Source organism: Heterodontus francisci, unplaced genomic scaffold (assembly GCF_036365525.1).
Source record: "Heterodontus francisci isolate sHetFra1 unplaced genomic scaffold, sHetFra1.hap1 HAP1_SCAFFOLD_53, whole genome shotgun sequence".
NCBI lineage: Eukaryota > Metazoa > Chordata > Chondrichthyes > Heterodontiformes > Heterodontidae > Heterodontus > Heterodontus francisci.
Genome location: NW_027141851.1, coordinates 12946264 through 13090442, shown reverse-complemented (window position 1 = coordinate 13090442; position 144179 = coordinate 12946264). Strand labels below are relative to the sequence as shown.

The 144179-nt window shown below is 44.8% G+C and overlaps 1 protein-coding gene across 1 annotated transcript; it reads right to left on the bottom strand.

Annotated features, from left to right (window-relative positions):
• Window positions 1-89709: 89709 nt before the first annotated feature.
• LOC137364944 (probable G-protein coupled receptor 139) lies at window positions 89710-125364 on the bottom strand. The gene is made up of 2 exons (XM_068027822.1): window positions 125223-125364; window positions 89710-90608 (listed from the first exon to the last, which is right to left on the bottom strand). Exons 1-2 carry the CDS (start codon window positions 125362-125364, stop codon window positions 89710-89712), a joined length of 1041 nt encoding a protein of 346 aa, XP_067883923.1.
• Between the last annotated feature and the right edge of the window lie 18815 nt (window positions 125365-144179).

Sequence of the window (144179 nt, the reverse complement as noted above, 5' to 3'; positions counted from 1 at the left end):
AATATACTCCACAGGGCTCGATGTGCCTCCAATTGCTGTCCCGTCCACATCTGCAGGTACTTACCATTATTAGTATCCTCGCCAGCGTTAGGGTTTGAATTAGTTGAATTGGTATTGTAGTCATTTTCTCAAGATGCTATGAGCACTTTCCCACTGACTGGAATATCTTTTCCTCACCGCATATTTCAAATGGTCTGGTTGAAATTCAGCTAATTCCAGATTCTGGCTGTACCTGAACTGTCGTGTTCTCATCAGAAACATGGGGGCACTGTCTCTGTAATTTAGACTGGTTCACACCTCCCTCTGGTGCAATGTGCACCACACATATTGCGGAATGTTCAGCCTGACTCATTGCCCGGAAGCAGTGGATATAATTATTAACTCCCTTTTGTAAGTATGTTATCGTGCAAGACGGACTGTGTATGTGTTAAACCTTTCTGTATTGTTGTCATTAAGAACAGGGATATAAAACGACTTCCATCCTAGTTGCAGTCTGCTTCGGAGTCTTGCTATTCTGTGTGTTGATCTCACTGATGGTGGTTATACAGAAAAAGTCAATCAGAAGAGGTGAGTTTCATATCTTACCGTGGATCCAACGAAAGATCCCAGATATTGTGTCATATGCATGCAAAACTCTCGTTCCTTGCAGATTTCTATGGACTGTCAAGTGGCCTTGTTAGAAGCACATTATTTTTTTTTTGCTGATTTTCTCCATTCAATGTGCTCTGGATTTAGTAAAATGTGACACTTAAAATGGAGAGTGATTTGAAGTGTCCACATACACTGTGAGAGTTCAGCACATCATACATCAAACTCTGGAAGAATTTACTTATTGTAACAAAGGATCCGGAAGTTTAATTCAACTTTTTAAGATGTGCATTCAACTATTTATTTGTCTGTTAATCTTCCTTCATCCATTGGTTATCAGTTCCAGCCTTTCAGATTCCGGCTCTGGGCATCCAATATCGAGCTGTCTAACCGTGTCCGACTGTTATTTTGACAGGTGATACTTGCATAGGACCTTCTGTATTCACCAGGGGTGATTCAACATTCCAAAACGACGCTTCCACTCATATTTCACCTATCCAAATCACTCCTGATTTATTATAAGAAATGGGACGCTTAATAAATGACGCTTTTCATAATAATATAAAGTTCCTATAGAAATAGACCTCTCTCTCTAAAGAAAGATTCTATAGCTGGGACAGCATAGGCGCCTAGCACTGCCAAGGACCCGACCAGAACAGGCTCTGTCACAAGACATTCCTAAAGCTGATAAGATCGAGCCTTGCAACCTCACTGGACAGGCAGTCGTTTACAAACGATCGCAAGCAGGAGATCAGGTCATAGAGTCTTAGATTAATAGAGTTATTCAGCACTGAAACAGTCCCTTCGGCTCAGTGTATCTCTGCCGGCCATCAGGCACCTATCTATTCTAGTCCTATTTTCCAGCACTTGGCCCATGGTGTTGTATGCGATGCCATTTCAATTGTTCATCTAAATACTTCTGAAATGTTGTGAGGGTTCCTGCCTCTACCACCTCTTCAGGCAATGTGTTCTCGACTCCAACCATCCTCTGGGTGATACTTTTCCCCTCAAATCACCTCGAAATATCCTTCCCCTTACCTTAAAATGATGCCCCCTGGTTGCTGACCCCTGCACTAAGGGAAAAGGTTTCTTCCTATCTATCCTATCAATACCCTTCATAAGTTTGTATACCTCAATCATATTCCCTCCTCAGCCTTCTCTGTTCTAAAGAAAGCAACCCTAGCCTTTCCAGTCTCGCTTCATAACTGAAATACTCCTACCCAGGCAACATCCTGGTGAATCTCCTCTGCACCCTCTCCAGTGCAATCACATCCTTCCTACAGTGCTGTTCCCAGAACTGTGCACAGTACTCCAGCTGTGGCCTAACTAGCGTTTTATGCTGCTCCATCATAACCTTTCTGCTCTTAAATTATTTGCCTTGGCTAATAAAAGCAAGAATCCCATATTCTTTCCGAACCACCTTATCTTTCTATGCTGCTGCCTTCAGTGATCTATGAACAAGTACACCAAGGTCCCTCTGACTCTCTGTACTTCCTATGGTACTACCATCCATTGTATATTCCCTTGCCTTGTTACTCCACCTAAAATGCATCACCTCACCCTTCACAGGGTTAAATTCAATTTGCTGCTCCCTTGCCCATCTTACCAGCCCATCTATGTCGTCCTGTAATTTAAGGCATTCTTCCTCACTATTTACGACACCACAAGTTTTTGCATCATCTGCAAACTTACTCCTCATACCTCCTATATTCAGGTTTAGATGATTAATGTTCACTACAAACAGCAAGGGTCCCAGCACCGATCCCCGTGGTACATCACTGGTAACAGGCTTGCACTCAATAAAACAACCCTCGACCATTACTCTTTGCTTCCTACCACTCAGCCAATTTTGGATCCAATTTGTCAAATTGCCCTGGATCCCATGGGCTCTTACCTTCAAAAGGGAAATATTGAGAGTTCAGGGCTAACATGTTCCCATAGAGTTGAAGGGTTGGGCGAACAATTCCAGGAATATTGTGGGTGTCAAGGGATATGGAGGATTGGATAAGGAGAAAAAAGGAGGCTACTGGCAGATTCAGAGCGCTGAAAAACAGCGGACTCCCGCGAGGAGTACAGAAAGTATCGGGGGTACTTAAAAATTGAATTCGGAGAGCGAAGAGGGGGCATGCAATAACACTGGTGAGGAACGCCCAATGCATTTTTTAAAAGTATATCAAGGGCAAGAGGATAACCAGGGAAAGAGTGGGACTGATTAGGGATCAAAATGGCCGTCTGCAATGTGCAGGCAGAGGACGTAAATGCGGCTTTAATGGATTACTTTTCATCTGTGTTCACCATGGAGACGGACGATGTCGGTGCAGAGATCAGAGAGCGGGGTTGTGAAGTACTTAAACAAATTAGCATTGAAAGGCAGGAAGTGTTTGTTGTTTTAGCGGGCTTAAAATGGAAAAATCCCCAGGCCCAGATGAGATGTGACCTAGGCTGTTAAGTGAGGTAAGGGAAGATTCAGCAGGGGCTTTGACACACATTTTCAAATCCTCGCTGGCCACAGGAGATGTACCAGAGGATTGAAGGACAGTGAATGTGGTATCATTATTCAAGAAGGGTAGCAGGGGTAAACCAGGTAATTACAGGCAGGTGAATCTAACGTCAGTGGAAGGGAAAATATTGGAACAATTTTGAGGAACACGATTAATCTCCACTTAGAGAGGCAGGCATTAATCAGGGACAGTCATCATGGCTTTGTTATTGAGAGATCGTTTCGAACAAACTTGATTGAATTTTTTCCTCAGTCAACACATTTGTCTTCAGTCTGCTGCAGGTGAACATATGGATATGCAGTAAAATTGACACATAGACATGTACGAAAATACACACAACAAAACTACTCCGCATTTGTACCCGACTTTGTCCCTTTACTTTCTCCGTCTCTGTGATTTGGATGTGTTCGCAGATAATTTACTGTTCAACGCTCGTGGGTTGCAACTAAACTTTAATCTTCCCACCCTCCATCTGACAGGTTCTGTCACTAGTGGCAAGGGTTCACCGGCTGGTTTATACCAAGCAATTTATGAAGAGATTGAGAATATTCCACCTGGCAAGGATTCCTATCAGATCCAGCGTTCAGGTCTGTGTTTTATATTTCATGCCGAATGTTCACAAGACAAATGTCACTTCCACTTAACTATCCCATGTTAATGGTCAGTTTACTGACTGAACACTGTCAGAAATCCGCTCGCTATCCCCATGTGAATGAGTCATATCACAGTGCGAGTGTCTCTATATCTGTGCGTATAGCAAGATTAGCAATGGGGTTGGGAAGATTTCCACCCGTTGCTACTGCTGAAAGAACGTGATTTCTGTTTGTTTGTAACTATCATGTCATTTTACTCCATTTAAGCTAGACCACAAATAGTCACTGCTCTCAGGAGGAGACAGTCACATTGACTCAGAGTTTATTTCTCTAAGTGACTGGATTTCTGGATCAGAAACACGTCTCCATCAGGAACTCCTCAACTGAAGTCGGTGGTTTCTACAAAAAACATATCCTAACACTTTGTATTCTGAATTTTAACATTAATCTACAAATTCTGTTTCACAATACTGGGTCAACAACACTAGCAAATCGATAAAAGTTTTGTCTTGCGATATATTTGGAGGGCAATTTAACCATTGAGATTAATTTCTCAGGTTGCAAAAAAAAAATAAAGAACAAATCCGTTATTCGTCTCCTTGCACTCTTTACACTTTTCTGCCCCATTATCCGGGGTGGGGTTCGATTTTAAAGCCACCACCATCCGTTTGAGACACTGAAATGGAAAGAAACACGGACAGTATGGAGGGATTCTGGATTAAGAAACTGTGCTAACTGATTATGTTTTGCACTATTGTCTCTGCTCTGATGTCTTAAATCTGACCCACCAGCTGTACTGTGTATTGTTTTAACTGCTCGCTGGATGAGCCAACATTCATGGTCCATTCCTAGTTGCTCTTGAACTACTGCAGTCCCTGTGATAAATGTTTCACAACCGTGTCAGATACAAAGTCCCAGGACATTGTCACCAGATGATGACGATATTATGTTATTTGCTGGAACGTCCCAAACGATCTCTCCAATAACCATCCATGTTTGTGTTTAACAGTTACTGATTCCATTGAGTCCCTCAATCAGATTGAATATTACACCAGTCACAGTTTGGGTGATACAGATCCTGGATCAGAAAATCCTGAAGGGAACTCCTCCAGTATTCAGGGTCGGTACATTTTTATTTGTTACCATCACGTTTTTTTAATCCATCACGCAGTCTGTTATCTAAAATCAACAACTAAATATATCAGAACTTAATCGCTGTAAAATGATGCTGCTGAATGCATGGGGATTTGCTGAGGGATTTTAGTTTTTAAAAATGGAGAAATAATTTGGATGTCTGCAAAATAATACCGATTGCAACCAATACTTTAATGGAATGAAACATTCAATTATTGTGATTTCTGACACTGTTGTGTGGGCGGTGAAATGTGACATTTGTGTGTATGTTGAATGGGTGATTCAATGGGACAGATGTGACTTTAAAACGGAGGGCAGAATTTTGTCACACAGTGGCGACAGACTGGGAGGGAAATTGCCGCTGGATAGCAGTGCAAAGGAAGCCCGACGTATTTACTCTGTTAATTGTTATTCCTGGAATCGGCCGAGCTGGTGGGTGGAGGCTGCACTTTAAGGCACTGGGCAGGCAATTGAGTCAATAAACAGGAAATTCATGGCAATTTTCCAAACCATTCACAATTTAATGAAAGGTGACAACAGTTTTCAGAGACTCGCCATCTATAAGGAGGGGGAAGGTCAGAGGAAGGTCAGTTTTGGCTGTGAAAAGCATTGTGGCACTGGAGGGAGGGGAGAGATACTGCATCGCGGTATTGGCAATCTGGAGGCTGACCAATCTTGGCGATCATAACAGAGGTATTTAGGATGAACATCCTCTCCGACTTGAAACTTACCTACACCAAGTAAAAAGAATGGAGACCTTGAGAAGTGAGTGCAGCAATTTACAATAGGTCTAAGCCACTCCGGTTTTGAGGCCTCCCATTGTGGAGGAGAATGAGAGATGGAAGCAGCTGCAGTCCCCAGGAGTTGGGCTGCAGCACCCAGACAGGGACAATAATCATGAGGCTGGAAAAGAGTGTGGATGAGCAGGGCACACAGTCGCACGCAACCAGCTTATTGAGTGCAGAAGATGCTACCCACCAGAGAGGGCTTACCATCAGAGGCTCTGCTTCCTGCAAATGTCGGAACAGCAGTGTCACTGAAGATTGTGCTTCTCCAAGAAGGTGGGCACTGAGCTGTGCTCCATGGTGTAGGAACATCTGAACCAATGAGTGGGGCACCCCTTCTCTAATTTAATTTTTATCATTTGTGCCATTTAAGGCTGTCAAATTAATGTTAGGCACTGCACTCACCTTGTCATACTACATCAGGGCATTGATCCCGTTCCTGCACTGAAACCTCTTACATGGGACTACCTCACGGCTGCTCTCTCCCTGCTCAACCTCCTGCCATGCCCTCCCCACCTGCCTCGCTGGCCTCCTCCTCCGGTCCCGATGGAAAAGCGCTTCCCTCCTTGCCCTTGCTGCCTGGAGGAGCACTTCCATGGAGGCATGCGAAACCCTGGGCGCCAACCTTGCTCTGGCTGCTGCCATCTGCCAAACATGCAGGTTGTCAGTCTCCCAACAAATATCCTAAACTGGCCCTGCCTTTCAATCGATTACAGGCTGCATTTTAAACATAGCATGAGCTATGACTCGCCTATCGTGACACGACACGGTCGAATCATTCGCCAGCCTCTAATCTCACTACGGCTGAAGATCACAGTTTACCCTGGCTGGCCCGTGTCGACTGACGTCTAATAATATAATTCTAAGTATTCAGTGATACCATTTAATTTCAGTGTAAATCATTATTTCCTCTCAGGTCTGGTTCTGGGTCATTATGATGATGTTGAGACTGGAGCCATTGACACTCAGGATGGTCACTTGTTGCTGGACAGGAGTCCTGATGATCTCTTCACAAGTGCCGGCGGTGATCTCTCCACTCTCGGTGAGTTAAACTCCCAGAGTCACCAGCTCTCTGTCACTACTTTGAATTTCGTTCCACTCGGCGATGTCACAGACTGCTGGTTGATTTAAATTCATGTTGTGATTAAAGCAAATTAGACAAAACAGTGCTTGAAATATTTTAGAAAAGGCACCCTTATGTTATTCGGTGTGTGATATCTCTCTTGCTGACACTTTGACTGGAAATCTTCCAGGTGCTCAATCTGAACACCCTGATTCAGTCTTAGCTAATCCATTTCATCTGCTATCACCCAGCGGTAAAAAAAAACAACACGGTGAATGGAGATGGAAAACATTCCGAGCCCAACAAATTCCAGTCCCCTTTACGTTATACGTATATAGATGACCCGCATTGGACCAGCTTTCAGTCCAATCATTAATTCATAATCTTTCTCTCCACAGTATACAGCTCTCAGACCCGCACTGATCCCGCTTTCAGTCCAATCGTTAATCCATAATCTTTCTCTCCACAGTATACAGCTCTCAGACCCGCACTGAACCCACTTTCAGTCCAATCATTAATCCATGATCTTTCCCTCCGCAGTATACAGCTCTCAGACCCGCACTGATCCCGCTTTCAGTCCAATCGTTAATCCATAATCTTTCTCTCCACAGTATACAGCTCTCAGACCCGCACTGAACCCACTTTCAGTCCAATCATTAATCCATGATCTTTCTCTCCACAGTTTCCAGCTCTCAGACCCGCACTGATCCCGCTTTCACTCCAATCATTAATCCATAATCTTTCTCTCCACAGTATACAGCTCTCAGACACGCACTGATCCCGCTTTCAGTCCAATCATTCATCCATGATCTTTCCCTCGCAGTATACAGCTCTCAGACCCGCACTAATCCCGCTTTGATGCCTCCCTCCATTCCTGAAAACAATGAGGATGTTCACTGTGACACGTTCACAATAGCAGACATTGCACCAAAGATGGGCAGTGACTGAGTGGTTCAACAGCTTACATCTCCATCAGTCTGGTAAGACCAATGTTTTATAATTTGTTCCGTGTATTGTGCTGACAGTGTGCAGTCCCAGCTGTTTCCGATATTAAGAATATCGATATTGATCCCAAAGTATCAGAAAGATGATGGGCGGCACAGTGGTGAGCACCGCAGCCTCACAGCTCTAGCGATCCGGGTTCAATTCTGGGTACTGCCTGTGTGGAGTTTGCAAGTTCTCCATGTGTCTGGGTTTTCGCTGGGTTTCCTCCCACCAACAAAAGATTTGCAGTGGATTGGTAAATTGGTCATTATAAAGTGCCCCCAGTAGACGTAGGTGGTAGGAAAATGTTGGAACAGGTGGAGATCTTGTACGAATATGGGATTAGTGCAGGACGAGTATAAATGGGTGGTTGATGGTTGGCAGAGACTCGGTGGGCAGAAGGGCCTGTTTCAGTGCTGTATCTCTAAAAAAGAGAGAACATTTTCTGTACTTACTAAAGAAATAAGAGGCTTATTGAAGCAGAAATATTCTGAGGAGATCATATACTGTATTTGATGTATTTGTTTGGTGGTTAACATTGCTGTAAACCTCTCAAGTCGTTTTTGTTGTCCTTTCAGGTAAAAGTCAGCCTCAAATCCAGTGTATGATGTCTGGAGTTGTATCACAGACTGAACGTGTTATTCTGTGTTAAATCTGAAGGAACGGCATGAACTTTCCCAACAGTGTGAACATGATAATTGTACTTTGTTTTCCGATACAAACATCACTTTATTTTTATCAACCATCATTTTACATTGTTTTGAAATAACTAGATTTGGCTTTTCTCTACATTTTGTCTGAAGGTGCGTGTTTTCTGCTTAATTAAAATACCAAACAGAATTGATTTCGGATCATTTCTCTGTCTGCACCAATACTGAGATATATTACTCCGCATGTAATTACCAACACTGTTACAGAGATTAAAACCGGTGCTTATTAATGAAGAGTTTAAGCAAAGTTCGTTTTGTAACCGATTCACTTTTCCATATCCTGTTAAAAAAGGTTTAGAACACGTCAGGTGACAAATAAATGGTCTGTCTCTTTAATCTGCATTTATTGTAACTTCTTCCTCCACCACCACAAACTCGATATGGACAAATTACCGCAGTTTATAATGTAAGTGTTGATGCACAATGGGAATAACCTTCAAATATAATTAAAATGATTTATTCAATGTTGCAGTTGGAATTCGTGCCTTTGTCAATATTAACGACTGTATTGTGGTTCAAGGACTAAATATACACCAATTTCGAGATACAATATAATGTTTTCCTGCGCTACACTATCCCGGAGTATGGTGGGAGAGCAGGAGAAACTGGTCAGAAATTCATGCGTTTTTGCCGTCAATTTTAAACATTTCTGTTAGTCATTAGCAGAGCGCAATTGTTACTCTGTCGGGAGAGCAGCTACACCATGCATGAAACTCCAGAAAATTGTGATTTTTGTGATTCGTCGGCTTACTGAAATACCCGTATCCACCAGCAGATGGCGAACATCATTTGAATTGAAAACGAATTGTGCTGGAAACACTTAACAGCTGAGGTATCATCTGTGGCGAGAGACACAGGACTGGCTTTGAACGTTATTGCGATTTCTTCAGAAATGTACATTAGTCGAGATTAATTACTTTTAGCAAATACAGAACCAGGGAAAAAGGGGGACTGGAGAGAGTAAAAGAGTGAAGGTTTGTGTTAAGATGGAGGCAAGTGTTATGAAATGAATTCCGCCCCCTTTACTCTCTCTTATCTATCTCCCTGTGATGGGCAGCACTTTATTCTCTCAACCCTGACATTGTCATTAAACCTGCTGACAATGGAATCGCTGTTATTGTTTGTTGTAAAGACCTCTACCTTGGGGAGCCTAAACACGAACTCTCTGACATATCGTTCCACTTCCCCCAGACCATGAGTCCATCACTGAACATCATGTCATCCTTTCCCATATTATCTTTGAACTCATTTCCTCTTGAGATCTTCACCCCGTGCCTGTGACCGCGCACAGCCCCTTCTAAATCCTCCAAACATCCACAAACAAGGCTACATCGTTAGACACAACATTTCAGTCTGTTCCTTTCCGATGGATCTTAACTCTTTCTATTGCACTCTCTCCCCTTGCCTTCTTCTGTCGCCATCCACGATTTTAGCTACTCTGGTTTCCTGGCCATAAATGTTTCCTTTTCACCATGGACATCCAGTCCAACACTGTAAACAGGACATGTAGATTCCTTCAACTACATCCCTCCCCAGGCCGTCCAACCACTCTACATTTACATCTCTCACCAAGATGTTCATTCCCTTTAAACTTCTCTTTCTCTCTCTAGAGCATGTAATTCTCTTAAAACTCTATCTGTCACCAGGACGAACAATCCCTTTGAAGCTCAATCCATTCAGGACATTCGGATCCCTACAAGTCCATCCCTCATCAGGACGGCCATACCCTCAACACTTCCATCTCTGACCAGGATGTTCAAACCATCTGCAACTTAGCCCATTCAAAATATTCAGGTCTGTACTTTTCCATCCCACACCGGGATGTCCAGTCGCTTTACAGTCCATCTTTCACCAGGATGTATCTTCCACCTACACCTGTATCTCTGAATAGGACGTGCAGCCTTTCTGCATCGCTATCCCTCGCCTCGCCATCCAGTTGTTTGACACCTTTACGTCCCACCAGCACACGACATCTTGTTTGGTAACATTGATGACTATTTCATTGTAGTTTCCTGAGCTCATTCTCAGCTGAAAGGAATTAACTTTGCTTCTAGCTGCCAGCCCTACTTTACCATTACACGACCCATCCCCAATTCGATTCCTCGAAATCCTATTTCTAAAACTGAGGATCGGCAGGTAGCTGACAATGTCTATCTGTAGCCACCAACCCAGAGACCTAGCTCGATCATGCACCCCTACCTCCCCCATCCTGCTTCGTGTCAGGTCTCCATTGCCTTCTCCAGGTATCAACATCTCTGTTACAGCAGTTCCAATGATGCCACCTTCCACATCATCATTTCCGAATTGGCTTCTGTCTTTGATCGGCTGAAGAGTTCCCTTCTTCAGGCACGTAACCTGCAATTCCGCCCTCATCCCTTCTCGTCACCACCAGAGCCATGATCCAGTTAGCCTTGTCCTCACTTGCCACAGCAACACCTACATATTCAACATTTTTCTGCAATTTCAGCCGCCAGCGCCATGTGACGACTAAAGGCATAATTCCCTCCCTTCCCCATTCAACAATCCAAAGGCACTATTCCCTCTGTAAAGCTCTTGGTTAGTCCTCTGTCAATCCCAGAATCACTCCTCTTGCAACAAAAAACATCTCATGCAATGGTTGAATGATGCAACACCTGTTCTTTCCCCTCTTCCCTTTTCACAGAGAGGTCCCAAACATTCTTTCTGGATGAAACAAGCATCTAATTGTACCTACTTCGAACTGAATACATGGCATTTGTTACTCACAATGTAGTCTATTCTGTTGAGAACAAACGGCGTTTCGATGAGGCTTCAATGAACACGTCAACTTTATATTAGCACTTTTCAGCCCTAAAAGTGCTCCTGCATTTTTGAATAGCGGGTATTTGTAATGGACGAGCAAGTTGAATTGGAGCAAGTATGGGTTCGTGCTCGGTGTCCGTATCCCCTATTGACTCACGACAGTAGCAGTTACCCTGGACTCAACCTTCCTCTTTCCTATCATATTGGCAGATATGTGGTCCTCTTTGACAATTATTTCATATTTCCCTCCCACTGCCATGTATCAGCAGCCAGACCTGGAGCCCACACTGAGAGATGGCTCTGTCGTGCCAGTCACTGCACTGTCATTGTGCAGCAGAATTGGAGACCACATCGAAAGCTGACCACGTGGTGCCTGGCATTGCACGGTGAAGCAGCGAGTAACATGTGAAGTCTGAGAACAAGTGATTAACTATTGGTTGCATTGAAATGCTACTCAAACCCCTTCCTCCCATCCCTGCACCAATTGACCCACGAAGATGATTCTTCCCCTACATTTAGGTCAAATCTCCACTGCACCAGGACAGAGAAAATCCCTGCATGAGGCATTCCCACGCCCACACACTGTGAGGGCCCTTAGTTATTACTAAAACATTTTGCACAAATTGACATGGATAAATGTTTGACTAATATTACGTTAATAAATTGCACTCAAATTAATATTCATTCATGTGCCACCTAATAGTGTTCCCTTGAAGGCTGGTATTTTCTAATTACAGAGCTGCCCCTTTTAATTCAGCGTGGTGGACGCTTGCAGCTGTCGTAAAAATGGTACTGCAGATATTTACAACCAGCATTTTCGGCGGTGCGACCGAGAATGGGACTGGCTTCAGGTTGGTGCATCTGGACTACATTGCTGGTGCCTGCATGGACATGGGACGAGGGTATGTCAAGGGCACAGATGTACTTCCCTCTTGAAAGAGGACACTACCTGCAGCTGCCGTAGCGCCAGTCTGATCCCATGGCGCTGTGCATTATCTCACACTGATCTGCATGAGAGAAAACTAAAGGACACCACTGATCCGACCAAAGCTCCTCTCCATTCGAACCACTAAATCTGTCAACGTTGCTTCACTACTTTTCGAGGCTGGAAGTCACTGTAGAAACCAAAGCCCCAATAGCAGCAGGTTGGGATACAATCAAAGCTGGCCTTGGTGGTTAACAGGGCTCTTGCATAGTAAGCTTCCGGAGAGGACAATACATTCTTCATAAGAGAACACAGGCAACTCGTTCCATGAACAGGAACGTCCGGGTGCAATTCATAGACTATTGGCTCCTCCATAGTCTCATCCATGATGTTGAAAGTCTCTGACAGGTTACCCACGCAACCGTTCTCTGCTGGTACTATTCCAATTTCGTTTGCGTGAACACCCAGGCATTGAATTGGTATTCCCCACACTCTTCAGCAATGTTTGGGTCAGGGCGCACTCGCCTGCCTCCTCTGTCCTCTACTGTGCCTTTCACCACAACCTGTGCTACTCACTTCCAATGTTAACTTCACCCTGCACAGACTGTGCTATCTCACCATCATTCCCATGCATTGTGCTAAATGCTGAACTGCTGCGTGTTGAAGTCAGAGGGGTGACTGTTCAGATTGGTATTGCTGGCTTGGTTCTCCTGCTTCTGAAGGGCCTAGTCGTGCAGAAGAATCTGTCAGCAGAGACAGTAAAAGCGAAATATGAGTACTGGGCAGGCTAAGCAACCTCATATCTGTGAGAGTGGAGAGGCTCCTACAATTTGCCACAGCTCCCTTAAAGAGATGTACATCTAGGACAAGAAGAAAAGAAGAAAACCTTTCGCAAAACAAATCAATGTCGATGGTTATGTATTTTGCTGCGATGTGTCCGCTTTCGAGACCTGTTAAGTTAGTGAGTCACGCAGCATTTTCTTAATAGTTTCGATGTGTGGTCGGGGTCAGTTTATTTGAACTTGTTCAGTTTGTCCGTGGGAGGTCAGTTTATGAAAATACTGTCCGTTTATGGTTAGTGGCCAGTTGATGTTCAATGTGCCATTCTATAGATGCCGTGCACATTTATTTTCTTGACCATGAAACAGTTATGAAATGCTGGATAAACACATATTGCATCAGTTGGAGCCATTGGTGCTTTTTATGGAAGTGGATCTACCAGTGGCGGTAAGCATTATGATATTAAACATAATGTCAAGAAAACCTGCTATAAAAAGGGGATTTTTTTAAATTCATGGATTGGCAACCGACTTTAAACGTTTAATTATTAAGTATAATAAACTCACCTCTTCCATGTTTAAACTCAAGAAAACTTGTCCAATTGGTTCTTTTACGATCACAACAAAGGATAAAGGTAAAACACTCACTGGAGTGTTAAGTACATCCAGTGTTGAGAAAGGAGTAAACCCTCCTGCGGTCAAATGAGAAGAAGGACAATTGGGGTGTAGTGTGACCCCTCGTCACCTGATCGTAACAAAAAGCAATGCACTTTTCTGTATTCCAAAGAGACGAGGATATCACTGTGAAAATGTAGCCAGTGCACTGTTTAGTCTTCCCCACCAGAGGTGCAAGCTGGTATTCACCAAATGAGGTAGACTTTACTATATCATTTTAGTCTTTGCACTCATCATTGCTATATCAATATAGTACTGCACTGTCATACCGACAAAAGAATGGAGGTATGACTGTATCAATGCAACAATTGTACTGTACAGTATTCACCAGCAGAGGGAGGCAGTACTGTTTAAATGCAAGCATGACACCGTTCAGAATCCACAGGCAGATATTGACAATATTATACCAATGTAACTATTGCGCTGTGCAGTTTTCACCAGTGGAACAGTCAATCAAATTATATTCTGGGCTTTGGCAAGTTTCAATTCATGTCTGTGCAATATCTGGGCAAGTACACTGTTTGACATATAACGTGTTCAGAAGAAAGCATGTTACTGGCCTTGTTTGTTTAGTGACTGTGATTCATGGCACTTTCCAAGGGACCTATTTGTGCCACTGCGAGGTTTCTCTTTGATGTCAATAAGATTCTCCTTGCAATGTTACTCTACTGTTGCGTCAATGACTGACAGGCACCTGCAGCTTTACAAAGAGGGAGACAATGGATCAACATCTCAGAACAATAGCCTGGAAGCGTATGATCTGGGAGTTTCAAAGTGTATTTTCAAATTGCCATATAGTATATATAGAAACTATGATACATATGGCAGTTCAGAGTGTCCACAGGTTGTGCTATCTCTGCTCGTTAGTTCCCGGTGAGCCTCCATCTCCAACTATTAATTCAGTAAACTGCTGTTTTTTTGTTTCATTAACCACCTCATTACTGCTGTCTGTTCCTTGTAAGGATCAATGACTCTGATGGTCTCTGGACTGGCCTGTGGTTAAGCAGAGTTTAGTAAGACATATGAGGAAAAGGCTGAGTATCGAGTCAGCAAACTCTTGACCATAATGGATTCTTCTTTACTCTGTTTTCTTTCACTTTCTCTTTCAGTGCCATCTTCAGGCTCGTGTGTGCATGGTAGCCTCAAATGAACAATATGTACAATACAATTGTCAAAACACTCTGATATCTAGTTACTAACTGTATGAAGCATGCTTTACTGTATTTTTTTATCATTTAATAACTTATATTCGCGGCTCTTGGCGGTAAGTGCATCTCGCCATTTGAACAATTACATGACATCCCTGGATTGGGAGTTGTGTGTCCAGGGGATCCCTCGGGTGCGAGACTTTATTTGCAAGGGGATACTGGGACTGAGACTATGTTCCAGTTTTCACAGAATCGTAGGGCATTCTCATCATTTGCAAATGGACCTCTGGATTTATGTCATCGACAGACGGTTCTGGGATTGCTTATCAATGAATACAATTTGTCCATTGAAGTGGCAACATTTGAAAAGAATCTCTGGGAGTTTGGTAATATCTTCTGGGGCCATAAGATTTTCGTTACAGGAGACCTTGCAACTGTCAGTATTTCTTGCGTCCCGTTAATGTTATCTATTGACAGAGATACTCTTAAATTACCGTGTTGACAAGCAGATCCTCGAATTTCAAAGTTTATATAAGATCCTGCATGTGTGGCATAAATTAAATCCGAATATAAGTGCTTACTGGATGTTCCTTCGTTACTTGCACCATTTTCAGAATGTTAATGGCTAATCAGGGTGGCACAGTGGTGCAGTGATTTGCACCGCAGCCTCACAGCTCCAGTGACCCGGGTTTAGGTCTGGGTACTGCCGGTGCGGAGTTTGTAATTTCTCCCTGTGACCGTGTGGGTTTCTGCCGGATGTTCCTGTTTCCTCCCACAGCGAAAGACCTGCAGGTTGATAGGTAAATTGACCATTATAAATTGCCCCGAGTTGAGGTAGGGAATATGGGATTAATTTAGGATTAGCATAAATGGTTGGTTGTTGATCGGCACAGAGTGGGTGGGCCGAAGGGCCTGTTTCAGTGCTGTATCTCTAAATGAATAAAGTGCCAGTATTTATGATTTACAGGATTGGCCGGCTTCTCACAGATACAAGAGACCCACACTAAACATCTTAAACCTTAATCATTATGTCCGAGTAATTCAAGTTGCTGTGGCAACCAGTTGCTGTTAACACCCATATCTCATACTTACTGTATTTTAAGTTTGTTTGATACCTGCAAAACATAACTCAGGGGGACAAACCTATCAGGTTATGACAGCACCCGATATCCCTGCAGAAACCAGTGAGTGGATGGCAAACTTATCAGTGTTATTAGCCTGGTTCCAATACAGTTTGTGAATTCTTTGGTTAAATGTCCATTTCAGGAGAGTTGCTGTTTTATATCCGGGGAATGAATTCAGTTCAAGGTTTTCTACTTGTGGTAACTTTGTAGCGAAACCTCAGCTGTGCTAATTCATTCATCAGCATTAGCCCTTCAGGCTATTTTCATTCTCCAGATCTACTTTCACTCCCGGATATATCAGGCTGAGATTCTTTTTTATTTCTTGAGTTACAGTGGGCAGTTTATTGAAACAACCATCTACCTTCAGCTCCCATCTTTGCATTGAATCATAGTGAGTTAACAAATGACATTATTAGAGGCTACATTCCTGGTGATTGGATCACAACGAGTTAACAGCTTGCAGTAACACAGCCTCACTCGCCTGACCAGATTATTAACAGTGTTACTGTTTCATTAACCTTATATGCAGGTGGAGAAAACAGTCTGAACATTTCACAAGTTCATCTATTTTACTTTAAAACCACAGGGAGAATTGATGCTCCTGCTGTACCTAACTTTGCTGATTGATTTGAACTTAGTCATTTATCGTGAACTGTTGATATTTTGGGTTTTACATGTTGGAAAGTGTACACAGATTGCTGTATCTTTGTACGGTGAGTCAGTCTTTGTAATAAGGGATCAGTTTATTTACAGTAACTAAGCTCTTACATTTTTCCAATGATCAATGATATTGCACAAACATTCTTCCCCCGATACTTTGTCCTCATGGACTTTGTGCAGCTAAGTTCAAAGTCCGAGGTAAAATGTCCTGCAGCAATATGTTGATATCACAGAAATCATCACAACGTCAGGCGCTTCCTCTCAGTTCAACAGAACAGCAAAACACACAGTGACTATTCTGAGGTCCTGCAGACTGTGAGCTGCTTTTGATATATTTAGGTAATGGAAATTCTTTGTTGATTCCAAGTGATCACCTTTTATAAAACACATTCCGTAACGCTTACAAGGAACACATCACATCCCTCCCTGCACAGTTCAACGATGGTGAATGTTTGTAACTTCTGATCACCAGTCAGTGTGTCTTTGTGTTCTGATTCTCTAGACAGTCTCACTGAGTGATCCCATTTCCTCAAAGATTTGGCAAGTTACCCTCTAAAGCTACACAGTCCTTATATGGAGTATAATTGTGCGGCATTTCTGAGAGGAACGATTCAGAAACACATTGCCGCTCCACAGTGGGCTTATACAGCAAAATTGGGCAAGAAAAACAGTGATGGCTCGATTGCAGGTAATGGCGGTAAAGGTAAATTAGGTGGCTGCCCTCGACATCAAGGCAGCAAGTTACAAAATGCATTTCTAAAGAGATCACTTTCCTCATCCCCCATAGCCCCTTTTTTGCCAGCCTCTCCAAAGTCATGTTTCTATTGCATGTATTTCTTTCTCTTTACATTCAATTGCAACCTCACTTCTTCATTTATCCATGACATTTTCTTCCGTAAAAAGGCAAAATCCTGCGGAGGCTGGGAAGCTGAGAAATTAACAGCAAGTGCTGGAACTACCTTGTAGGGAAGGTAGCATTTTTAGAAAGAGGAACAGCGTTAAATGTCTCGGCTGGCGAATGTTCTTCAGTACTATAAAGTGTTATGTTGCAGCACTATTTAAGTAAGAACAGAGGCTGGGAAAAGGGGAACAGAGGAAAGGAATGAAAGAACTAAAGAGAATAACTGTGAGAGGGTGGAAGGCAGTAATGATTAAATGGAGAGCAGAATCATTCCCAACGCCCGCTGTCAAAAACAAATGGAGGAGGAGTTATCACGTTTTTGAAGTTGACACTTATTCCGGAAGATTCAAACAGTGTAGCAGGCCGTGGACAGAGAGGTCAGCATGGGAATGGGGCAGGGAATTCTAGTGGCAAGTGACCGGAAGCTAAGCATCACGTTTGCAGACTTATTGGAAGTGCTCAACAAAACAGGAACAGAACATGTGTTTGGTTTCCTCAGTGCAAAGGACAATGATTGTTCATACAATTGTTATTTATTTAGAGATACAGCACTGAAAGAAGCCCTTCGGCTCACCGAGTCTGTGCCGACCAACAACCACACATTTATACTAATCCTACATTAACCCCATATTCCGAACATTCTCCTACCACCTACCTGCACTAGGGGACATTTACAATGGCCAATTTACCTATCAACCTGCAAGTCTTTGGCTGTGGGAGGAAAGTGGAGCATCCGGAGGAAACCCACGTGGTCACAGGGAGAACTTGCAAACTCCACACAGGCAGTACCCAGAACTAACCTCCGGTCGCTGGAGCTGTGAGGCTGCAGTGATAACCACTGCACCACTGTACAAGTACAAGTAAATCAGTGTTTCAGCTGGAAAGAGTGCTTGCACCCCTGACTGTTGAAAGAGTGGACGTGAAAGGGCAGGTAATGCATCTCCAGTATTTGCGTGGGAAGGTGCCATTAGAAGGGGAGTGAGTGTTTTTACTGATGGAAGAGTGAGTCAATTCCGCCCAGCAAATTATTCCCCCGTCACAATTTTCCCCTTGCAAATTTATTCCACCAACCGCAAATTTATTCCATCCCCCCCCCCAAATTATTTCTCCCCCCGAAAATTTCCTCCTCGACCTGCTTAAAGTTTAACCACGGCAACATTTCCCCCCTGGAAAATTCCCGCACTGCAGATCCCCCCCCTCACCCCGTGAATAGACACCTCCATCTAGTTGCCCTCGTCTACAGACCCCGATCTGATATCTCTCCTGTGAACAGACTCCTATCTAAATACCCCCAGAAACAGACTCACATCTAAATACCCGTCCTGTGAACAGATCCTCCATCTACGTACCCTCAGGAACAGACTTCTATTTAAATACCCCCAGGAACAGACTCACATCTAAATACCCCTCCTGTTAACAGACTCCCATCTAAATACCCCTCCTGTGAACAGACTCCCATTTAAACACTACCAGGAACAGTCTCCCATTTAAATACCCCCAGGAGCAAACTCCCAACTAAAACCCCCTGTGAACAGACCCCCATCTAATGCCCCTCCTGTGAACAGCTCCCCCCCCCCATGTAATTAATCCCATCTAAATCCCCATCCAAATTCCCACATCTAAACACCCCAAAAGCAGACTGGAGAATCTGCACTCCCCCTCCCATTTGAAACCAGAAGAATCCTCACCCTCGAATTTTAAACTTGGGAAATCCTGCCCTCCAATTTTAAGCATAACTAATTCCCTGTGTGAATATTGCCTTCTATTTCTCCCCTCTGCCCCCACTGTAAACACCCCCTCTTTCTAAATACCCTCCCTGTCCTGTAAAAACAACATTCGACTAATTCCCATCCTGTACCATCTCCCACCCCCCGTGTAACTTCCATCCCAGTCAACAGTCCGCTCCCCCCCCCCCCCCCACCCCGTGAAATTCCAACCTCCATCACTTTCCTGGGTGTGGCTCTGTCTCCCGAAAATCTTTAATTCACTTTAATTCCACGTCTGGTTAACCACTGGAATTCCATCAACTGGCTCCAAGAGCCCCGGCACCTTTAACTCATGTACGGCCAACAGCAGGGCAGGGCACAGAGCACTGACCAACGCCCCAGAGGCTAACGGAATTCTGAGCGTTTAACGCACAGGAAGATCCCAGCCCAGACACATCCCTCTCTGCAGTCAGGCGTTTCACCTGTTGTCCCCATCAGCTTCAGGGATGAAACAGGGGAAGACACACAGAGACACACACACTGACTGACACAAAGACAGGAGGAGGCCATTCTGCCCTTTGAGCCTGTCCCACCCATGTTAGATCATGCCTGATCTGTCCCTTCCTTCATTGAGCCACAAGAAGACAGGCAATGACAGTCGGGGAGCAGGTACACAGAGAGACAAAGAAATTCTGGGCTGGACTCGGACTTGGTGAGAATGTTGCAAACCAGGGTGGAGGGGAGGAGGGTAGTTGTGAAACGACTGCCCGTTCAGCATCTCTCCCCTGTTTTTACATCAATGGGAGCAAAACTGGGGAGAGAGGAAAAGCAGGATCCCTGTTCACAAACACCCTGGACAGCACCAAGGCACAGAGTTCAAATCCACCCCCAGACAGAGAGTTGGAGACAAAGAAAACAGAATCCAGAGTTCGGACAGAACAAAGAGAGAGAAAAATAAATGGAAAGGGAGATGGAGAATGAAATGCAGGGATTCAGAAACCAGTGAGACAGAAACTGAGAGCAGAGGGTCAGAATGACTGAGAAGGGCAGAGAGGGAGAGAGAGAGAAAGAGAAAAATGGAGACATACAGAGAGAGAGAGACAAAGAGAAAGCTGGAGGTGTTGAGAGCGAATACAGCAGCAATGTAGATATTGAGCGACTCAGAGATGGAAAGTTGATGGAGGGGCAGAAATACAAAGTAAGATGTGTTTACAGAATAGCGAGGCATGTCCCGGGGCAGCGGGGGGAAATATAGAGATAACCTTGCAGGAAAGGAGGAGCAGAGATGGAAAGATTCAGGTATTTGGAAGTGATTGAGTGAAGCAATGGACTGAGAGAGAGACAGATAAAGATGCAGGGAGTCGCAGAAAGAGAATGAAAATGAAAACTTAGAGACTCTAGAGAGGGGCAGAGATAGAAAGGATGTTGAGAGATACAGAGATAGGGATTTAAAGATGTGAAGGAACAGAGCTAGGAACAAGGAGGAAGGTGCTGGGAACAAGTTGCAGCAAAGATGAAGAGAGGGAAATCTACGGGATTACATTGACTGTTCTGGAGCAGCACTTCCCAAACTATTTCTTTTGGGAGCACCCTCCCGCCCCCTCCCTTGTGGTAAAAAAATCCACAGATCCCCGGAAACACAAGATCAAAATACTGCGATCTAGAAATGGATTTGACAATGCCAGATATATATTTATTATTACTTACATTTCTGGCTAAAGCTCTTGTCTGCCGATTCCACGTGGCCAGAACATTTCCCCTCCGCCTCATCAAAACTGCAGCTTCCAAAAAGATTCTCCATGGGAATAAGAGAAATAAAATTGACTCAAACAAAGCAAAGCATTTTTGAACAAAAATAAAACACAACAAGAGCACAGGACTCTTTCTCTCACTCACCAACACAAAACAATCTCTCAGTGCCTCGCCATCTTACAAACACATCCCCCGACACAGAGCCAGAGACTGGGAAGTGTGGATGTGTTTACCCTGTCATTTCCTGTTGTCTCGCTCTCTCGCTCTCCCTCTATTTCGCTGTATGTCTCTCCAAATCTGTTTCTGCCTCTCCACTACCGCTCCTCTGCCCCTTTGATTTTCTCCATTGTTCCCTCACTCCCCTGTATCTCGCTCCCTCTTGTTACTCTTATTCAGAGAGATAGATGGAGAGACAGAGAAAGAGACAGAGAAATCCACTCTCAGAACCTCACTCTCAATTCAAATAACTACTGCACATTTCATTGAGCACTCAAATTCATGACACTGCCCAAAGCACCAGCATTACTTGGGAATTATACCGGCTTCACGCTCAGGACTTTACTTCCAGGCCTTCTGGAGAACTTTACACACAATGAATTTACTTCTAAAATTCAGTCACTGTTAAAATGCAGGGATTTCTGCAGGCAAGCTGTGCACAGCAAGATCCCAGCAATGGTGACGCAGCAGTATTCAGTTTTGCAAGTTCTTGACAGTGGATTCCTTTATCTCTCCCTCTCTCTCTCTCTCCATCTTTCTCTGTCTTCCCACCCTCACCCACACCCCAGATGCCTCTCTCTCTCTGTCTCTCCATATTTCTCTGCCTTCCCTCCCTCAGTCACACTTCCCCTGTCTCTCTGCATTTAACCTGTCACCTATAGCTGTTTCTCACTCGCCCTCTTTTCTCTCCATCTGTTGTATTGCAGGAATTGATGAAGGGAATGTATGCACAGCAGGACACCACAATGTGATTGTAGCAAGATATTCCATCACAGTCTTCAGAGAATGCTGAATTCCATCTTAAAAATTAGAACAAGCCTTTCTACGCTTCAAAACCAGATCTTGTAATTATTGGTCCTCAGGAGCAGTTGACACTCAATGAATTAATTTTTTAAAGTGGCCGTCACTGTTGCAATTCAGGAAACCTGCAGACAATCTGTGCACAGCAAGATCCCATGGGCAGCAATATGATAAGATGCAGATAATCTGTTTTTAGTGATGTAAATTTATAGATCCCAGAGGGAGGAACATTCCTGCAGTTTGAAAATCTCAAACGCCCCTCGCCCTGTCTTTCTCCTGCACCACCCCCCCCCTCCCTCCACCTCTGCACTCCATCGACATCTGTTTCTTCTTCGCTCGATCTGGCATTTAATCTGGATTGAAACGTCCTCTGAAGTATTTCTTTCGCTGTTTAATCTAACCACACCTCACATTGTGGCACCGACTGATTAATGGTTAAAATAGAGAAAGTGCGGGCAGAGAAAAGCAGAGGAAGATGAAGAGAAAACACAGAGAAATGCACACTCAGGCCTGCAGGAACCTGAATTTTAAAGTGTCCTCTTTGATGTCATGCATGTAATGCTGCAGGCCACCTGCAGCACAGCAAGATCCCACAAGCAGTAATGTGATAATGGCCAGATTTCAGTCCCCATAAAGGGCAAAACTCCCTCTTTAAACTGGGAACAAACCGCTAATTCTATCTCACCATTTCAAATAACGACATTGCTGTGTGTGTTTTTTTAATTAATTTATTAAAGGTTTAAATGCAGAAGGGGAGTGTGAAACCGAGACAGAGAAGAGAAAGCATGGGGGAAGATAGAGACACAGGGAATTAATGTGGAGATGGAGGGAAAGCGAACCTCAGAACTAATGTAAAATGAATTAAAATGGGCACCAACAAACCTCACAGACATGGCCGGAAGGAGCAAGTGGCAAATGGGACTCCCTCCTGGGGCTGCTCCTTCAACACCAGGCTTTCAACCTATCGACAACTCCAGGGCCCCAATTCAGCAGCAAGTATTTAACCCAGGGCCCCAGAGAGGAAATTAAACATCGGCGAATAAACAGACACAACTCACATGGACCCTTTGAGTGCAGCCTGTGGACAATGCCTCAGTCCCTTCCCTCTCGAGGAAGATCCTGTCCAAGGATTTCTGGTCCCAAACTTACCCTCTTTTCATGTTCACGATGCAATTTTCAGAAAAAAAATTCCTTAAAGCAAGCGGGACAGACAACAAATTGATTAAAAGGCAGCGTAAAACAACATAGCACAGCAAGAGCCCATGAATTGCCCTCGGTGACACAGAGACTCTCTCAGCAACGCCCAAACACTGAATGGCGGGATGAGACTGGATAGATCCAGCACAAGGATGATGAGTCGAATGGCCTCCCTCTATTCTGTAAATATTTTCACTTTCCTTTGTTTCTAAACCATTTTCTTGAAGCCGGATAGTACCCTGTGAAAATTGCGGAGAGAAGACAGTTCTCTAAACCACGGGAATGAGTGGGAGTTTATGTTGGTCAGCGTGAGCAGCAATCGAGCTAGCTCTGCGTTCATTTTTTTTCTCTGATTGTTCCCCTATGCAATACTATACCATGTGATAAATGCTATCATTGGGCTGGACATGAAATGTATTAATACAACATAAAACACAATTACGCCTACTGTGATGAACATATTCCGGCTGTTCACCGGTACTGTGGACAGGAACGTTATCGAACGTACAATGTAACATTCAAACTGCCCCGAATCCTAACTCGCACCACGTCCTGTTCACCTGTCACTTCTTGTGCTTGATGATTTACATTAGCTGCTAGTTCAGCAACTCTGGTATTTAAAAAATCCTCTTTCTTCAAATCCCTCCCTGACCCTCACCCCTTTCCTTATCTCTGTGACCTGCTTCAGCACCTACGACCCTCCCTATTTCTGCAACAGCCTCCAGTCCCACACTGCTCACTATCTCTGTAACCTCCTGCAGAATCTACAGCCATCCTTATCTCTGTAACCTCACCTAGTCCTACAAGCAACCCTATCTCTGAAACCTCGGCCAGAAGTAAACTCACCCTATCTCTGCAATCCAATCCATCCCTGTCTCTGTCAACTTTCCTGCAGCCCTACAATTCCTTCAAGATCTCTGTGACCATCCAGTTCTGACCATTTTCGTCCCTGATTTACGTCGCTCCACAATTGGCGGCCGTATCTTCAGTTGCTGACGTCATGAGCTCTGGAATTCCTTTCTTAAGCTACCCCACCAACATACCCTGTAATACTTTTCAAATGTCTGCATCGTGTATTTATTTATTTATTTATTTGTTTTGCCCTGCTGCGGCCATTAAAACTGTTGACTCCTTTTGAAGGCTGGAGGATGCAGCAGAGATAGGGAAGTTTTTAGTGGCTGGACATGTTACAGAGACAGGGAAGGGTGAGTAGCTGCAGGAGGTTACAGAGATAGGGGGGTTTTCTGGGGCTGGAGGATTTTGCAGAATTGGGAAGGTGTCGGAAGAGGTTACAGAGATTCAGAGAGCTGCAGGTTCTAGTGGAAATTACAGAGTTATGATGATTATTGGGCTTGGAGTAGGTAGAGATTCATGAGGGTTTAGGGGCTGGTGGACCCTCCAGAGATAGGGAGGGTTGTAGAGGCTGGAGGAGTTTCCAGAAGTAGTGAGGGTTGTCGGGGCTACTGGTGATTACATGGATACTAAGGTTTGTGGAATCTTGAGGAGGTTGCAGAGACGGAGAAGTCTTGTGGGGATTAGAGGATGTTCCAGCAATGAGGAGGGTTGTAGTAACTAGAGGATGTTACCAAGATAGGGATCAGCTGTAGGAACTGGAGGAGGTCAGAGACATTGGTAGGGTTAGCTGTTTCTGACGTTATTGAAGCGATAGGGAGGCTTGTCGAGACTGGCGCAGATGACAGACGTAGGATATTTTTTCAGGGCTGATGAGATTACAGAAATCGAGATGGATGTAGTGTCTGGAGGAGGTTACAGAGATAGGGAGGGCTTTAGGGGGCTGGGGGATCTTACAGAAATTGGTAGGATTGTAGCGGCTTCAGGAAGTTGCAGAGATATGGAGAGTGTAGGGGCTGGAGGAGTTTTCAGAGATATGGAGTGTTGTAGGATCTGGACGGAATTCCAGAGCCCAGGGCCTCAGAAACTTATAGGGAGCGTTTCAGGGTTGGAGGAGATTACAGACATAGGGAGCGCTGTGGAAGTGGAAGAGATTACAGACATAGGGAGGGTTATAGGAGTGAGGGAGTTTACAGAAACAGGAAGGGTTGTAGCGTAGGATTTGATTAAAGATTTCTCAGATATGAAAGGAATTAATATGAATTGTGTGAACATTAGCCTTTTCCTGCTGGTGTTAGATTCAAGGGCAGACCTTTGCAGTCTAAAGCAGGCCATTGATGATGGAAGATAGGGAACAGTGCATCGCATTGAGAATATTGCTTGTGTGGAACTCTCTCCCATGAAAAAAATCAGGAAATGCTTAACCTTAATGAATAATTTAAAACCTGCGGTGGATAGATTTTTTTTTGTCGCCAAGTGGATTGAGGAATATGAACTCTGAGGTGGATTATGGAGTTCAGATTCAGATCTGCTATGACAGCACTGAATGGCAGTTCAAACTTGAGGGTTGAATGGCCTCCAGCTATTTCTATGTATACCAGCAGTAAGAACACTAAGCTGAGCAGATTAGATCCCATTATTATGTGCAAGGAAAGATGAACAATCATTTCTTTGGATGTATTTGCAGCATCACAGCAGATTTTTCTGCTACCTACAATTATAACACTAAATCCAACATCCTCTCCTCCTCATTTCCCCTCATTCTCTTCTCAGAAACATTTGTTTCAAGGAGAAGTCAGTTCCTACTGCCACAAGACTCTCATTGGATTGTGTTTGTGTGTGTGTGTCTGGGGTGGGGCGGGGGGGAGGGGTCGGGGGGGTGGGGGGGGGGCGGTGGTGTGCCTGCATGTGTATTTGTGTGTGTGTGCGTGTGTGTATATGTGAGTATTTGTGTGTGTGAATGTGAGCATGCTTTGATTTTGTTCTTTAATGGGCTGTGGGAGTGGCTCGTTAGGCCAGAGTTTATTGACCATGTCTAATTGCTCGTGAGAATGACTTGGTGAGTTTTAATTCGGATGTGGGTGTGTGTGTGTGTTTATGTTTGAGATGGTTTTATGAATGTGACTGCGCGTTTGGACTTGTGTGTTTGTGACATTGAGCGAGGTTGGGGTAAATGTGTTAACCCATGTGGCTCCTAAAAATATTATTAGTTTAAAAACTTTCAGTTTTCTTTCATTCATTGGGAATGGTCAGTATTTTAATCTGGCCCATTTGAAGTCCATTTGTTGCTTTTCTTTTGTCTTTGCCTCTCACAAAGATGGCGGCCGCTGACGGACAACAAGACAGGCCACGGCCGTTATTGTTGGCAAAGCGAATCCGGGAAGAGACAGGGATGAGCCAAAATTATCCGTCTTCTCCAACAGCTCCAGGAGGAATTTGTGGCTTTCTAGCTGCAGCAAGCAGATTGTTTTATTTGCTTAAAATAGTTATGAAAGAAAATATGTAACATTTCATTCTGGCAATTCCTTTGATTCCCTTATGCAAGTCACCGAGTCTTCACCTGAGAAAAAAGAGACAGAGTTTGTTGGCAGGCTATTCTCCCATGGAAGGCTGTACAACTGAGCCAGATCCTGGAACTCACTCAATAGTAGCAACTGTGGGAGCTCCATTGCCGGGGGAAGAGCAGCCAGTTCAAGACAGAAGTTTGGGCGTCATCTTCTCAAGGGGAAATTAAGGATCGGCAATTAATGCTGGTGTTGCTAATGGGAAGCACATGCTGTGAATCAATCTACACAGAAAATATTTTGGAAACAAATTTATTATTTCACAGAGTGGCAAATGACACTGCAGTTTGTACTTATGATCTGTGAGTAAGTAAGTGCGGTTTATGAATGGGTTAATGTGCGATCTCAATCTAATAGTGCCACTGAATGTGAGCGGGAGGGCGAATAATGTCCATATTCTCCATTGTCTCAGCTCATCTACAGTGGAAACCATCAGCCATGCCTTTGATATCCAAAACTTGATAAATCAAATACTCTCCATACTGGACTCCCTATTTCCACTCTCCATACATTTCAGTACATCCAACTCCCTGCTGTACCATCTCAGAACTCGGATTAGCTCCCGGTCACCCACCTCCCTCGTGTTTGCCGACCGACATTCGACCCTGGTCCAACATGAATTTTTTTAAAAGAAATACTCATCCTTGTGTTCAAATTGTTCCATGACATCATCCCCATCTCTGTAAACTCCTCAGTCTCTACACCCCTCCCTCTGTCTGTATCCTGCACGAGCACCAGCAATACTCCACAACTGTATGACCTCCTGCAACCCCTATTACAGTCGCTATTGTTGAAACCTACTTCAGCCCTACAACCCGCTCTCTCCCTGTATCCCCCTCCAGCCCTGCAACTCACCCTATCTCCGCAACCACCTCAAGCGAGTACAACCCCCTTTACCTCGGTCAAATCCTCCAACACTCCACAGCACACTGTTCTTTGCGATGTGCAACCATCCACCTTGCCAAACCCGGTCAGTGTATTTCCGGTATCCAACTGTTCACTTCTGGCACGCTGCCCAGCTGCCCTTTGGTGTGTGTGACAACCCCAACACCAGTGATCTTTCAGTCATCGAGCTGTCTGTCATCTCTTCTCTCCTGCTGCACTGCTTTTTGGCCTACGTCTCTTCATGACCCTAACCCACCAATGTATTGTGGGTCAACCCATTGTCAGTTATCTCTTGCCCATTGTGGATAAATATGACATTCATGCACTGGAAATACTCGGACCCACCTCTGGGTTAGTTGAATAATTGATGTAACTGGATATTTCACCGCGCTCTTGAACTGCTCTCTGAAATTGGACTGAGTCACCCCATAAATAAATGTGTTTGTGCAGCAACTTAAAATCCGCAACATCCATCCGTCTTGTTGAAATATAGATTCAGAACTGTTGTAATCCCTGGGATCGGATACTGTGATGCTATAATATAAGAAATGTACAACATGCGCCAACCATAGAAGTATGAAGCTGCCTGATATGGTGAAGAGTAAAATCACAGACTTCCTTCTGCTTTCCATCTCTGGGTCACTGCGAATCTCTTTCTTATTTTGACCCCTCAGTCCCTTATGGACTCGACTGTCCATTAAAATTTGTCTGACTGCCAGAGCGTTGAGCAACAGAATTAAAGCGAATGGGAGCAATGGGGTTAAAAGCTTATTAAACCAGTCAAATCCCACCCATCCATTATCAGTATAATAGCTTGCTTTTATAACGCAAAACACGGTACGTTGTCCATTCTCCATATAGGTTCAAGGATAAAGTAGTAGGGGATGTTTTTTAAACAGAGCAAAATGCATGTTGTTGCCAGAACCACAGCCGCAGTTTTCTTGGTGTAATATTTTGTTTTCAGCTTCTGGCAACAAATGGCCACAAATCGATCAAAGGTGAAAGTGACGGTGAACCAGACAGAACAGTCTGTGGCTGCACAGACCAGGACAATGTTAACACTACACACAGGGGTGATTTTCAGGAAGGAAATTGGGAAATAAAAAGTACTGATCCAAAACAGTATGACATTAGTGATAATGGCCAGTCGATCTGTCGTTGCCATAGCCAACAGGTAACGAGTGGTGCAGGTGGAGAGGCCGCATTTTCCCCGAGCCAGGATCACAATCGCCACTAAATTAACTGGAAGAGAGGAAAGGGAATAATGAGTTGAAATTAATGATCAACATTTTACAGACAGTAAGGGCAGGATTTTATCACCTCAGATAGTTGAGTTGCTAGCGTGTCAGAGGTTAAAATTTTAAAAATCTCAACTCCGATCACAACCCACCTCTGACCCGTCCATTTCTGGTTTTAATGGAGCTTTCACAGGGGATTGGCAGACCCACGCTCCAAGGAGGAACGTTGGTAATTGGAATATTTTACTGATGCCGGAAATTTCTGATCTTATGTGTTTGACAGGTTTAACTCTGGCCAGCCTGCTTTCCCTGTTATCATAGGGAACATTTGCATGTGGCATCCCATGTACAAAGAAAGCCGCATTTGGCCATTCGAACCATCCCCCACCCGAACTGGACCCCGAACGGCGAGATTAGACCCCACTCCCGGAATTAGACCCTCCCTTCCGGGATCAGAATTCCCTCCAGGATTGGACACCTCTCCCTTGATTAGACCATACATTGTCTCCTGGATAACATACACTCCAGGACCCATCCTTCCCTGGCCTGTGATCACACTTCAGGATAGGAGCCCCTGACACACCACCCGCCCGTCCTTCAGGATTGGCAACCCAGTGATCGGACATTTCAAGACTCTCTCCCGCTCTAGAGTTAGCCTTCTGAGACCCCAATGTCAGGCAGTTCCTCCCATACCCCGGGGTCCGTATTTGGACAGCCTTGGTCCTAAGATCTGGTCGACACTCCTCCCTGCCCAATTGTAAACAAAGCCTGTTAGTGTGACATCTAGGTGGGGTACCTGTCAATGATTAAAACGTTAGTGTATGCAGGTAAAACTCTGGAAAACCTATCCCAACACATATCACTCACCCGTTAATACCCAGACCAAAGTAAAAACAAAATACTGACACTGCTGTAAATCTGATTGAAAATAGGACAATGTTGAAGAGGAAAATGTGTTGTAGTGCTATTGCTACTAAGATAGTAATCAAGAGGACCAGACTAATGTCCCGGGGATACAGATTCAAATCCCACCATGGGAGTTGGTGGAATTCAAATTTAATTTATTTCATAAAGTCAGCAAATCAACAAAAAGCAGGAATTCAAAGTTAGTCTCAGCAATGGTGATACGAGCATTTTTATTGTCAAAAATTATCTTCCTCACTAATGTCCTTTAGGGAAGGAAATCTGCCATCCTTACTTGATCTGGACTACATGTGACTCCAGTCCAAGCGCAATGTGGTTGACTCTTAGCTGCCCTCTGAACTGGTCTGGCAAATTACTCAGTTGTCGAGGGAAATAAGGCATGACCAACCAATACTGGCCTTTCCAGCAGCACACACATCCAGTGGAAGAATTAAAGAAAACACTTAGCAGGGCAGACAAAATCTGTGGATATGGGAAGTGTGTTAACGATTCAATCTGATAGGTTTTCTCCAGTACTGGACGATATTAGAGATTAACAGTTTTAAAGCAATGTGAAAAGTCGGGTATGGGAGAGGAAAGAACAAGGGGAAGGTCTGTGATCAGTTAGAGGGCAGGAATGATGCAAAGACGAACAAAATTATGGCGAATGGGACAAAGAAAAGGGATTGGATTAAAAAGTGGATGGTTTAAATGGTTACAGCAGATTACAGAAGGAAGGAGGAACCTGGACAATCTGGCAAAGACGAGCCTGGAAAAGTGACACAGAATGGTGGGTAAATCCACCAGCTGTGTATTAATATAGAATCCCTACACCACCTCCACTCTGACTGACTCTGGTGCAACAATCTCCCAGTAACAGCACAGGTATCCGAGAAAGTGGAAGCAATGTTTATTATCTGAATATTTTAATCTCCGTGTTGAACCTGAGATGCGATAAAACACCTATACGAAATTGATCTGCAATGGAAGAGGATAGGGGGTCAGCGGTAGAGAGGTCAGAGTGGAGTAGGATGTAGAATTAAAGTGATAAGTGACTGGAAGGTCAGGATTATGCTTGCAGACTGAACGGAGGAATCATGCAATGCAATCACCCAATCTGCATTTGCTCCTGTCCCAATATCCAGCAGATGTCACCGTGCGTACTGAATACTATTACTAAACGGTAAATAGTACAGCAAATTGTTTCACCGGGAAGGATTGTTTGGCACCTTGGATAAAGGGAAGGGAGGAGTTGAAAAGGGAGCTGTTGCCTCTCCTGCCCTTGCATGGGAATATGACCGGGAAAATTATTAGATTTTGTGGGTAATTGAGGAGTGCAGGGAACAGGGTGGTAGAAGAGGAGCCAAATATATGTTTAGTGCTGGACTTAACCGGACATGGTAGAAATGTTGGAGGATGGTGTGTTCATTGTGGAGGCGAGTGGGGTGGAAAGTGAGGACAAGGGGAACATTATGATAGATTTGGCTGGGAGGGGAATGGGTGAAGGCAGTTATACGGAAAATAGGATAGACACGATGAAAGATCCTGTTAACCACAGTGGAGGGTAATCCTTGGATGACGAATAATGACGATATTTCTGAAGCACTAGTTTGAAAGGTAGCATCATCGGAACAGATGGAATAGAGATGGAGAAACTGGGAGAATGGCACAGAGCCTTTCTCGGAAGTGGGGTGGGAGGAAAGGTAATCAAGGTAACTGTGGGAGTTAGTGGGATTATAGTAGAAATTCGTGGATAGCCAATCCATGAAATAGAGGCAGTATGGTCGAGGAAGGAAAGGGAAGTGTCAGAGACGGCCATGAGAAGCCCAGGGACGGATGGGATTGAGAGAAAAAGTTGATGAAATATTCCAGTTCAAGGAAAAAGGAGTAAAAAGCACCAGCACAGTCAGCAAACTATCTGAAAAAGATGTGAAGGAAGGCAACAGAGAATAGTCCCCGTATTCTAAGCAAATGAATCACAGCTTAACCTATACAGTCTTCCAGAGACATTATTGGAGTGTGTAATATCCCATTGTTTACACCCGCGATCCATACACCTATAACTTACAACAGGGTTCCTGCACAGGGGTCAGGATCACAAAACGGGGTTGGGTTTGATTCCCAGGCAGAGTCACTGACAACGAATGGAATTCCAGTGAAAATGGTGAGCGAATGACACAAAGCCAATCAATTTCAAATGGGACCCTCAGAATGTACCAGCAAAAGATTGTGGAATGATACTAGGTGGGAATCGGGCTCATTGTGCTGGAGCCTGTTCTCCTTCCGAAGTCGGGTTTTCTTGTAGGGACTTGGAGAATCACCGCAGAATCATTTACCACAGAGCCTGACACCATGATTGCAGGTTCTGGTTCACCTTGGAGCTGGATAGGCCAAATTATGTCTTCACGCCCAGAGGCCAATGGAGGGCCTTGAGTGGCCTATTAACGGGGCAACAGCTTCACAGGACTGGAACGAATATTCTCACAGGGAGATTGGACAGCGTTGCTGGGGAGTGGTGGGGGGGGGGGGGGGGCGGCGGTGGATAAACAATCTTGTCAGTGGCATGAAAACCGGAGGCAGAGCTCAAATTGGAAGGATGTAGAGCTTAAAACAGGAGGAAGAAATGTAGACAGCAGCAGTAGAAGGTAGGCGAAATAAAGGCAAGCCTCAACAAGCTTTAGAATGCAGAATAATATTAAAAAGACAAGGTTAAGGGTACTCTACCTGGATGCACGCAGCATTCGAAACAAGGTAGGTTATTTAAAGGCCCAGATAGAGGTAAATGGGTATGATCTCATTGTCATTACAGAAACGTGGCTATAGGGTGCCCAAGACTGGGAACTGAAGATTCAAAGAGATTCAACAATTAGAATGGAAAGGAAAGCAGGAAAAGGAGTTGGTTTTGTGCTGATAATAAGGGATTGGATTAGTATATTAGTAAGGGACTGTCACAAATCGTAAGAGCAAAATGTGGTGTTTGGGTGGAGCTACGAAACAGCAAAGGGCAGTAAACATTGGTAGCAGTTGCTTCTCGGCCAACAGCAGTAGTGACAGTGTGGGGCATGGTATTAATCATGAAATTAGAAACATGTAGCATGGGTAAAACAACGATTATGGGTGACTTCAATCTCCAGATAGACAGGGTAAATCTAATGAACACTAATGCTGTGGAGGACTTGTCGTTGGAGTCTTAGGAATGGTTTTCGAGAGCAATATGTTGAGGAACAGACTAGAGACCAGGCTATTTTAGACCTAGCATTAGGTAACGAGAAAGGGTTAATTAATAATCTTGTTGGTAAGGATGCTTTCGGGATGAGTGACCATATATGATAGAATTTTACGTGATGTTTGAAAGTGAGGTAATTCAACCTGTTAATTTTGCACAAAGGAAATTATGAAGGTATGAGGGGCAAAATAGCTGCGGTGGATAGGGAAAATACATTAAAAAGTCTGACAGTACAGACGCAACGAATAGTCTTCAAATAAATATTTCATTGTTTCCAGCAACTGTACATTCCTTCAAGGTACAAAAAAACCCAAAAGTAAAGGCAGTCAACAGCGGCTAACAAAGGAAGTTACGGGTTGTATAAGATTAAACTAAAATGCCTATAAAGTTGCCAGAAACAGTAGTAAACCAGTGGAATGGGTTTATTTGAGAATACATAAAAGCAGGACCAAAAACAGATAAAGAGAGACAGAAAAGAATATGAATGTATAATCAAAAAACAAACAAAATAACGAACTTTAAAAGCTTCTATATGTCCACAAAAAGGAAATGTTTGTCTCAGTCAAATGTGGATCCATTACAGGCAGTGTCAGCAAAATTTATAATTGGAACAAATAAATTGCAGAGAAGGTAGATGATTTCTTTGTGCTTTTCTTCACTGAGGAAGATACAAGAACTCTCCCAAAATTAGAGATCCAAGGGACTCGGGAGAAAGAGGAGATGACAGAAATTATTGTGAGGATGAAGGCTGTATTGGAGAAATGAATGGGGCTAAAGGTTCCTGCAGATTTGAAGGTAGCAAATGGCACACCACTATTTTCGAAGGGAGGGATAGAGAAAACAAGGAAGGGCAGACGTGTTACCCTTACATCAGTAGTAGGGAGAATATAAAAATCTATTCTACAGGATGTGATAAATGGACACTTGAATAATAATGATCGGATTGGGCATAGTCAACATGGTTTCATGAATGGGAAATCACGTTTGACGAACCTGTTGGAGCTTTTTGAACATTTTACCAGCAAAATTGAGAAAGGGGAGTCGGTGGACCTGGTATACTTGGATTTTCCAAAGGCTATTGAAAACGTCACCCACAGCAGATTGATAGCAAAATTAAAGCACGTGGGATAGGAGGCAATATACTGACATGGATTAAGAATTGTTTAGCTGGCTGAAAACAGAGAATAGGAACAAACGTGTCATTGGCATTGGCAGGCTCCCATTGGCAGGCTGCAAATAGTGAGGTGCCACAGGGATCAGTACTCAGGCCCCAGCTGTTCACAATAAATGTCAATAATTAGGATGTAGGGGCCAAAATGTAATATTTTCAAGTTGGCGGAATACACAAAACTAGGTGTGAATGTGTGTTGTGAGGAATATGCAAATTGGCTTCAAGGGGATTTGATCAGACCTAATGAATGGGCAAGAAAATGGCAGATGTAACATAATGTGGAAAATTGTGAGGTTATCCATTGTGGCCGGAGCAGCAGATGTGCAGAGTATATCTTAAATGGCAAGAGATTAGGAAGTGTAGACGTACAAAGGGACCTCCATATCTTTGTCAATAAGTCACTGAAAGCTAACATGCAGGTGCAGCACGCAATTAAGAAGGCTAATGGTATGTTAGCCTTTATCACAAGAGGATTTGAGTGCAGGAACAGTGAAGTCTTGCTTCAATTGTATAGAACCTTGGTTAGACAGCACCAAGATTATTGTGTGCAGTTTTGGTTCCCTTGCCCTGGGAAGGATCTTATTGCCATAGAGGGAGTGCAACGAAGGTTCACGAGACTTGTTCCCAGGATGGCGGGAATGTTCTATGAAGAGTAATTGCGGAAACTGGGCGACTATTCTCTCGAGTTTCGAAGAATGAAAGGTGATTTCATTCAAACCTAAAAAATACATAAAGGGACAGACAGGGTAGTTGCAAGCAAGATTTTTCGCCTGGGTGGGGAGGCTAGAACCAGTAGACACAATTTCAAAATAAGAAGGAAATCATTTAGGACAGAGACGAGGAGAAATTCCTTTACTCAGAAGGTTGTGAATCTTTGGCATTCCCTGCCTCAGAGGGCTGTGGAAGCTTAGTCATTGAGCAGGTTTAAAGCAGAGATTGTGGGATTTCTAAATACGAAGGACAAAAGGAGATATCGGGATATTGTGGGGAAAAGGCATTGAAGTGAATGATCGTACTGAAGGGTGGAGAAGGCTCGAAGGGCTTACTGGCCTACTGCTGCTCTTCTGTTCCTAGTACCTGTAGTGGCCACCGCTCCCGGTGGTGCTGCCATTACTGCTGAGCTGCCGGCCCTGTGATTGTGTAACCCAAGGCCCTATAAAGCCTTTAATGGGATGGGGATCCCGTCTCGTTAAACTTTCACCCGAAAAGACAGGATGGTCGGTCCTGGGCGCGGCGGCAGGGGAGGGGGTGGGGTGAGGGGTGACATTTCAGGCCGACTCCGGAAATCCTGCCTCCTGCACAGGACCCAGCCCATCGCATCTGTCAGGAATGATTCCATCTACTGAGTTTAAGTACAGCTCGCATTTACTGGGCTTTGGAGCAGACAGGACAAACTGACAAGGACAATCGTGTAAATGGATTTCTGGAACACATCTGCGAGCTCAGAAGATATGAAGTCTCATGTGTTTTGGGACTTTCAGGGCAACATGAGCCAGTGAATGATGATTCAGATTCTCAAGAAGGGGAAGAGAGGTCTCTGAGGGAAAGCGATGACTGTCCAATAATCGTGAATACATTCCAATAAAATAAATCTCACAATATTTAAGGCAGAAAGTGGGAAATATTTGATAAAGTAACAAAGAGTGGGAAAAGTCTATGGTTCAGATTCCTTGTGTCCACACATACTAAACAGATAGGGAAGAAGTACAAGAGGCATTATTATCGGTTCATTAATAATCATCAGGTAAGGAAACAGTCTCAGACGGCTGACGGATAGTTAATGTGGTTGTTGTATTTTACACGTAATGCAGGACATGTTCGAATAACTATATATCAGTTAGCGTCAGCGGCAAAGGAGTTACTGGAATCCCCTTTCTGAGATGTGACGGATAAATACATGAAAACACAGAATATAATGAAGCATATTCATCACATATTCCTGAATGAAGGTCATACTTGACCAACCATATTGAATTTTTAAATAATGTCGGAAAGATTAGATGCATGTAATAGAGTTGATGTAATTGCCATTAATTTTCCAAAGGTCTTCAATAAGGGACCATGTATCAGGCTGATGACTAATCTCAGAGCAAGTGAAATTAGGGGACAAGTAGCAGAATGGACAACAATCTGACTACAGAAACAGAAAAACAGGGACTAAGGGTTAAATATATTTTGTTAGATTGGCAGAAGTTGGGAAGTGGTTTTCCACAAAGGTCAGCGCTGCGAATATTGTCCTTCACCACTTAAATAAACCATATGGATGTGGGGAGCAGAAGCACAATTTCACAATTTGCAGCCAAGTCCAAATTCAGAGTACAGTTGATACCGAGTAAGAATACAACTAAATATCTGAAAACGTTATTAATAATGCTTGATAAGGGCATTTAAATGCGAAATTATTTTGAGGAGTGCTAAGTGTGAGCAGCTGAATTTTGTTCTGAAAAATAAGCATCTCAAATAATGCTTGGATGACAAGAGTCTTTGAAGAGAAGACGACAAGGGGAAAAGGGGTTCAGGACACAGATTCTCAAATCATTTAAAGTAGCAACACATGTTAACAGGCCCGTAAAATACAAAACAATCACAGGAGTTCAATTCCAGAGGATTGGATTTGAAAAACAAAAACAAAGAGCTGGTCTTATACTAAAATAGAACCATGGTTTTACAAAACTTGGCGTACTGTGAGTTGTTCTAGTCTCCATGTTACAAAAAGGATACTGATGCACTCGAGATGGTCCAATTATTTTTAATCAGATGATACCAGAGCTGAGAGAAGTGTACTGTTTATTTCACCATTCATATTTTACAAAGTTATTATTTACCTCCCTTGCACTGATCTCTGTATTATGAAAACCGGATATGTATGTTCATTAGCTGCAGGTATCTCCTCACAGCTCACTGAGCCAAGGACAGAGATTGGTACAGGTTACATCTGGTGAGATTCAGAACCTGAGACATGAACTCATCCGTCAAAGATGAATCTGTTACAGCAGTGGACGATTCAACAAACACAGCCCAATATTTATCCTGTGCCATTAATAGGTAATTGGTTTCAGCACACGTGACCCACAGCTTCGCAGGACAATGTTGGGTGAAGGGATTAATCAGCAATAAAATAAATAGTGTTTATAGTAACTGTACTCAGCTTAAGAATAAGTAATTATTACAGTATTAGAATATTGTATCAGTGCTGTCCTGCGGTTTAATTGTCGGTAAATAGTTAGCATCTGTTTCAGTAGGAACAGTTCAAAAGGAAACAGAGAAATATCAATACATTTAAATTTATACATGGATTAGCAAACCTCAGTAAACATCTTCCGCTTGGCAATCCATTCGTAAGACCCAAAGGCATCTCCATAGAGAAATCTATTATCTGAATCAAAGATTTAAAAACAGAAATCGGATTGGACAATTGCAGTCATTACAGTAAAACATGCTCACTGGGATCAGGTGTCCCACTCCAGTTCATGACCAACACTCCGCACAATTCCACATTCGTACATTACCACTGGAGTCAGATGCTTCGCTCCAGTTAGTGACCCACACTCAGTACAATTCTACAGTGACAGATGGTCCCAGTAATACCTTCTTTTAAAGATTGGCTTCAATGATATGTAAGTTAACTTTACACGATTTTCCACTAAATGCAATAACTCGATAATTCAGAGATTCTATTAGTTACAATCAGAGGTTTATTATCAGTTAAGGGAATACAATAAAACCGCAGAGAAAATGCAGGATATTTGACATAAAAAAATGCTATCAGTGATCAGCTGTCTGTATATCGCTGCCCATTATATCAGCAAGTAACATTCTTTATCAGAGAAGAAATAGAGATCAGTTCACACACAGTTTTACACAACTTCAATGGTTATAATCACTTACCAGGAACACCAATGAAGGCAAGGATCAGGTAATATATTTTCCTGATACTGATCAGTGTTTCAAGCATTTTCTGTATGAAGTGATCTGTCCCTTTGTACTGTCGGCAATCTCTCTATATTAAACTCTGAGGTGATACATTCCCAGAGCCTATAATTTATACCCTGTGGGATCTCCACGGGGAAATTGAAATTGCATTTTTTAAAAATTTGAACAAACAGATGACAACATCGAGTTCAGTCCCCATTGTAACAAAATACATATGTTTCTGAAGTTGAACTGGAATACTGCTCAGAATGAACTATTCTAATCACATCAATTAACTCATGAAAATTAAAGCCTGATTCTCCGAGCAATAAGGTTGCTCTTTCAAACATCATCTATCTTATCTGTAGTCTCATGTTGTTTCAATGCTGTCCTTCACTCGACTCCAAATGTGTGGATGTTTGCTTCAGGGCTGCTCTACTTCACTGTGGATTCTGGCTGTCCCCGTTAACTTTGGTAATTCAGTAATTAAATCCCAAGTGTGGAGTATCTCTCTCAAGGCTACTCCTCTTCATTTTGTGGGATATGGCTGCTTCTTTAACTGTGAACTTTCAATTAAGTGATTAAAATAGATATTTGTGACTATGCATTGCAGAATTGAACTAATGCAGCATCTCATCCTTCATTACCATTACTACCCCACATCCTTTTCCTTTTTCCTATCCTTCCTAAATGGTGAATGCCCTTGAAATTTCAGTTCCCAGTTTTGGTCAGCTGCAGCCACGTGTCCGTTAAAGATAATGCTTGTTTACTAATGTTCCATCAATTCATCGGTTATACCTTAATGCGAATGCTACGTGCAGTCGATAGAGTGCCTTAAATTTGGCCTTTTATAACTTGTTTCCCGGTATTTTGACCCGATTTGATGTTGGCCTTTGTTTCTGCTGTCTTCCACTTTCGTTTACTTCCTTTGTTACTACCATTACAGTCTTTGTTTTTCTCCTATCTGATATCCCTCTCAGGTTCCCATCCTCTGCCAAACTAGTTTCAAACCTCGCCAGCATCACTAGTAAATCGTCCTGCGAGGTTATTGGTCTCGGTCCTGCTTGTCGAGTTTCCACCTGCCCAGAACGAGTACTGATGCCTCAAGAATCTAAAGTCCTCCCACTTGCACCATCTTTCCAGCCACGCCTTCATTTGCACCACACTCCTATTTCTGTACTCACCAGCATGTGCCACCGGGAGTAATCATGAACTTACTCCTTTTGAAGTCTTGCTTTTTAATCTCTTTCCTATCTCTCTAAAATCTGTTTCCAGGTCTTAATTACTCTTTCTACCTGTCTTTAGTGGAGTTGTGGTCCATGAGCTCTAGCTATTCACCCACCCTGCAGTTGCACAGTGATATCCTTGACCCTCTCACCAGGGAGGCAACAAACCGTCCTGGAGTCACGTCCATGGTCGCAGACATGCCTGTCTGTTCACCTAATTATTGAACGGCCCACCACCTTCACTTTTTCACTCCTCTTCCTCCTGCCCTGTGCAGCTCAGCTGTCCGTGGTTTAACGGACTTGGCTGTAGTTGCACAACCGTGAGGAACCATCATCTTCACTTGTTTGCAAAGAGGAAAATCTATTAGTGAGCGAGATCGACTCAGCGAAAACCTGGGCTACCTGCCTGGTCCTCTTCGTCTCTCTGATGGTGACCCATCCCCTCTCTGCCTGCACTCTCTTCACATACAGTGTGAACACTTCTCTTAACATGCTATCTACATAGTGCTGAGCCTCGTGGATGTGGCACAGTGACTCCTCAATCCCACAACTTCGAAACCCAGGAGATCAGCTTTCTGTAGCTGGTAACACTTGATGAACATGTGGTCATCTATGCAACTGGAAGCGTTCAGAAACAATATCCACCATTTTTAACATCCAGCATGCTTCTCCACTGTGGGAGCCGTCAGATCCTGATGATTGGGACACCAGCAGATGGAGATGTTGAGAGGTGGACAGTAACTGCATTGAGACAGGGACACCAGCAGATGGAGACGGTGAGAGGACAGTAACTGCAGCGAGACAGGGACACCAGCAGATGGAGATGGTGAGAGGGGACAGTAACTGCATTGAGACAGGGACAGCGGCAGATGGAGATGGTGAGAGAGGGACAGTAACTGCAGTGAGACAGGGACACCAGTAGATGGAGATGGTGAGCGGGGGTGCCAGTAACTGCAGTGAGACAGGGACAGCAACAGATGGAGATGGTGAGCTATTGCTGATGGAAGATTCAGTGTTCCTGAGAGTCTAAAAGTTTCAAAATGTTTGAGGAATTTACTTTCTGTGAACTTGAGATGCTGAATAAAATAATTTCAATACGATTGTTGTTAAATGGCTATTTTCCTACTATGTAAACACTTGTAACATTAAACTGGTGCCTGTTTGGAAAATTATTTTGAGTGATTAAAGATAATGCATAAACCACACAACAGCGTAAAAAAAACTCAACAATCATTACAAATAAAAACTCTCTAAATAAGTTGTGTTGGATTCTTCATCACTAACATTATGACATCTCTCTCTCTCACTCTCAATTCTTTCTTTATGCTGGTGTTTTCTGTACAATAACTCAAAGAAATTGAAGTTTTGATCCGATTTTCTTCTGTAAGTTAATATTGAATCTGCTTTCGGAAACCTGCCAAAATGTAAATTCCAGATCAGAGCAACTCCCTGCCTATTTATTTCTCCCCTCTGCTAGTGTAAAGAGTCTCTCCTCATGTCTCCAAACTGAGGGAAAGAATTTGAATACAATTAATTTCTCCAGGGCAGCAGCTGCAGAGGGACAGGAACCTCCTGAATGTGGACATGTGATGAACAAAGTGAAATTGAAATTCCGAATAAAAACTACCTGTTTATACTGCAGTCAAACTGGCCTCTCCAACAAAATCTCACTGCCAAAATTGCAAGAGAACTGCAGTGAGTCATTTTCTGAACGTTCTGTTAACTGGAGGTGAATAGTGAAAGACGTTTAATGCAATTATTGCTAAATAGTCATTATCCAAACCGGCCCCTTCAGGTTTTAATTTACAGCAGATTTTCTGCTCTTTTGAAGAGGTTTTTGGGAGAGAGAGAGACAGACAGACAGACAGACAGGTTTCTGTCTGGAATGGTCCATTTGGGATATCGCTGGAATAACCCTCTCTCCCCATTTTCCTGTTTACACCGAGACTCACCTTGGACTGTCGCATACCTGGGAGGCAGTGTACAGATGGAGAAAGCTGAACGATGGTTGGATGAGCTGTATTTTGGATGGACTGGCTGTTTTGAGTGACAGATTCTGGGATATATTAGGACCTCATCAGCCTCAATTCTTTCTTTCCATGCAGCTGGTTTGTGAATGTGAGTTCCTGTGTCTCAGTCTCTGTGTCCAGGTGAATTGCAAGCTAATTACAGTGTGTGTGTGTGTGTGTGTATGTGTGTGTGAGAGAGAGAGAGAGATGGAGAGAAAAAGAGCGTGAGAGAGAGAGGGAGAGAGTCCAGTCTGAATCCCGCTTTCTCTGTCCCAGTCCTGACCCTTTTCTCCAATTCCCACCCCATTGCCTCTTTCCAGGATCTTTTCCCCATGGACGAGCTGTTCGAGGGAAAGTGCTGGAGTCCAACGATGGAGCGCAGACCGTGTGGGATAGTAAGTATCACATTTTTATGATCTCTCTCTGCCTTTTTCCCACCTTCTGACTCAGTCTCTCTCACTCAATCTCTTTCTCTCTCTCACACAGTCTCTCTCTCCCAATCTCTCTCCCTCAATCGCTTTCTCAATCTCTCTCTCAAGCTTTCTCTATCTCTGTGTGTCTAATTGTCTCTATCTCTCTCTCTGTTTCTCTCTATGTCCCTCTCTCTCTCTCTCTCTATCTGTTTTTCTCTCTGTCTCTGTTTCTCTCACTCCCTCTTCCTCAATGTCTCTCTCTCTATCTCTCTATCCGTGCTTCTCTCTCCCTGTATTTCTCTCTCTCTCTGTTTTTTCTTTCTCTATCTATTTCCCTCTCTCTCTCTCTCTCTCTCTCTCTCTCTGTTGTTATCTCTCTCGTGTTCTCTCTCACTCTCTCTGTTACTCAAACTCTCTCTCCCTCACTTTGTGTTTCTCTCTCTGTTTCTCTCCCTCTCTATTTCAATGTCTCCCTGTTTATTTTCTCTCTCTCTATTTCATTTTCTCTGTTTCTCTCTCTCCCTCTGTTCCTCAATCTCTCTCTCTCTCTCTCGCTCTCTCTCTCTCTCCGTTTCTCTCTCATTTTCTCAATGTCTTATTTTCTCTCTCTCTCTCTATCTCTGTTTCTCTCTCTCTCTTCCTCTGTTTCTCTCTCCCTCTTCCTCACTTTGTGGTTCTCTCAGAGTGATAGTGCGTCTTTCTGTCACAATGGTTTTCTCTGTGCTTCTCTCTCTCTCTTTCGCTTTCTCTCTCTCTATCTCTCTCTCTCTCTCCGTCTTTTCTCTATTCCCCTGCATTTCTGTTTTTTGTCTATTTCTGACTTTCTGTGTTTTCTCTATTTCTGGCTTTATCTTTTCTCTGTTTGTCTGACTTACACCCTCTTTTCTGTTTTTCTGTCTCTTTCTGTCTTTTCTCTCTTTCTCTTTCTTTGTTTCTTTCAGTCCTTTCGGTTTCTTCAACTCTATTTCTGACTTTCATTTTCTCTTTCTTTTCCTAACGCTCCCCCTTCCCCGCAATTTATCACCCCCGCAATTATATGACCCTCCGCAATTTATATCTCCCCGACAATTTATATCTCCCCCGCAATTTTTATATCCCCCGCAATTTACATCCCCGCAATGTTTATATCCCCCGCAATTTATACCCCCCGCAATTTATACTCCCCACAATGTATATATCCCCCTGTAATTTATTCATGCCCGTGAATAGCACCCCCCCCCCACCCACCATGTAAATACACCTGGTCTACAGACCCCTATCTGATATCCCCATGTTAACCGACCCCCAGCTAATACCCTTCCTTTGAACAGGCTGCCATCTAAATACACCTCCTGTGAACTGACCCCCATCCAATACGCTTGATGTGAACAGGCTTCCATCTAAATACCCCCAGGAACAGGCGCCCCTCTGAACACCCCTCCTGTGAACAGACTCCCATCTAAATACCCCCAGGAACAGGCTTCTATCTAAATACCCCCTGTTCCTTTCAATTATTTATTTTAAAGTAAATTTTTCCTCAATACCCAGCAACCACCTAGACGGTATTTCCATTTACTGTTTTTGAAAATTATGTATGTTTATATCATTTTAAACTCATGTAAATTTCCTTTAAAGTGCTTGGAATAGCAACTCATATTAATTTATTTATTATTGATTTAAATGTCATAAACAATTATTTCCATGATTCGTGGTTTCCGATGAATTTATCAGAGACAGTAATTTCGATTTAGAGATACAGCACTGAAACAGGCCCTTCGGCCCACCAAGTCTGTGCTGACCATTAACCACCCATTTCTACTAATTCTACAGTAATCCCATATTCCTACCACATCCTCACCTGTCCTTATATTCCCCGACCACCTACCTGCACTAGTGGCAATTTATAATGGCCGATTCACCTATCAACCTGCAGGTCTTTTGGCTGTGGGAGGAAACCGGAGCACCCGGAGGAAACCCACGCAGACCTTGCAAACTCCACACAGGCAGTAGCCAGAATTGAAGCTGGGTCGCTGGAGCTGTGAGGCTGCGGTGTTAACCCTGCGCCACTGTGTCTAAAGTTGCTGCAGAAGCTGACTGCAAATAATTACAAAGACTTTCTCTCGAAAGATAATAAATATAAACAAATATACGAAGGAATTAACGCCAATTCCTGACTTTATAAAAAAGAAGGCCAAACATTCAGATCAAAATATCACCATGCTGTCATAAATGTTGCAAAAGTCTTAAAGTGCTGGAGTTTATTGATCTCTGTGACCATATGGTCCACTTATTTAGAGAAACAAAGAACACAAGGTCCATTCCGCTTGGAGCGAAATTAGTTCATTCAATCCAGGGTATATGTGATAATTTAGAAAGAGGAATTATCACAAAATCCAATATATTTATATGTATAATTTTATATATATATACAAAATACCATACAGCAAATTGTTAAGATGCGAGCGGAAAGGGTTAACTCTACCAGTTTTAAAGTGGTGAAGCAAAAGTGCTCCGGATGTAATGACATCCCAACTCTCTTGTTAAAAGCAAAGGACAAGGAAACACATATTCACCTAATTCAAACTACTTTTGACTGAGGAAGAATCCTTAAGGGACAACATGCTTTTTCCTTGAAAAAGCCACTCTGAGTCATCCTTGACCTGAGCACCACGGAGGCATCACGCAATCCTGGAGCCTCGTTTGCGGCCACAGAAACGTCTGTTTGCTCGCCTCACAATTGAATCTCCTATCACGATGGATCTCCCAGTCTTTTCCTGCCCTGCTGTACAGCAGAGCCATCCGTTGTGCCACAAACCTGGCTGTTGCTGCTTTCACCTGAGAGGCCATCCCCCAACAATATCCAAAGTATTTTATCAGTTTGGGAGGGGGATGGCCACAAGAGACTCCTGCACTACCTGCAGGCGCCGACTACTACTGCTGGACAGCCATCCCTTTTCTGCCCGTGGAGCCATTACCAGCGGCGTGACCACCTCACTAAACATGCTATCCATGGTGTCCTCAGCACCGTGGTCATCACTGGATACTGGGGTGCGGTGCCTGAGGATTGGAGAATTGCTAACGTTCTGCCTCTGATTAAAATGGGAGCGAAGGATAGACTGAATAATTACAGGCCATCCAGTCGAAACTCAGCAGTGGTAAAATTATTGGAATCTACTCAGAGAGACAGGATAAACTGTCAGTTAGAAAGGCACAGGTTAATCAAGGATATTCAGGATGGATTTGTTCAGGGAAGATCTTGCTTGACCAACTTGATCACATTTTTTGAGCAATAACAAGGAAGATAGATGAGGGCAGCGCAGCTGATGTGGTCAACATAGAATTCAGCAAGGTTTTTTGTATGGCAGACTGGATAAAAAAATATCCCCATGGGATTCAGGGAAATGCTGCAAGGTGGATACAAAATTGCCTTGGTGGCAGGAAACAAAGGGTAATTTCTGACGTGTTGTTTAATGAATGGAGGCTGTTTACAGTGGTGTTCCACAGGACTAAGTACTGGGTCCCCTGTTTTTTGTGGTATATAATAACGATTTGGACTTAATGTAGGGGGCATGATCAAGAAGTTTGCAGAGCAGACGAAGATTGACTGTTTGGTAGATAGCAAGGAGCATATCTGGAGGCTGCAGGTAGATACTGATGGTCTGGTCAGATGGGGGGACAAATGGAATTCCAGCCAGAGAAGTGCGAGGTGATGCATTTTGGGACGTCATACAAGGGAAAGGAGTACATGATAAATGAGAAAATACTGAGAAGTGTACAGGAAGTGAGGGATCTTGGAGTCAATGTCCACAGATCCCAGAAGGTAGCAGGCAGGTCGATAGATGGTTCAGAAGGCAGACATAATCCTTTCCTTTATTAGCTATGAAAGAGGATAGAAGAGGAGGGAAGTTATGCTGGAACTGTATAACTCATTGGTTAAGCCATAACTTGAGTACTGTGTGCAGTTCCAGTCACCTCATGACTGAAAGAATCTAATTGCACTCGAGAGGGTACAGAGGAGATTTACGAGTATGTTGCCAGGACTGGAAAAATGCAGGTAGGAGGAAAGATTGGATATGCTGTGGTTATTCTCCTTGGAACAGAGAAGGCTGAGTGGAGATCTGACTGGAATGTACAAAACCTTGAGGAGCCTGGATCGGGTGGAGATGAAGGATGTATTTGCCTTAGCAGAGAGGTCAGTGACGAGGGGGCATAGCTTTAAACTTATTGCTAGAAAAATGGAAGGGAGATGAGGAAAATCTTTTTTCATCCAGAGGTGGGTAGGGATCTGGACCTCACTGCCTGAAACGGTAGTTGACGCAGACTCTCAACTCATTGAAAAGGAGCCTGGATATGCACATCAGATACCACAATCTGAAGGGCTAAGAACTAAATGTTGGAAGGTGGGATTGGAATAGGTGGATCCTTTTCTGGCTGGCACAGACACTATGGGTCAATGTGGCCTCTTACTGTGCCTTAAACATTTTATGTTTCGATGATTCGATGCTTCTTGGAAGCTTAAAATACTAAATTATTCCTCTTTTCTGCTGATATTCATCCCATGTTGCTGAGCAATCTTTCACCTCGTAATTCAAATAACATCTTATACACATGTCTTGCGGATCTGTGTCTGGTTGCTCCCCTTATGTATTCCCTTTCTTGAATGAAAAAAGTTGGTCAGCCTAATCAGAGCAAGATTCCAGTCAACTTCACAACCAGTTATAAAAGCAAAATACTGCGGATGCTGGAAATCTGAAATAAAAACAAGAAATGCTGGAACCTCTCAGCAGGTCTGGCAGCATCTGTGGAAAGAAAAGCAGAGTTAACGTTTCGGGTCAGTGACCCTTCATCGGAACTGACTGGTAGTTGAGGCAGAGACTCTCAACTCATTGAAAAGGAGTCTGGATATGCACATCAGATACCACAATCTGCACGGCTAAGAGCTAAATGTTGGAAGGTGGGATTGGAACGACATCATTTCCGATGAAGGGTCACTGACCCGAAACATTAACTCTGCTTCTCATTCCACAGATGCTGTCAGACCTGCTGAGTGGTTCCAGCATTTCCTGTTTTCACAACCAGTTATTTCGTTTTAGCCCTTTTCAACGTCTGGCCACAAGTTGCACCTTGTGTATTTTGGGGTTGTTAGCCTTAGAAAACGTTTATGTAAACATTTTCTGTTCTGAATTTTACAATTTATTACAATGGGGTCCTCAGTTGTGCCTGATCTAATAAGTTACAAATAACGGTTACTTATGAATGCAGTATAATTCATTGAACAAGATGCTATAAATACTTAACAAAAAAGCTCTGAAGACAACGTGGAAGTTTCTTATCCTTCGAAGCCAGGATTCCTTGAATGTTCTCTGCACAGGCCGTCCCTTTGTTCTCCTGTCTCTGAATGGGCATTACGTTGAACTGTGTTTCAAAATAATTACACCACAGACACCATTGTACGCTGTACCAGCAAAGACTTTGGGTTTCCATCTTTTGGGCTTCCGATTCCTTCTTCTGAAAACCTTTGAATTCCCTCTTGCACGAGATTAACATAAGGTTCATCTGCTGTCTCGGCACCACTGTAATTACAGTGATGTACACTGATAGCATGTCCATCGCTTATTTCCTCTGCTCCCAGAGTTAACATTTCAATGTGTGAACAAATAATACATCCTTGTAGATACAAAGCAGTTGTACATCAATGTTTCAGCTTCTTATCAACCATGTCAACGATCGTAAACAATTCACCTCAACATTGCCAAGATGTCAAAGCAATTAAGAACAAATGTTTCGAGTGGAATATCAGGAAGATAATGCATTTTTTTCAAAATAGATGTTTGCTTCTACAGCTTTAGTTAATTGATCAAGTTAGTTTAACATATTTATTAAACGGCACGGTTCTTGTTTAATGATAGGTGTCATATCCAGTTCAAGCTTCTTTCACATCAGTTCCTTTAGGGAGCGTAATCACTCTCGCCTGACCCCTTTACGAAGGTCCTCTCTTTCCATTTTCTCACTGCTCTTCCGCTTTTTTGATTCCTGATAACGTACCTCCGGTCCTCCCAGTCTCTTCTTTCGCCGCCCACTACACGCCCCACTGACCCCCCAACTACCCCCCACCCCCATCCACCACGACCCGCTGCTCTACGCTCTGTCTGAATCCTGCTGCATACTTATTATTGGTCCTCTGAAAGTAACTTCTTGCGCTTCTCCCAATACTGCTTGGCAGGACCGACTACTCCTGCTCATTTACTTCAGGTCCTCTGAATATCACTGCTTGTTCTTTATCCACTGGTCTTTGGTGTATCAGATAGGCGCTGCTAATTTCCTTCCGCTCCTCCTATTCTCGACGCCGTCTTCAGCTCTACTGTTTGTATTCACTCCTGCAGGCCATTTTCTTCTGGACCTTCAGTGGTCACCTCTTGTCCATTAACCATTTGTCTTTAAGCTAGTCTCAGTTGCTCTGTTTATTAATTAATTTAATAACTGATGTAACTACATATTTCACTGCATTTTTTAACTGCTCTCTGAACTCGGACTGAGTGACCACATAAATAAATGTGTTTGTACAGGAACTTAAATTCCGCAGCATATATGCGACATCTTCAAATATATCAAAAGATTCACCATCTAAGAGATCACCAGCATCAAAGATATATAAAATATACATCAGCCACAGAAATATGAAACTGCCAGATATGCTGAAGAGTAAAATCATAGACTTCCTTCTTCTCTCCATTTCAGAATCACTGTGATTATCTTTCTTGCTCTGACTCCTCAGTCTCTGACGAACTCGATTGGTCACTAAAATGTGTCTGAACGTCAGAGCGTTCAGCAACAGAATTAAAATGAATGGTAATAATGGTGTTAAAACTTTTTCAAACATTCTAAATCCAATCCATCGAGGGTCAGTAAAATAGCTTGGCTTATTAGAACAGCACCATCCTACATTGTCGGCTACCCATTTAGGTTTATATCTAAAGTAGGTGGGAATATTTTTCAGACAGAACAGAATGCCAGTTGTTGATAGAACCACAGTCGCAGTTTTCCTGGTGCTATATTTTGATTTCAGCTTCGGGCAACAAATGGCGACAAATCGATCAAATGTGAAAGCGATGGTGAACCAGACGGAACAGTCGATGGCTACACGGGTCAGGACATAACGAGAGCGACACACAGAGGTGAGGTCCAGGAAATTTAATGGCAAATAAAGGTTATTGATTTTCCGGAGTATGATCTCAGTGATAATGACCAGTAGATCCGTCGTTGACATGGCCACCAGGTAGTGGGTGGTGCAGGTCGAGAGTCCGCAATTTCCCTTGGACAGGATCACAATTGAGACTAAATTAACTGTAAAGGAGAGAAGGGAGAAGTGGCTGTAAATTACGGAAAAAAACATTCTCCGTTTCTCACCCAGGCAGGAAGGATTTTAGCACCAAAACCGTTTGGGTTCGGATCGGGTCAGATCGGGTCCATGACCCCAACCTGCCTCCAACCCCAGCACGTCCAGATTTAACAAACCCTGGATGGAAAGGTCCAGCACCCCGCTCACCGGACGCTGATCAACCAGTTAAATGTAGCAATGAGGAGCCAAAAAACGAGTAGACTGGAGAACTTATTAGTAGGGGGATCGAGTTTCGGAGCCACGAGGTCATGATGCAGCTGTACAAAACTCTGGTGAGGCCGCACCTTGAGTATTGCGTGCAGTTCTGGTCACCGCATTATAGGAAGGATGTGGAAGCTTTAGAAAGGGTGCAGAGGAGATTTACTAGGATGTTGCCTGGTATGGAAGGAAGGTCTTACGAGGAATGGCTAAGGGACTTGAGGTTGTTTTCGTTAGAGAGAAGGAGGAGGAGAGGTGACTTAATAGAGACATACAAGATAATCAGAGGGTTAGATAGGGTGGATAGTGAGAGTCTTTTTCCTCGGATGATGATGGCAAATACGAGGGGACATAGCTTTAAGTTGAGGGGTGAAAGATATAGCACAGATGTCAGAGGTAGTTTCTTTACGCAGAGAGTAGTAGGGGCGTGGAACGCCCTGCCTGCAATAGTAGTAGACTCGCCAACTTTACTGGCATTTAAGTGGTCATTGGATAGACATATGGATGAAAATGGAATAGTGTAGGTCAGATGATCGGCGCAACATCGAGGGCCGAAGGGCCTGTACTGCGCTGTAAAATTCGAATTCTAATTCTAATTCTAACTGTACCGAATCTCCAACCACTCCCAATGCAGGATCCCATCCCGGACTCGAATTACTCCCTGGGGTCGGAGAAATTCCTCCCTGAATCGAACTCGTACCTCGGATCGGAGGCACCCATACGTCTTGGACCACTCTCTCTGATGTATAAATGAGTTAAAGTGAAAAGGGAGTTTCATGAGTCAATGCAAATGTGATGAAAGCACGGGCTTTCATTTCTACAGGAATATCATTAAAACAAAAATGTTATAATAACCTATTATAAAGGTGGTGATTGAACACATAAATAATGTGTGCTCTTCTGGACTACACATGATAAAAATATACAGAGAGACCAGCAGGTTCACATATTCTTCACAAAAATAATACCTTAAATGAAAGATTATAGTTCCTGGGATATGTCGTAGCTCCATCTGTCGTTCAGAGAAGGATGTGTGTTGAACTAATAGATGACTTTAAAATTATCTGGGGGTTAGAGAGCGAAAACGCAGACCTGATATTTCCACCTTTGCTGGTGACCAGTTCTCCATTTCCTGAAAATAGGACGATCATCAATAAATGCACGATGGAATTCAAGAGAGACCTATTTACTCAGAGTGCTGAGAACGTGGAATTGAGACCTCTTGGAGTAGTTGCAATGGCAAAAAAAATAAGAAGAAGCGAGGTTAGTACATGATGGAGCCTGGATTGAAAGGATATGCTGATAGGATAAATGAGCTGAAATGAAGAGAGGCTCGTGCAGAGCAGGAAGACAGTCCTAATGTAGTTGTGCCGAATGCCCAGTTTCTGTGCTGTAAAATCAGCAACTTGTCTATTAACATGTCATCGTCATCAGTGTTTTTTTTTTCGAAAGATTGAAGAGGATTACTTATTATTGCCGTGCACTTATGACCAAACGCTTCTCAGGACCGTGATCTGGAAGAAAATTAATCAGCACCTAATAGTGCTGTCAACAACTCGACTTAGTGTAAGAATAAGATGGCAACCCGCAGATTCCTAACGTCAGAGAAGCCTCCAAGTGATGTTCGTCTATGCTTTGGATGCTCTCTTTGACCGTGCAATTCCGTTCAACAATTGCAGATACTCCAGAAAATACATGTTCCCTAGAGTTACGTGGTCCGCACCAATTAGTCAGACACAATAAAGGCAATTCTAGAGTGACAGAGACTCCCAGGTATACATGATTGCTGAGGTCAGGTGCTCTACTCCAGTTAGTGCGCACACACTGTATAATTCTTCATTCGCAGATAACTCTAGTAATCCTTCCCCTCTGAGATTTTCCTGCTTTGAGCTGTGATTCTACAGAACACAACATTCCACATAATTCAATAACTTTGCAATGCAGAGTGCCTTGAGCTGGAAACAGTTGAGACAACAGATTAAAATTGCACCAGTAATTCAGGAAATCAATGCAATTATATTATTGAATGCGTGTCTGTGTAACTGTAATCATTCGATCTCATGTACTATGATTATTCCCATGGTAATGGAAGAAACCAGTTCATACACAGATTTGCAAAACTTCATTGGTTAAAGAAACTTACCAGGAACGCCAATTATAGCAAGGATCACATAGAATATGTTCCTGACCCATTGAATTGGTTGGTGCATTTTCTGCTTGGAGTGATCAGTCTGTTCATGCTGCAGGTAATATCCCTGAAATGAATTCTGACGTCACACATTCCCAGTGCATTAACTTTATACACGCCCGGAGCTCCATGGGAATACTGAGGTTGCAAAATTATTCAAATAGTTTTTCGTAATCTTTGAACAAACAGATTACGACAGCTGCGTTAATTCCCTGTTGATGGAATATATTTTGCACTAAGATTGACCTGGACCAAGCCCCACCCGTACTGGACAAATCTGATCACAATAAGCAACTAATCGTAACTAGAAGCTGTGTTAAACAGAAATCAAGGAAGTCCTGCAAAAACCATGAGTCCCATCTTTCAAACTCAAGTAGTTTTCGTGATGGCCTTAACTCAGCATGATTATTCAGAAATTAAATTCCTAACGTCAGAGAAGCCCCCAACGGATGTTCGTGTATAATTTGGATGCTCTCTTTAACTGTGCAATTCCGTTCAACAATTCATATATTCAAACAAAAAGGAGTATTGAATGGTTGCAACACAGCAGTTGGCCATTTGGTCTGTCTTGTCTGTGTCGGCTCTCTGCACGGTCAGCTCAGCAAATCTGATTCCCACATCTCCTCATCACTAACCTGCATTGTTTTTCTCTTCAGTTGTTTATTCAGTTCGCTTCTGATGGAATCTGTCTTCACCACACTCTCAGGCAGCTCATTTCATATCCTAAACACGTGCATACGTTTTCCCTCATGTCGCCATTGATTCTATTGCCAATCCCGTAAACCTGTGTCCTTTGGTTTTCGCCAGGTTTGCCAATGAGAGCAGTTTCTCTCTATCTACTCTGTTTAAACAGACCATGGTTTGGAACAACTGTATCAAACTCTCTCTCAATTTCCTCTTTAAGGAGAACAACCCCGATTCTTTAATCTGTCGGCATAAACATCTGTCACCCCTGGCATTTTCTTTTGAACATTTTCTACACCCGCTCTAAAGCCTACAAATTGTTCCTCAAAGTGTGGTGCCTCGAACCCGACACAATGGCAGGATGTTCAAAATTGTTCACTCCCTCACACGATCCGAGCTACTCCGTTTCCCTTTTCAACTTCTTTATCCGATACATCGATGATTGTGGCTGTGTCAAACTCTTGTTCACATCGAGCACGAAAATGTAATCAAATTTGCATTTAAATATCTGTGCCTCCCTCGCCTGAAAATGACTCCTCACTTCTCCTCTACGAATTCCCTCCCTCAATATAAGTGGACAGACTTTGCATCACTATTTACAATGCCAACAACTTCCACAGTTATCTTGACTCATCGCATCTATGCTGTTTCTTCATCCAGTCATTCCCACTCCCCCCCATTCAATCCCCATAGCCCTGCAAGTTTATTTCTTTCACGTTGCCGTAAAATTTCAATTTGAAGTCATTGATTGTCTCTGTTTTCATCACCCTTGTGGGCAGCAGGATCCCGATCATTACCACCCGCTGTGTAAAAAAAACTTCCTTATCATATTTAGCCTGTATCTCTTGCTCAAAGCCTTCAATCTGTGTCCTCTCGTCCTTGTACCACGAGTTGCTGGGAAAGGTTTTTCGTTCTCTAACTTATCTAAACCTGTCATTACCGTGTACGCTTCCATTAAATGTCCCCTCAACTTCCTTTGTTCGAAGGAGAGCAGCCCAGCTTTTCCAACCTAACCTTATAACTAAAATCCTCCCTCCTCTGGTAAATCTCCTCTGCATCATCTCAAAAACCGTCACATTCTTCCTAAAGTGTAATGATCATAATTGGACACAACACTTCAGTTGGAACCTAAAAAAGAGCTTTATACATGTTCAGCATAACATCCCTACTTTTGTACTCAATGCCTTTGTTTATGAAGCCCAGCATCCCATATGCTTTACTAATCACTCTCTCAATATGTTCTGCACCTTCAAAGATCGATGCAGATGCACCCCCAGGTCTTTATTTTCCCCCACAATCATTAGAACAGTGTCATTAAGTACATATTGACTCTTCCTATTCCATCCGCCAAAATGCATCAACCAACACTTGTCTGTATTGTATTCCATCTGTCACCAGTCTGCCCATTCTGCTAGCCTATCTATGTCCTGCTGTAGGTGGTTCATATTTCCCTCTCTATTTACGACCTCTCCAAGTTTGGCGTCATCTGGAGATTTTGAGATTCTACTCTGTATTCTAAGATCCAAAGAATTTATATAGATCAAAACAGGAAAGCATTGCTGCCCCTCTGACCCTTGGGGAACACCACTGCCTACCCCCCTCCAGTCTGAAAAACAATCATTTAGTATGATTCGGTGTTTACTGCCCTGAAGCCAATTTTTGATTCAATTGAACACTGACCCTCCTATTCCGTGAACCTCTATTTTGTTCACCAACCTTTATGTGGTGCGTTATTAAAAGCTTTCTTCAAATCCAAACAAAACAACATCCAACACATTCCCTTCATCAACCTTCTCTGTTATTTAATCCAAAAAGTAATTACCTTAGTCAAGTAAAATCTGCATTTTACAGATATGTTTCGGCTATCCTTAGTACCTCGAACCACTCCAAGTGTGTGTAGATATTTCCTCTGATTATTGTTTCTAAAACCTTACCCATCACTGATGTTACACTAACAGGCCTGTAGTTGCGAGGACTGTCTTTACACACTGTCTTGAAAGCATTTGGCACTTTTCAATCCTCTGGCAACCCGCTCCCCGCCGCCCCCCACCCCAGATGCAGGGAAGGATTGAAGATTATAGTAAGCCCTTCAATTACCACAATGCCCGCTTCCAATGGCAGCCTGGGAATCTAGTCATTTAGATCAGGTGTCTTATCGACCCTAAGCTTAGCCAACATTTGTGGCACCTCTCCCTCTCAATGTTTATCCTATCCATTGCTTCTAATCTCCCTGTTTCTGCAGACATTTTGCCAGTTTCCACTTCCTGAGTGATCACTGATATTATGTATTGACAAGGAAATCTAAGTATATATTATGTATGTGTATGCTTCATAGTAGACCACAGAAAATTTAGTTCTTGCACTATAAATACACATATGACTGCTTTCAGAATCTTCACAAAGAATCAGAGCTGTTAGTTCATGCATCCGTAATCGACTGGTGTAACTGCAATATCCTTCTGTTAAAGACTGGTTTAATGAAATGTTTATCCCGGCTTCTTCAGTAATGCTTTGGTCCAATCTTACCTTCCAGTCACATCAGTCCTCTGTTGTACCTTCCACTGCTGTCGGTACTGTGCAGCTGTGATGTGAACTTCACATTGAACAGACTCCTCTGACTCACTATCCTTCCCACGCGGGATGATAATCTCTGAGTTGCTGCGTGCTGATGACTGAGGGGGAGACGGTACATATTGTTGTTGCTGGTCGGGCTTGCCATTCTCTGAAGGGCCTAACCAGTGAAATCAGAAAAAAGGATGAACGAATGGAAAACATTGGGCCGGTTCTAGAGCTTGTCCCTTCTGGGAGTGGTGAGGCATCCAAAACTCGGGTAGCTTCCTGAAAGAGATTCGCTAGCAGAATAAATAGAAGAGAAGAGAGCCAATCACAATTCAGATGAGTTTGGACGGTCATGTCCTTCATTGTCGATGTGTTATCTTTGGAGAGGTGTTCAGTTGATGAGTCACAGGTCATCTAAATGTGTAATTTCGAGTTGTGGCGTGGGTCAGTTTGTATGAACTAATTGAGTTTGTACGCAAGGAGGTCAATTTATGAAAACTATAAGTTTATGGTTAGCGGGCCACTTGTTGGTTTATGCTTCATTCTCTGGCTGTTGTTTGCATTTCTTGTCTTGATCTTGAAGAAATGCAGAAATACTGGACGGGTGTACTGTTCCAAGTTGAGAAAGCACATATTGCATCAGTTGGAGCCATTGGCACAGTTTATGCAGGAGGATCTGAAAGTTCATGTCGGCATTATGGTGTAAGTATAACCAATGTCTGCCCAGTATTCAAAAGAGAATGAGGATATCACTGTGTAAATGTTGCCTGCACCGTGTAGAATTCCACAACAGAGGTAAAAACCAGGACTTATCAATGGAGGGAGATATTAATGTATCAAATCACGTATTTCAGTCTTCAGCATTCATCATCTCTATAACTGTAATTATTGATTTTTTTATGCACAGGTCGAGGGACATATGACTGCTTTAGTGCAGCCGATTAACTGTGCAATATTGACCAGCAGAGGGAGGCATTATTATAATCATGGTTCAGTACAGAATCCGCAAGCAGATGTGGACATTATTGAATCAATGTAAACATTGCGCTGTGCAGTTTTCACCAGTGTGGCAGTTAGTCAACTTATATCCGGGAAAGTTAGAATTTCTGTCTGCATTACATCTGGTTAAGCTTATTTTCATTTTCATGTATATCTTTATATATATATGAAAGATGAAAAATTTTCGCTGAACATGTTTATTTAGTGACTGTAATGAATGTCAATTTTCATGGGGCCCAATCGAATTTCTTTGCGATGAATCAGAGTTTCATTGTTATGTTATTCTCCCCAAACGTCATCAGCTTGGGGACAGAGAAGTATCAGCCGCTCTATTGGGAGGGAAAGAATGGATCAACGTCTGAGAAGATTAGTTTGGAAGAGTATGATCTGCAAGCTTCAATATGTATCGTCAAACGACCATATACCATCTTTTGAAATTAGGATATATATTGCAGTTCTGGGTTGTACTATATCAGACTCGCTGATGCTGGTGTTCCTGGTGAGTTTCGATGTACAAATATTGATGCCTCTAAATCTTCATCGAAATATAGACGGTTCTGGATTGTGTATCGATATTTCCGGGTATTCCATGGAATTGACAGTATTTGATCAGGATCTCTGAGAGTCTGGATGTATCTTCCAGGGAGGGGTGGGGGGAATGTGAATATCAAAGAATTTACAGATCAAGCATCTGACTGCATCTGTCGAACCCATTTCCCACACTTATGCCATCACCCCTAGTTTTCCAGCTACCAGAAAAGTAATCACATTAAACACTTTATTTGCCACCTCCGCCCCCCACCACCCCCAGAATAAAGGATACCAAGCCTTAAACAACAAAACTAATTATTTTAATAAACTAAATCTTAAACAATAATGAAACAAATCTATAGATGAAAAGATTTTATAACTTCTTAGTCTTCCTAATTCTAATGCACGCACACATATATATTCAAACACCAGTTAACCGGGGAAAAAGGCTTTTCTCTTTCCAACTGTTGCTTGAGAATAATAAAATAACTGGGTCATAAAATTCTGGTCGGATATTCCCTGGTCGGTGAGGTGTTCCAGAGTCCAATCGTGGGATGCCACTTGAAATGTCTCCAGGCAGGTTTAATGGACAGTCTGTGATGGTTTGGGGTTCAAGGCAATTCGTCTGCAGCAGGCGTCACACAGATCTTTCAGCAAAGGGTGTAGCAACAGGCCTACTTGGAGTTTGAAGTAGCTGTCTAGCAATATAAGCTTTCTTGAGCTTTCTGCATTTCCTAAAATATAAGAGGCAACAGGAATCACTCTTGAGGCAGAGATTTTTCAGAGACAGGATGGAATATAATTCTGTTCCTTTAACAATGCAGGGCTTCCTTTCTGCAAAGTAGTTTTCCACCACAGAATGTAGCAACTCCTCTTTTCCTCGGCCTTTTCTCTCTGCAGGGCTCTTTTCCTCTCTCCAAGCAGACCACAACCACACCTCAAATGTAGGATTTATTTTCCAAGAGAGGCAAATACCATTTTTCAGATAATAGCTCTGTTCCCTCATCTGCAAACATAGATCCCTGCCAGCTCACAGCAATACTGCTCAGCTCACTGATCTCTCACCGTGCAAAGTGAAACTAAAACCCAAACAATAAGTAATGTGGCGTTCATAAATCTTCCTGTCATTTCCCTATTGAGATGCTTGGCATCAGGTGCCGGCAGTCTGAACTCAGTTCCAACACCAAGTTTCAGCATTCAATGTTCACAGAAAATCCGTTTGCTCAAACATTTAAAAGCACACAGAATTGTTAGCTTTCAATACAAAATAATAAAGGTCTTGTGACAATACTATATTTGCTGCTTGACCACGAGCTTCCTATTACTTGCCATTTTACTTCACCGCCCTGCTCTCACGCCCAAATATCTGTCCTTGACCTCCTGCAGTGTTCCAGTGAAGCTCAACACAAATTCAAAGAAAGCACCTCGTCTTCTGATTAGGCACTCTGCGGCCTTCTGGGCTCAACATCGAGTTCAACAATCTCAGCTCATGACTGCCATTAGTTTTTTTTTTTATTTATTTGATTTCATTTTATTTTTAACCATAGGTCTGTTTTGCATGCTTTTGCTTTTGGACAGAGCTAATCATTACACTGCAATTAACACCCTCTCTGGAGTAATACTATGTCTTTCGCCGACAACTCCTGTCACTCCATTTTCCTTTTATTCCATGTTATCTCTGTTATTTCATACATCTGGAATTAAAAGTGAGTGTAATGGTGACCTTGAACCGATTTTCGATTGTTGAAAAAAAAACACATCTGGTTCACTCAAGTCCTTTACAAAGGTCGGTTCCTTCACTGTCGCTGGGTTACAATTCTAGCACTCCTTTCCTTACAGCACTGTGGGTGTACCTACACCCCCAGAACTGCAGCAGTTAAAGAAGGCAACTCACACCGTGTCAAAAGCAATCAAGGACGGTTAATAAATGCTGGTCTCGCCTGGGACGCCCACTCACCTTGAATGCATAATAAAAAAATAGCGTTCCTGCACTCCATCTGATCAGACATCCTAACTTTCTTTCTTCTTGACCCTTCTTTCACTTTCTAAAAATAAACTATTACGTTTCAAATATTTTCCAGTTCTGATGAAAGGTCACAGACCTGAAATGCTAACTCTGTCTGCAAAGATGCTGTCAGATCTGCTGAGTATTTCCAGCACTTTCTGATTTCAGGTCAGTGTTTATTAGGTTGCCCGAGTGTCACATTATTAACAGGGATCCCATAAAATGACAGTGTTGGCAGAGACATCCTCAGATCTCTACTTTCGTACTGCATTCTCTTAAGTATTTGAGAAATTCTGAGGAGATCTTGCATGTGTAACATAATTTACATAGGTTCTTTGCAGAGTATTAGTGTTTGTTGCAAGTGTCTGATTACATTTGTGGATGGTTAACAAAAACATGGCTCTGTAGTAAATTGTGAATATTATCATAGCAGACTTCAGGAGGACATACACAGTCTGCTGAAATGGGCAGATCCATGGTAGATACAATTTATTGTGGTCAACTCAGAAGTGATGCTGGAAAAATATCATGCTGGTATAATATAAATGGCACCATTTTCAAGAAATGCAACAGAGGGATCCGGGGAATGCATGTCAATAAATGTTTGAGGATTGCAAGGCAAGTAGAGGAGCTGATTGAGAAAGTGTATGGGATACTTATTCTGATAATAGAGGTTTTAAATATAAAGTAAATCAAGCTAAGCCTTTACAAATCAATTGTTATGACTCAGCTGCCGTCTTGTGTGCAATTCGGGGAAGAATACCTTGGAAGAATGTCAAGGCCCTGCAGAGGGTACAGAGGAGGATTGTCAGAAAGACGCCATAGGTGAGGGAATCCATTTATGTGGAGAGAATGAGGAGCTTAAATTTTTCTCATTAGAGCAGAGCATGTTCAGGGGGATCTAACAGAGTTCAAAATGATGAAAATTATGACAGAGTAAGAATGGGGAATGGTCAGCAGAGATCATGGCAGGGAATTTACTGGCCTCAAGAGGCGTGAACTGAAGCCAGGAAGGAAGTGGGGAGGGGGAATCATGGCAGCGGATGTGGCAGAATGTAGATCCCATCGCCTCCCAGCGTGCAATGATCCCGGGGGCGGGATAGGCCGACAACAGCCTTCGTGCCTGGAGGCAGACTGAGGATCTTAAGTGGGCTATTAATGGCTAATTATGGGATCATTCCATCGCCGCTGGGATCTTACTAGTGACAGATTCTTCCATCACGTGGAGAGGACACCTTGTAAAACGAAGCGTTCTCGCTGCGGCCTTGTGGATGGGGTGGGGAGTTGCCTCCTTCCAGGCCAATTTCTGGCCCACAGGGCGCACCCACCAGGAACCAATACATTTCCTGGGACCTCCCTTCTCCTGGTGCACAGGAACACCGCCCAAGCCCTCTCACCGGGGCCTTGTGGACTTTCTCCGTTGACCACGCCTCACCACCACTTTTCCGGGCTTCCAGAGCTGGGTCAGGGTCCGAGGTGTTCTACTAGAAACGGCAGAATAACTAGAGCGGTAATGAAGAGACATTTCTTCACACAGAGGCTTGTTAAGATATGGAAAACACGACCCGAAAGAGCGATGAAATCAGATTCCAGAGGAACTTGTTAAAGGCAATTGAATAAGTACTTGATGTGGACGATTTTGCACGATTTTGAGAAAAAGCTACGTTTGTGGCAATAAAGTAGATAGCTCTTTCAAAGGGACGACTCTGACTAAAGTAGCCGAATAGACTTTCCTGTGCAATTATGATTCCATGATCTGGAAGCCAGATCAGTGACTTGTTTACTTTTCACACTGTCACACGGCATTGTCCTCACGGGATAGGCTGGTAGTTGGAACCTGGGTTCATTATATCGATGAATGGTCACATTTCTTCTCATTGGTGCATTTTACAAGACTGTAATTCACGGTGCAACAAGTCAAACTCTATTGGTTACTTGGAAGGGAACATTGGTTTCTATGGAAACTGCTGCAAAGAATTAACTTCCACAACAGCCGGAGATTCAGAAGGTGCTGGAGAGCATTCGGTTAATCTCATCCCTGTACCCAACTCCAGAACCATGCTGCGGTCCTTGTGATCCTATTTCTACTGCAGCTTTTGAACTGTGAGTTATGGATTATTGAATCCATTATTTATTGATACACTGATTATTAGTGCAAGATGTACATAATTAATCTGATTATCATCTTTACTACAGAACACATTCAGATGATGTGGAAAGTAAATAATGCTTTGTACATTTTAATTTTCTTGTGTAGAGTTTAATGAAATATCGGAACTTGTTTATTGCCTTCTACCTGCCGCTCGTACAGGCAGAGCAGACTGGAATTGAAAATGTAATGCAACTATTTAAGCTGAGTCTGTTAGAAAAAGAGTCACTTCGCTGTTAGAATAGAATCTGTCAATGTCTGGGATCAATTTACAAAAAATGGATCTGTTTTATTTGCAGTTGTCATTCATTGAGATGCTATGAAATGGATACTGAAACGGTTTATATAATTTGTCGAATTTTCATTTGATGCATGTTTCGGATTGTTTGTCTCCATTTTACAATTAATCAAGTACAAATAGGAATAAACCTCCAATTATATAAAAAAGCCTTGCGTTTATGTTGCGCACTTCTCGACGTCAGGGCGTCCCAAAGAGCTTTACCATCAATTCAGTGCTGCTTTGTAGTGTTGTCCATACTGTAATGTAGGAAAAACGGGAGCCATTTTGAACACAGCAAACTTCGACAAACAGCAAAGCGATAATGACCAGAATAACATATATTTGTGTGCGATGTTGGTTGAGGGATTAACATCGGACAGAACACTAGGGATAAGCCTCCTGCCCTTCTTTCAAGTAGTGCACCTCAGAGGGCAGAGGGAGACTCGGTTCAATTTTTCTTCTGAGTGGCAGCCTATATTTTGTGCTCAAGTCTCTGGGATTAGACTTGAACCAACATCTTCTGATTCAGAGGTGAGACTGCTACCAACTAAGCAACTACTGACAGCAATACTATTTTGGTGACATTAAAGGAGATGGAATATTTTACATCTAATTAACGGGTATTTTAAATTCCCAGTTGAATTTGTGTCGAACACAAAGACAGCAAAAGTTTGTTTTATTTTCCCCCTGCGTTTCTTTTACTGACACAGCCAGTTAGAATTCTAATCTGATTATTTGAAGCGAGTCTGATCGAAGTAGAGTGCCCTCGTTGAATAGAGTGCATCAGAGTCTGGGTGTAAGTTACCTCACTGAGTGTAGAACACCAGTCAAAACCGCATCTACTGCCGACTGACCCTCCACACACATTGCTGTCATAAATATTTCTCAATACAAATGTTTTCTGCTCGCCTAGTGATACAGTTCTCGAAACTAAATATTTTAAAATAGTTTGTTCAGTATTGAAGTGTAATATTAAATCTATAATAACCTCTCAACTGGAGCTGGAACCAATACTTTCTCAATGCGTTTTAATTATTAGTATAATTATCAAGTGCACTCTGCAAAATATTATGTTACTCAAAGTTCCTAAATCGTTGGTGAATTTGCTCTGTATTATTGATCAATTAGTGACGATCTTCAGAATTAGTATCTTTTCTATTACATTCATTATTCTATTTCCGCCATTTACATGTACAGTGCCTAAAGATAGTTAAGTTTTCCCAATCACATATTTTTACACAGTGTCATGTAGTGCGTAATGGCTTAGTGATATTGTTCTTTAGTATTCTTCCAACGGCTTGATGTTTGTTTTTTATTCCATTCTGTTTCTCACTATTTTCAGTGTGTGTTTGGTTACATTTATTAATCTCTGTCTATATACAAAAACCTTTATTGGTTAACTGACAGGGCAACTTAGTCCCAGTGTTATCAGATACTTTATATATTTGACAAATTATATTTCCATGAATATTACATAATTGTATACTAAAATCATGTTTTGTGTAGTATTTACAGAACCTTTTATGCAAGCCAAAAGGAAAAACAGAAGCAAATGAACATGACTCCATGCATCCTTTTCTCCAATCGCTAGTTGCTCAGAATAATTTGTATAGAGAAGGCATGCTTTATGACAAAAAGCAATGTTATTCATTGCTATCATATGAAGCGAATATTGAAATAGTTTATCTCATTTGTAGAATTCACATTGAATACCGAGCTTGGGCTGTTGGTTTGATTTTACATTCCATCAATATAAAATAGGGTACAATTATCCATTATTGTATTTATAATATCTTCCATCTGATTAACACGTCCTCTAAATTCCCATGTGGGGCATGTGCGCAACGTTGATTCAAATCCAACATTTAAAACAAATGCCGAGGCAATTTGTTTTATTTGGTCGTCTGTGGCTCTTGTGCCGACACAGCTGACTGGAATTGAAATTCTAAGCAGATTATTTACACACAGCAATCTGGAATTAGAGCGTGATCGCAGTGAGAATCGATGCTCTCGGGGTCTGGACTCGAAGGTAACATAAGGTTTTTAGAACAGCAGTCAAAGCAAAATCGACTGCTGACTGAATCCACACGGACATTTGTGTACCAGGTATTTCACAGTAGAATTGCTGTCTGATCCTGCGTGCTATGCTGAATGGATCCGAAATAATTTATATAGTTTGTTCCATTGTAGAGTGTTGCACATGATCTATAAACATTGTAGAATATATTAACTGGAGGCAGAATCAATAGTATTTCAATTAGCATTAATTATTAGAGTAATTGTGAGGTGCCTCTCCAAAAGATAATGTTACTGATTAATCCAAAGTCTCCGAATGATTTTCCATTTATTATTGTTTACTTAATGATGATCTTGAAAATTTAGAAATTTGTATTGTTAATTCTCAACTTATTTCACATATTCATATGTATAATGTCAAGTAATAATTAATGTGACAAAGTCTCCTTCCACATGCTCCTTTTATGTAAAGCATTGTGAAGTGTTAAATAAGATATCATGAATAGTCTTTTTCCACCTACTCAATATTTTTGCAGAGCTTTTCTGTCGATGATTCGATTCTGTTTCTCACTGTTTCCAGTGCGGGTTTGGTTACATTTGTTAATGTCTATCGACAGCAAATGCTGGTTCCCGACAGGGAAACGCTCCCTCAATGTTATTACATATTTCCATGATGAATTTTCTTTTGCTTTTGTAAAAGGGATTGTATTCTAAAAATCGTGATTTTGAAGGTAATTTAAGAATATTTTCTGCAAGCCATCGAACGTTGAGAAAGTATGAAATGTATTTCCTCCATGTATCTTTTTTTTAGCAATCGGCCGCGGATCAAAATCGATTTATAGGAAACGTACATTTTTATTTTAATTTGTCGTTTATTGAGATTGTATAAAGTGAATATTGAAACAGTTTCCTTAATTTATAAATTTATTATTTAATACAGTTTGTCCTGTGTGATGTTCAGTTCATCAAATTCAAATAGTGAACTTTTATCCATTGTTGTTGCTGAAAGCAAACACGGATCTAATATTTGTCATCAGATTAACAATTAATTGCATTTCCAGAGGAGATTTCAGTTACATTTTGTTTTATTACCAGAATTGAACATAAATACCGCAAGAGTTGGTTTTAGTTTGTTTCAAGGTTGTTTCCGGGGTGATCCATACCTGGAAAGTCAGATGATTCCAGTATTCTCCGGATAGTAATAATGTTATATGACTATTAGAATCACTGTTTGTTAAAATATATATCACTCGTATTATATTTAATAAATATTCTTCATCAGGAGCAATAAATACCTGATACTGAGCACATTTACAATGCAGACAGTACTTTCCATTGAGATTTCCCCAAAGCCGCAGTGAATGAGCTGAACCACTGCAAATGGCACAATCTCAATCCAACTCTCCATTTATCAACCGAACAGACGCTACCAGGTTTGCACTGTTAGCCCAGCTGTGCGCCTGCACTGATCGCTTGGCCTCAGATCTGATATGCGACACATGTTGTGAAGCTGAGACTGGGGAGCAGGGGAGGGAGGGAGGTTTCTCAGCCTCGGGGAGCCGGAACAATTGTTAATGTGGGTATCACAAGCAGAAACTGCGCTGTACGATCCCATGCTGCCTGTGCATTCCCATTTACATTTTGGTAAATATTGAGAAAGTGAAATTCACAGAACATTAAACAAAAGAGCTAACATAGTGCAGGAAGCACTTGCCACGATTAAACTCAACACCGTTGAACCATTGGAAGAAAACGGGAGAGTTTTTCTGAAATACTGTCCAGTTACTGTAAAGAAGATAGTGATAGATTTCAAGAGGACAAAGAAAGGCTGTTGAAATGGTCGGACACACGGCAGATGAAATTTAATGCAGAGAAGTGTGAACTGATGCCTTCTGTTTTGAACAACGAGGAGAGGCAATATCACAGAATCGCAGAACTGTTACCGTGCAGAAGGAGGCCATTCAGCCCATCGTGTCGCACTGGCTGTCTGAGAGAGCATTTCATTCAGTTCCATCCCGTAATCCTGCACATTCTTCCTTTTCATATAACTGTCCAATTCCCTTTGGAATGCTTCAATTGAACCTGCCTCCACTGAATTATCAGGCAATGCATTCTGGATTTTGATCACTCGCTGCGTGAAAAAGTTTATCCTCAATCCATCTGCGCTCTCTTGTTCTCGATCCTTTCACAAGGTGGGGGGGGGGGGCGGGGGTGGCGGGGGCAGTGTCTCTCTATCTACTCTGTCCAGGCCCCTCATGATTTTGAACACCTGAATCAAATCACCTCACAACCTCCTCTTCTCCAAGGAAAATAGCCCTAACTTCTCCAATCGATCTTCATAACTGGAATTCCTCATCCCTAGAACCATTCTCCTGAGTCTTTCCTGTACTCTCTCCAATGCCCCCCTGTCTTTCCTCAAGTGCAGCACACAGATCTGGACGCAAAATTCCAGCGGAGGCCGAACTCGTGTCTTATACAAGTTCAACATAACTTCCTTGCTGTTTCCCCCTATTAAGAAAGCCCAGGACACAGCTCTCTCAACCTGTCCTGCCACCCTCAATGACTTATGCGCATGTATACCCAGGCACCTCTTCTCATGTATCCCCTTCAGAATTGAGCCCTTTATTTTATATTTTATCTCCATGTTCTTCCTACCAAAATGAATCACTTCACATTTCTCTGCTTGAACTTCACCTGTCACCTGCTTCCCCATTCCATCAAATTGTGCATGTCCTTTTGAAGTTCTACACTATCCTCCTCACAGCTCACAATGCTTCCAAGTTTGATATAATCTGCAAAATTTGAAATTATGTCCTGTACACCAAGGTCTAAGTCATTAATATATATCAGGGAAACAAGTGTCCGAAGACTAACGCCTGGGGAACTCTACTACAAACCTTCATCCAACCTTAAAAACATCCATTGACCACTACACTTTGTTTCCTATCACAACGCCAATTCTTTATTCTCCAAAGTGCCTGATGCAACAAATCCAATCATTTTTGTCCATGCCCGTTTAAATACTGGTTTCCCGCTTACCAGGAAGTCTGCACATCTTGAGTTCAATTGCCAGAGACACATCCTGTTCCTATCCAACATTTTGCAGAGAGATCCTGTTTTCTGCCCTCTTTGGTCTCGTCCAACAGTCATATAGTGATATAATTTGTAATTTAGTTCATTGAACTTTTACAGACAATAGCAATTGCTAATGTGCCTCACAAGTTTCGTTTACTGATTGAACATAAGTACTTCCCGAATAGCACCAGGCTATCTGGACAGAAGGTCTGCATATTCTCTGTTCAGACATGTAGTTTACGTTTCTAAAATTACTCAAATATCTTCATTGTATAAGACAGAGTCCCATCCTTACAAATGTATGTGATTCTGTTATACAATTAATATTACCTTGATTTATGATAATTGTAGAATCAACACAACCCTATAACTTAGTTCTGCATGAATATACTGCCTATTGGAAGGCTGATGTTTAAGTGTAGTACTGGTGGGTGTTACATTCTCCGGCGTGAAGCGGAAGTAATACAAAAAGTGGTTGAAACTTTAAACCAGAAAGCACAGCGACATCTGGCGAACTACGTGGTAATATAAACCTGAATGGATGAATCACATAAAGCATCATCGGGTCCTGTCTTTCTTGCAAAAATTGCTCATAAATCAAAGATCATGCACGAAGGAAAAGAACACGCAAAGCATATCTTCTCCATCACAAATCTTCCTCCTGAAAGACTCCAGTGTCTCGTCCACCCTCAACTCGAAAAATACGTGAAAGTAACTCATGGAATTTTTTGGTACAACGTTTAAAAACATCCGTCAGTCGCCTCCGCCATTTCCCTTTGATCCCCAACCCACCAGTCCTATCTTCCAATAAGTGTCCTCCCATGACATCACCCTGAATTCGCATTGCTTGGGTCTCTCCGAGAGTCCTTCACACTCTCTGCAATTATGTTGTCAATGAAATTCACATCTTGATGTCTACACCCTATTTCTACGAAACTACTGATCACACACATCTCCCTTCCTGGTCCCCATGTTCGCTGACAATATTAACGATTCTCTCCCTCGCTTCATGTTCTACCCCCTCTCCTTCAAATCAGCTACAATCACACCTCCCCTTGCAAATTACTGCCCCAGCTCCAACTGTTCTAACCTCACCAAAGTCCTTGAATGTGTTGTCCCCTCCAAATCCATGCTCATATTTTATGGAGCTGCATGTTTCAATCCCTCAAATCAGATTTCTAGCCACACCACATTACCGAAACAATGGCTTATCAAAGTCACAAATGACATCCTAAATGATTGTGAAAAATGCAAACGATTCCTCTTCCCCTTCTTGACTTGTCCATAGCCTTTGATATGGTTGATCATGAAATTCTGCTCCAACTGTTCTCCATTCACACCCGGCTGGGGTGAGGGGTGGGGGAGGGGGGACTGCACTCAGCTGGTTCTCGTCTTATTGGACAGGAGTCAGAAAGTGACCTGCAATGGTTTCTCTTCCCGCTCCCTTAAAGTCACCAAATAATCTATCCTTCGACACCTCAATTCTCATTTACATGCTGCCTTTCAGTGATATCCACAAAGACAGCCTTAGTTTCCACATGTATCTCATGGTACCCAACTAGACCTCAAGTCCAACACTCTTGCTTCCACCACTGCTTGGAACCTGTCAGAATTCCAGTCTGACATTCAGTACTGCATTTCCAGAAAATTCCTGCACTTCAGTATTGAAAAGATACAAGTCATTGTCTTCAGTCCCCATCACATCTGTTCCCTGGCCACCAACTCTATTTCTTCCCGTGCCAACTGTCTGTGACTGAGCTAGACTGCTTGTAACCTTGGTATTCTTTTAACTCCTCGCACATATCCATACCATCACTAACACTGTCGATTTCTATCTCCCTAATATCAAGCGATTTTGCCCTTATCTAGTCTTACCCATTGCTTTGTCCCCTCTAAGCTCGATGACTCTAATGCATTCCTGGCTGGCTTCCCTAGTTACAACCTCTGCCAACTCTGCTGCCGTGACCAAGTGCCACTCAGCCATCTGCCCTGTGCTCACTGACCTACATTGCCCAGCAATGTGCGATTTTAAAATGTTCATTCTTGTTTTCCAATCCCTGCATGGCCTCACAGTTCCTGTATTTGCAATCGGTTCCAATCTGATAACTCCCACCTCTGGGTTCTTGAGCATTCCTGATTTTAATTGTGCACCATTGGTGGCGATGCCTTTAGCTGCGGAGGCAACATACTCTAGAGTTATTTAATTCTCTATAACTCTCAAACTCTCGTTCCTGCTTTCAGACGCTCCATAAAACCTAAATCTTCGATTTAGCTTCTGGTTATCTGACTTAGTATATTCTTAGGTACTCTTTGTCAAACTGTATTTGATATCACTCCTGCATAGCGCCTTGGGATGCTTTATTACGGTAATGGCGCTGGATAAATGCAAGTCACTTGTTGTTCAAGATAAAGAAAATAGGATATGGCAGTAAATGTCGGACCAAGATAATAAATAAGGGTAACAAACATGGATAAGGAACATATACAGTTATATAACATGAGTATAAATTAACTGGTAATCGTGTGAATGATTCCCTTTACAACAACGTACACAGCGTTTGAAACATAAAAGGGGGACTGCTGGGCAGAACTTGTCAGAGCCAGATGTAGTAGGACATCTGAAACATTTCTGTACTTGACAAGATATGTAATAGGTAAGTGTAGACAGATATTCTGTTGTCTTGTTTCATTTATCTGTCTCATGCATTTAAAATGCTTTTTTTAAGCTGGTGACAGAGCAATGAGTTGGATTGAGTGATGAGGTGAATGTGTATTGTAAGTAGAATCCTCCTACATTGTCCAACAGTCCATTTGCAGTTAAGGTTGTGTGACGGTGGGAGCCCATGTACTGGCCGAGAGGAGATTTACTGCAGTGAGACATGGGGCTCAGTTTGTGATGATTCCTGGGATCTGCTGGAAGCTAACTTGGTTTGCAAGCAGCTGGGTTGTGGAAAAGCATTCGACATGGCACTTCCTGCTTCTTGTGAACCAGGCTCAGGGCCAGTTTGGTTGGTTGAAATTAACTGTTTTGGTAGCGAAGCATTTCTCTGGGAATGTGCCTCAGCATCATGAGATAACCACGACTGTTCTCATAACGAATATGTGAGCATCATGTGTTCAGGTAAGGGTGCTAAGAATGTACTCATTTTCTGTAGTGGAGTAAAGGAGGTTTCACACAGAAGTTATGATATAGAATTGCATAGACTATGTCATGGACTTGCATCTTTTTTCTCCTCCGATTAAAAACAATGTGCACCTCTAAGACACTGTTAAAATATAGCACCTTTAAGGGAGATGATTTCTAAGGCACAGTGTGCCAGAAGCTGCATTTTTGTTACCTCGGGTGCAGCAGGAGAGAGAGGTCACATGATGTAATGTTACACCTTAACTGTGTGTAAAACTGAAAAAAAAACTGCTGAAACCAGACTCACCAGCGAAACGTACTGAAGAGAAACGAGCTGTTTATTGTCTTTCAGCAAAAATTCTGCAGAGAACTACAGGCCGAATTAATTGTCTAAAGAAGAAATTCCTTCTTTTTTGAAGAAACTGTTTGTATTGCTGAATGAACTGTTGTTGCCTACTGCAGCCGAAAAGTTAAACGCCTGTTAAGAACAGACCAGTGGATCCAGTGGCCTTTGATTATTTCCACATGAGAATGCCTCATCCACCAGGAATGTAATTCAAAGGCTTACTTATTTTATTCGTTCTTGAGAAGCAGCTGAATTTCAAAAACACTAATTTAAAAACTAGTTCGCTACTGTTGGTTTTGAATGCATGTGTGTGAATGTGGGGAGTTATTTTAAAATCATCAGGTCTTTAGTCATAGGTTTATCTTAATAGTGTTTAAGATTTTTGTTTCAAAAAACAGTTAATTTGTTGATGTCTGAAGATACTTGGTTTGGTCTCTATTATTCTGTTGTTACCAGATTGTTTATTTTGGCTGTTTTCCAATTGGGTGTGAAAACTTAATAATATGCTGCGATCTGTGGAGTGACGAGACTGAATTGACAGTGCATTGCTCCCACCACGGTTGTAATATATTAATTGGGTGGCTCGTCTGAGATTAGAATCAGATGAATTTGAGGGTCTCGTGCTTGGAATCATATTAATTACTTGTCTCTGCGATAGCATAACATTTTGGATCTTGTGTCTGGCAGCATATTAATTGCTGTCGGGTTTGGAATCATCTTATTTGCAAACTCTGTTGTCGGGATTCAAATCTAACAGCAATTATGAAAAATGGAACCAATTTTCTTGTATAATAAGGTAGAGTCTATAATATCAGAATGGCTCAGCAGTTGCAGCAGAGTTCTCGGGAAAGGAAAATGTTTCCCGGGCTTGATACCTTTAATTCAGAATAAATGAGAAACATTGGTGGCAAAGTTGTGGTTGGAATTGAAAAAAAGGTGTCAAAATGCAGCGATAACTGACCTAATAGTCCAACATTTTAAATTAGAAGAAGCAGACGAGGAACAAGAAAGTAGTGAGTTGATGCAGTAGAATTGGCAAAAATTCAGTCACAGTTGAGTCAACTGGAGCTTCAAAACGTAACAGAAAAATAAATAATCGTAAGAAAACTTGAGGCTGGGAAAGACTTAAATAAACTTGAACTTGAAAAAGAGGACTAGGAGAAGGAGACAGAACTTAGCCCAAAAGAGATGGAACGAAGACAAAGGGATAGTCTTGAATCCAGGGAAATGTCGGGTCAAGAAGAAGCTGAATTCAGCCCGGGCCCCAGCAAACAGCTGCTAAATTTATAAAAACTATTACTAAGTTGGGGGAAAGGGACGTCGAGGCACTTTTTTCACAGCATTTGAAAAAATAGTCAAACAGATGAAATGGCCAAGGTAAAGTTGGACACTGCAACCTAAACCTCTTACTGGGGAACGTTTGCACCGAAAAACGCCTAGAATGCTAAAGTTTTACTTAACGGAGTTGGACGGGAGTCTATACCCGCATCTTGATATAAAGCACGCCTGGACAGTGACTTAATATCTGGTATGGTAACTGCAGCCGTTAGAACATAGAAAAAAATACTGAACGGAAGGAAGGATGCTATTCAGTCCATCATGTCTGCACTGGCCGAATGAGCTATCCGCCCAACATAATCCCACTTTGCAGCACCTGGTCCATCGCCCCACAGGTTACAGCACCTTGGCTGCATGTCCAGGTGCTTTGAAAAGAATTGAGGGTCTTTGTCTCCACCACTGATCCTGGCAGTGAATTCTAAATTCGCATCACACTCTGGTTGACAAATAGTTTTCTCATATACCCTCTAATCCTTCTACCAATCACCTTAAATCCGTGTCCACAGTTTGACAGTAAAGGGGATTGATCGACTCCTAGGAAAAATTTGGAAACTAAAAAGGATCAGTTTTTCTTATAATTTCAGAGGAACCAAGTGAATTATGGAACCAGAGCAATTACAGGAACACGTTCCAGGAATGTTTCCTGCATGTGTAGTCACCCGAGCAATGGCTAAACAGGATCCATTGTCGGAGGTATAGTGGCAGCACAAACAGATAGCCAAGTATCTGAAAATTTTTTTGTGGATTTAGATGATCCAAATGAGATGTTTTGCCGACCTTCTATCTTTGCAGCACGAAATGCTGGTCCAGAGATATACCGAATAGCACAAAGGCTCTGACGGAAAATGAGGCAAAAGGCGTTTTAGAAGGCAAGTATGATTGTGTGGAGGGAATGGAGACTGCCTCATAGACCTGTGGATTCAGACTAGGCAGTTGTTGAACAGAAAGTGGTACCACTTAAATATCACTCGGGATTATTAAGGTTAGCACATGCCATTCATTTCGCAGGGCATAGAGGAGTTCAGAAGACCAAATCACGTATAAGTCAAAATTACTACTGGCCAGGTCTCACAAAGGATGTGAGACAATTTTGTAGGACATGCCATACATGTCAAATGGTGGGAAAACCGTAACCTACCATAAAACTGGCACAATAGTTCCCATACCAGTGATTGCGAAACCATTTAGTAGGGTAATGGTAGATTGTGTAGGACCCTTGCCAAAAACAAAAACGGGATATCAATACATACTTACTATCATGGATATGGCTACTCGATTTCCAGAGGCCATTCCTGTGAGGACAATTAATGCTCGAATAGTAGGAGAAAAGTTAACACGATGCTTTACGTGATATGGGTTATCACTTTATGTTCAATCGGATCAAGGTTCTAATTTCATGTCTAAGGTATTTCAAGCCGTATGGGCAATTGGGGTATTAGGCAGGGCAGTTGGAATCTTCAGCAGAAAACCATTTCACATGGTGCTTTAGAGAGATATCAACAAACACTCAAAACAATGATTAGAACATACTGTCACGAATATCCACATGACTGGGATAAAGGAGTAAAGGTTCTTTAATTTGCCACCAGAGACTTTAGTGAATGAATCCTGAATCAGTGAATTAGGTTTCAGTCATTTCAAATTGGTTTACAGCTATGAAGTAAGAAGTCCTCTAAAATCATAAAAGACAGATTATTCAAACAAAATACCGAATCTTCAATGTTGGACTATACATCTGTGCTCTGGGAAAGGCTCAGGAAAGCTTGTGTTGCGGCTCAGGAACACATTAAATCATCCCAAGCCAATATGAAAAAATGGGCAGACAAGAATGCAACTCCCTGCGATTTTCAACCAGGGGATGAAATATTAGGGCTGTTACAGTTACAGGGGCAACCATTAAAAACACGGTTCCATTGCCCAAATCGAGTGGTCAAAAGAGTGGGTAAGGTAGGTTACTTGATTCCTACCCCTGATTGTCGAAGGACAAATGGTTGTGTCACATTAATATGTTAAATTAATATTATCTCAGTGAGGAGGATAAGCCAGTACAGATATGTTAGGTAATCGATACTGTTGAGAAGGGACAGTATAGTGAGGATGAGGCAGAAGGTGGCATGGAAAATTCTCAGATTGAACATCCAACACTCAGATTAGTGAGTACACAACGACTAGGAAAATTGGATAAAATGCTTTTGCACTTCGAGGAAAAACAACGGAAAGAGCTAACCAGGCTTTCCACAGCAGTTAAAAGAGTTTGTCGGGATATGCTGGGATGTACAACCTTAATCATACGTGATGTAGCTGAAGGGGGAATCGTTCCTTCAAAACTACATTCTTACCGCTTAAGACTGGACAAACAGGTCCAAATAAAATCAGAGATCCAGTGCATGTTGGAAAACAATTTGATCAAGCCTAGTCAAAGCAGCTGGAGTTCAGCAATAGTGCTAGTATCAGTTCTGATGAAGGGTTACTGACCTGATACGTTAACTCTGCTTCTCTATCCACACTTGCTGCCAGACCTGCTGAGTATTTGCAGCACTTCTTGTTTTTATTTCAGATTTCCAGCATTTTGCAGTGTTTTGCTTTTGTTTTGGGCTAGTATCCATACCTGATGGGTGAACCAAATTTTCTATGGACTGCAGAAACTCCTACACAATTCCTCATTTAGAAGACTGTATTGACAGAGTGGGCAGTACTTGATTTACTCCCAAGATAGACATGTTAAAGGAATGCTAGCAAGTTTCTTTGACTCCTCGAGACAGGGATATCAGCTTTTCTAACACCTGACGGTCTTTATCAGGCCACGTGATGTCATTCAGGCTAAAAACAAAAAAATCCCAGCCTCTTTTCTATGATTAATGATTCAGGTGTTCCCGACTGTGTAGTGTATTTCGGTGATGTACTAATATACAGCAACACTTAGCAAGAACATTTAAACCATCCAGAAATTATGTTTAAAAAGTTACAAGGCATGGGCATAGTGATAAATCTGGCAAAAAGCGAACTGGGAAAATTTAAGAGTAACTTAGTTCGGACACATAGCGGGGCAAGGACAGTTATTGCTAAAAATGGCAAAGGTACAAGCCTGCGTCGAGTTCCCTATCCCTAAATCGAAGCGTTAAATAATGAAGTTTTTAGTGATGTGTGGTTTTGACAGGAAATATGTCCAGACTCTTAGTACTGTGGCTGCCCCATTAACCAATTTACTGCAAAAAAAGAACAACAATGTAGTATGCCCAGATGAATGCCAGACTGCTTTTGAAAAACTGAAGGCAATCTTAACTAATGAGCCACTGTGTGATAAAGACTGAAACTCGAGTCAGGTTAATGATGCAGCCAAGAGAACTTTTACATCTTGTGACATTTCACACAACAGTTCTGACTCATATTTACAGTTATATTTGTCAAAGATTCTTTGTACTTTATTTGCTGCTGCTGTATTTATGCATCAGCCAGCAATCAATCGAAGAAACCTTCTTAACATTTACCACTTTAATGTTACAAGGGTTTACAAAGCTGGGAAACTGACATTTATCACAAATTGTATTAAAGATCTTCCACTTTTCACCTCCAGTTTATATCAAGTTCAGCGAAACGACCTCCACATTCTGACAAAGACTTTTTGCTGCTGTAATGAAGTGTCACTTGTTTCCATTTGTTTCCTGACTGTTTTCTTCCTCTGCTCTCCTGGAGGATTCAGAGGGATTTTTGTTCATTGTTTGTCCACATTCAGGGGGTTCTAGATCCTCGGCAGCTGCTGTCCAGGAGAAATTAATTGTATTCAAAATCTTTCCCTCAGTTTGGAGACATAAGGAGAGACTGTTTACACTGGCAGAGGGGAGAAACAAATAGGCCGGGAGTTTTTCTGGTCTGGAATTCACTCTCTGACAGGTTTCTCGAAGCAGATTTAATATTAACTTTCAATAGATGATCGGATGAAAACTTCAATTATAGCACAGAAGATACCAGCATAGAGAGAGAAGTGAGAGAAAGAGAGACATTAGTGATGAAGAATTCAACACAACTTATTGAGAGTTTTTATTTGGAAATGATTGTTAAGTTTTATTTGATGCTATTGTTTTATTTATGCATTATCTTTAATCACTCAAAATAATTTTCCAAACAGGGAACAGTTTAATGTTACAAGTGTTTACAAAGTAGGAAAATATTCATTTAACAACAATTGTATAGAAATTATTTTATTCAGCATCTCAAGTTTACAGGAAGTAAACTCTTCAAACATTTTGAAACTTTAAAACTCTCAGGAAAACTGAAACCCCCATCAGCAATGGCTCAGCATCTCCATCTCCTGGTGTCCCTGTCTCACTGCAGTTAGTGTCCCCCTTCTCACCATCGCCATCTGCTGGTGTTCCTGTCTCACTGCAGTCACTGCCGCCTCTCACCATCTCCATCTGCTGGTGCCCCTCTCTCATTGCAGTTACTGTCCCCCTCACGCCATCGACTGAAAGGCACGAGCACTGAAGGACATTGGGTGGGAGGACTAACAACTGGTATATTTGGCAGATGGCAGCAGCCAGAGCAAGATCTTCAACTTGCTTTTTCTCTAAGCGCAAAATCAAGTTGTCGATTTTTCCCAGCCACACTCTGCTGCTTCACATCTCCTGCCCTGGCTGCCTGATTGTGTTTAAAATAATTAATTAATTATTTAATAAATTGAGTAATCTGAAATGTTCATCAGCCAATTTATTAAGGTTAACTAGGATCACTTGGGGCGGCACAGTGGTGCAGTGGTTAGCACTGCAGCCTCACAACTCGAGCGACCCGGGTTCAATTCTGGGTACTGTATGTGCGGAGTTTGCAAGTTCTTCCTGTAACCGCGTGGGTTTTCGTCGGGTGCTCTGGTTTCCTCCCACTGCCAAAGACTTGCAGGTGACAAGTAAATTGGCCATTGTAAATTGCTCCTAGTGTAGGTAGGGAATATGGGACTACTATAGGGTTAGTTTAAATAGGTGGTTCTTGGTCGGCACAGACTCGTTGGCCGAAGGGCTTGTTTCAGTGTTGTATCTCAAAATCAATAAAATCTTACAGTTAGCAAAGTTAAGCAAATTTTGAAAGATAAATGATAGAAAATACTCACCAACCAATCAACTACCTGTTTTCCTGTCAGGTCACACTTTCTTTTTTTATTTTATTTCTCTCGTCAGACCGAGGTCTGTGCACTCTGCTGCCCTGGACTGTCCTAGAGAGCTCGTTTAAACTGCTCGCTGGTATCTCTCTCTCTCTGTCTCTCTCTCTGCCTCTCTCTTTCTCTCTCTGTCTCTCTCTCTCTCTGTCTCTGTATCTCTCTCTCTCTCTGTCTCTCTCCATTTCTCTGTATCTCTCTCTCTCTCTCTCTGCCTCTGCTCTTTTTAAGTGCCTGTTGGCCCCGCTCACAGTGGTAAATTTCACTCAGTGCTGCGCACCAACTTTATGAATGATGAGAAGGCACTACAGGGGCTGCAGAAAAGATTGACATCAATAACTCCAGGGCTTCAAATATGTGGATAGATTGGAGAAGTGTAGATCTGTTCTCAGAGGAGAGAACATTAAGATGGGATATGATTGGGGTGTTCAATATCGTGAGGGTCTGAACAGACTAGTTAGGGTGAAACTATTCCAGTTGGCAGAAAGATCAAAAACCATAGTACAACTATTAGCAAAAGAAACAACAGTGACATGAGGTAAAAACACTTCTTTGTACACAGTGAGTGGTTAGGATTTTGAATGTACTGCATAAGAGTGCGGTGGAGGCAGATTCTGTCATGGAGTTCAAAAGTGAATTGGATAATTAGCTGAAGAGAAAAAAAATTGCAGTGCTGTGGGGAAAAGGCAAGAGGTGTGCTGTTCTTGCAGGCAGCTGGAATGGAAGCGAAGGGCCTAATGGACTCCTTTCATGCTGTCAGCATTCTGTAGTTCTATCATCTGTTTCTTATTCTCAGATCATTTCAAAAAAGTGACCAACCAATGGTTGTCTTCAGAGACCCTACGTTTTATGACTTTTGAGTCTTGTTACATTGAAGTTTATTCATCAGTTTAACCCCTGACACTTGTAGCAGACATTTGCACGCCTCTCAGCTATTAACAGTATGCTACGACGCTACTCTACACTCAACGTCCTCTGTTTCTATTTCTCTGCATATAGAGTGTGAATAAATAATTCTCAGCTCTTAGGCTTTAAACATTCTTCCATATCAAAAGACAATTGAGTATTCCAACGAGACTACTGATCTTCGCATTGTGATAGAACAGCAGAACTGCCAGGTGAACCTATTGATGCCTTTCGGGTGGGTTTTTATGGACGCTCAAGCCTGCTGTCTTGGTATAAATTGTCATTTTATTTATTTCCCATTTGTTCATGGCATATGGGTTCTGTTGTTAAGGCCAGCATTTATTGTCCGTCCCTAAAAGAGAAGGTGCTGCGGAGCCGCCCTCTTGAACCACTGCAATCTATGTGGTGTAGGTTCACCCACACTGTTGTTTGGAAGGGAGTGTCATGCTTTTGTCCCAGCAACAGTGGAAGTACGGCAGTATAGCTCCAAGTCAGGATGGTGTGTGGCTTGGACTGGATCGTGCAGGTGGTAGTGTTTCTACACGTCTACTTTCTTTGTTCTTCCAGGTTGTAGAGGTCTCTGGTTTGGTTACTGCTGTAGATGGAGCATGCGTATGAGTGCAGTGTTTCTTGCCACTGTGCACCTGTTATAAAAATAATGAATGATTATGGTGTTAAATACAGTGCTGATCAATCAGGGAGCTTTGACCAAGGAGGTGTGAAGCTTCTTGAGTAGTGTTAGAAATGCAATCATCCTGCCTTGTAGATGGTGAACAGGATTTGAGGAATTATTAGATGAATTACTCGCCACCGAATGCCCAGCCACCGAATATCACTTACAGACACAATTTTATATGGCTGGTACAATTATATTTCTGGTCAATGGTAACTCCCAGAAAGTTTACAGTGGGCTAGTCAGTGATGATGATGCCATTTAAGACAAGGGGAGATGGTTAGATTCTCTCTTGTTGGCGATGGTCATTGCCTGACATTTGTGTGGCCAGACTGCTAATTACAAGTTAGAATCTTTTTCCAAGTCTTGATTCATGTGGGCACGGATGCTTCTCAATCTGAGGAGTTACCAATGGGACTGACCATTGCGTGATCAACAGTGTTCATCAACACCTCTGATCTTATGTTGGAGCGAAGGTCATTGATGAAGCAGCTGACGATGGTTGAGCCTAGGGCACTACCCTGAAGAACTCCTGCAGGAATGTCCTGGGACTGAGATGATAGGCCTCCAACAGCCACAAGCATCGTCCTTTGTGCTAGATATGACTCCAGCCCTTGGAGTATTTTGCCAGGATTTCCATTAACATCAGTTTTACTAAAGCTTCTTCATACCACACTCGTTCAATTCTGTGTTGATACCAAGGACAGTCTCTCTCACCTCACATGAGGAATTCAGCTCCTTTTGTTATGTTTCAACCAAGACTGTAAGGAAGTCTGAAGCCTAGTGGCCCTGGCAGAAACCCAAGTAATCATCGGTAAGCAGGTTATTTCAGACGAAGTGCCGATTCATAGCATTATCTATGACGCATTCCAAAACTGTAATGATGATTGCAGTGGGATGGTAATTGGTCAGACTGGATTTACACTGTTTTCTGTGGATAGAATATGCCTGGGCCTATGGAACAATGTGAATCCTCCCTCGGTGTATCACCTTTCGGTATTTATAAACAATTCAGTGCAATGCTCTATGGAACACTGTGAAGCCTCTCATGGTGCATCAGCTCTCTTGTTAGAAACCACTTCTGTGTAATGCAGTGTGGAACAGTATGAATCCGCCCATGTTCTATCAGCATTCATGGTGTACCTGCTCTGTGTTTATAAACACATCAATGTAATGCACTGTGAAACAGCATGAATCCTCCCATGGTCTATCAGCTTTTGGTGTTTCTAAACACTTCAGTGCAATCCACCGTGGAACACAGTGAAGCCTCTGAAGGTGTATCAGCTCTCTGTGTTTATAAACACTTTTTGTGATGCACTGTGGAGCACTCTGCATCCTCTCATGGCCTATCAGCTTTCTATGTGAGGTCCCAGAGGACTGGCGAATAGCCAATGTGCTCCTTTGTTTAAGAAGGGTGGCGAGGATAATCCAGGAAATTATAGGCCGGTGAGCCTTACGTCAGTGGCAGGGAAACTATCAGAGAGGAATATTCGGGACAGGATTTACTCCCATTTGGAAACAAATGAACTTATTAGCGAGAGACAGCATGGTTTTGTGAAGGGGAGGTCGTGCCTTACTAATTTGATTGAGTTTTTTGCGGAAGTGACAAAGATGATTGCTGAAGGAAGGGCAGTGGATGTTTTCTATATGGACTTTAGTAAAGCCTTTGACAAGGTCCCTCATGGCAGACTGGTACAAAAGGTGAAGTGGTGCGCTGGCATGATGGATACAGAACTGGCCCGGTCATAGAAGACAGAGGGTATCAGTGGATGGGTGGTTTTCTGAATGGAGGTCTGTGACTAGTGGTGTTCCGCAGGGATCAGTGCTGGGAACTTTGCTGTTTGTAGTATATATAAATGATTTGGAGGAAGATGTAGCTGGTCTGATTAGTAAGTTTGCGGACGATACAAAGGTTGGTGGAGTTGCGGACAGTGATGAGGATTGCCAAAGGATACAGCAGGATATAGATCGGTTGGAGACTTGGGCAGAGAAATGGTAGATGGAGTTTAATCCGGACAAATGTGAGGTAATGCATTTTGGAAGGTCTAATGCAGTTGGGAGGTATACAGTAAATGGCAGAACCCTTAGGAGTATTGACAGACAGAGAGATCTGGGCGTACAGGTCTACAGGTCACTGAAAGTGTCAACGCAGGTGGATAAGGTAGTCAAGAAGGCATACAGCATGCTTGCCATCATCAGTCGGGGCATAGAGTATAAAAATTGGCAAGTCATGTTGCAGCTGTACAGAACCTTAGTTAGGCCACACTTAGAATATTGCGTGCAATTCTGGTCACAACACTACCAGAAGGACGTGGAGGCTTTGGAGAGGGTACAGAAGAGGTTTACCATGATGTTGCCTGGTCTGGAGGGCATTAGCTATGAGGAGAGGTTGGAAAAACTCGGATTGTTTTCACTGGAACGACATTTGTGGAGGGGCGACATGATGGAGGTTTACAAAGGTTTGAGCGGCATGGACAGTGTGGATAGTCAGAAGCTTTTTCCCAGGGTAGAAGGGTCAGTTACTAGGGGACATAGGTTTAAGGTGCGAGGAGAAAAGCTGAGAGGGGATGTGCGAGGCACGTTTTTTAAACAGAGGGTGGTGAGTGCCTGGAACTTGCTGCCAGGGGAGGTGGTGGAAGCAGATACGATAGCGACGTTTAAGAGACATCTTGACAAATACATGAATAGGAAGGGAATAGAGGGATATGGGCCCCGGAAGTGCAGAAGGTGTTAGGTTAGGCAGGCATCAAGATCGGCGCAGGCTTGGAGGGCCGAATGGCCTGTTCCTGTGCTGTTCTTTGTTCTCTGTTCTTCCGTGTAATTCACTGTGGAACACTGTGAAGCCTCTCATGTTGATCAGCTCTCTGTGATTGAAAAAAAAACATCAGTGTAATGCAGGTGGAACACTGTGTCGCCCCTCATGGTGTAGTCGCTGTCTGTGTTTATAAACACTTCAGTTCAGTTCACTGAGGAACACTGAATCCTCTGATGATGTATCAGCTCTCTGTGTTTATGAACACTTCAGTGTAGTGCACTGCAGAATACTTTGAAACCTCTCACGGTGTCTCTGCTCTCTACGTTTATTAACATTTTAGTTTAATGCACTGTGGAATGCTGCAAAGGCTCTCATGCAGTATCAGCTCTCTGTGTTAGTGAACACTTCAGTGTAATGCACTTTGGAGCCTCTGATGGTGTATCAGCTCTCTGTCTTCATAAACAATTGAGTGTAATACTCTGCGCAATACTGTGAAACGTCTCATGTGTCTCAGAACTCTGCGTTTATAATTTTTTCAGTGTAATGCACTGTTGAATACTGTGAAGACTCTCCAGGTGTATCAGTTCTCTGTGTTCTTAAACATTTCAGTGCAATGCACCGTGGAACACTGCAGCCTCTCATGGTGTGTCAGCTCACGGTGTTAGTAAACACTTCAGTGTAATGCACTGTGGAAGACTGTGAAGCCTCTCATGGTCTATCAGCTCTCTGTGTTTATGTACACGTCAGTGCATTGCACTGTCGACAATATAGCCTCTCATGGTGTATCAGCTCACGGTGTTAGCAAATACTTCAGTATAATGCACTGTGAAACACTGTGAAGTCTCTCATGGTGTAGCATCTCTGTGTTTGTAACCACTTCAGTGACATGTGGAAGACTGAAAATGCTCTCATGGTGTATCAGCTCTCTGCATTTATAGACAGTTCAGTGTAATGCACTGTGGACCACTGTGAAGCCTCCCATGGTGCATCAGATCTCTGCGTTTGTCGACAATTCAGCTTAGAGACATTGAATCATAGAGTTACACAGCACAGAAACAGGCCCTTCTGTATATCATCTCTGTGCCAAACATTGAGCACCTAACTATGATAAATCCATTTTCTGGCACTTGGCCCGTAGCCTTGTATTCTATGACGTTTACGGCACTCATCAAATTCCCGCTTAAATGTTGTGAGGGTTCCTGCTTCTACCACCTCTTCAGGCAGTGCGTTCCAGATTCCAACCACACTCCGGGAGAATTTCTTTCCTCAAATCCCCTATAAGCCTCGTGTGCTTTCCCTTAAATCTATGCCCCCTGGTTATTTAAATATCAACCTATGGAAAAAATTCCCTTCCTATCTCACCTATCAATGCCCCTCAAAATTTTGTATCCCTCAATCATGTCCCCCCGCCCCCACCCCCGCAGCCTTCTCTGATCGAAGGAAAACAAGCCTTGCCTTTTCAGTCTCTCTTCATAGCTGAAATTCTCCTGCCCAGGCAACATCCTGGTGAATCTCCTCTGTACCCTCTCCAGTGCAATCATATCATTCCTATAGTTTGGTATCCAGAACTGTACAAGGTACTGCAGCTGTGGTCTAACTAGCATTTTATACAGCTCCATCATAACCTCCCTGCTCTTATATTCTATGTCTCAGCTAATAAAGGCCAGTATCCCTTATGCCTTCCTAACCAACTTATCTACCTGTGCTGCTGATTTAAGTGATCTATTGACAAGTACACCAAAGACCCTCTGACCTTCTGTACTTCCTATGCTCCTACCTTCCATTGTATATTCTCTTGCCTTGTTAGCCCACCCAAAATGCATGACCTCACACTTCTAAGTATTAAATTCCATTTGCCACTGCTCCGTCCATCTTACCAGCCCATCTATATCACCCTGTAATCTAAGGCTTTCCTCCTCACGATTTACGACACCACCAATTTTCGTCTCATCTGCGAACTTACTTTCATGCCTCCTATATTCACGTCTAAATCATTAATTGCACAATAAACAGAAAAGGTGCGAATACCGAACATTCTGGCACACCACTGGTCACAAGCTTCCACTCGCAAAAGAAACCCTCAACCATTACACTCTGTCTCCTGCCACTAAGCCAATTTTGGATCCAATCTGCCAAATTGTCCTGTATCCCATGGGCTCTTACCTGCTTAATCTTATCAAAAGCCTTACTGAAATCCATGTTGATTACATCAACTGTTTTACCCTCATCTACACATCTAGTCACCGCCTCGAAATTTCAATCAAGTTAGTTTGACTCGATCTCCCCCTGACAAAGCCTGATTAATCCATGCCTCTCCAAGTGGAGATTAACCCTGTCCCTCAAAATATTTTCCAATAGATTCCGAACCACTGACGTTCGACTCACCGGCCTGTAATAACCTGGTTTATTCCTGCTACCCTTCTTGAATAATGGTACCACATTCGCTGTCCTGCAGTCCTCTGGCACCTCTCCGGTGGCCAGAGAGGATTTGAAAATTTGTATCAGAGCCCCGGCTATCTCCTCCCTTGCCTCACGTAACAGCCTGGGATACATCTCATCTAGGCCTGGGGATTTATCCACTTTTAAGCCCGCTAAAACATTTAGTTACTCCTCCATTTCAATGCTAATATGTTCAAGTATATCGCTATCCTCCAACCTGATCTTTACACCTACATTGTCCTTCTCCATACTGAACACAGATGAAAAGTGATCTGTTAAAACCTTACCTATGTCCTCCGGCTCCACACACAGATTGCCACTTTGTCCCGAATGGGCCCTATTCTTTACATGTTTACCCTCACGCCCTTAATATAGCTATAAAACTCATTAGGATTTTCCTTTACCTCGCACGCCAATGTTTTTTTTTCATGCCCCTCTTCTCTCTCCTAATTACTTTTTAAAGTGCCCCCTACACTTTCTATACTCTTCTCGTGCCTCCGCTGTTTTCCGCGCTCTAAATCTGCCATAAGCCTCTTTTTGTCCTGATCCAACACTCTATATCCCGTGACATTCAGGGCTCCCTAGACTTGCTGGTCCTATCCTTCACGTTAACGGATGCATGTTGGCTCTGAACCCTGACTATTTTCTCTTTGAATGAGTCCCATTGGTCTGATGTAGACTTTCCCACAAGCAGCTGCTCCCAGTCCACTTTGGCCAGATCCTGGTTTATCATATTCAACTGGGCCTTCCTCCAATATAGTACCTTTATATCCGGTCCATATTTGTCCTTTTCCATAACTACCTTAAACCTTACAGTGTTATGGTCACTATCCCCGAACTGCTCCCCACTGACACTTCTACAATTTGTGCATCTTAATTCCCGAGGATTAGGTCCAATACTGCCCCTTCTCTTGCAGAACATTCTATGTACTGGCTCAACAAGCTCTCCCGTATGCATTTTAAGAATTCCACCCCTTTAAACCTTTCGCACTAAGACTATTCTAATTGATATTAGGTGAGCTGAAATTCCCTACAACTATTACCCTATTATTTTTACACCTCTCTGAGATTTGCCTGCATATCTGCTCCTCTATCTATCCCTGACTGTTTGGAGGCCTGTAGCAAATGCCCAGCCAAATGATTGCCCCTTTTTGTTTTTACGTTCAACATATATGGCCTCATTTGAGGAATCTTCTAAGATAAAGTCGCTCCTTCCTCCAGTAATTGACTAGTTGATCAACAGTGTAATGCCACCTCCTCTTTTACCCCCTCCCCTCTCCCGCCTGAAGATTCTATACCCTGGAATATTGATCTGCCAATCCTGGCCCTCCCTCAACCATGTCTCGGTGAATGCAATTATGTCATAATGCCATGTGCGTATCAACAGCCTCATTTCATCTGCCTAGTAGAAAGACTCCTTGAATTAAAATAGATATAATCCAGCCTTGCCTTTTTCACTGCTGCATTAACAGGTCTATATTTGCTCTGCCTTCCAGACTGACTCAGTTTCTCTTCTATATTTGACTGTGCATCATCCCCTACTGTGCTTCAATTCTGTATCCCATCCACCTGCCAGATTAGTTTAACCCACCTCTCCCCCACCCCCAACCCCCACCCCCGCTAACAGCACTAGCAAACCTCCCAGCCAGGATGCTGGTCCCGTTCCGGTTTGGGTGCAACCCGTCCAACTTGTGTAGGTCCCCACCTTTCCCAGAAACAGAGCCAGTGATCCAAGAAGCTAAAGACCTCCCTCTTGCACCGTCTCTTCAGCCACGCATTCATCTGCTCTATCCTCCTATTCCTATATTCACTAGCACGTGGCACCGGGAGCAATCCAGAGATAGCAGCCTTTGAGGTTCTGCTTTTTAATCTATTACCTAGCTCCCCAAATACTTGTTGCAGGACCTCATCCCTATTTCTACCTAGGTCGTTGGTAACAATGTTTACCACGACCTCTCACCTTCCCCTTCACAATGCCCTGCAGATGTTCCGTTACATTTTTTACCCGAGCATCACTAAGGCAGCATGCCATCCCGGAGTCATGTTTGCGGCCACAGAAACGCCTATCTGTACTCCTTACGATAGAATCCCCTATCACGATAGCTGTTCCACCTTCTTTTCCTCCCTTGCTGTGCAGCAGCGCCATCCGTGGTGTCACGAACTGGCTGTTGCTCCTTTCCCCTCGAAGTCCAACCCCCGCTACAACAGTATCCGAAGCTGTACATCTGTTTGAGAGGGGGATGGCCACAGGGTGCTCTGCAATACCTGTCTGTAACTAATGTACTGCCTGGCAGTCACCCATCCCTGTACTACCTGTGCAGCCGTTACCTGCGGTGTGACCACCTCACTAAATGTGCTATCCATGACGTCCTCATCACCGCGGATGCTCAACAGTGAATCTACCCGCAGCTCCAACTCCATAATGTGGGGAGCCAGTCGCTGCAGTTGGATACACTTCCTGCACACAGCGACACTGGAAGCGACAATGATTTTCCACATCGCATAGCAGGAGCAAATCACCGGTGTGAGCTCACCTGCCATGACTTACCTTCAAATTACTTAGTTACTTCCTTTAATTGAAACACTAATTATGCTAGGGGCCTTGTTCTACTCCAAACACTACCCACTGCTATTTAGAGCCCTTAATAAATTGCACCAATGAAAGAAAAAACACTTTAGTAGTGCTCACCTTATCACTTGTGGACATTTTTTCCAAAATAAACTTTCCCCTTAATTTTTTTAAGCTAATTAAATGCACTAACATCTGTTACGTACCCAACGAATCACTGTACAGATATCGCGTGATGTCACTTTAAGTCTTTATTTTCCTCTTTCGAGATTCAGTGTGCCCTGGCACAGAGAGAGTGAGAGAAAGCCTGACAGCCGCTGCTCCGCTCACCAGGTATGTGAGGGCCTCGAGCCCCACGTTCTCTTTTTCCGGTCTCGCTCCGGATCAGCTCCCACCCAGGTCTTCCAGCTGCCGCTCCTGTCTCCAGGTAAATGAGGGCCTCGAGACCCGTGCTCTCTTTTTCAGGTCCCGCTCCAGATCAGTTTCCTCCCTGCTCAGCCAGCTGCTAATTCAGTGTAATGCACTGTGGAAGATGGTGAAGCCCCTCATGGTCTATCAGCTCTCTGTGTTTATGAACAAATAATGTAATGCACTGTGGAAGACTGTAATGGCTCACATGGTGTATCAGCTCTCTGTCTTGATGAACCATTCTGTATAATGCACTGTGGAACACCGTGAAGCCTCCCATGGTGTATCAGCTCTCTGTCTTTATAAAGCATTCTGTATAATGCACGGTGGAACACTGTGAAGCCTCCCATGGTGTATCAGCTCTCTGTGTTTATGAACAAATAATGTAATGCACTGTGGAAGACTGTAATGGCTCACATGGTGTATCAGCTCTCTATCTTTATGAACCATTCTGTATAATGCACGGTGGAACACCGTGAAGCCTCCCATGGTGTATCAGCTCTCTGTCTTTACAAGCCATTCTGTATAATGCACGGTGGAACACCGTGAAGCCTCCCATGGTGTATCAGCTCTCTGTCTTTACAAGCCATTCTGTATAATGCACGGTGGAACACCGTGAAGCCTCCCATGGTGTATCAGCTCTCTGTCTTTACAAGCCATTCTGTATAATGCACGGTGGAACACCGTGAAGCCTCCCATGGTGTATCAGCTCTCTGTCTTTACAAGCCATTCTGTATAATGCACGGTGGAACACCGTGAAGCCTCCCATGGTGTATCAGCTCTCTGTCTTTACAAGCCATTCTGTATAATGCACGGTGGAACACCGTGAAGCCTCCCATGGTGTATCAGCTCTCTGTCTTTACAAGCCATTCTGTATAATGCACGGTGGAACACCGTGAAGCCTCCCATGGTGTATCAGCTCTCTGTCTTTACAAGCCATTCTGTATAATGCACGGTGGAACACCGTGAAGCCTCCCATGGTGTATCAGCTCTCTGTCTTTACAAGCCATTCTGTATAATGCACGGTGGAACACCGTGAAGCCTCCCATGGTGTATCAGCTCTCTGCCTTTATAAATCATTCTGTAAAATGCACTGTGGAACGCCGTGAAGCCTTCCATGGTGTATCAGCTCTCTGCCTTTATAAATCATTCTGTATAATGCACTGTGGAACACCGTGAAGCCTTCCATGGTGTATCAGCTCTCTGCCTTTATAAATCATTCTGTATAATGCACTGTGGAACACCGTGAAGCCTTCCATGGTGTATCAGCTCTCTGCCTTTATAAATCATTCTGTAAAATGCACTGTGGAACACCGTGAAGCCTTCCATGGTGTATCAGCTCTCTGCCTTTATAAATCATTCTGTATAATGCACTGTGGAACACCGTGAAGCCTTCCATGGTGTATCAGCTCTCTGCCTTTATAAATCATTCTGTAAAATGCACTGTGGAACACCGTGAAGCCTTCCATGGTGTATCAGCTCTCTGTCTTTATTAGCCATTCTGTACAGTGCACTGTGGAACACCATGAAGCCTCTCATGGTGTATCAGTTCTCGGTGTTTATAAACACTTCACTTTAATGCACTGAGGAACACTGTGAACCATCTCATGCTTCATCAGCACTCCTCATTCCAGTCCTCCCTTTCACCCTGCCCCTCACTCTAACTCTCCCACCGTCTCTCCACAGCTCCAACCCACCCCGCCGCCCGTCCATTCACTCCAACCTTCCCGACCAACACTACCCTCACTCCAACCATCGTTACCGTCCCTCCCCTTCACTCCAACTCCAGCCACTACACCTTCCCTCACTCCAACAATCCCCACCGCCTCTCACCTCACTCCAACCCTCCCCACCGACCCTCCACTCACTCCAACACTCGCGACCGCCCCTCTCCTCAGTCCAACACAGCTCAGCGTCGCTCCCTTCACACCTATATTCCCAACCACTCCTACCCTCACGCAACCCACCCTGCCGCCCCTCTGCTCTCTCCAAAACTCCCCATCGCACTTCCACTCCATCCATCCCTCCTCAATGTCCCTCCCCTCACTCTAACCATCCCAAGCACCCCTCCCATCACTCCAACCCTCCCACCGCAACTCCCTTCACTCCAACCCTCCCTATTATCCCTCTCCTCACTCAAACCATCCCCACCACCCAACCCCTCACTCCAACTCTCGCCACCGGTCCTCCACTCATTCCAAGACCCCTCACCGTCCCTCCCATCACTCCAACCTTCCCAAACCCCCCTCACTCTAACACTAACCCCCCACACCTCTCGTCCTCCAACTGTCCCCACTGTCCCTCCACTCACTCGATAGCTCCCCACTACCCCTCCCCTCACTTCAGTTCACCACTCAGTCCAACGTTCCCCACCTCCTCTCCCCTCATTCCAAAGCTCCCCACTGCTGCACCCCTCACTCCTACACTCCCCACAGCCTCTTCACTCACTCCAACTCTCACCACCCCACCTCTCCTCATTCAAACTCTCCAGATCACCCGTCCCCTCAATCCAACTCTCTCCACGGCCCCTCCTCTCACTCCTACACTCCCCACTGCAACTTCCCTCTTTCCAGCCCTCCCCATCGCACCTCCTCTCATTTCCACCCATCCCGACCAGCCTTCACCTTACTCCAATCCTCCCCACTGCCCCTTCCCTCACTGAACCCTCTCCACTGTACCTCCCTTCACTCCAACCCTTCCCATTGCCCCTCCTCTCACTCCAACCCTCCCCACTGTCACTCCCTTCAATCTAACCTACCCCGCCATACCTCCACAGTCTCAAACACTCCCCACCGCTCCCCCCCTCAATCTGAACCTCCCTACTGACCATCCCCTCACTCCAACACTCCCTACAGCCCATCCCAATACTCCAACCTGCCCCACCGCCCCCTCACTCCAGCCCCTCCAATCCCCTCTCCTCACTCCAACATTCTCCATCACCCCTCCCCACACTCCCACCCTCCTTTCCAAGCCTCCGCTCATCCCAACTCCCCCTACCACCCTTCCCCATAATTCAACCCTCGTGTCAAGCCCTTCCCTGTCTCCAATCCACCACAACGCCCCTCCCCTCACTCCACCCCTCCCTACTGCTCCTCCAAGCACTCCAACCGTCCCTACGACCACTCCCCTCTCAACAACTCTGCCCACTACCCCTCCCCACACTCCAACGCCCCTCACAGTCCCACCTCACTACTGCCCCACCCCTAACTCCTTCCCTCCCTAAAGCACATCACCTCACACCAATCCGGCACACTACCCCTCCTTTAATGACTACCGTCCCCACCGTCCCTCCCCTTACTTCAACCCTGCCCACTGCCCCTCCCCCTCTCTAACTCTACCCTCACTCCAAACAACCCACCACCCGTCCCCTCATTCCAACCCTCCCCAACGCCCCCAATCTCACTCCATACCTCCTGACCATGACTCCACTCACCCCTTCACTCCCAACCGCTCCTCTCCTCGCGCCAACACTCCTCACCACCAGTCAGCTCATTCAAAATTCTCCACCACCGCACCGCTCACTCCAACCCGCCCCAACGCCCTTCCTCTCAGTCCAACACTCCCCAATGTCCCTCCCCTCACTTCAACCCCCTCCACCCCTCCACTCATTCGAATACTCCACAACGCCCCTATCATCACTCCAAACCTTCCCACAGGCCATCCACTCAACACCACCCTCCCCACCGACCCTCCCCTTACTGCAACTCTCCGTACACCGCTCCCCTCATTCCATCCCATCCTAACCGTCGACCCTCACTCCAAACTTTGCCACTGACGGTACCCTCATTACAACCCTCCCAACTGCCCCTTCCCTCAATCCAAAAATTCCCACCGCTTCTGCCGTCACTCCAACTCTCCCTACTGCCCTTTCCCTCACACCAACACTTCCGACCACCTCTCCCCTCACTCCAATCCTCCCCAGCGACACCCCCTGACTCCAAGTCACCGCCCCACCCCTCCCTTCAATCCAACCCATCTCACCACACCCTCACTCCAACTCTCCCCACTGCCCCTACACTCCTGCCCACCCTCCCTACTGCCCCTCACTCCAACCCTCCCTGCCATCCCTCCCATCATCCAGCGATGGCTACCCCCCATTCCCCTCACTCCTACACTCCCTCCGCCCCTCCCCTCACTCCAACCCTCCCAACCATCTGTCACTATGGGAAATAGGTCCGACCACCACTCCTCGTCACTATGGGAAACAGTCCCCGCCCCCATATCCTGGAAACAGGTCCCTCCCCCACTCCCCGTCACCCTGGATGCAGGCTCCTCCTCCACTCCCATCACCCTGGGAAACAGACCCCACCCCCACTCCCAATCACCATGCGAACAGGCCTGTGACCCAAAGGCCCATCACTATGGGTACAGACACCACGCCGCTCTGTCACTATAGCGACAACCCCCGCCCCCGCGCTGTCTCCAAAGCAGCGGGCGCCGCCCCGCCATGTCTCCATAGTTACATGCCCCGCCTCCGCTCTGTCGCCAAAGTGACTGCTGGAAATAGTGATTCAGTTTCTCTCATTATTGAATGAATTTAACAAATGTAGTGAAGGGAGATTTCAGCATATTCTTCAACTGCGCTCTGAACTGTGTCTGAGTCACGGCATAAATAGTAGTGTTTGTGCAGCAACTCAGGATCTGCAGCATGAAGCCCAATTCTCGCAGAAACTCAGGCAGAAAAACAAACACAGAGCCCAAATACCTCATCCGCCACCATATCGAATACACCATAAACACTGCCCACAATAGAATGAAATTCCCCGATATAACTAACAGCAACATAATGGATTTCCTTCGACTCTCCATCTCTGTGTCTCTGCGACTCTCCCCACTGCTGTGAGCTCTGAGTCTCCTGCGTCCTCTGCTGCTCACTATAATGTGTCTGATGGTGAGAGCGTTGAGCAGCAGAATCACCACAAATGGAACACATGGTGTTAGAATGTTATGGAGGAGCTCAATTGTTCCTGAGACATAAATGACATAACCATCCATTGTTACATAACAAAACCACGGGACGTTCAGCAGCAAATACCGACCTGTAAATGTAAAATACCAGATGATGTTCTTCAAACAGCTCAGCACAGTCACTGTTCCCAGAACCACAGCCGACGTTCTCTCCCTGCAATATTTACTTTTCAGCTTCTGGCAACAAATGGCCACAAATCGATCAAAGGTGAAAGTGACGGTGAACCAGACAGAACAGTCTGTGGCTGCGTAAAGCAGGATGGCGTGGATATTACACACGGAGATGGATTGCAGGAACTGAAACTGTTCCCAATAAACAATAGGAATGTGCCTCAATATTAGGTCGAGGATAATGACCAGTAGATCCGCCGCTGACATGGCCACCAGATAGCGAGTGACACACTTGGAGAGACCACATTTCCCCCGAGACAGGATCCTAATCGTCAGCAAGTTAACTGTGAGGAAGGGAAATGAACAAAGAAATTATACATCAGGCTGGAGCAAAGTTACCAGTTTGATGGAGGACTTACTGAGATTTACAAATGTGTTCCTCTGTCCAGTGATTTCTTGAAATGAATTGGTCTGTGATGCGGTGGAAGGCAGGAGAGATTCAATGACAAAATAATTTTATTGAAATTGTAAAACTCAATGTTAATCACAACCCTCCCCTTCACTCCTTTTCCCATCTGCTTTAAAAACTGTTCCACCTCTGATCTCTCCCAGTTTTGATGAAGTCACGACCTGAAATATTGACTCTGTTTCAATCTCCACACATGCTGCCAGATCTGCTGAATATTTCCAGCATTTTCTGCTTTGATTTCAGATTTGCAACATTTGCAGCACGTTGCACTTGCAGAGAAAGTTAAATGTTCGACTGACTGAGAGATTCTGTCTCAATGCTTGTGGTGTAGTGTGTGTGTGTGTGTGTGTGTGTGTGTTTACTGTGTGAGTGCTTGTGTGTGTATGAGTGAGAACATGTGCGTGTGTGTGTGCCGGGCTCAGTGCCTGGGCTGTGATGTGTGTGAATGAGTGTGCATCTGTGTGCATGTGTGTGTCACGTGTGTGCGAATCTGGTTCAGTGCCTGGATTGTGGTGCGTGTGTGCGTGTATGTGTGTATATGTGTGTCTGTCTTTGTGTGTGTGTCTCTATATCATGGATTGGCATGTGGTGTGTGTGTCTGTGTGAGTGTCTGTTTTTCCATGTGCTCATTCGTGTTTGCATGAGGGTGGGTATGCGTGTGCATGTGCGTTTGTGTGTGTCTGTGTGTGTTTTTGTCTCAGGGCCTGGGTTGGCTGAGTGTGGGTTAGTGTATGAGTGTCTTTCTATGTGCCTTCTGTCTGTGTCTCAGGATCTGAGCTGTGGTGTGTCTGTGTGTGTGTGCATGTGTGTGTGTGTGTGTTTGGCTCAGTGTCTGCGGTGTGATGTGTGAGTGTGTGCGTGTTTGAGTGTGTGTGTCTGTGTGTCTGTCGGGTTCAGTGACTGGGGTGTGACCTCTGTGTGTGTTTGTTTGTGTGTTTGTGTGTGCGAGCATGTCTGTCTGTATCTGTCTGTCTGTTTCAATACCTGTGGTGTGTTCTGAATGTATGTATGTGTGTGTGTTGGACTCAGCGCCTGTGGTGTGATGTGTGTGCATGTGTGTTTATAACTCTGGCTCAGTACCTGAGGTGTGATCTGTGTGGATGTCTGAGTCAGTGTCGGGGTGTGATCTGTGTGTGTGTGCGCGTGTGTATGTGTATCTCTGGCTCAGTCCCTGGGTGTGATCTTTCTTTCTGTTTGTGTGTATGTCTCGCTCAGTGTCTGGGGTATGACCTGCGTTTGCCTATGGGTGTGTGTTTGTTTCTAACTTGCCATGTGCCTGGAGTGTAAAGAGTTTGTGTGTGTGTGTTTGTGCTGGTGTGTCTGTCTCAATGTCTGTGGTGTGACGTGTGTGTGTGTGTGTGTCTGTGTGTGTGTGTGCGTGTGTGTGTGTGTGTGTGTCTGTATCCGGAGCATTGCCTATAGTGTAATGTATCGTTGTGTATGTGTGTGTGTGTCTGGCTCACTGCTGGGGTGTTATATCTGTGTGTCTATGTGCGTTTGCATGTATGTGTGTTTGTCTGTGTGTCTGGTTCGGTGCCTGGGGTGAGACCCGTCTGTGTGTGGGTGAGTGTGTGGATGAGTGTGTCTGCGTCCTCCATGCCTGCTTTGTAATCTGTGTGTCTGGCTCAGTAAATGGGGTCTGAACTCTGTGTGTGTGGCTGTGCGTGTGTGTGTGTGTATCTGGCTCCGTGGTGGTGTTGAGTTGCCTTCTTGACCCGCTGCAGTCCATGTGTGGTAGGTGCACCCACAGAGTTGTAAGGAAGGGAGTTCCAGGATTTTGACCCAGCGACAGTGAAGGAGCAGCGAAATAGTTCCAAGTCAGGATGGTGTGTGACTTGAAGCGGAACTTGTTGGTGGTGATGTTACCATGCATTTGCTGCATTTGTCCTTCTAGTTGGTAGAGGTCGCGGGTTTGGAAGGTGCTGTCTATGGAGCCTCGGTGCGTTGTTGCAGTGCATCTTGTTGATGGTAGACAGTGTTTCTACTGTGCGCCGGTGGTGGAGGGAGTGAATGGTTGTAGATGGGGTGCCAATCAAGTGGCTGCTTTTTCCTGGATGATGTCGAGTTTCTTGAGTTTTCTTGGAGCTGCACCCATCCAGGTAATTGGAGAATATACCATCACACTCCTGACTTATGCCTTGTAGATGATGGACAGGCTTTGGGGAGTCAGGAGGTAGTTACTGCAGGATTCTGACCTGCTGTTGTAGCCATGCTATTTTTGTGGCTACTCCAGTTCAGTTTCTCGTCATTCATAATCCCTTGGATGTTGGTAGTGGAGGGTGGTGGGGGGTGGCGGTGGGGGCGGGGGCTGGAAATCAGTGAATCAGTGATCGTAATGGCATTGAATGTCAAGGGGAGATGGTTAAATTCTCTCTTGGTGGAGATGATCATTGCTTGGCACTTCTGTGGCATGAATGCTACTTGCCACTTTTCATCCCAAGCCTGGATATTGTCCAGGTTTGCTGCATTTGGACACGGACTGCTTCAGTATCTGAGGAGTCGTGAATGGTTTTGAACATTGTGCAATCATCAGCGAACATCCCCACTTCTAACCTTTTGATTGAAGGAAGGTCATTGATGAAGCAGCTGAAGATGGTTGGATCTAGGACACTACCGTGAGGAACTCCTGCAGTGATGTCTTGGAGATCAGATGACTGACCTCCAACAACCACAACCATCTTCCTTTGCGCTAGGTATAACTCCAACAAGCAGAGAGTTTTTCCCCTGATTCCCATTGACTTCAGTTTTGCTAGGACTCCTTGAAGCCATACTCGGTCAAATGCTGCCAAAATGTCAAGGGCAGTCGCTCTCACCTCACCTCTTGAGTTCAGCTCTTTTGTCCATTTTTGCACCAAGGCTGTATTGAGGTAAGGAGCTGAGTGGCCCTGGCGGAATCCAAACTGAGCGTCACTAAGAAGGTTATTGCGAAGCAAGTACTGCTTGATGGCACAGTCAATGACACCTCCCATCACTTCACTGATGGTGAGAGTAGGCTGATGGGGCGGTAATTGGTGGGGTTGGACTTGCCCTGCTTTTTGTGTACAGAACATACCTGGGCAATTTTCCACATTGCTGGGTAGGTGTTAGTGTTGTAGCTGTACTGGAACAGCTTGGCTCGGCGTGCAGCAGTTCTGGAGAACAGGTCCTCAGTACTACTGCGAGAATATGGTCAGGCCCATAACCTTTGCGGTATCCAGTGCCTTCGGTTGTTTCTTGATATCACGCAGAGTGAATCGAATTGGCTTGAGGTCTGGGACCCGCGATGCTGGGGACCTCAGGAGGAGGCCGAGATGGATCGTCAACTCGGCACTTCTAGCTGAAGATTGTTGCAAATGGTTCAGACTTATCATTAGCACTGATGTGCTGGGATCCCCCATCACTGAGAATGGGCATAATTGTGAAGCCACCTCCTCCGATTAGTTGCTGAATTGTCCACCACCATTCACAGCTCGATGTGGCAGGATGGCAGAGCTTAGATCTGATATGTTGGCTATGGAATCACTTAGCTCTATCTATCGCATGCTGCTTATGGAGTTTGGCATGCAAGTAGTCGTTTGTTGTAGCTTCAACAGGCTGACACCTCATTTTGAAGTATGCCTGGAGCTGCTCTTGGCATGCCCTCCTGCACTGTTCATTGAACCAGGGTTGGCCTCCTGTATTGGTGGTAATGGTAGAGTGGGGGATATGCCGGGCCATGAGGTTATAGATTGTGGTTGAGCACAGTTCTGCTCCTGCTGATCGGCCCACAGCGCCCAGTTTTGATTGCTAGATCCGTTCGAAATCTATCCCATTTATCACAGTGGTAGTGCCACCCCTAGTTCTTGCTCTATGGTTCGCACAGTGGTGCAGTGGTTCGCACAGCAGCCTCACAGCTCCAGCGACCCTGGTTTAGTTCGAGGTACTGCCTGTGCAGTTTGCATGTTATCCATGTGACCGTGTGGGTTTCTGCCGGGTGCTCTGGTTTCATCCCACAGCCAAAGACTTGCAGGTTGATCGGTAAATTGGCCATTGTAAATTGCCCCCAGTGTAGGTAGATGGTAGGATAATGGTGGGGATGTGGTAGGGAATATGGGATTAATGTAGGATTAGTATAAATGGGTGGTTGTTGGTCTGCACAGGCTCGGTGGGCCGAAGGGCCTGTTTCAGTCCTGTAACTCTAAATAAATAAACAGGATGGAAGGTATCCTGAATGTGAAGGCGGGTCATCGTCTCCTCAAAGACTATGTGGTGGTCACTCCTACAAATACAGTCTTGGGCAGGTGCATCTTCGGCTGGCAGATTGGTGCAGACGAGGTCAAGTATGTTTGTCTCTCTTGTTGTTTCCATCACCACCTGCTGCAGACCGAGTCTCGCAGCTATTTCCTTTAGTAGCCGGCCAGCTCAGTCAGTAGTGGTGCTACCGAGCCACTCCTGATAATGGACACTGAAATCACCGCCGACAGTACATTCTGCGCCTTTGCCAAATTCAGTGCTTCCTCCAGGTGGTATTCAACATGGAGGAGTACTGACTCATCAGAAGAGAGAGAGATGTCGGTGCTAATCAGCAGGAGGTTTCCTTGCCCGTGCTTGACCTGATGGCACGAGGCTTTTTGGTGTCTGGAGTTAAAGGGCAACTTCCTCCCGCCCAGAAACCACTGTGCCGCCGTCTCTTCTGGGTCTGTCCTGCCAGTGGGATAGGACATACCTGGGAATGTTGTTGGCAGTATCTGGGACATTGTAAGGTAAGATTCCATGAGTATGACTGTGTCAGGCTGTTTTTTGACTAGTCTGTGGGGCAGGTCTCCCAACGTTGGCACAAGCCCCCAGATGTTCGGGAGGAGGATTTTACAGGGTCGATAGGACTGGGTTTGCCGTTGTCATTTCCAGTGCCTAGGTCGATGGCAGGTGATTCGTCCGGTTTCATGCTGGTTTATTGACTTTGTAGCGGTTAGATACAACTGACCGGCTTGCTTGGCCATTTCAGAGGGGATTGAAGGGTCAATCACATTGCTGTGGGTTTGGAGTCACATGTTGGTCAGAGCAGGTGAGGAGCGCAGAACTCCTTCCCAAATAGAATCAGTGAAGCAGAGGGGTTTAAGCAACAATCGACAGTGGTTTCATGGTCATCATTGGACTGGCTTTTAATTGAATGCAAGTTCCACCTTCTGCTGCAGTAGGATTCGAACCCATGTCCCCAAAACATTTCCCTAGGATTTTAGTCCGGGACAGTACCACTACACCATTGGCTGCTTGTAAATGTGGGTGTGTTGTGTGGGTGCCTCAGTGCTTGTGTTGTTGTGTGTTTACGTGTGCTTGTGTGTATGTGTGTGTCAAGGTCTGTATTGTGATTTGAGTCTTCGAGTGTGTCTGTGAGTTTGTGTGTGTCTGTCTGTGTATTTGTCTCAGGGTCTGTGCTGTGCTCTATGTGTGTATGTATCTCTTTGGGTGTGCTTGTGTGTGTTTGCATCTGTATTTGTTTTTGGGTCGTGTGTGTGTGTGTGTGTGTGTGTGTGTGTGTGTGTGTGTGTGTGTGTGTGTGTGTGTGTGTGTGTGTGTGTGTGTGTGTGTGTGTGTGTGTGTGTGTGTGTGTGTGTGTGTACTCTTAATACTTTAGAAAGCCTAGAGTATATAAAGTGCAAGGGTGTCGGGAAAAAATAAATTAGAAAATAAAGAGATGACATGAAAAATTATTGGCAGATAAAATCAAGCTAACCCAAATATTAGTACATTAAGATGAGGATAAATAAGGAAAGGTTAGGGCCTATCAGAGATGTGCAAGGGAACCTATGTCTCTGTTTTCACAAACGTGAAGGTTAATGCAGACATTGGAATTACTGAGGAGAAATGTGAAATATTAGATATGATGAACATAATGAGAGTGGATGTACCAGAGGGTCTGATATCCTTGAAAGTGGATGGATTGTATCCCAGGATGTTAATGAAGCCTGGGATGAAATAACGGTTTCGTTGCAAACATCTTCAAATCCTCACTGGATACGGGTAAAGTGCCAGAGTATTGGAGGTCTGTGAACGTTATGCCATTCTTTAAAAAGGGTGCAAAAGAGAGGCCAAATAATTATAGGCCCGTCTGTGTGTATGTGTGTTACTGTTGGGGGGAGATATCTTCTCAAGGAATGCAGCAATCACCAAATCGGCGGCACTACGGGTGGCTCAGCTTCACAGGAGGGGATGAAAATGAGTGGAAGAGCTTGATAGGGAATTCCGTTGTACAGGAAACAGAGAGGCGTTTCTGCAGCCGCAAATGAGTCTCCTGGATGGTGTGTTCCCGCCCTGGTGTTAGAGTCAAGGATGTAACAGAGCGCCTACAGGACATTCTGAAGGGGCATGGTGAACAGTCAGAGGTCGTGCTACACACTGGTACCAACGACACAGGTAGAAAGAGAGATGAGGTCCTGCAACAGGAATTTAGGGAACTAAGTAGCAGATTAAAAAACAGGACCTCAAAGGTTGTAATCTCTATATTACTCCCAGTGCCACGTTCTAGTGATTATAGGAATAGGAGGATCGAGCAGATGACTGCGGGTTGAAGAGATGGTGCAGGCGGGAAGGTTTTTGTTTCTGGGATCACCGGGTCTGCTGCTGGCAAAGGTGGGACCTGTACAAGTTGGACGGGTTGCACCTGAACTGGAATGGCACCAACATCCTTTCTGGGAGGTTTGCTAGTGCAGTTGGCGGGGGGTGGGGGGGAGGGGTGGTTAAATTAATTTGGCAGTAGGATGGGATACAGAGTGGAGGTGCAGTAGGGCATAATGCACAGTCAAATATAGAAGCGAAAATGACTCAGTCTGGAAGGCAGAGCAAACATAAACCAGTTCAGGCACAAGTGAAAAATCCAAGGCTTGATTGCAATTATTTCAATGCAAGTCGTCTTACTTATAAGGCACCTGAACTGAGGGCATTGATTATCACATGGGATTATGATATCATTACTATCATAGAGACATGGTTGAGGGAGGGACAGGACTGGCAGCTCAATATTTCGGGATATAAAATCTTCAAGCGTGACAGGGGAGGGGACAAATGATGAGGTGGCATTGCACTGTTGATCAACGATTCAATTACTGCAGTAAGGAGGGATGATATCTTAGAAGGTTCCTGAAATGAGGCCATATTTGCAGAACTCCAAAACCAAAAGGGGGCAATCACTTGGCTTGGAGTGTACTTCCGGCCTCTAAACAGTCAGGACGAGATAGAACAGTAGATATGTAGGCAAATATCAGGCAGGTGTAAAAATAACAGGGTAATAATAGTAGGGGATTCCAGCTTCCCCAATATTTCAGAAACATAGAAATTAGGAGAGGAGTAGGCCATTCTGCCCTGCTCCGCCATTGATTATGATCATAGCTGATCATCCAACTCAGTAACCTGTTCCTGCTTTCGCCCTATACCCTTTGACCCCTTTAGACCTAAGAGCTATATCTAATTCCTTCTTGAAAACATTTAATGTTTTGGCCTCAACTGCTTTCTGTGGTTACAAATTCTACAGGCTCAGGTCTCTCTAGAAGAAGAAAATCCTCCTCATCTCAGTCCTGAAAGGTTTACCCCTTGTCACTAGACTATGACCCATGGTTCTGGACTCTCCCGCCATCAGTACCTTGCCGAGATAAATAAATAAATAGGAATGCATGGATGGAAAGGTCATACAAGAGGGAGGGCTTTACATTTCTGGAACATTGGGACCATTTCTGGAGAATCTGGCATCTGTACTGATCGGACAGTTGCACCTAAATAGGGTTGAGTCAAATTTTCTTGCGGGTGATTAACTAATGCTATTGGGGAGGGTTTAAACTAACCTGGTAGGGGTGAAGGAACTAGGAGGAAATATCAGAGAGGAATACCAAGATGCACAGAATACTGGGGGAGATAGCACTAGAGTGGAGAATAATAAGTTATTGGGTGAGGTCAGAGTAATGGAGAAAATAAGTTCTAATTTAGGGTTACCGAGCATATATGAGAATGCATGGAGTGTGCTTAATAAGACTGGTGAGTTAGAGTTGCAGATTGGCATCTGGAAATATGATGCTGAGACCTGGCTCAAAGAAGGGCAGAACTGGGTGTTAAATATTCCAGGATAAAAGGTGCTCAGGAAAGATAGGAAATGGAAAAGTAGGGGAGGGGTGGTGATATTGATTAAGGAGAGCATTGCAGTGCTGGAGAGAATGGATGTCCCAGAGGACAGAATCAATTTCACTCGATCTAAGGAGCAAAGCGAAATGCAGTTACATTGCTCGGCGTTATTTATAGGTCACCAGCTTATCAGAAGGACATGGGGCAAAAAATTTGGGAGGAAATTACAGAAACATTCAAGAATTATATTGCAGTTATAATGGCTGAAATTCATTATCCAAATATGTACTTGGATATGAGGAGTGCAAAGTGCAGAGTTCCTAAAGTGTGTTTAGGAAAATTTTATATAGCAATATGTTTCCAGGCCAATGAGAAAGGAGACACTGCTGGATCTGGTTCTCGAGAATGAGGTGGGCCAAGTGAATCAAGTGTCAGGAGGGGAACATTTATGCGACAGTGATCATTGTATCATAAGGTTTATTTTGGCTATGGCAGAGGACAAAGAACAAGCGAGAGTAAGAATAATTAACTGGGGGAAGGCCAAATTCAATGGAGTTAGAATCTTAAATACCCTCCGAAATAGTCCAGGGAGCCATTCAGTTCAAGGGCATTTAGGGATGCGCAATAAATGCTGACATAGTCATAGAAACAGAGTTAATGTTTCAGGTCAGTGACCCTCCATCAGAAATGCAGTTCCGATGAAGGGTCACTGATCTGAACCGTTAACTCTATTTTTCTCTCCACAGATGCTGCCAGACCTGCTGAGTATTTCCAGAATTTCTTGTATTAAATGAATATATCTGTCTTCACCAAGGAAGATGATGCTACCCAAGCTATAGTGAAAGAGGAGGTAATTAGTACACTAGAGAGATTAAACATTGAAAAAGAGGATGCATTAGATAATCTCTTTGTCCTTAAAGTTGAAAAAGCACCAGGTCCAGATGAGATGCATCCATGGATACTGAGGGAAGTGAGAGCGGAAATCTCAGAGGCACTGGCCATAATTTCCCAGTCTTCCTTAGACTCGGGTGTGGTGCCAGAGGACTGGACAACTCCAAACGTTTTTTACTTTAAAAAAAAAATGTTTAGAGATACAGCACTGAAACAGGCCCTTTGGCCCACTGAGTCTGTGCCGACCATCAACCAACCATTTGTACTAATCCGACATTAATCCCATTACCATCTCACATCCCCACCTTCCCTCAATTCCCCTACCACATAGCGATACGATGCACAATTGAAAATGGCCAATTTACCTATCAACCTGCAAGTCTTTGGCTGTGGGAGGAAACCAGAGCACCTGGCAAAATCCCACGCGGTCACAGACAGCACTTGCAAACTCCACGCAGGTAGTACTCAGATTCGAACTCAGGGTACTGGAGTTGTGAAGCTGCGATGCTAACCACTGCACCACTGTTGTTGCAGATCACCGAACTCAGCTTTAGGATATCATTGCAGGAGTTCCTCAGGGTAGTGCCCTGGATCCAACCACCTTCAGCTTCTTCATTAATGACCTTCCTTCTATTATAAGGTCCGAAGTAGGAATATGTTAATGATTGCAGAGTGTTGAATACCGTTTGCGACTGCTCAGATACTGAAGCAGTCCGTGCCAACATGCAGCAAGACCTGGACAATATCCAGCTCTGGGCTGACAATTGGCAAGTAATATTCACACCACAAAAGTCAAGAGTGTAATGAAATAACCTCCTCTTGCCTGGATGGGTGCAGCTCCAACAACACTCAGGAAGTTTTGCACCATCCAGGAGAAAGCAGCTCGATTGATCGCACCTCACTCACCTCCTTAAACATTCACTCCTATTCAACATAAAAGTGAAACAAAAACATCTCTAAAAGGGAATACAAATATTTTCTACAAACATGTAGATATTAGTCAGGTAGTACGAGGTGGGATAGGGCCAAAGGGTGCAATATTTGCTTCGAGGCACAGGGCAAGGCTGATGTACTTAATGAATTTTTCGTGTCGCTTTTTATTAATGATTCTGATGAAATATCTGGAAGCACAGAGACGAGTGGCAATGGACAGAGTAAAAATTGAGAAGCGGGAGGTAGTGGAAAGCCTGGCTATGCTTAGGGTAGATAAGTTACCTGGCCCAGACGGCTTGCATCCAACGTTGCGAAAGGAAGTGAGGATGGAGATAACAGTAGAGTTTGCCATAATCTTCCAATTTTCCATAGATGGGGGAGGTGGCATAGGATTGGTACCATTGGATAGGATTAAAATGTGACAACCTTATACTAGAAGAGTGTAATTACCTTCCGAGCAACTGCAGGCAAGTGCATTCAGCATCAGCGGGAAGGGTTTAAAAACAATTATCAGAGGTTTGAGTTAGTTAAGGATAGCCAGCACGGAATTGTAAATAAAAGCAAAATACTGCAGATGCTGGAAATCCGAAATAAAAACAAGAAATGCTGGAACCACTCAGCAGGTCTGGCTGCATCTGTGGAAAGAAGCAGAGTTAACGTTTCGGGTCAGTGACACTTCTTCGGAACTAACAAATATTAGAAATGTCACAGGTTATAAGCAAGTGAGGCGGGAGTGGGACAAGAGATAACAAAGGAGAAGGTGCAGATTGGATAAGGCCACATAGCTGACCAAAAGGTCATGGAGCAAAGGCAAACAATATGTTAATACGGAATTACAATACGGAATTGTAAATGACAGCTCATGGCTTCACTTATCGAATTGATTTTTTTGATGGAGAAGCAGAGATATTTAATGCTGGTAATGTGGTGGATGTTGTCCATTTGGATTTTAAGAAAGTGTTTCATAAAGGACCAGATAAATGGCTGGTTAAAAAAAAAATTGAGGCACATGTAATAGGAGATTCAGTGTCCAATAGTATTTTTAAAAAATGGCTCAATTACAGTAAACAGCGTGTCATGGTAAATGGTTGTTGATGAAATTGGTTAGGTTTCAAAATCTGGTGAGCTTCTCACTAGTACAAAGGAGATTGAGGGGAAATTTGATGGAAATGTACAAGATTATGACGGCTTAGATAAAGCAGACAAGGAGAATTAGTTCCCATTAACGATTGGTACAAGGGCCAGGGGATACAGATTGAAGGCTTTGGGTGAGAGATGCAGAGAGAATGTGAAAAAGAACGTTATTTTATGCAGTAGATGTTAATGACCCAGAACTCACTGCCCACCGGGGTGGTAGAAGTGGAGACAAATCAATGTATTCAAAAGGAAACTTGATGGACACTTGAATGAAGTGTACCTCGAGGGCTATGAGGATTGCACAGGGTATGGGACGGACTGGATTGCTCTACAGAGAGCCAGCATGACTAATGTCCTCATTCTATGTCAGAACACTATGTCTCCAACATCGGTGCAAAGTGATAGCAGTGTGTACAAAATACAAAACGTATTGTAGCAACTCACCAAGCCTCCTTCAACAGCACCTTCGGAACCCACAACCTCTATCAGCTAGAAGGACAAGGGTAGCGGATACATGGGAACACCACCACCTGCAAGTTCTCCTCCAAGTAACACGCTGACCTGACTTGGACCTAGATTGGCTTCCTATCACTATGGTTGGGAAAAAATCATGGAACTCACTTCCAAACCACACTGTGGATATAGCTACAGCAGATAGACTGCAACGATTCAAGAAAACAGATCACCACCACCATTTCAAGGGTAATTAAGGATGGACAGTAAATGTTGGCCTAGGCAGCGATGCCCACACCCCATGAATTAATAAAAACAATTCTACAGCCATTGGTGTAGCACTGTATAGGGGCTCTAGGCAAATGCGGCTGAAAGGTGCCCGAGAATATACTTCTTGCCTCACGTTCCTCCTCCTGTGGTGTCCTCCGGATTCCTGGTGTCAATGCCTGTGTCCTCATGATGTGGATGATATGAAGGATGCAGCAGAACACCATGAACTTGAACAACTGCTCCAGTGTGCACTGGAGGGCTCTGCCTAAGCGGTTCAGGCATCGGAAGCATTGCTTCATCACACCGATGGTCTCTTCTACGATGTTCTTGGTGGGTACATTGATCTCGTTAAAAACGGGTTATTTCTATCTGATTGGTTGGCAGTGGGAGGGAGAGGTGGGAAGGGATTGGGGTTAACAGCCATGTAAAGATGGTGCAGCCTTTGTCTTTGAGGAGCCACATTCTGAACCTCCATGAAGGACCTAAGGCAGTGAGTACTGCCGACTGCCTCAGAATAAATGTATCGTGGCTGCTGCCAGGATAGTGGACATTCACCAACATGATGCACTGGGCATGGCCACACACCAACTGTACATTATTGGAGTGAGAGTTCCTTCATTTCCCGTACCTCTTCCCGTTGACATCGGGGTCCCGAACAGCCATCTACACCATCAGGAATCCCGCTATCCTGACAAAGCCACGGGACCAATCATCCCGCTTCTCCCTGCCGAGGGAGATAATGATGTATTCACCTCACTTGACATAGATGGACTACGGTAACCAATCGATACATCAATGGACTGCACAGAGAGAGATAATGAATACGTCATCCGCTCCTGCCAGGTAAGATCCAGCTACATAGAAGTTCAGTGAAACTGTGACGTTAACGGCCACTGACAGCTCTGTCCTCACCCTGGTGTGAGTTTTCAGCTCATGTCACAGGAGGTGACACAGCTCTGTGACCACCTCTTTATTGAATCAGAGTAAACGCACACACTGCTCCTGGGTTAGGTGTCGGCAGGAAAAGTGCTCTTGAAAACCCGGGGTGGGAAGGGCAAAGCCCCCTCCTTCCCTCTTTACAAAGCTTCCCCTCTCTGCAGCCTCTGATCCATTTGTTGGTCATTTTACAGACCCAGAGACACTGTAACTACAGTCCCCATATCTCGTCCAGAGTTGGGTCGAAAAATCCTCTGTCTTCCCTGAATGTCTGCAGCAGCTCACAATACAACCTCCAGAAAACATCCACAGAACGTTCACTAATTTTACAATAGCAGAAGTAAGTCAAAAGCCCCTCACCTGTAAGTTGGATGCGTTTTTTTTAATAAACCTAAACGGGGTTCGTCGTGCTGCTGAATGTACGCTGAGCTGAGAGTGACCAGCACAGGTGGTCAATGGTCATGCACAGACCAAATTTCAAAGACGTACATCAAAGCTGCCAGAATGGCTGCTTGACTCCATATTACGATCCCTCCTCACGCTGCAGACACACACACGTTACACCCACACTAGCTCCCCGGCCAGACGGGGTGTCCTGCACAATGTGCTGGATGTGATCAGCAATGCAGCTCACACCATTTTATGAATCCAAACTTCTAGGCACCAGTGGAGCTGGCGAGATGAAGTGTGTGGTCAGGGAGAGAGACAGAGGGAAAGAAATTCTCATTCACAAGGGAATTAGAAAAGCACTTTAAGAGGAACAAGTTGCTGGAATATTGGAAATGGACGGGGATTGGGATAATCAGAGGGTTGAGGCCCTGCAATGATTTGATAACGTGAGTGAGAATATTAAAATTGAGGTGTTACTGGACCAAGAGCCAATGCTGGTCATTGAAAACATGGATGTTGGGTAAACAGAATTGGGTGTGATTTAGAAGATGGCAGCAGAGATTTGGATGACCACAAGGATACAGAGAGTAGACTGTGGGAGACCAGCCAGGAGAGTGTTAGAATAGTCAAGTCTCGAGTTAACAAAGGCATGGATGAGAGTTTCAGCAGAAGATGCGCTGAGCTGTCTCTCTCTCTCTCTCTCTCTCTCTCTCCGTATCTCTCTGGTTCTCTCTCTGTCGCCCTCACTTGTTCTGTTCCACACTCAGAATGTTATTTGTTTCAAACAAGTCGCCTTTTACTCTTCTGAGCTCCAGTTGATACAAGCCTAGCCTGTCCAACCTTTCCTCATTCTAGGTGTAGCCTAGTAAACCTTCTCTCAACTGTTTCCAACGCATTTAAGTCCTTCCTTCAGGCAGGAGGCCAATACTGTACACTATACTCCAGATGTGGCTTCACCAATGCCCTGCAGAACTGAAACGTAACCTCTCTACTGTTGGATTCAATTCTGCTCGCAATAAACAATAACATTCTATTAGCTTTGCTAATTACTTGCTGAACCAGCATACTAACCTTATGCAGTTCATACACTACGACACCCAGATCCCTCTGCATCTCAGAGCTCTGCTATCTCTCACTATTCAGATAACATGCTTTTTTTTATGTTTCCTGCCAAAATGGCCAATTTCACATTTTCCCACATTATATCCCATTTGTCAGATCTTTGAACCTATTGTAGCCTCCTTATGTGCTCTTCACAAGTTACTTTCCTACATATCTTTGTGTCATCAGCAAATTTAGCAACGAAACCTTCGGTCCTTTCATCTAATTCATTTCCATAAATCGTACAAAATTGATGCCCCAGCACAGATCCCATGTGGTACACCACTCGTTACATCTTGCCAACCAGAAAATGACCCATTAATTGCCAACTTTCTGTTTCCTGTTGGCTCGTCAATCTTCTCTCCATGCCAATATGTTATCCGCTACACCATGAGCTTTTATTATCCACAATAACCTTTGATGTGGCACCTTATCAAATGATTTGTGGAAATCTAAGCACATTAGGTCCACCGGTTCCCCTTTATCCACAGCAAATGTTACTACTTCAAAGAATTCCAATAAATTAGTTAAACATGATTTCCCTTTCACAAAACCATGTTGACACTGCTTTATCACCTTGAATATTTTGACGTGCCCTGCAATAAAATCTTTAATAAAAGCTTCCAACATCTGATCCGTAGCCAGAAAGCATTTCTCAGCTGTAACAGATCGTCTGTCTATTATGTCTATTCTGATCTGGTGCTGTATTTGAACTATCACTCCTCAATAAACTTCTTCTGACCCTTCGACCTCCTTTTGGTTAATCTGTGACCCTACATCAGATCTTACAACAGTGTAGGAGATGGAACAGAGTTCATGTCAAAGTCCTGCCTCCCTTTTCTATGATCCTGCGGAATGAACAGGGACTACTGGGCAGTAATGTACTCATAGGTTATCAGAAGTAATTGATTATCCTTATATATGCAGATTGAACATCTGAAAACATGCCCTTACTCTGGTGTCCAGTGCACCCTCAATCATCATGATTACAATGTCAGAGGAGTGTGAACCAGACACCTCTGATGACCTTGAGTTACAGGCGTTCTCAAGTCGGTGCTGAAGGTTTTCACATAAAGATGACTGTGGAAATACGAACCGACCCGAAGAAATTAACTGAACGTTGCATGCTCCATGAAGCAGTATTCTTACCGAGCTGAGATTATGTCATAAATTCGAGACATCATCAGGTCATTGTTATACCAGGGTGTAGTTCACAAAGACACTTTCACTACTAACTCCCCGATTTGGCCGGTTCGAAAACCGGATGATAGCTGGTGACTAGCTATTGACCATCACAAACTGAACTCAGTCACCCCAGTGTGAACCCGGTTGTCTGAGTGATACCCGCCTTACTCTCCCGCATTCCTAGCGGCAGGGCTGTTTTCTCCACGCTGGATACCTCGAAAGGTTAATGGAGCATCCCAGTAAAGGTAGAGAAACAATTCAAATTTACATTCTCTTCTGAGGACCAGAGAGACCTCTGGACATGTCTGGACAAAGGATTCCACAATAACACCACATTTTTCCACAATCGTCTGGCCGGGGCACTTTTGAGCTTTTCACAGCCTCCTGCTTGCTGCAATATGTCGAGGATCGCCTCCTCATCACCACAGACCGTGTCCACGCATTTAACCCTTTTTCAGGAACTACTGCAGTTACTTTCGGAGTTGGACTAAAATGCCATCCACGTAAGGTCCAGCTGGTGCAAGATCGCGCCTCCTTTCTAGGTCTCCAGATTGGATCATCCAACATCAGCCCAGACTATCTTCAGGTGTCTACCCCTGTCCACCTCCAAGACTGTCCTATGTATAACCCACAGGCTTGTGGGGTATCAGCGGACCCTCAATCAGTATGTACCCCTGTCCACCTCCAAGACTGTCCTATGTCCTATCCTCAAGATTGTGGGGTATCAGCGGACCCTCATCCAGTCCACCTCAGAGACTGTCTTTGCTCGCGCTGTTATTTTATATGTCCTGCCGAAATGGAAAATTTCACATTTTCCCATATTATACTCCATTTGTCAGATCTTTGCTCAATCACTTATCCTATCCATATCCCTGTGTATCCTGCTTATGTCCTCGTCACTACATACTTTCCGACCACTTTTTGTGTCATCATCATATTCAGCAAACATACCTTCGGTCCCTTCATCCTCGTCATTTATATAAACTGTTAGAAGTTGAGGCCACAGCACTGATCCCGGTGACACACCACTGATTAAAACCAGAAAATGACTCATTTATAGAGTCATAAAGTCATGGAGTCGTGCAGCATAAAAACAGGCCCTTCGGCCCACCGCATCTATGCTGACCAGAATGCCTATCTATACTAATCCCACCTGCCTGCATTAATTCAATATCCCTCTATGCCTTGCTCATTGAAGTACCTGTCCAGATGCCTCTTAAATGTTGCTACTCCTACTGCCTCCACCACCTCCTCAGGCAGCTCATTCCAGATACCCACTCGTCTTTGTGTGAAAAATTACCCCTTTGATCCCCTTTAAACCTCCTCCCTCTCACGTTTAAATCTATGCCCTCTATTTTTAGTCACCCCTACCATGGGAAACAGATTCTGTCTATCTACCCTATCCATGCCTCTCATAATTTTATATACTCTATCATGTCCCCTCTCAGCCTCTTTCGTTCCAGGGAAAACGCACCCAGCCTATGCAATCTCTCTTTATAACTCAAGCCCTCCAAACAAGGCAAAATCCTTGTGAATCTTTTCTGCACCCTCTCGAGCTTAATCACATCTTTGCAGTAGTGCGGCGACCAGATCTGCACACAGTACTCCAAATGCGGCCTAACCAACGTTATGTACAATTGTAACATGACGTCCCAACTCTTGCACTCAATGCCACGGCCGATGAATGCAAGCATGCCATACGCCTTCTTCACCACCCTGTCTACCCGTGTTGCCACTTTCAGGGAACTATGCACTTGCACCCCAAGGTCTCCCTGCTCAAGAACACTCCCCAGGGCCCTGCCATTCACTTTACATTTCCTGCTCTGCTTTAACTTCCCAAAATGCATCACTTCACACTTCACACTTAAATTACATTTGCTAAACCTTTGCCCATTTCCCAGTTGATCTATATCCTGTTGTAACCTTAGACAACCTTCTTCACTCTCCACTATACCACCAATTTTGATGTCATCTGCAACGCACTAATCATGCCCCTTACATTCACATCCAAGTCATTAATATATATGACAAACAACAGAGGGCCCAGCACCGATCCCTGCGGCACAACACTGGTCACCGGCCTCCAATCTGAAATACAACCCTCCACTACTACTCTCTGCCTCCAGTCACCAAGCCAATTTTGTATCCAATTTGCTAGCTCACCCTTGATCCCATGTATCTTCGAACCTTCTGGGCCAACGTACCATGCAGGACCTTGTCAAAGGCCATGCTAAAGTCCATGTAGACAACGTCCATCGCCCTGCTTTCGTACATCCTCTTGGTTACCTCCTGAAAAAACTCAATCAAATTCGTGAGACATGATTTCCCACTCACAAAGCCAAGCTGACTTTCCCTAATCAGAACTTGTCTATCCAAATGCATATAAATCCTGTCTCTCAGAATCCCGTGCAATACCTTTCTCACCACTGATGTAAGGCTCACTGGCCTGTAGCTTCGGGCTTATTCCTGCTGCCCTTCTTAAATAAAGGCATAACATTAGCGATCCTCCAGTCTTCCGGTACCTCATCCGTGGCTAACAAAGATACAATAATCTGTGCCAGGGTCCCAGCAATCTCTTCCTTTGCTTCCCATAGCATCCTAGGATACACCTAGTTAGGCCCTGGGGTTTATCCACCTTAACGCGCTTCAAAACCTCCAACATCTCCTCCTTTGTAATGTTGATATGCTCCAGGATGTCGCTGTTCCCTCCCTTGAACTCACTAGCTTCCATGACCTTCTCCACGGTAAATACAGACGATAAGAATTCCTTTAAGACCTCGCCCATTTCCCGTGGCTCCACACATAGATTACCACAATGATCCTTAAGGGGACCTACTCTCTCCCGAGCTACCCTTTTACTCTTTACATACATGTAGAATCTTTTAGGATTCTCCCTTACCTTATACGCCAAGGAAATCTCATGGCCCCTTTCCACCCTCCTAACCTGATACATGCCTCCTTCTTTGTCCTGAGGAGACCTCAATATCCCTCGTGAACCATGGTTCCCTAAACTTGCCAGCCTTGTTCTTCAAACTAACAGGAACATGCCGGCAATGAACACTTCCAATCTCACTTTTAAAAGCCTCCCACTTGCCAGACGTCCCTTTACCTGTAAACAGCCTCTCCTATTGAACTTTTGAGGGTTCCTGTCTGATGCCATCGAAATTACCCTTCCCCCAATTAAGGACTTCAACTTGAGGAGCAGTCCTACACTTTTCCATTCCTATCTTGAAGCTATTAGAGTTATGGTCACTGGTCCCAAAGTGCTCCCGCACTGACACATCAACCACGTGCCTAGCCTCATTTCCAAAGAGGAGGTCGAGTGCAGTACCTTCGCTAATAGGGACATCTACATACTGCTTCAGAAAACTACCCTGGACATATAACAAATTCTTCCCCATCTGATCGCTTAGCACTAAGGCAGTCCCAGTAAATATTAGGGAAGAATACATCACCTACTATTACAACCTTATAATTCCTCCACCTATCTGTGATTTACCAAAATATATGTTCCTCCAATTACCTCTGACTATTGGGGGGCCTATAGTATAATCCCATCAAAGTGATCACCCCTTTCTTATTTCTAAGTTCTACCCATTGACCTCATTGGAATTTCCCCCCAGGATATCCTCCCTAAGGACTGCCGTCATGTCCTCCCTAATCAATAGTGCAACTCCCCCTGCTCTCTTACCTCCACCTCTGTCACGCTGGAAGCATCGGTACCCTGAACATTGAGCTGCCGGTCCAGCCCATCCCTCAACCACGTTTCCGTAATAGCTATAATATCACAATCCCATGAACCGATCCATGCTCTGAGTTTATCTGCCTTACCTGTAAGGCTTCCTGAATTAAAGTTAATGTGGTTTAGCCTACCAGACCTTACACTCTCCCTGTCCTGCCCTTGCCCGGCCTGCCTCCTGGACTTGCTTGCTTTAACCTCTACATTTGCCTCAACTATCTCATCGGGGAGACTACTACTTTGCGTCCTGCAAGACTAGTTTAACCCCTCCCGAGTAGTATTAGCAAACCTCCCCACAAGGATATTTGTCCCCTTCCAGTTTAGATGCAACCCGTCCTTCTTGTGCAGGTTACCTCTGCGCCAGAAGAGATCCCAATGATCCAAGCAGCTGAAGCCCTCCCGCCTACACCAGCTCTTCTGCCACTCATTCATTTGCCTTATCCTCCTATTCCTGCCTTCATCATCATGTGGCACAGGGAGTAATCCTGAGATTACAACCCTGGAGGTCCTTTTTTTAACCTTCTGCATAACACCCTATATTCACTTTGCAGGACCACCTCCCTCTTCCTACTTATGTCGGTAGTACCAATATGAAACACGACCTCTGGCTGCTCACCCTGCCCTTTCAGAATATCCTGCAGACACTCAGTGTGACATTCTTGACCCTCGCACTAGGGAGGCAACATACCATCCTGAAGCCTCGTTTGCTGCCACAGAAACGCCTATCTGAATCCCTTACGATAGAAACCCCCATCACTATAGCTCTTTCACCCGATTCCTGCCCTGCTGTGCAACTGAGCCATCTGTGTTGGCACAAACTTGGCTGTTGCTGCCGTCCCCTAGGAGGTCAACTCCCCCAGCAGTATCCAAAGCCGTATATCTGTTTGAGAGGAGGATGACCACAGGGGACACCTGCACTACCTGCCTGCGCCTACTACTCCGTCTGGTGGTCACCCTTTCCTTTTCTGCCTGTGCAGCCATGACCTACAGTGTGACCGCCTCATAAAAGGGCTATCTCTGAGGTCCTCAGAATCGCGCATGTTCTGCAGTGATCCCACCCGTAGCTCCAGCTCGGTAATGCGGGTAGTCAGTAGCTGCAGATGGATGCACTTCCTGCACATATGGTCGTCAGGGAGACTGGAAGCGTCCCTGATTTCCCACATAGCGCAAGAGGAGCAGATCACGGGGCTGAGCTCTACTGCCATGGCTTACCCTCAGATTAATTAGTTGCTCCCTTAAATTAAAAAGTATATATTAATTACACTTGGGGCCTTGTTCTACCCATTCCAATCTAAAGTCCTTAATAATCTAGACTGATTTAAAATAATACACTTTAGTCGCACTCACCTTATCACCAGAGGCTTTCTTTCAAAAAAAATGCTTTCCCCTTTTTTAAAAGATATTTAAATATACTGACAGCAGTGAATCCACCCAACCGATTACCTCTCAGCTTTCCTATGACGTCACTGTTTATTTTCTTCTTGTTTTTTCCAAAACACCTGCGCGCTCGGTTCCCTGTCAGCGAGCCAATCAGTGGACCCTCATCCCTTGATTTGCAGTGACTGTTGCTCCTCTTTATGAACTACCTAATGGTGATGCTGACCAGTTTTAACCCGGTTGGACTGAAGATCGCACAGAAGCAGTAATACAATTGAAGAAATCTGTCACCCAGGCCACGTGTATTATCTCAACTAACCCTGAAAAGACTTTCCACATGGACGTGGGGACACAGAGAAAAGCCGGTATGCTGGCCTATGTCGAGAAAACCAGGAGAAACTACCTTCAGACAGGATCAGAGGCTGACGGACATTGATGGAAGCTGATCCAGAGTGGGACTGGAAAAAGAGAGGCAGGACTTGAGGCACTCACATACCTTCAGACAGGAGCAGCAGCTGGCTGACCTAGGTGGAAGATGATCCAGAGAACGGCCTGAAAAAGTGAGCATGGGGCTGAAGACCCTCAGTTACCTGGAGACAGGAGTGGCAGCAAGGGGACCTGGATGGAAGCAGATCCAGAGCGGGCCCTGAAATAGAGAGCACGGGGCTCGAAGCCCTCAAATACCTGAAGACAGGGCCGGCGGCTGTTAGGCTCTCTCTAGCTCTCTGTGCTGGCATGCGTTGAAACTCGAAAGACTAAAACAATACTTAAAGTGACACCAAGGGGAATCTGTAAGGTGATTGGTTGGGTACGTAACTGCTGCTAGTGTATTGAAATAGCTGAAACAAGTGGAAAGTGATAAGGTGAGTCCTATTGAAGTGTTGCTTTTTATTTAGTGTAATTTATGAAAGACTGAGATTGCAGTAGTTAGTGTTTGGAGTAGAACCAGGCCCCTAGTGCAATTAGTATTTTTTAATGGAGGGAGTAACTAAGTAATCTAAGGGTAAGTCATGGCAGGGGAGCTGGCACCGGAGATCTGCTCTTCCTGTGCTATGAGTGAAATTAGGGACGCTTCCAGTGTCCTAGCCGACCATGTGTACAGGACGTGTATCCATCTGCAGCTGCAGGCTACTCGTATTACGAAAATGGAGCTGCGGGTGGATTCACTGTGGAGGATCCGTGATGCTGCAGACGTCATGGATTGCACAATGAAAGAGGTGGTCACACCGCAGGTAATGGCTGCACAGGCAGAAAAGAGATGGGTGACCACCAGTCGGAGTAGTAGGCGCAAATCAGGTAATGCAGGAGTCCCTTGTGGCCATCCCCCTCTCAAACAGGTATACCACTTTGGATACTGTTGCGGGGAATGGCCTCCAAGGGGAAATCAGCTACAGCCTGGTTTGTGGCACCCACAGATGGCTCTGCTGCACAGCAGGGCAGTAAAAGAAGTGGAAGAGCTACAGTGATACGGGATTCTATCTTAAGGGGTACAGATAGGCGCTACTGTGGCCGTAAACGTGACTTCAGGATGGTACATTGCCTCCCTGGTGTTAGAGTCAAGGATGTCTCGCAGCGGCTGCAGGAAATTCCCGTTAAGGTGAAGGGTAGGACCAACAAGTCCAGATAAGCCTGGATGGCACAGGATATAGAGTATTGGATCAGTAAAAAGGAGGCTTATGGCAGTTTCGGAGTGCTTAAAAGAGCAGAGGCACGAGAGGAGTATAGAAAGTGTCGGGGGGGGGGGGTACTTAAAAAAGTAATTTGGAGAGCGAAGAGGGGACATGAAAAGGCATTGGTGTGCAGTATTTATTTATTTTTTATATTTATAGATACAGCACTGAAACAGGCCCTTCGGCCCACCGAGTCTGTGCCGACCATCAACCACCCATTTCTACTAATCCTACACTAATCCCATATTCCTACCACATCCCCTCCTGTCCCTATATTTCCCTATCACCTACCTATACTAGGGGCAATTTATAATGGCCAAATTACCTATCAACCTGCAAGTCTTTGGCTGTGGGAGGAAACCGGAGCACCCAGCGAAAACCGACGCAGACACAGGGAGAACTTGCAAACTCAGCACAGGCAGTACCCAGAATTGAACCTGGAGCTGTGAGGCTGCAGTGCTAACCACTGCGCCACTGTGCCGCCCACAAGGTAAAGGAAAATCCGAAGGCATTTGAAAGTATATTAATGGCAACAGGAAAACCAGGGGCAGAATAGGGCCCATTACGGACCAAAGATGCAATCTGTGTGTGGAGCCGGAGGACAAATGTGAGGTTTTAAATGATTGATTTCCATCTGTGTTAACCATGGAGATGGCCGATGCACGTGTAGAGATCAGGGAGGGGGATTGCAATATACCTGAACATATTTGCATTAAAAGGGAGGAGGTATTAGCTGTTTTAGCGAGATAAAAGTGGATACATCCCCAGACCCAGATGAGATGTATCCCAGGCTGTTATGCCAGGCAGGAGAGGAGATAGCAGGGGCTCTGACACAAATTTTCATATCCTCTCTGGCCACGGGAGAGGTGCCGGAGGACTGGAGGACACCGGATGTAGGACCATTGTTCAAGAAGGACAGGCGAGACCAGGTAATTACAAGCCTTTGAGTCTACTATCAGTGGTTGGGAAACTATCAGCAAAAACATCTGAACGACAGGATTAATCTCCACTTGGAGAGAACAAAGAACTAAGAACAGTAACGCACAGGAACAGGCCATTCGGTCCTCCAAGCCTGCGCCGATCTTGATGCCAGCCTAAACTAACACCTTCTGCATTTCCGGGGCCCATATCCCTCTATTCCCTTCCGATTCATATATTTGTCAAGATGTCTCTTAAACGTCGCTATCTTATCTGCTTCCACCACCTACCCTGGCAGCAAGTTCCAGGCATTCACCACCCTCTGTGTAAAAAACGTGCCTCGCACATCCCCTCTAAACTTTGCCCCTCGCACCTTAAATGAATGTCACCTCGTAACTGACTCTTCCACCCTGGGATAAAGCTTCTGACTATCCACTCTGTCCATGCCGCTCATAACTTTGCAAACATCTATCATGTCGCCCCTCCTCCTCCGTCGTTCCAGTGAAAACAATCCGAGTTTATCCTACCTCTGCTCATAGCTAATGCCCTCCAAACCAGGCAACATCTTGGTAAACCTCCTCTGTACCCTCTCCAAAGCCTCCACGTCCTTCTGGTAGTGTGGCGACCAGAACTGCACGCAATATTCTAAGTGTGGCCTAACTAAGGTTCTGTACAGCTGCAACTTGCCATTTTTTATACTCTATGCCCCAACCGATGAAGGCAAGCATGCCGTATGCCTTCTAGACTACCTTATCCACCTGCGTTGCCAGTTGCAGTGACCTGTGGACTAGTACGCCCAGATCTCTCAGCCTGTCAATACTCCTGAGGGTTCTGCCATTTACTGTATACCTCCCACCTGCATCAGACCTCCCAAAATGCATTACCTCACTTTTGTCCAGATTAAACTCCATCTGCCATTTCTCCGCCCAAGTCTCTAACCGATCTATATCCTGTTGTATCCTCTGACAATCCTCATCATTATCCAAAACTCCACCAACCTTTGTGTCTTCCGCAAACTTACTAATCAGACCGGCTGCATTTTCCTCCAAATCATTTATATAGACTGCAAACAGCAAAGGCCCCAGCACTGATCCCTGCGGAACACCACTAGTCACATCCCTCCATTCAGAACAACACCCATCCACTGATACCCTCTGTCTTCTATGACCGAGCCAGTTCTGTATCCCTCTTGCTAGCTCACCTCTGATCCCGTGTGACTTCACCTTTTGTACCAGTCTGCCATGCGGGACCTTGTCAAAGGCTTTACTAAAGTCCATATAGATAACATCCACTGCCCTTCCTTCATCAATCATCTTCGTCACTTCCTCAAAAAACTCAATCAAGTTAGTAAGACACGACCTCCCCTTCACAAAACCATGCTGTCTCTCGCTAAGAACTTCGTTTGTTTCCAAATGGGAGTAAATGCTGTCCCGAAGAATCCTCTCTAATAGTTTCCCTACCACTGACGTAAGGCTCACCGGCCTATATTTTCCTGGATTATCCTTACCACCCTTTTTAAACAAAGGCACAGCATTGGCTAGTCTCCAGTCCTCTGGGACCTCACCTGCAGCCAATGGGGATGCAAAGATTTCTTTCAAGGCCCCAGCAATTTCTTCCCCTGCCTCCCTCAGTATTCTGGGATATATCCCATCAGGCCCTGGGGACGTATCTACCTTAATGCTTTGCAAGACACCCAACATCTCCTCCTTTTTGATAATGGGATGCCTGAGACTATCTGCACTCCCTTCCCGAGGCTCATCATCCACCAAATCCTTCTCTTTGGTGAATACTGATGCAAAGTACACATTTTGCAGCTCGCCCATTTCCTCTGGCTCCACAAATAGATTCTCATCTCTGTCATTGAGTGGGCCAACCCTTTCCCTGGTTACCCTCTTGCTCTTTATATGTGTATAAAAAGCCTTGGGATTTTCCTTAATCCTGTTTGCCAATGACTTTTCATGACCCCTTTTAGCCCTCCTAACTCCTTGCTAAAGTTCCTACCTACTGTCTTTATATTCCTCAAGTGCTTCATCTGTTCCTAGCCTTCCAGCTCTTACAAATGCAGGGATTAATCAGGGATAGTCATCACTGCTTTGCCAGGGGGAGATCATGTTAAACTAACTTGATTGATTTTTGGAGGCAGTGATTAGATGTGTAGATGAGGGTAAAGCAGTTGATGTGGTATTAATGGACTTCAGTAAGGTTTTTGATAAGGTCCCGCATGGGGCCTCCTAAGAATGTAAGAGCCCATGGGATCCAGGGCAATTTGGCAAATTGGATTCAAAATTAGCTTAGTGGCAGGAGATAGAGGTTAATGGTCGAGGGTTGTTTTTGCAAGTGGAAGCCTGTAACTAATGATGGACCACAGGCATCAGTACTGGGACGCTTGCTGTTTGGAGTGTACATTAATAATTTCGATGTGAAGATAGGAGGTATGTTAAGTAAGCATGCGGATGACATGAAAATTGATGGTGGTGTAAATACTGAAGAGGAACGCCTTAGATTATAGGACGATATAGATGGGCTGTTAAGATGGGCAGAGCAGTGTCAAATAAAATTTAATCCTGGGAAATGTGAGGTGGTGCATTCTATGAGAAAGGACAAGGCATAGAAATATACCATAGGTGGTAGGACCATAGGAAATACAGAAGGTCAGAGCAACTTTGGTGTACTTGTCCATAAATCACTGAAGGCAGCAGCACAGGTAGATCAGGTGCTTCAGAAGGCATGTGGGATACTTGCCTTTATTAGCCAAGGCATAGAATATAACAGCAGGGAGGTTATGATGGAGCTGTATAAAACGCTAGTTAGGCCAAAACTGGAGTACTGTGTTCAGTTCTGGGTACCACACTATTGGAAGGAAATGATTGCACTGGAGAGGGTGCAGAGGAGATTCACCAGAATGTTGTCAGGGCTAGAGCATTCAGCTATGAAGAGAGACTGAAAAAGCAAGGGTTGTTTTGCTTAGAGCAGAGAAGACTGAGGTGGAACACGATTGAGGTATACAAAATTATGAGGGGCATTGATAGATTAGATGGGAAGAGCCTTTTTTTCCCTTATTGGAGGGATCAGTAACCAGGAGACATTGATTTTAGGTAAGGGGCAGGAGGTTGAGAGGGGATTTGATGAAAAACTCTTCACCCAGTGGGAGGTTGGAATCTGGAACGCACTGCCTTAAAAGGTGGTAGAGGCAGGAATCTTCACATCATTTAAGAGGTATTTGGATGAGCACTTGAAACGTCATAGCATATAAGGCTACGGGCCATGTGCTGGAAAATGGGATTAGAATAGTTAGGTGCTTGATGGCCGGCACAGGCACGAGGGGCCGAAGGGTCTGTTTCTGTGCTGTATAACTCTATGACTCTGTGACTCTATGACCTTATCAAATGCATGCTGGAACTCTAAGTACAGTATCTCCACCGATTCCCCTCTATCCACAACACATGTTACTTCTTGCAAGGCCTCCAATAAATTGTTAAGCATTATTCACCTTTCATACAACCATGTTGACTCTGCCTGATTATCTTGAATTTTTCAAAGTGCTTGCTCTCACGTCTTTAATAATACTTCTGACATTTTCCTCAAGACAAATATGAAGTTAACTGGCCTGTAATTTCCTGCTTTCTGTCCCTCTCCCTTTTTGAGTAAATGAATTGCATCAGCAATAAAGGAGTTACCTTTCGAGTGATGTCACTTCTGACTGGTTAAAAGCCCGATCTGTTGAAAAGTTGTGTAATGTAGCTGGACAGTTAGGGATTACTCTCCATGTAAACACTAGGAAACTCGAAATCCTAAGACTTGCAGCCAGCCGTTTTTCACTTGAAGCTGAAGACCCAAACAGGGTAACAGATAGAGTAATGTTAGATAAGGTAAACTAGAACAGAAGAGAGCAGAATTAGAATTCCAGAGGGAGCGAGAAAGGGCAGAGTGAGTGTCAAGAAAGGGAAAAAGAAAGGGTGTTCCGGAAGGAGAAGCAGGAAAGGGAGTTAAGGTAGCTCAAACAACTAGAGGAAAACCCAATACATCCAGTAAAGGCGCAGCTAGTGAGTCAGTTACCCCTAGCTCAGGATCGTGTGCTGAGATGTTAAACTTCTCCCAGTTCATTCCAATGCTCAATGAGGAGGATGTGGCAGAATTTTATGTCACTTTTGAAAAGCTTGCAATGTAGCTGAAATAGCTGGCAGAGAGCTGGATTCTGTTTTGGTAAAGCAAAGTAACAGGGAAAGCCCATGAGATTTATTCACTGTTTCCAAATGAAAGTTCATCAGATTATGAGATGACTTAAAATTCTATTCTGGGCCCATATGAGATCGTACTGGAGGCATATTGCCAAAATTTCCGAACCCTCCGAAAGCGGCCTGGCCAAACTTACCTTGAATTTGAAAGAGTTAAGCAGGTTAGGAACATCAGAGGAGGATCAGGCCATTCAGCCCATCGAACCTGCTCCACCATTCAATATTATCATGGCTGATCATCCACTTCAATGCTTTTTTTGCCCACATTATCCCCATCTCCCTTTATGTCACTGGTATTTAGAAATATGGCAACCAATGCTACAAACATTCTCAATGGCCGAGCTTCCACAGCCCTGTGGGCTAGACAGTTTCAAAAGATTTACAAACCTCTGAGTAAAGAAATTTCTCTTCATCTCTTTCCTAAATGTCTTCTCTCTTATTTTGAAAACGTGTCTCCTCTTTCCATACTCCCCAATGTGGAAAAAATATGAACAGCTTACTTGCTACTACCCTGTCTATCCCTTTAAGTATGCGTAGGTTTCCAATGAGAGCACCTCTGATTCTTCGAAACTCTCGAGAATACAGGCCCAGTTTACCAAATCTCTCTTCACAGGACTGTTCTCTTATCCTGGGTACAAGTGAACTTTCTTCACAGTCCCTCAATGGCAATGATATCCTTCCTAAGATAAGAGGACCAAATCTGCACATAACATTGCAGGAGTGGACTAACCAAGATTCTATATAACTAACGCAGTACTTGGCTACTCCTGCACTCAAATCCTCTGTGGCGAATGCCAACATACCATTAGCCTTCCTAAATGCTTGCTGCACCTGCATGTTCGCTTTTAGCGACTTATTGAGGAGGACACACAGGTACCTTTGTACATCTACACTTTCTAATCTCTCACAATTTAAGAAATGCTCTGGACACCTACCAAAGTGGATAACCGCATTTTTTTCCGGACTATATTCCATCTGTCATGTTCTTGTCCACTCATTGGGCTATAATTTAGAGTCGGCGGACGGGAATTCGCCACCAACATAAAGATCGGTGGCGAACCCACTTCTACCTAAACCAGGGATCCGTCCTGTATTTTACGGCTCCTCTGTCTTTAAGTGTCCCGAAGCAGGACATCCAGCTGCTTGAGCGAGGAACTCCCGCCTCATTGAGCTGCCAGTCGATCAGCAGGCGTGGTGGCCACTGCTGAGACTGCAGTCAGCCGACCATATGTAGCCATGCATCAAAATAAGTTGGACTTGACTCACCAGGGAGATTGGTCCTTCCCTAGTGAGGCTGGAGTTGTCGTTCGGGGCCGCCTTGGGTCCCGGGATGGGTTGGGAGTCGGGGGCGGCCCTTAACCGGGAACCTTGTGCCTGACTTCCATGGCTACCCCCGCCCCATCTACACTGCGGCTCGCGGAAAAGCCGGCTATCGCCGCTTGACACGGGTTAAATATCCAAGGATGCGGGCGAGAGCTCTTAAAAGGCCTTTAAGTGGCCACTTAACGGCCTTCATTGGTCTCGGGCGGTTGAGACGTTTCTCACCCCCCCACACTCCCAACCGCCCGACCGCCGTAAAGTTGACCGGAGGCGAGAGCAGGGCAGTTAGGCCTCCTGGACGCTCCCGCTCAATTTTATGCCACACACATTTCACCATGCGACTTGCTGGGACAGCATAAAATTCAGCCCATTATGTCCGTCTAACTCCCCTTGAAGCCACTTTGCATCTTCCTCACAGCACAGATTCCTACCTAGTTTTGAGTTATCCGCAAACTTGGAAATATTACATTGGTGCCCACATTCAAATCATTGATATATATTGTGAACAGCTGATGCCCAAGCACTGATCCATGCGGTACCTCACTCGTCTCAGCCTGCCAATGAGAATGACACGTTTATTCCTACTCCCTGCTTTCTGCCCGTTAACCAATGCTTAATACATGTCAGGATATTACCTCCAATCCCATGTGCTTCAGTTTTGCTAACCAAGTTACTGTGAGGGACTTTATCAAAAGTCTTCTGAAAACGCAAGTATAGTGCATCCACCAACTCCCCTTTATCAATTATGTGAGAGACATCTTCAAAAAACTCCAACAGATTTGTCAAACATGATTTCCCATTCATAAATCCATGTTGACTGTACCCAATTAGGTCATTATTATCAACGTGTCTGTTTATCACATCCTTCAGAAATTATTCTATCAATTTCACTACTACTAGTGCAATTCCACCAGGGCTTTCGGTCCCGCTTTTCTCTCCCCCTCCATTCTTAAATAGTGGGGTGATATTTGCGACATTCCAATCTGCAGGAACCGCTGAAGAGTCTGTAGACTTTTGGAAGATGATCACCAATGCTTCTACTATCTGCATAACTACCTCTTTAAACACTCTGTGCTATAGAATATCACCTCCTGGGGACTTATCAACCTTTAACCCCATTAATTTCTCCAATACAACATTCTTCCAATACTAATATCCTTAATTTCTTCATTCTCCCTCGCCGCTTTGATCTCTAATTCTTGGAGATTTTTTGTTTCTTCCTGTGAGAAGACAGACATAAAATAAACATTTAGCTTCTCTGTCATTGCTCTATTCCCCATTATAAATTCTCCTGACTCTGCCTGTAATGGACCCACATTTGCCTTAGCCAAATGTTTCCTGTTTACATACCTATAGAAGCATTTACAGTCCATTTCTATGCTTGCTTTTGACCAGTGGATACGAACACTGAAGATACAGCCCACATATGCAAACCTCAAAGAGTTGATCCTTCTCGTGGAGTTCAAAAACTCCCTCCCCCTCCCACTAAAACCCACATAAAGGAACAAAAGTTTCAAAGAGCCAGGCTGGTTATAATTCTGGCTGATGAATTTTCCCTTGTGCACAAGGCCTTAACCCCAAAGGGGAAACCTTCCCTGATGACCCCCAAACACCCAAGCTTAGAAGGTGGGAATGTGATAGGAGCATGAACAGACATGGGCAAGAAGGAAAATCGGGACACAGAAGGGCCCATCATCAGGGTCAATAGGACGGTACTGAGAGCAGGAGTAGTGGCCGAAGACCTGTGTGCTTCCACTTTAAAAGGTAGATCACTGTCGAGCTGACTGTTGGAACTTACAGGGAATAATCAAGGTCCACCAGATCAGTTCTGGATCATAGGCCCTGATGGAAAGCACCACAGATCAGGCTGTGGCTTTAACTGCGGCAGTCAGGCACAATAAACCTGATGAGCATACGGGAAATCTTAACAAAATCCTTGAGAGTTACCAGGACTTTGTATCCCTAATAAATGTGACGCCATACCCCTCGACTGAGGCTAGCAAGCCCATAGCCATAGTTAAGGATACAGGGGTCACCCAATCTCTTCTGCTGGAAAAAGGCACGACCTTTCTCCCAGGGAGTTCAATGAATGCTAGAGTGTTAGTGAATAGTATTGGAAGATGATGCATTCCCACACCTTTATATCAGGTGTTTGAGTGCGACCTATTTTCAGGACTGGTAACCATGGGGATTGTCCCTAGCTTACATGTGGATGGGTCGACCTGCTCCTGGGTAATATTCTTGTCAGAGAAAAGATGTCAGCTTCCCCAGTAGTTCTATAGAATCCAAAAGAGGTCAGGGAGACAATGCAGTTACTGGAGAAGTTCCCTGGCATTCTCTCTGATTGTATGGTGACTCGGACCATGACCAAACAATCCCCTGAACTGATATTGCAGATGGATGACCCTACTGTCTCGCTGTCTGAAACCTTCTTTGGGAAGGTCGAGGATCCAAAGGATGGGTTAAAAAGATCTTCCTTAGCTGATGCACAAAAAGTCGACCCAGTGTTAAAAGAAAATATCACAGACCGTCCAAACCAAAACTGAAGCAGAAGGAGTTCCAGAGTGTTAGTATTTAAAAAATGAGGTGCTGATGAGGAAGTGGTAACCTTTTCACAGACCTGCGGATGAAGAGTGGACAGTGGTTCGCCAGATAGTGATGGTGCTGAGATACCGTAAAGAAATATTAGGAATGGCCCATAAACTTCCAATGGCTGTACATGTCAGTGTACGAAAAACCCAAGCCCACATAAGACAGCATTTTGACTGGCCAAAACTCCAGAAAGATGTGGTGGAGTTCTGTAAAACAGGTCACATGTGTCTGGTTGTGGAGAAGTCCCAACCTGCAATAAAACCTGCACCCATAATTCCCGTATAAGCTTTTGGGGAACCCTTCAGCAGAGAGCTGGTGGATTGTGTGGGACCCCTGGCACAAGCAAAAGGGGACGAGCAGTATCTTCTCACCATTATGGATGTCGTGACCCGATTTCCACAGGCAATTTCCCCAAAGGACTATGTCTGCCAAGGTAGCGGTGGAGGGCCTAACCCAATTCATTACCCGATATGGGCTGCCTGCCGAGATTTAGATGAATCAGGGCACACATTTTATGCCCAGTACTTTTCAAAGGTTCATGGATATTCTGGGCAAAACCCAGCTGAAGTCCTCAGCCACCCATCCAGCGTCACATGGGACTATGTGATGAGTAACCCCATGACGGGGACAAAGGGCTGGAATTTCTCCTGCTGAAGACCAGGGACTTATCCAATGAATACACTGGCTTTAGTCCCGTTGAATTAGTTTACGAACACGAGGTGAAAGGTCCTCTTAAACTAACAAAGGATAAGTTTTTTTGGGGGGACACAGCGATGAGTGTTCCATGTTAGACTACATTTCCATACTCTGGGAGCGGCTCACGAGAGCCTGTGCAATGGCTCAGAAACACCTGAAGACCTCCCAGGCAGCTATGAAAAGGTAAGCACAGAAAAATGCCAAAGCCAGAACATTTCAGCCCAGAGACCATGTATTGTTACAAGTCGCAATGCATGGTGAACACCTGAAAGCCCGATTCAGTGGTCCATATTGAGTGGCAAAATAAACAGCCAGGTCAATTATTTAATTGATATCCCAGACCAAAGGAAATAAGTGAAGGCAGTGGAGGGGATATGCAAACACAGGTCTGACAGACAGTCAGGAGGGAAGGATTGAAAAGGACAGTGAGGACAGGTTAGAGGAGGGCGAGGAGGTTTCTCAACTGCAGCCCCATCTTCTCCGCTTATCCAACCCTAAAATGTTAGAAACATTAGACGCCACCCTCTCCTCCTTAAATGCAGGCCAAAGAGGCACCCTACAAAGGCTGCTAGCAGCCTTGACAGAAAGCTGCAAGGACAAGGACATTTCCCAAAAAGGCAATCCATGGTGAGGGAGATGCCTCCCATAGTCGAAGTGTCACAGGGGAGTGCAGTGACACATGGACAGACAGTTGCGCACACTAATGACCCATTGGGCATAGGAAAGATTAGAAAAAAAGATCCTGCCTACAGTGAAGGGAAACGTGAAGGGAAAATGCCCTTAGGTAGACAGCACTTCTGTACCTCAGCAGAAAGCTAAAAGTAAGGTCAGTGTGGATGTGCCCACTGAAGAACGCAATGATCAGTTCCCAAAGCTCATCAAACCCAGCAATTTCAAAGCAGAACTCAGCAAGAACAAATGCCCAGAGGAAATCTCAGACACCTCACAAGGGCTAAATTTATACAAGGAACAGGAACCTAGTTGAAGTAGCATTGCAGAACAGGAAAAAAAAACAATTTAATTGCTGATGCATTGTCCAGGGTCATACCCGAAACATAACCATCCCAGACAAAACTCCCAAAAAAATTAACACAACTGTTACAGACAATGCCAGCTTAATTAAACTTAATTCTAAGTTTAATGTGTGAATTTGAGAAGGGATTATTGAGAATGAATGTGTGTTTCCTTCTATTTCTTTCCACAATACTGCAATAAATTGTTCTTCTTAACACATTTATTTCCATGTGCTGCGACGGTATCAAGATAACACGATGTGCCAAATGAAGAACTTAAATTAGTCAATTGGAAACTTACAGTAAACTTTTGATGGAAAAAAATCCCTCAGTTAACCTTGAAAAACTCGCAGCCAAGATGGCCACCGCAATTGGCATTTGAAAAACCTTTTCACGTTCCAAGGCCTCCAACAGGAGACACATGTTTGATGATCCTGGACACAAATCAATGACTTGCTCAAGTAGCTGAATTACCTAAAATTAGATTTATTGATACGGCATAAAAGACCCTCCTGGCACATGATTTTGAAAGAGCAAACTCCTACAACTGTAAATACTGGTATCCTGAGGCCTGGGGAGACAAACGTTTCTGACATTGAATCTCACTATAAGGGACCACTGAGGCAATCATGAGACCTTCTCTCCATCTCTGTGAAAGCTGGGAGTTTCCCTGGACAATGACAGGCAAGCCACTGACTCAAACTGTGCAGAACTAGAAGGGTTCCCCTTCACCCTGCCTCTCTCTCTCTCCAGATAATATCACAAGTTTGAAAACCACTTGCGACTGTGGGCCCTCTAAGAATACAGATTGCTCCAGACAGAGACACCAGGGGAACAGCATCACCGACAAGTCTTCCTCCAAGAAAACCCTGAGCGGGCCAGGCACAAGGGGCACTTCGAACAACCAAAGACTTCAAGCATTCAACTTCAGCTGGGAGACCTCACAGCGTCCAACCTCACCGAATGAGTATTTTTTCTTATTTATTCTGGACTCCAATCCAAACACACATTTACTTCTCACTCTATAATCTATTTTTGTGTGATTCTCGTGTGAGTGTGTGTGTAAATGCGCGGGGTATTTTTTCTATTATTTTATTTAGATCGGGTTTAGATTGTTACGTGCAATAAACACACATCTTTCGTGTTTAAACTCAAGAGAACCTGTCCGATTAGTTCCTTCGTCATCACACAAAAGGTAAAATACTCAATGTGTCGGTAAGCACATCCACTCTTTAAAAAGGAAAAACACTGTTGCAGTCAAACAACAGGAAGGAGAAGAAGAACGGCTGTGACTCCTCCTCACATGGCCATAACAATAGGCATGGTTGGGATGGAGATACTATGGGAATGAACTTCGCTCAGCATTGCATAGATACCAGAGGTTGTAAATTTCCTGGTTCAGCCTCAGTCAATGCCCAGTGAGGGGGATACAGATCATGGATATAGCATAGAGTTTGTGCAGGAAACGGAAGACAATGGCTTCAGTCATCTCATGATTTAATTAACAAGAACAAAAAATCAGTGAAATATGGCTTATGAATCTAATAGTTGGATACAGAGACTTACCAGGAACACCAATGATAGCAAGGATGGGATAGTAAATAAATTGAGTCATTCTCAGAGCATAATAGATCCGCCGCTCTAATGTTATCCAAAAATAATCTGCCGTAATCAGGCCAAACAAAGTGGAGAAACCCCTGCTGTCCATTGTTGTGACATTCCAATCTATTGTTCTCAGATTCTGACCCATTGGTGTAACATTCCAATCTATTGTTCTCAGATTCTGACCCATTGGTGTAACATTCCAATCCATTGTTCTCCGATTCTGATCTATGCTCTCACTCTCTCTGGAGCCGCGGATCTCTGTTAGTTCTGGAGGTGATGCTCCCGTTGATACCATGGAAGAGCACATCGAAAGGAGCCCCTTATAAATAGAAGATGAAAACCCTCCAGTGACACAATTAGGGTCCATGGAGACTGACATTCAGTACAGTCACTGAACAAACAGGTTCAGTTAACATCTTTCAAACTAAAACTTCTGCACTGCCACAAAGTTGAACATTTACCTGGTCTGGATGGAATGGATGAGGGCGGTTGAGGGATAGTATAGTAGAAATAGCAGAATCTTTCAGTCATCCTTGGATATGAGAGTGACAGAAGATGGAAACCCTCCAGTGACACAAAAGGTTCACTATTTTTTTAACGAAAGGAAAACTGCTGTGCTAACCTGGGCTGGCCTACATGTGACTCCAGACATGCAACAATGTGTTTGACGTGTACATGCCCTTTGAAATGGCCGAGAAAGCCACTCAGTTGTAGCTAACCGCTACAAAGTCAACAAAATGCAATAGAAACCAGAGGGATCACCCGGCCTCGGCACCAGAAACCACAACGCAAACCCAGCCCTAGTGACCCTGCAAAGTCTTCCTTCCTAACATAAGAGGGCTTGTGCCAACGTTGGGAGAGCTGTCCCACAGACTGGTCAAGCAACAGCCTAATAAGGGCAAAATGTCCCTGAAACTGCCATCACTATCCCCGGGTATGTCCTGACCGACCGGCAGGACAGACCCAGCAGAGATAGCGGCACAGTGCTCTACAGTCGCGAGGGAGTTGGCCTGGGAGTCCTCGACATCGACTCCGGACCCCATTAAGTCTCATGGCATCAGGTCAAACATATGCAAGATAAACTCCTGCTAATTACCAGCTGCCACTCTCCCTCAGCTGAAGAATCAGTACTCCTCCATGTTGAACACCACTTGGAGGAAGCACTGAGGTGGCAAGTGTGCAGAATGTACTGTGGGTGGGGGACTTCAATGTCCACCACCAAGAGTGGCTCGGTAGCAGCACTACTGATTTCTAAAGGAATAGCTGCTAGACTGGGTCTGTGGCAGCTGGTGAGGGAACAACGAAGAGGGCAAAACGTACTTGAACTCGTCCTCACCAATCGACCTGCTGCAGATGCATCTGTCCCTGACAGTATTATTAGCAGTGACCACCGCACAGTCCTTGTGGAGCCTCTACATTGAGGATACCATCCATCGTGTTGTGTGGCACTATCACCGTGCTAAATGGGATAGATTTCGAACAGATCTAGCAATGAATATGTGAGCATCCATGGGGCGCTGTGGGCCATCAGCAGCAAAAGAATTGTACTCAACCACAATCTATAACCTCATGGCCCGGCATATCCCTAAGTCTACTATTACCACCAAGCAGAAAACCAACCCTGGTCCAATGAAGAGTGCAGGAGGGCATGCCAGAAGCAGCACCAGGCATACCTCAAAACGAGGTGTCAATCTGGTGAAGCGACAAGCCAAGAATACTTGTGTGCCAAACTGTGCAAGCAACATGCGACAGATAAAGGCAAGTGATCCCATAACGAACGGATCAGATCTAAGCTCTGCAGTCCTATCACATCCAGCCGTGAATGGTGGTGGACAGTTAAATAACTAAATGGAGGATTTGGCTTCACATTTGGCTTCACATCCCATGCTCAATGACGGGGGAGCCCAGTACAACAGTGCAGACGATAAGACGGAAGCATTTGCAACAATATTCAGCCAGAAGTGTCGAGTTGATGAACCATCTGGGCCTCCACCTGAAGTCCCCGGCATCTCAGATGCCAGTCTTCAGCAAATTTGATTCACTATTCGTGATATCGACAAATGACTGAGGGCACTGGATATTGTAAAGGCTATGGGCAGTGACAATATTCTCGCAATAGTACTGAAGGCCTGTGCTCCAGAACTTTCTGCGCCCCTATCCAATCTGTTGCAGTACTGCTACAACACCGGTATCTACCCGACAATGAGGAAAATTGCCCAGGTATGCCCTGTGCACAAAAAGCAGGACCCAGCCAATTACCGCCCAATCGGTCGACTCTCAATCATCAGTAAAGTGATGAAAGGTGTCGTTGACAGTGCTGTCAAGCGGCACTTGCTGAGCAGTAAGCTGCTCAATGGCGCTCTGTTTGGGTTCCGCCAGGGCCACTCAGCTCCTGCCCTCATTACAACTTTGGTGCAAACATGGTCTAAAGTGCTGGACTAAAGAGATGAGGTGAGAGTGACTGCCCTTGACATCAAGACAGCATTTGACTGAGTACAGCATCAAGGAGCCCGAGCAAAACTCAAGTCAATGGGAATCAGGGGGGAAATTCTCCGTGGGTTGGAGTCATACCTTGCACAAAGGAATATGATTGTGGTTCCTGGAGGTCAATCACCTCAGCTCCAGGTCATTTCTGCAGGAGTTCATCCGGCTAGTGTCCGAGGCCCAACCATCTTCAGCTGCTTCATCAATGACCATCATCCAATAGGTCCGAATTGGGGTTGGTCACTGATGATTGCCCCATGTTCAGCACCATTTGTGACTTCTCAGATACTGAAGCAGACCATGTAGAAATGCGGCAAGATCTGGATAACATCCAGGTTTGGGCTGATAAGTGGTAAGTAATGTGCGTGCCATATAAGTGCCAGGAATGACTATCTCCAACACAAGAGAATCTAACCATCTCCCCTTGACCTTCAATGTCATTATCATAGCTGAATTCCGCCCTTTCAACATCCTGGTTGTTACTAATGACCAGAAAGTGAACGAGAGTAGGAATATAGATACCGTGGCAGAAAGAGCAGGTCAGTAGCTAGGAATCCTACGGTGAATAACTCACCTCCTGACTCCCCACAGCCTTTCCACCATCGGCAAGACACAAGTCAGGAGTATGAGGAATTCTCATCCACTTACCTGGATGGCTGCAGCTCCAACAACACTCAAGAAGCTCGACACCATCCGGGACAAAGAAGCCCGCTTGATTGGCATCCATCGACAAACATTCACTCCCTCCACCACCGACGCACAGTGGCAGCAGTGTGTACCATCTACAAGATGCACTGCAGCAACGCACCAAGGCCCCATACACATCTCCTTCCAAAGCCGCCAACTCTACCACCTAAAATCACAAGGGCAGCAGATGCATGGGAAAATCACCAGCTGCAAGTTGCCCTCCAAGGCACAAACCACCCTGACCTGGAACTATATCATCTTTCCTTCACTGTCGCTGGGTCAAACTAATGGAACTCTATTCTTAATAGCAATGTGGTTGTCCTTACACCACATAGACTGCAGCAGTTCGAGAAAGCAGCTCACCACCACCTTCTCAAGGACAATTAGGGATAGTCAACAAATGCTATCCTAGCCAGCGATACCCACATCCCATGAATGAATATAACAATAATGATGCCAGAGGACTGGAGCGCTGTAAATGCTACACCCTGCTTAAAAAAGAAGAGGTTGGATAAACCCTGTAACTAAAAGTCTAATGATGGTGGTTGGAAGCCTCCAGAGGCCATAACGCAGCATAAAAATATTTCTTCTTGTAAAAACATGAGTGAATAAATGAAAAGCAGCACGGATAGTTCAATGGAAAATCATATCTGATAATCATGATAGAATTCATTGTGGATGTAACTGTGAGTGTTAATGAGGATAGCCTTTTTCGTGTTCCTGAATCATAAAATCATAGAACGTTTAAGGCACTGAAAGAGCTCACTTGGCCCATTGTGTCTGTGCCAGCCGGAAAACGATACACCTTTTCTCATCCCATCTTCCAGCATTTGGAAGCCCTGCAGATTACCGCAATTGAGGTGCACATCCAGACTTCTTTTGAATGAGTAGAGGGTTTCTGCATCAACCATACTTTCGGGCAGCAAGTTCCAGACCCCCACAAATTCCAGGGGACGCAGAACTGAGCCCTGCAGAACGCCACGGGAAGCAGTCCTCCAGTCGCTAAAATGCTCGTCAACAATTGCACTTTGTTCCTGCCCCTGAGCCAGTTTTGTATTTCTGGGTGCACAATTGTTTCCTCAACCAATCACTTTAAATTTATCCCCCCGGTCACTGAACCGTCTGCTAAGGTGAATAGACTCTTCATCTCCACTCCATCTAAGCCCCTCAAGATTTTATAGATTTCAATCAGATCTCCCCTCAGCCTTATCTGCTCCAAGGAGAACAACCTCAGCCTATCCAATCCACCCTCATAGCTGCATTTTTTTCAGTCCTGGCAACATCCACGTAATTCTCCTCTGTAACCTCTCTAGTGAAATCATGTCCTTTCTGAAATAAGGTGACCAGAACTGCACACAGTACTCAAGTTGTGGCCTAACCAACGATTTATACAATTCCAGCGTAACCTCCCTGCTCTTATATTCTATGCCTCGGCTGGTATGGGAAAGGACTCTATATGCCTTCTTAACCACCTTGTCGGCCTGTCCTGCAACCATCAGGGATCTGTGGATATTCACTCCAAGGTCCCTTACGTCCTCGACAATTTTCAGCATTTTTCCAGTAATCGTGTATTCTTGTGTCTTGTTTGACCTCCCCAATTGCTTCAACTCACACTTTGCCATGTTGAATGCCATTTGCCACTTTTCTGCCCATCTGACCAGACCGTTAACTTCTTCCTGCAGCCAACAGCTGTCAAACAAAGAACAAAGAACGAAGAACAGTACAGCACAGGAACAGGTCATTCGGCCCTCCAAGCCTGCGCAGATCTTGATGCCTGCCTAAACTAACACCTTCTGCACTTCTGGGGCCCATGTCCCTCTATTCCCTTCCGATTCATATATTTGTCAAGATGTCTTTTAAACGTCGCTATCGTATCTGCTTCCACCACCTCCCCTGGCAGCAGGTTCCAGGCACTCACCACCCTCTGTGTAAAGAACTTGCCTCGCACATCCCCTCTAAACTTTGCCCCTCGCACCTTAAACCTATGTCCCCTAGTAACTGACTCTTCCACCCTGGGAAAAAGCTTCAGCATATCCACTCTGTCCACACCGCTCACGAAATTGTAAACCTCTATCATGTCGTCCCTCCACCTCCGTCGTTCCAGTGAAAACAATCCGAATTTTCCAACCTCTCCTCCTAGATAATGCCCTCCAGACTAGGCAGCATCCTGGTAAACCTCCTCTCTACCCTCTCCAAAGCCTCCACATGCTTCTGGTAGTGTGGTGACCAGAATTGCACGCAATATTCTAAGTGTGGCCTAACTAAGATTCTGTACAGCTGCAACATGACTTGCCAATTTTTCTACTCTATGCCCCGACCGATGAAGGCAAGCATGCCGTATGCCTTCTTGAGTACTTTATCCACCTGCGCTGCCACTTTCAGTGACCTGTGGACCTGTACGCCCAGATCTCTCTGCCTGTCAATACCCCTAAGCGTACTGCCATTTACTGTATACCTCCCACCTGCATTAGACCTTCCAAAATGCATTACTTCACATTTTTCCGGATTAAACTCCATCTGCCATTTCTCCCCCCAAGTCTCCAACCGATCTCTATCCTGCTGTATCCTCTGACAATCCTCATCATTATCCGCAACTCCAACCTTTGCGTTGTCCACAAACCTACTAATCATACCAGCTACATTTTCCTCCAAATCATTTATATATACTGCAAACAGCAAAGGTCCCGTCACTGATCCCTGCGGAACACCATTAGTCACATCCCTCCATTCAGAAAAACACCCATCCACTGATACCCTCTGTCTTCTATGACCGAGCCAGTTCTGTATCCATCTTGCCAGCTCACCTCTGATCCCGTGTGACTTCACCCTTTGCACCATTCTGCCATGAGGGACCTTGTCAAAGGCTTTACTAAATTCCATATAGATAACATCCACTGCCCTTCCTTCATCAATCATCTTCGTCACTTCCTCAAAAGACTCAATCAAATTCGTAAGACACGACCTCCCCTTCACAAAACCATGCTGTCTCTCGCTAATAGGTTTGTTTGTTTCCAAATGGGAGTAAATCCTGTCCCCAATAATCCTCTCTGATAGTTTCCCTACCATTGACGTAAGGTTCACCGGCCTATAATTTCCTGGATTATCCTTGCCACCCTTCTTAACAAAGGCACAACATTGGCTATTCTCCAGTCCTCTGGGACCTCACCTGTAGCCAATGAGGATGCAAACATTTCTGTCAAGGCCCCAGCAATTTCTTCCCTTGCCTCCCTCAGTATTCTAGGGTAGATCCCATCAGGCCCTGGGGACGTATCTACCTTAATGCTTTGCAAGACACCCAACACGTCCTCCTTTTTGATAATGAGATGACTGAGACTATCTGCACTCCCTTCCCTCGGCTCATCATCCACCAAGTCCTTCTCTTTGGTGAATACTGATGCAAAGTACTCATTTAGGACCTCGTCCATTTCCTCTGGCTCCACACATAGATTCCCATCTCTGCCCTTGAGTGGGCCAACCCTTTCCCTGGTTACCCTCTTGCTCTTTATATATGTATAAAAAGCCTTGGGATTTTCCTTAATCCTGTTTGCCAATGACTTTTCATGACCCCTTTTAGCCCTCCTAACTCCTTGCATAAATTCCTTCCCACTGTCTTTACATTCCTCAAGGGCTTCATCTGTTCCTAGCCTTCCAGCCCTTAAAAATGATTCCTTTTTCTTTTAGTCTATGCTCACAATATCCCGTGTTATCCAAGCTTCCCTTAACTTGCCAAACTTGTATTTCTTCCTCACAGGAACATGCTGGTCCTGGATTCTAATCAGCTGACCTTTGAAGACTCCCACATATCAGATGTTGATTTACCCTCAAACAGCCGCCCCCAATCTAAATTCTTCAGTTCCTGCATAATAGTGTTATAAATAGCCTTCCCCCAATTTAGCACCTTCACCCGATGACTACTCTTATCCTTATCCACAAGTACCTTAAAACTTATGGAATTATGGTCACTGCTCTCGAAATGCTCCCCCACTGAAACCTCGACCATCTGGCCGGGCTCATTCCCCAATACCAGATCCAGAATGGCTCCATCCCTAGTTGGACTATCTACATACTGTTTGAAGAAGCCATCCTGGATGCTCCTCACAGATTCTGCCCCATCCAAGCACCCAGCACTAAGTGAGTCCCAGTCAATATTGGGGAAGTTAAAATCACCCTCCTCGCTGTCTACCACACGGCCAATCTTTGTGTCATCTGCAAAATTCTTGATCATGCCCCCGACATCTACTTCCAAATCGTTAATATACATTACAAAAGGCAGGGGAAGCAGTACTGAGTCCTGCAGAACGCCACTGGAAACAGCCCTTCAATCACTACAACACCCGTCAACAACTACCCTTGTTTCCTGCCTCTGAGCCAATTTTGTATCCACCTTGCTGCATTTCGCTGGATCCCATGGGATGTCATTGTTTGAACCAGTCTCTCATGTGGGACCTTTTCAAAAGCCTTGCTAAAATCCGTGTGGACCACATCAACTGCACTACACTCATCTATCTTCCTTGTTACGTCTTCAAAAGGTTCGGTCAAGTTGGTGAAACAATATCTTCTAAGTGACAGTTTATCCAGTCTCTCAGAATAGATTCCAATAATCTGCCCAATACTGAGGTTAGACTGACTGCCCGGTAACTATTAGGACTATCCTTCAGTCCCTTTTTCAACAGAGATACAGCGTTAGCAATTCTCCAATCCTCCAGCACGACACCTGCATCCAGTAAGGACTGAAAAATGATGGTCAGACCCTCGGTTCTTTCGGCTCTTGCTTATTTTAACATCCTAGGGTACATTTCATCCGGGCCTGATGATTTATCTACTTTCAAGGATGCGAATCCCATTACTACTTCCTCTCTCCCTCTGTTATTCATATCGAATAATTTACACTCTTCCTCCTGAACTACAATGTCCCCATCCCCCCTCTATGGTGAAGACAGACGCAAAGTGTTCAATACGAACCATACTAATATTTTCTTCTCCTGCACATAGGTTGTCTTTTTAGTATTTTATGGGCTCCACTCTCTCCTAAGTTACCCTCTTACTCTTAATGTATTGAGAAAACATCTTTGGATTCACCGTGATTTTGTTTGCAATATTCTTTCATGCTCTCCCTTTGCTTTTCTAACTTCCTTTTTGATTTCACCCCTCCACTTTCTATACTCCTCCCAGCTTTCTGCAATATTGAGTTCTCAGTATCGGACATTACTTTCCTTTTCTGCCTTTTCTTACCCTCTCGGTTCCCTGACATTCATGGGGGTCGAGATTTGGGCGCCTCACCCTTTTTTTGTGGGAACATCTTTACCCTGAACCCCTTGAATCTCTCCTTTGAATGCCTCCCACAGCTCTGAGACGGATAAGGCCTCATTTCATGAACCTTCCAACATATCATCCCTCCGCACAGCTGTAATAGATACCTTGACCAAAATTTTCACTCGCCCTTCTTTCTTAACCTCGTCCCTATCGCGTCTGAAAAACCTGTAACCAAGAATGCTGAGCTGTCATTCCTGTCCCTGCTTAAGCCATGTTTCTGTCATAGCTATGATATAATATTGCTACGTGTGTATCTTTACCCTCAGCTCATCTGCTTTATTCCCTATAACCCTTGCATTGAAATGGATACACTTGAGCACAGCCAAGCTCCTTTTGTTTTCAAATATTCGTCTCCTCTGTCTTCCGGACTCATTCATTATTTTTCCACCTTCCATTTTCATTGCTGATTGTGTCTCAGCTGAGTCCACCGTAAGGTCCCCACCCCCTGCCTAACTAGTTTAAACCCTCCCCAACAGCACTCGCAAAACGTTCTGCAAGGAACTCAGTCCTGGCTCAGTTCAGGTGAAACCCGTCCGGCCTGTACAGATCCCATCTCCCCCACAGCCAGTCCCGAAATCCCAACACTCTGAAGCCCTCCCTCCTGCACCATCTTTCCAGCCATGCATTCATCTATCGTATCTTTCTATTTCAATAGTCACTTGCGTGTGGCACTGGGAGTAATCCAGAGATGACGACTTTTGATTTCCTGCTTATCAATATCTTCCCTAGCTCCCTAAATTATGACTGCAAGACCACATCCCTCTTTCTACCTATGTCGTTGGTTCTGATGTGGACCACGACTGGTGGCTGTTTTCCCTCCCCTTCCAGGATGATCCATAGCCGCTCGCTGACGTTCTTGATCCTAGCATCAGCGAGGCAATGCACCACCCTGGATGCACGTCTGCGGCAACAGAAACGCCTGTCTGTTCCCCTGACATTGAATCCCCGAATACGATGGCTCTTCCAGTCTTTCCTGCGCCTCCTTGTGCTGTTGAGCTATCCGTGGTGCCATGGACCTCGCTCTGGCTGCACTCCCCAGGTGAAGCATCATTTTCCTCAGTATTCAGAACTGAATAACTGTTGGAGATTGAGATGCACTCAGGGGTCTCCTGTACAACCTGCCTGTTTCTTATTGACTGCCTGGTGATCACGCATTCCCTCTCCTCCTGCTGACTCTTTAACTGTGGGATGACCACATCTATAAACGTGCGATCCACGTAGATATCATCCTCACAGATCCACCGCAGTATCACCAGCTGCCGTTCAAGTTCCAAAACTCGGAGCTCAAGCAGCTTCAATTGACAACACTTCCACACAAATTGGTCTCCAAAATACAGGAAGCATCCTGCAGCTCCCACATAGCACGATATGTGCACTCTCGAGGTTGAAGCTACCCTGCCATTCCTTTATTTATTAGTTGTCCCTTTGCTACTGCTAAAAAGAAAAACTTAGCAATACTACAACAGCTTAGAATTATTAAATAAGCGGAACCAGTAGTGATACATCCTGCTAAAAATCAATGCAGTTCACTAATTTAAAAAAAACTTACTCAAAAATAAAAACATAGACTGCAATTTCTGGACGAGTCCGTGTTTCATGTAAATATGAAATGTGCGAGATTGCAGCCCCTCTTTCAGTATATAAAGGGGCTGCGCCTCAGATTTTGGTTATACCTGAGCCCCACGCTCCTGATCTTTGGGCACACGATGGAGAGGGGCGTAGGCCGGGAGGAGGATATCCTCATCTGTCTGCTCCTGGGCCTTGCCAATGTGGCTATTCACAGGAACAGGCTGCAGGCCATCAGGCGGTCGGTCCACCCTGATTGCCTGCCCCTTTTTGAGGTTGCATTCGCATCCAGGTTTCCCTGGAGAAGGAGCATTCAGTGTCCGCACGTTCATTTGAGGCTTTCCGTGACTGGTCGGCACCGCAAGAGCTGGAGTGCCTTTTCGATGTCGAGAATGGCAGATAACTTTGAGTCTGTTTTGTATATTTGATTTTATTAAAATTACAAAAAAGGGGTTAGATTCAGAGTAAAGCTACCTCAGCACTGTCCCATCAAACCCACCCAGGACTGGTACAGCACAGGGTTGGCAGCTGCCTAATTGTAGTGCCGACTGCTGATTGCAGAAACAAGCCTCAGTAACAGCGCTGGTGGCAGTTGAAGGTTGTTGAGGTGGAGAGAGGAGCTACATTTGGCAAATGAAAGCGTCAAATACAATCACCATTACAGTGAAGAAAGAGACATTTTGTTGGACACAAGGCTTTTTCTGGAGATCGGTGCTGAACACCAGTAGTTTGGTCTTGTTCGGTCTGTGGGGGGAGAAACACGTGGCTGGAACAACAAGGGGTAGGGCTTCCAACTCAGCAGGAATCTGTGCTGCTGCAAAAAGCACACAGGGAAGCTCCCTCCCCAACACAATTGCCCAGCCTGGGTTGGCTGAATCTGCACGGCTAAAGAGATGGAAGGAGATAGATAGTGCCTGGGCAGCTTCAGCTGACCCAGCTTAAGCCACCTCCCCCAACCAGAAGACCAAAAGACCAAGATTGTTGGAAAAGTCTGTTTTAAGTGTGCTGCGTGCAACACCTCCTGAGAGCAAGACATCCATTACAGCCTGTCTTTCCGTCTCCTCTGTACCGTCAGCCTCTCCCCTAAACTGTTATTTGTCTGTTTATTTTAATATACATTCAGATCTCTGGTGAATCTTTCAAGTTATTTATTTGCAGGCACACAATTCGGGGTGGTTTTAGCTCTTAGACCCATGGCACTTCATTACTGGTGCTGGGGCCCTCTTCTGGCTCCGCAGCTGCAGCCTCTGTGGCTGCAGCCCGGTCACTCTTTAATTTTATAGCATCCAGCCATGGGGTGAAGATCTATCCCCACCCCAACATGTCCATTGAGGCCTACGTAAAGGCAATGGCAGAGGTTGCCGGCACCTCAGGCATTGTTGCAGCCTCAAAGATGTACGGTAAGGCTGTGTTCTTTCTGAAGACTGAGATGGCGTGACCCTCAATGTGGAGGGCACCTTACTGCCAGTGGACCCTCTCGAGACCACTGCGCAGCGGATCATGCTATCAAATGCCCCCCCCCCCCTTATTCCCAGTGAGCTCCTCCTCCCCCATTTGCACCATCTCGTGGAGGTAAGGTCGGGGATCACCCGAGTCCTGCTCGGTCTTCTGGAGCACAGCCTCTGACATGTCTCCTCCTTCTGCCGCTAGCTATTCATGCAGTTGGCATGGGAGGAGGTCTCGGAGGGCCACTTTAGTGTGGAGTTCCAGGGGACGGCCTACCGCGTCTTCTGGACCTCGAACGGGCGTGGTGTCATATCTGCAAGGGGCTGGGACACGTTCGTAAGAACTGCCCTAACAGCCCGGCAGCCAGCTCCACTTCGGCGGCCCAGGGTGGGGTTGCTGCAGCTCCTCCCATTCCCCCTACACCTCCGAAAGACACTGCTCAGTCGGTTCCGCAGGGGATGGTTTACATGGCCTCCGTCGGAGAGGGGTGTGTCTGTCCGAGCGGAAGGAAGGTGCAGAGGAAAATTAAACAAGAGGTGCATCTCCTGGACGCCATGGCACAACCTGAGCCTGAGCTCACACGATGGCCCGCTAACGGGGAATCCCCCTGCCCTAGGACTGGGCTCAGGCACAGGGTGACCAAGCAAAAGGAGAGTGCAGAGGCTTAGGCCTCTGCTGACATGGAGGTCTCTGAACATCTATGCCCAAGTGGGAAAAAGAGGAGAAGGCACCCCTCTACAGAGGCAACTCAGGACGTTGAGGTGCAGGGGACCATCTGCTGGAGGGGAGCTGGCTCCTGGTTAGGGTCCCCAGGTTCCCCCTGCCACCACCAGCACCAAGGCTGCAAACCCTGGCAGGAGCTCCATAACCATCAGGATGGAGGGGAGGGGGAGACCCCTGAACATGCAGCCCCTTCTGATGGAACAAATGGCCCACTGCCTGTGGTGGTGGAGCCTGGAGATGTTCCTGGAGAAGCCTTCCATTCTGCCACTCGGTGGAGTATACTCAGTGGAGGGGTGGGCAAGGTCCCAAAGGGTCGGCCTTCCCGGTTATATTCCATCCCCGATCAGGAGATACACGATCCCGTTGTAACTGAAAATGATGGTCAATCTGCTGGGTCTATGGGCGCTTGCGAGGTTGGAGATGGCCCCCCCTCTCTACCTCTGGTCTCGGGTCTGGCTGGATTTCCAGAGTCGGGTACCTTCGTGCCCCCTGGACCGCAATTTGGCCTGCGGACGGATTTGGAGGGGGGTCCTCAACCGCTGGCGCCCATAGGCTCCAGTTTCACAGTAGAACCCAGAGAGGACTCCTCCGCCATCGATCCCGGGGGTTGGGATCGTCACCGAGGAAGGACCAGCTGACCTAGCCGGGATGTCAACCCCACAGTATGTGGTGGGTGTGTCGGCCGCTGGCGGTGACGACCTTGAGGAGGACGGGGACTCGATGTGTGGCACGGAAGACAATCATGATTCCATCACCAGTGAGGTGGTGGACTCCCTCGTGCCTCCCACCGAGTCTTCTCTCATCCACACGGCAGATCTCTGGGATTTCCTCGCGGCATGTAAGGGTTGCTGCAATAAAGTTCAGCTGGCTCTCAGCCATTAGTCGAATCTGGAGCTGACCATCCGGTCCATACGAGCCACCCTCAAGAAAGCGGGGAATGATGCGGGCGTGAAACTGGTTGAGAGGCGCCAATTTCATGTGCTTTTCAATGGGTTGCTGGAGGAGTGGTAGGCCAGCTGTATTTCCACTCCTTATTCACAGTGAAGTGTTGCTGACGGTTTTTAAGTACATTTGACATGAAGATAACCATAGTCAGCCTCAGCATCAACGGCAGTAGGGGGTCTAACTGCAGATTTCACAATCTCTCAGTCCTTGGGGTAGGGAGATATGCGGTAAACATTTGGCAGGAAACCCACACTGTTCCGGGAGATAAAACCACCTGGCTCCTGGAGAGGCAGGATGGGGTCTACATGAGTCACCTCACGCCTATTTCCAGTGGGATGGCTATCTTGTCAGCCCCAACATTTCAGCCGGAGATCTTGGGGGTCGAGGAGTTCATGCTGGGCAACTTGCTTCACCTCACCATTCGCCTGGGTAGCGTGCCACTCTACTTTGTGAACGTGCACGCGCCCAGGCCGGCGTGTTGCAAGCATGCTTCTTTGAAGAAGTGTCCGCTCTCTTGAACTCCATCGATTGCAGCGTGTGCATCATCCTTTGGAGGGGATTTTAACTATATCCTCGAGGTGGGGTCTCGGTTCGGTCCCCAGCACGGCCAAGCGTCGGGTGAGAAGTTATGTGAACTTGGTGGACGTCTGGCGGAACGTCCAGCCCGACTTCAGCGCCTTCACATGGAGGTTTGGAAGAGGAAGGTACCGAATCGACCGCCTCTACTTTTAACAGGCAAATGTCTCCCGCGTCTTGGCGGCCTCCATGCTGCTGGTGCCGTGCTCGGACCAACACCTGGTGTGCGCGGAGTTCACTCCACTCTGCATGCGGGCAGCGTCCACGTGCTGACACTTTAACAGCCGGCTGCTGGTGGACGAGCGATTCCGCGAGTACTTCCATCGATTCAGGGCCGACTGGAAAAGGAAGAAATGGGGCATCCCCTCCTTGAGGCTATGGTGTGATGTATGCAATACTCTCATCCGTGTCTTCTGTCAAGTGTACGCGAAGGGGTCTACCAAGAGGTGTGAAGCCGAGATCGGGCACCTAAAGAGGGAGTCCAGCCTCAGTCATGCCGCCGCAGACCAGGCTCTGTGGCAGGCATACAAAGGGAATGAGGGCGCGCTGAGGGACCTGCAGCTCATAGGGTTCCGAAGTGCCTACGTGAGGTCGCTGATCCAGTCCCTGGAAGATTTGGACGTGCCTCCCCCTTCTTCTACTCGCTGGAAAAATGGCGTGGGGTCCATAAGCAGCTCGTTGAGCTGCTGGCAAGTGACAGACTTGCATGAGGTATCCGGAGGGAAAGGGCTTCCTAGCCCAGACCTATTACTGTGCATTGTCCACTCTGGATCTCTCCAGCGAGGACGCGCACAGAGTTTTGTGGGAGGACCTGCCATAGGTCAGCCTGGAGGACATCGAAGGATTGGAGGCTCTGCTCATGTTGGCAGCACTGACCGGTGCCTTCTACCAGCTGTCGAGGAATAAATTCCCGGGACTGGGCGGGCTGATCGTAGAGTTCCTCAGGGGGTCTGGGACGTCCTGGGGGATGATTATACGTGGGTCCCAGGGAAAAGCCTGGTGACCGGGGAGATGCCGCTCTCGTGGCACTGGGTGGTCATCGTCCTACCTCCGAAGAGGGGTGATCTCCACCTGCTTAAAAACTTCCGTCCAGTCTCCCTCCTCGGCACAGATTATAAGATCTTTTCCCGGGCTGTGTCTACCTGCCCTGGCTCCGTGCTGGCCCACATGATCCAGCCTGACCAGTTGTACACGGCCCCAGGCTGGTCCATCCAAGACAACGCCTCCTGGTCCGGAACCTGATCCATCTTTCGCGGAGGACTGGTCTCACGGTCGCCTTTCTCTCCTTCTATTATTCAGCTGGGTGGATCACGAATGTACTCTGCACGCTTTTGGACTCGGGCTGCATTTTGTGGCCCAGTCCGACTTTCATACGCCACCACAGAGTGTCTGGTGAAAGTTAATAGGCCCTTGACAGCGCCCCCACGGTTTGGGATAGGAGTGCATCAGGGATACTCAATTTCCAGCCAATGGCATACCATTTGCTTGGAGCCATTTCTGTGCCTACTTCACAGGACGTTTCCGGGATTGGCTCTGCATGCACCGGCCATGAGCATCCTCATCTCAGCTTCCACTGATGACGTGCTCCTCGCGGTCGCAGATCCCGTTGACTTGCAGAGGATCACCAGCAAACCTTTTCTACCGCGTCCTCTGCGAGGATGACTTGGGAGAAATGTTCCGGACTCCTGTTGGGTCAGTGGCATATAGACTCCCTACCAGAGGAGTTTGCACTTTTTGCGTGGAGCACCACGCACCTCCTCTATCTGGGAGCCCACCTTAGTCCCGCTGAGGAAGCCTGTGTGGCAAACTGGCAGGAGCTGGAGGCGAAGGTCACCACTCAGCTGGGGCAGTGGACAGGACTGCACCGAGTGCTTTCTGACAGGGGCCGAGCACTGGTCATAAAGCAACTGGTGGCCTCGATGCTGTGGCAACGTTTGGTCTATTTGGCCCTGCCCCTTGCATTCGCCACCAAGATCCAGAAGAAACCCGTCGATTTTTCTGGGGCAAGGGGAAAATGCTGGGTTTCTGCCATGGTCCTGAATCTCCCAATTGAGGAGGGCGGCCAGTTTCTGGTGTGCGTCCGCACCCAAGCTGCGACCCTCTACCTTCGGACCCTGCAGAGATACCTGTACATCAAGCGTCCTCCCAGATGGTGTGCGCTGGTGACGTATTTTTTCTGCCAGTGTCACTGCCTTCAAGACAACAAGCAGCTCTCGGTGGAGACTATAATACCTTACCTCTCTGAGGGAGTTGTGTGACTTTTACCGGGATCTATTCCGAGTCTGGAACATGGTCGGCTCCAGTCTGAGCACTCCCCTGCTGGCGGAGGAGAGTCCCTCGGCTATCCGGGCGGCCAACTCCGGGGACGGAGCGGCGGGCGGAGGAGTAGCCGAAGCCCCTGGGACGCCCCTCACTGCGGGTGGTGAGGGGGCTCGGGAATGCAGAGCGCTACTGGCCGAGCTGAGCCCGGCTCAGTCGGAGATGCTCATCGGACCCAGGCCCCGAAACCTTCCTTGGGAGTCGGTCCTGCACAACACGAGCCCTCGGTGCCATCCCAATGAGTGCGAAGGGGTTTCCTGTACGGGCTGCTCCTGTGTACGCTGCACATCCTCGCCTTTGTCAGCCGGCCGGACACGCCCTGGTGGTCCATGTTGCCATCTGGCGAGAAACCCCGATGGAGGACTATCTAAGTGGGAGTCCACCCACTTTCCATCAGGGAAATGGCTCCGGTGGGGGGTGCTGCATAGGGCAGTCCTGTGCACTAGACTTTTAAGTAGGTTCGTGGACTCCGAGGCTGCTTGCAATTTCTGCAGGCTGGACGAGTCCGTGTTCCACGTAGATATGGAGTGTGCAAGGTTGCAGTCCCTCTTTCAGTATTTGAAGAGGCTGCTCCTCACGTTTTGGCTACACTTCAGCCCCACATTCCTGATCTTTGGGCACACGGGTTGGAGGGGCGTGGGCCGGGTGGAGGATCTCCTCGTCTGTCTGCTCCCGGGTCTGTCCAAGGTGGCAATTCACAGGTCCAGGCTGCGGTCCATCGGGGGGGTTGTACCGACCTGATTGCCTGCCCCTCTTCTGAGGGTGCAGTCGCGCCCAGGAGTCCATGGAGAAGGAGTATGCGGCATCCGCCGGCACACTGGAGGCCTTCCACGACTGATGGACACTGCAGGGGCTGAGAATGGCATTCTTAATTTGAGTTTTTGTTTACTTATCTGTTCTTTCATAAAGATACTTTAAAAAGTCTAGAAAGGGAGCCTGGAAGATAAAGGGTCCCTCGACAAGAAAAAAAAAAGACGGGGTACGATACAAAGTTAAAAAAAGTGTTAGATATTGAGTAAATCTCCCTCTACCATCTCCCCATCAAACACTCCCAGGGCAGGTACAGCAATGGGTTAGATACAGATTTAAAAAATAAAAGGGGTTATATACAGATTAAAGCTCCTTCAACACTGTTCAAGGTAGATGCAATTTCTGCAGGCTGGACGAGTCCGTGTTCCACGTAGAGCTGGAGGCTGATGCACTTGGTCATTGATTATGGCAAAATCTCTTTCCCTCCTCCAATAAATCATAAAACAGAACAGGACGGATAGAAATTGAAACAAGCGACATTTTATTACTGTAGCAGATACTCATTTCATGGCTTTTGAGGTCGTTACCTTTTGAACGTTGAAAACCTGCACTGCTGAGTGCAAGACTACTAAAATTTGTATTAATTACCTAGTTTCTGCTTTGTGAACTGTTGTAAAATTGAGATAGTTCATAGTTCGTGTTATTGAAATTAATTAGCATAGTTTAGAATGACAAAAGGTTAATGCTGAACTACAGCAATAACAGACTCAAAAAGCACAAAAATCATTCAATGATAAAAATTATCAATACATAACGCAACACAGACATTAATTCAACGTAACATCAGTATCACGTTCCCCCTCATACATGCCAGAGCGTCACTCTCACGAATTGAAGCATGAAAAGGCACCCGACTGCTCCCTGCGTCTTCCCTGTTCCCGTGACTGTGCCTGTGTGAAATGCAAGAAATGGCTGTCTAATAACCCCACAAAACCTTATGAAAATTTACTGATTTTATTTTAGAAATAGCTCTCCCTCTCTCTGTCTATCTTTCTTTCTGTCTGTCTGTCCATCTATCTATCTATCTATCTATCTATCTATCTATCTATCTATCTATCTATCTATCTATCTCTCTCTCTCTCTCTCTCTCTCTCTATCTATCTATCTATCTATCTATCTATCTATCTATCTATCTATCTATCTATCTATCTATCTATCTATCTATCTATCCATCTATCTATCTCATGAAGAAAGATTCTACAGCAGTCTGCAGGACTGACAGGCACAGGACCATGTAAGAGTGTTATCTCTGCCAAGGGCATAATTCCAACACCGGATCTGAACAAGACATTAACTAAAGCTGTTCAGATGGAGTCTCAAACTCTCTTTATTCAAATGTCTGGCAGATATTTACACTCTGTACCAAGCACAAGATAAGGTGAAAGGTGAGTTCACGGTGGAGTGATGGGCAGAGGTGAACTTACTTTGGTTACCTATCCCTTGGTGAATAGGCAATTGGAATTTTAAAAAATGATTGACCAGAGACACTGACCAGACCCGAGAAATGACGAATATAAACAAGTGGTCGGGAGGGAAATGTTCAGTCTTCTTCGGACAGAAGGGGAATTTCCCGAAGCTGAACTTCACCTGAGTTTTCAGTTACAGCCTAACAGTTTGGCCAGCTCAAGAAGACTGAGGACCTAAGAGACCTTTAACACCTCGCCTGCCTCATCTGTCAGCAAGACTGTCATCACCGTTCTCTCCCATCGTATGATCTGGGATTGGTAAACCGTTCAACCTGTTCTGTTTGTATGTCATTTCTGTGTACTTAGCTTATGTATCATCATATTCAAACTGCTGCCTCGTAAGAAACTACTTCAGAAATACGCCTGTGCTTTCAATCCCCGTTTTTGGGTCATCTGTGACTTCCAAACCAAATTTTACACAAAGGCATGCCCAGCAGCAGGTAATTATGAGACAGGTACTGAAAGCAATTTCACAATTCAGCACTGTGGGGTACAGATAATTTTACAAGCACTTCGTGTCGTCTGTCTCCATTGCCAACTGAATTATATAACTATTAGACATAATATGACCCCGAACACCCCA

Excerpts from the sequence above, each read along its gene's own strand:
- LOC137364944 (XM_068027822.1), bottom strand. The coding sequence starts at position 125,364 with ATGGACAGCAGGGGTTTCTCCACTTTGTTTGGCCTGATTACGGCAGAT. Across the intron at positions 90,609-125,222 it reads TGCTATCATTGGTGTTCCTG|TTAACTTGCTGACGATTAGG; the intron begins GTAAGTCTCTGT and ends CCTTCCTCACAG.